Here is a 142512-nt window from a genome sequence, read left to right on the forward strand (position 1 = left end):
GACCAAATTTTTTTTTTTTGTTTTTGGTTTTTTTTAAATATTTATTTATTTGTTTATTATGTATACAGTATTCTGTCTGCAGGCCAGAAGAGGACACCAGGCTTCATTACAGACGGTTGTGAGCCACCATGTGGTTGCTGGGAATTGAACTCAGGACCTTTGGAAGAGCAGGCAGTGCTCTTAACCTCTGAGCTATCTCTCCAGCCCCCAAGATACCAAATCTTTGGTAGACACCAGGGGTCTCCTGAGCCTCTCAAACCTGGTGCTGGCTATGAGATACGTGATGATTGATCTGGGCTGTCAACTTGACAACATTTGAAAGTAACGAAAACCCATGCGGCTGGGCACACCTGGGAGAGGCTTTTCTTGGTTGGCTGTTTGAAGTGGGAAGAGCAGCTGAAGTCGGGATCTTTGGAGGTCAGAAGACCCCCACGTTAAGTTTGGGCCACACCTTCTGCTGGCAGCCCATGCAAAGACGCGGAAGAAGGAAGTTCGTGCTTTCTGCCTGCTTGCCCCACTCTCGCGGGCAAGCTTGTCTATCCCAAGCCACATGCCAATGTGCACTGAAAACTGGCAGCTCTCTAGGACCTCCTTGGGACTCCAGGGATATCCAGTCTTGTGGACAGAGAAACTACTGGATCCTTGGCCTTTCCAGCAGGAGACATGTGTTGTTGGATGACAGGAAGCACAGCCTGTAAGCCACTCTAAGAAATCACACACACACACACACACACACACGATCTGTTCTGTTGCTTAGAGAACCCTAATACAGGAAATGTGTGTGTGTGCGCATGCTCACACACACACACTCCAAAACAAAACCCAGGGCATGGGCTGTCAGGGAGCAGTGGCAAATTCTGCATGGGGGGATGGGTGGGTCGGACTCTAAAACCTGCCCCGATGCTGTCACTGCTGCTATAAAAACATGGGAGTAACCCGACCAGCTGCCTCACATGAAACAAAAGACAGTTTCATAGCCTGGCTGAATTTTCTCAAGAGAGTCATCCTGCTGAGGGTCACTGGATATAGTCTGGATTTCTTCAGCTGGGCTACAGCCTCTCCTGGCTTCTCCTCCGCCGTGTTATTAATCTCTAGGCACAAGCCAGGGAGACTTTTTATTGCTTAACCATTTCATTTTCCCCAAAGTTTCCAGAGTCACCCTCAGATCCCTTAACCAAGTCAGCATGGACGTGAGATTGCCAGACACACCCGTGAGTCTGAAAGTCCATGGGTCACCTGGGAGAACATGTCCTCCCGTGCCTCCATTTCTACTCATACAACAAATAAATCTGAACAGTCCCCAGTAGGAGAAACCGCTGATGGAGCCAAGCGTAGGTGCTCTTCAGGTTAACCAATGTCGCCACCTAGAGGCACTCAAAAGATCTTCATGCAGCGGGAGGCAGGCTCCTTTCTAATTCTTGCCGCGTCAACCAACACTTTTCTGTTTTTGAGACGGCCTCAATATACACCCCAGGTGGCATGAAACATGCTATGTAGCCCTGGCTGGTCTAGAACTTGCCACCGTCCATGTGTTATGTTTACAGGCATGTCATGAAGCTCTACAAAGACATTTTCTTGCTCTTGAAGTTCAGAACTCTTCTTATATACGGCATGGCCTTGGTGGCACCTTTGACTCAAGGAGATGCCTCTCCAGAGCCAGCTGGCAATGACGCCCCAAACGAACGCAGCTGCTTCCTATCAGCCCTGATGCCCCCTTCGCTACATCCACTCATTAACACCGGATCATAAAAATAAACCTTTAATCACTTTGCAGTTGGCACAGATGGTATAATTCAAGCTCACATTCGTGTTTAAGACTCTGAAATACCACACTAGCTTTGATTGAAACAGAACAAGAACCGTAATGGTTTAAATTTATGAAATTACATTCAGCAGCAGGTTCTGAAGTTACTGGGTAACTAAATGAAGGGCAAGGGCTGGAGTAAACAAGAGAACATCCATCAGGAACTAAACAGCCCCTACCAAAGCTCTTCTGTGGTCACTGGAGAATTGTGCTTCCAAGTTTGTTCTGTTATTTGTCTGTTTGTTTGTTTTGGATAGGGTCTCATTTGGCCTTTGCCTAGCATCTGTTCTTTCTGCCTGTACCTCCGAAACGCCAAGTCATAGGCAGGCGCCACCATGCCCAGCTGCTTCCAGGTCTGTGATGATTTTGTTACATTACGAACAATCAAGAGCTGCAAAACTCTGGCTTATAAATAAAGTGTGTGTGTTGGGGTGCGATCAGTACACCTGGGAAATAAGTCCCCAGAGAAAAGAAGGTGAGTCAGGCCTTTGAAACCATGTGCTGAAACTGATCATGATCGAGAAGAAACCCTCACTTTCCATCACTATAACACTGTAGTCCCCAAGGACCAAGCTCCAAGTCTCATCTTCTCAGCAGGATGTCAGAAATGCCCGATTGCTCTTTACCCTGGAATTTCAGGTCAGTGCCACCGAGGAGCTGTGGCTAGAGGCATCACTGGCCAGGGCAGCAAAAGTCATCCCGTTCCAGAGGAGCGAGTGAGTGTTCAGTGGGGACTTGTCAGAACAACTGTAGGGCACTCTATCAGGGTGGAAGGGCAAATGGGAACCCCCTCATCTTCTCGATTATAGACACCAGTAACCCAGAAGCTCTCCAGGAAAGGCATTCATAGAGGCTGGGGTGCTCCTGGTAGTGTCTGGTTCCTGGCTACTGACTTGGTGTCAATTCTAAAGTCTTGGAACTCCTCAAATTCAAGCCTAAGCCACTGCTTGAATCGAGCCTCCTACAGCGAGGTGAACCACGGGTGGTTTCCATCAACGCAGCTGATCCTCAGCATTCTATCCGGGCCACAGGAGAGTGTGACTGGGAACATGCGGACACCAGACGGAAAACCCAGGCTGGTGCATAGTCTTTCAGCTGTCCTGGCCCCTGATCCTGTGTCACCGACACTCAGGCCTTCAGGTCTGTTGTAGTCTTGTCTTGGGTGGGTTTCTTGGAGTAATCCCGCTCGCCAAAAATGGTGCTTCCTACCCGGACGTTTGTGGATCCCACTTCAATCTGTGGGCGAGAAGAGGGCGCAGAGGAGAGATTCAAAGGCTAAATGTAGCCTGTGCAGAGGCTGCGTAAGGAATGACCAAGCTGAAGATGGCTAGGCGCTCTGGAGTCCCCGGAGCAGGGCCACCGCTCAGGCAGGGGTCGAGAGAAAGGAAGCTTGCACAGTGGCTGGGCAGTTTATCATGTGGGGACAAAGAAAGGCAGAGACTGGGGTGTGGGACAGCGGCACAGCAAGAGCTGCCCTGCACCCCGCGACCGAGGGGCCATGGTTGGCCAAACGGAAAGAACAAGTAGTTACCTAAGTAAAGTTTAGAATTTTACACTGTTGTAATGTATATGATACTCCCCAAATGCAATTTTGTACTTGGATTTTTTAAAAAAACTTTGCATTTATTTATTTGTTTGTTGTTTGTTTATTTTTAAGACAAGGTCTCAGTATGTAGCCTTGGCTTGCATGGGACTTATGGAGAACCAGACTGGTTTGAAACTCAACAGCAGCCTGGTTGACTCTGTCTTCCGAGTGCTGGGACTACAGGCGTGTGCACGGTCCCTAGTTACTACTCACCACCCTAGGAACTCAGGCGAGTGAGCTGCTAGCACGGCACTTGCCTTGGCTTATATAGGAAATGCCTTTGAAAATCAGTTCTCCCTTTCTTCTTTGGTGCTGGGAGAGCAAACCCGCAGTGTAACACATTCAGTAAAGCCTGAACCACACCTCAACTTTTTCCCAGATTACATGTAGTGGAGTTTTAAGCATTTGGGTGTAGTTTTCATAAATGTTAAAAAGGTTGAATCACTGTGTCTAGGACGAGGCATTTAAAACCTATGGCAGGACCTACCCTGCCCCTTTCGGCCGCCTGGCAAGGACACTTACAGCATGCTGGAAGTCCCCGGACATGCCCATGCTCAGCTCCACCTGCTCCACAGGAATGCTCAGTTTTTCACACAGCTCCTGCCGCAGGCGCAGTAACACCTGACCGAAACATAAGGGTTACCATTTTATTCTGGTTGTTTCCTGGGATGTCAAAAGATGCCCAAGCTTTCCGGGTATGGTGCTGCTCAACTATAATCCTTGGGAGCAGGCAGGAGAAGCCTGAGTTCAAGGCCAGCCTGGGCTATGCAGGGTGGTGAACTTGTCTCCAAACAAAGCAAGCAAAGCAAAACAAACAAAACAGAAGAAAAGCAAAACCCATCAAAATGGAAACAAAAGGAAAGTTACCAAACCAAAATTTTTCTTTTTTTTTCTTTTCTTTTCCTTCCTTCCTTTTTTTTTTTTTTTTTCTTTTTCCCTACAAGGTTTCTCTGTAGCTTTGAGGCCTGTCCTGGAACTCACTCTGTAGACCAGGCTGGCCTCGAACTCATGGGAGATCCTCCTGCCTCTGCCTCCCAAGTGCTGGGACTGAAGGTGTGCGCCACTACCACCCAGCTTCAAACCATTTCTGATGATTCTATCCTTCACGATTTTGAGGTGGGTAATAATTATCAGAAGTTGCTATAAGTGCTTTAGTCATGTTTCCTACTTTCAAGAAAATCACCAGGGCCAGGGTGAGTGTGGCTCAGGGGTTGAATGCATGTTCACAGCATGTTCCAGACCCCAGGTTCCACTTCAAGCAGTGGGGACAAAAACTAGCAACACCCAAAAGTGAAATAAAACAAACCCAACAACAATAAAAATGCAAACTGCCAGTTACTAGAGAGGAAGGAAAAGCTTAATCCAAAAACTGCCTTAACAAAGTTAAAACTGATTTAAGGAAGGTCTCTGTGTGTCTGGGGGCCTGGTCTTCCTTTTTCTTCGGGGGAGGGGGAGTTCAGAAGAGGCTGGAATAGTGCACCTGACAGGCTGTGTTCTGAGAGGTCCCTGAAGTACCACACTGCGGAATAATCCTGTGCACTGTAAAAATGTGTTGTTCTTATGGCTAATAAAAAGGTGATTGGCTGGCAGTCAGGCAGGAAGTATAGGCGGGACAACCAAACTGAGAATGATGGGAAGAAGGGTGGGGTCCCAGGAGTTGTGAGCAGAAACGGAAACAAGATGGGCATGCTGTACTGAGAAAAGGGACCAAACCACATGGCAAAGCTTAAGAAATATGGTTAATTTAAATGTAATAGTTAGCTAGTAACAAGCCTGAGTATTGGCTGATCACTTAAAATTAATCTTAAGTCTCCATGTCAGTTATTTGGGAACTGGCAGTCCGCCTACACCACACAGCCAGCCCTGTAAGCTGGTGTAATGCCACTGCATCCCACCAGGGCTGCGATCAAGCACAGGCGCTGCACGTGTTGGGTACACCCAACCAGTGGGCTACATCCTGACCCCAGTACCTGGAAGTCTGGGTTTGGTCCTTGACTGAGATCATGTCCAAAGCTTCCTATGGTCATGAGCCCCACGAACTCCAGGCTGGGACAACTGGTCTTTATGTGTTCCACCGTGGCTATGGTCTCTGAAGGCGGAAGGCCATGTTTACCTTCACAGAAAGAAACAGAGGATGGGTATACCAATATGTCTTAAGCAGGCAGAAGAAGTCTATGCTTTTATCCCTTCCGTACACAGAGGTGGCTTGGATGGAAACCTGATGGAGTAACCAAGCCTACAGAGGGACTGGGTAGGTGCAGTTCTTCACACCTGCCTCTCTCCACTCGGGTCTACGTTTGGATCAGATTCTTTTTACTCCACTGCAGGATTCTACTTTTTTTTAAAAAATATTTATTTATTTATTATGTATACAATATTCTGTCTATGTGTCTGCCTGCAGGCCAGAAGAGGGCATCAGATCTCATTTCAGATGTGAGCCACTATGTGGTTGCTGGGAATTGAACTCAGGACCTTTGGAAGAGCAGGCAATGCTCTTAACCGCTGAGCCATCTCTCTAGCCCATGGATTCTACTTTTTTTTCACTGCCAGAGACTGAACCCATGGCTCTGTATTCACAGGCTCTACGCACTAAGCCGTACTCCACAGGGTTCTTACTGAGAATGGCTAGGGAAATGGAAACAGAAAAGGAAAAGAACGCTGTGGTTTGAACGAGAATGTCCCCTATAGACGCATGTGTTTGAGTGCTTCGTTCCCAGTGGTTGGCACTGTTTAGCCAGGTCTAGGAGATGTGGCCCAGCTGGACAGATGTCATGGGTGCCAGATGGGGGAGTTTCAAAGCCAGGTGTCACTCCTCTGCCTCTCCTCCATGTCTGTGGCTTCAGATGTGAGCCCTCAGCTTCTGTTCCAGTTTCCATGCTCCCCAGCCATGGAACTTATCCCCCTGGAAGCGTAAACCAAAGAAACCCCTCCTCTGTAAGTTGCCTTGGTCATGGTGTTTTATCACAGAAATAGAAACATAAGTCTTGCAACATTAGGGAGAGTCACATTGACAATGTCCTAGAAGAATCTCAGAACTTTTTTTCTAATCCTGGCATCTGTATGGTTTCACCAATTTATTAATAGTAATGCAAAAAAAATTATATACACGTGATAAATTCGGGGCTGTGTATTTGCAAAGCTTAGCTTACTAGTTGAGAACGGCTGGGGGAGCTGCAGCAGATAATTATGTTATGTAGTCTAATAACTATTAATATTGCTTTGCCTTTGCCCCCGTTTATTAAATGGAATTGTCAGGAATTTTCACTATGATTTAATTAGGACAAATCACAGCTAATTGTCAAGAAATGTAATAAAGACACTCTGGAGTCAGTTTTGTATCTACTTATATGCCACGTAGCCAGTCAGAGAGCATATATATATATATATATATATATATATATATATATATATTAACCATTAAAGTCTACTGAACACTGCCAGCCCTAAGACTTTACATTTTATATGGTCACTGCAAGCATTCTTACTTGTATCAGCTTCCAGAAGAAACTGAGGCAGGGAGGCTAAGTCCCTTTTAAGGTCAGAAGACTAGAATTGTGAACCTGAGATTTGAGCCCAGGCAGCCTGACTCTAGAGCACACCTGGAAATCTCCATGCCAAAGTCTGCTACACATGAGCGCTTAGAAGATGGCTAATGCCTTGCATTCACTCCTAGCAAAGAGCAAGCAAGAGAGACGTCCAGGGTTCTGCATCACGGCACTGAACCCTCACTATACTCCTGACAGGGGGCTCCCCCCATGCCACTGCCACACAAAGGAGTTCAGGTACGGAGAGATGAGGTAACTGACAGAAAGCTCTAAAGACGGAAAGCGGTGGAGCGCGAGCACTCATCTGTCTGATGTCCAAGCCCACGCTCCTCTGTGACTCACGGCTGCAGCACAGGTGTGCCGGGCCCCGCGAGGCAGCCCCTCACTGGGGTTCAGCAGGTTCTCTTCTAGTCTGGCCTGATGGAACACTGTGTGACTGTCCCGAGACCCAAGGAGTACTATGTATGCAGCTCTCAATCCCTTTCAGGAGGGAACCGATGAAGATCTCTGACGGTTGCTAGGACATCAGAGTTATCATTGCTCAAAATCAGCACCTACCAGGGTCAACACACTGCTGAGTCGTGACAAAGCAGCTAACTGAGAGGCTGGGGTGTCTCCCCACAATGTCTACATCCATCAGATGCTTACCCCCTACCCCACCTCAGCTCCAGCCACCTAAGGCACCCAATATTTACAGTCAGGGCTGGTCACTTACTCTCCTCTCCACTGGTGTTAATCTGGACCATCACCTTTAGTCGTTCAGGAGAGCCTTTCTTCTGCCAGGAACTGTTCACCTTGTCTGCCAGCTTCACAGAGTCCACGGTTTCCAGCATGAACAGGTTGGGGACAGCTGCAACGAGAAAGGGAGAAGGGAGCAGGCTTCATTTTCCTGTTGCCGGAGGAAGCATGCAACAGACTTTGATCTGACAGAGGGAGATACTGTGGGCAAAGACAGGACAGTTTAATGTTATGATTGGCTAAGAAGACGAACAAGAGAGTTTACTAGACGTCAAGTTCAATGGCAGACATGCCCCATCTCAGCAGCAATGATGGATAAGGGAAACACTAACCCGCCACAATCAGGCTGCATCTGTGTGGAGAGCACTTCCAGAGGCTGCTAACCGAGATCCTGAATAGCAGGTCTGATCTAACTATGTCTCAGTTCAAACTGAGTGAAACGGGCCAAATGACAGAGAACAGAGGCCATCCAAAGGCTGACATGCTAGCCGGGAAGGAGATCATGGTCCTAAACTTCCTGGGATGGGTCTTCTACTTGACAAGGACATGAGAATAGCGCTTACTGGATGCTCGGGCAGACAGTGAGGTTATCAAAGCCACCTGCTATGAAGATGAACTATGACTCTTGCCACAAAGGACCGTGATGTGATCCCAGCAGCTTACTGCACTGAGCACAGAAATCTTCCAGGTGCTGGCTAACTACTTTCCCCGCCCTCCATCCTTTTCTTCCTTTTTCCCTCTTCCAAGGTGAAGACTGAACCCTGAGCCTTGTGCATGAGAGACAGGTGCTCTGCCACTGACCCGCAAGTCCCCAGCCTTCACTATTTGTGTTTTTTTGTTTGTTTGTTTATTTATTTTTTGTGAGATAGGGCTTGTGGTGAATGGAAGATGTTCCCCCATGGCTCATGTGTTTGAACACTTGGTCACCAGTTGGTGGCGCTGTTTGCGACTATTATAGAATTTTTAGGAGGGAGAGACTTGAGAGAGGAAGTATATCATGGAGGGGGGCTTTTAGAGTCTCCTCACACTTCCTGTTCTTGCTCCCTCTGCTTCCTTTGTGTGGAAGAAAGGGTGATCAGCCAGCATCCTTCTCCTGCTACCACGCCTTCCCCACCATGATGGATTCTAGCCTCTAGAACTACATCACTACTGCTGCCACGCCTGCCTTCCCCACCGCGATGGATTCTAGCCTCTAGAACTACAGGCCAATACAAACATTTTCCTTAAGTTGATTTTGTTCACTGCATTTTATCACAGAAACAGAAGAGTAACTAAATCAGAGCCTCACTAGGTTGTTCTCTCTCTCTCTCTCTCCTTCTTGCATGTTAGTAATCCCAGCATCTACGAAGCAGGGGCAGGAGAAAAGAGACTTCATGTCATCTTCAGTTATACAATGAGACTGAGGCCAAACAGGGCTAAATGAAACTTTCTACCAAAAAACACGGTTAGATTTCTTAGACTAGGGTGAGCTGCATAGGCTTGTAAAATCCCAGTTCCTTGGGAGGATGAGACAAAATAATCACACGTTATTAAAGCCTACCCGGGCTACAAAATGAGTTCAACTCTAGCCTAAGTAACTTGGCCTAACTCGAACTTTGAAAAAGGGACAGGGAAATAGTTTAGTGGTGGAAAATTTGACTAGCATGTGAGGGTCCCGGTCCTGGGAGGAAAAAAAAGCACAGGAACCGGATTCTATTATAATTTTTGTATTATCATATGCGTATGATGTATGTGTGGCATAGTTCATGTGTGGAGGTCAGGGGACAACTTATGGGAGCTGGCTCTTTCTTTCCACTGTGGAACTGGAAGTTCAAACTCATGAATGTCGGGCTTGTTCAAAAGTGCTCCCACTCACTGAGCCATCTGGTCAACCTTCCTCTTGTCTTGTAAACTAGTCCAAGGGGTGGGGGTGGGGAGCTGGAGAGATGGCTCAGCGGTTAAGAGCACTGGCTGCTTTTCCAGAGGTCCTGAGTTCAACTCCCAGCAACTACATGGTAGCTCACAACCACCTGTAATGAGATCTGGTGCCCTTTTCTGGCCTGCACATGCCAACAGAACATTGTATGCATGATAAATAAGGGCCAGGGCTCTCTGCAGACTGTGAGTGAGGACAGAATTGCGCTCAATGAACCGCTGATCTGAATGGGCTGTTCAGGGGAGTACTGACACGTGCATGCATACGAGGAAGTTACAGGTTAGGAGAAACGGCCTGGGCTTCACAAAGGACGTGGAGTACGGGTCAGGGTGTAAAAGACGGCTAAGTCTTGGCAGTGTAATAATTAATCCTAAACTCAGCTCTGGCCTGGTTATACAATAACCGATATCAAGAACAAGACCTAAAGCTGGGTATTGGTGGCATAAAACTTTAATCCCAGTGCTAGGAGGCAGAGAAAGATCTTTCTGTTTGAGGCTAGCCTGGTCTACAGAGAGAGTTTCAGGACAGCCAGGGATACCTGGAGAAACCCTATCACGAAAATCCAATCAACCAAATTTTCAAAAATCTCAAACCTGAAAAGGGATCAAATTGTTCTGATAAAATGTAAACTATGCTCCAGAACAAAACAAAAGAATATTTATAGGACAATAAAAATAGCCAGAACTGAGCATGATAAAATTCATGTCTGAAATCCAAATAAACTGTCAGGCATCTTGCAGGGTGTGTTGGTGGTTCATGCCTGCAGTCCCAGCATTCAGGATGAGGCAGGAGGAACACCACAAGTCCTAGGCCGGTTATAGAGTAAGTTCCAGGCCAACCTGGGTTAGAGTCAGACTCTGTCTAAACAAAACAAAAGCAAAAATAAACCAACAGACAAAAGAAGAATTATTCACAGGATGGTGTACGATGAGAAGCTACATTAGCTGAAACTGCTCCAAAGCAGAGGAAAGAACTTGTAGGTAAGGACAGGAAGTTATTTCTTCCTTGGAATCTAAAGACTCCAACTTCTAGCAAAAACAAAGACCTTCCTCCAAACTGGCATGTGTCAGATGTCAAACTCTGATAGTTGACAAACTAGGCATTAGGCACAGCCAATGACATCACTCAGAATGGCAAAACTGGTTGCTGTAGTTCATGTCAACTTGACACAAGCCAGGGTCACCTGGGACGAGAGCCTCAACTGAGAGAACGCCTCCCTAAGACTGGCCTGTAGGCAAAAGTCCGTGGGCATTTCTTGGTTAATGATGGATGTGGTGTGGGAGGGCACAGCTCACTGATTTGCGCCATCCCTGGGCAGGTAGTCCTGGGTTGTCTAAGACAGTAGGCAGAGTGAGCCCATGGGGAGCAAGCCAGTAGGCAATATTCCTCCGTGGTATCTGCTTCAGTTCCTGCCTTGGCTTCCCTCAGCGATGGAAAGTGATGTGGAAGTGTAAGCCAAAAACCCCCTTTCTTCCCAAGTTCATTACAGCAACAAAAGCAAACAGGGACCCCAGTCCAAACACGCAGCGATCTGGAGCCCTGGGGGTGGTGGTGGTGGTGGTGATATTCTGGCTGCCAGGTATAGCCTTGCCACCCTTTAGTGCTTAATCTTGGGCAAGTTTTTAAATTTCCCTAGACTGACTTTTTTTATTGTTTCTCTGACTTTGGGACAAATTCTATAATGGTTATCTCATTTTATGCTTTTATTAGCTATAATTCCTTGTTGCATAGTTTTTATGGTGGCCTCAGAATTTATAGTATAAAAATTGAAGATCCAAAATCTGAAACTACTTGGGCACCAGGGTCAACATGTATATTACATGCTCAAACCTCACACTACATGGCTGTCAAATTTAAACCACTAAAGATTGTGGTGGCACATATTCATAATCCCAGCATTTGGGTGACAGGGCAGGGGGAAGGTGAGTTCAAGCTCATTCTATCCTACACAGCCAGGTCTTGTCTCAACAAAATAAAACAATTCAAAATGATATACAGGAGGAATTTTTATTTACTTATTTTTTTAAGTTTTATTTTTAATTTTTTTTATTTTAGGCATACGGATGGTTTGCCTGCAGTAAGATCTGTATACGTTTGTGCCCAGTGCCTGAGGAGGCCAGAAGAGGGTGTTGGAGCCCCTGATGAGAGACAGTTGTGAGCTGCCATATGGGTGCTGGGTTATCAAGCCCAGGACCTCTAGAAGTGCTCTTCACCTCTGAGCCATCTCTCCATCCCCTCTATTTTATCTTATTGAGGCAGGCTAGTCTGAAACTCTCTGTGTAGACCAGCGGCCTCTACCACAGAGCTCTGCCTGCCTCTGCAGAAGAAGCGAAAACAAATAATGAACTCTGAAATAGTATAATAAGTAATTGGGGAGGAAAAATAAAGTGTGATGAAATAACAGTTCAAAATTTTCTTTTATTTTTTATTACATTTGTTTATGAATCCTGAGTGCTGGGAATTCTGGCTTGGGCCACCACATCCGGTATAGGAGCTTCTTTGTAATGCTGCAAAACTACAAGTAACTAAATATTCATCAATGTGAATGAAGAACTGTGATATGTTTATGCAGTGGTATACTATTGTAATATGCAATTGTAATAACACTTTTATGCAGTGGAATACTATTGAATAAGATGAAGGAAGCACACAAACATGACAAAGATCAAATGCCTGATGATGAGGACTGACAGAGATCAGACACTTTTTTTTTCTTTTTTAAGTAATTCTATTTATACAAAATTCTAAAACATAGAATTTGCAGCAGCGAAACAGGTAAGGAGCACCTGGACAAGACGATAGGAAGGAGCCTCTGGGGCGATGGGTGCCCACTGTTTTAATTCTTGTAATGGTTTCAAGGTTGTAATTTTATGCCAAAACTTATCAAATCAGACGCTTTCAATGTGTGCAATTTATTGTAGCTGGATATGGTTTTATCAATTGCACTCTGATAACGCTGACACCAGGGGAGACAATACGGTTTAGTGTAAAGGTGCCTGCCGCCAAGCCTGTCAACCTAAATTCAATCCCTGGGATCCACATAATGGAAAGAGAGAAGCAACTCCTCTGTGTTGTCCTTGGATCTCTATACACACAATCAGCCTCACCCTAACTCCCTCAAAAAAGGGGGAAAAATACAGGTTTCCTGAATTTTGATATCTGAGAGAAGTTATTTGAAATCCTCACGTGACACGGTGAAATAGTTCTGTAGTTAGTAATTACTGTTTATAGTGCTGTGGATTGACTTAGGGCCTTATAAGTGCTAGGAACACTCTATTGCTTAGCCACACCCCCTCCCAGTCCTTATGCTTCATTCTTATTTTTATTTTACTATGTTTTATTCGAAATGGTGAGCTAGGAGGGTTCTCAGAGCTGTTTCCTCAGAAGGTGGTAGAAGCTACACAGTCACAGAGAAGGCCTGTCTTCATATTGATAGACTTTGTCTTACCCATCAATTTGTTGACATTCTGCTTCTGTAAATGGCCAATGAAATGCCACTTGATCTCAGGACAGGAAGATAGAATCTGAAGAGAAAAAGGGAATCATTTGATATGGACTCCACAAAGGCCCTGTCAGCTCAGCCCCTTCACGCCTGTCCCGTCCCTCGGCTGATGAACCACCATTGCCCTCTTTAGCCAGTCTCCCACTGAGACACAAGGAAGCCCAGAGAGTCATCGAAGCCTAATGCTGTTTCCCTTCCTTGTTCCCATCAACTCCCTGTATTTATCAGGTATTCATTAGAGACAAAAGTGATTTGTTTTCAAGGCAAGTACTCTGCCACTGGGCTGCATCCTATAGCCTCTGGTTTATGCTTTCAAATCTCTCGAGACTCAGCAAGCTCCTAAATCTTTATCCACAAACAGACACAAAGAGAATATTAAAGTCTGAAGAAAGACAGAAAGGCTAGCTATGAATTATTTGGGGCTCGAGGGAAGCGTGGACAATTTCTGTCCCTAGCCCAGCTTTCTGCTCTAAAACTCCACCACCAACATGGGTTGAACCTTCAGCTAAGAGCTAAGACTTCTATACGAAACCAACACTTCCCGTGTCTACGCACCGTTGGGTTGGATGCTTTTTCTAGTAGTTCCTGAACCTAAGGAGCAAGAACAAAACGAGTCAGAAGCCTGGTAGTCACAACTCCTCCAAGGGCTCTTTATAAGAGGTGTCTTACATAGTTCTCTCCAAAAGTGCGCTGGCCATGACCATAGGCCTCAATCACCATGTCTGCCGGTTTAGTTTTGCTGACCGCTACTAGCCGGGGTTGGATGGCTGGGAGATCCTGCCAAGACAGAAAGAGCCACGTGAGCGCAAGCGTGCAAATATTGCTTCAATAAGATACACCTTGTAGTGCCGGGCGGTGGTGGCGCACGTCTTTAATCCCAGCACTGAGGAAGCAGAGGAAGGCGGATCTCTGTGAGTTCGAGGCCATGCTGGTCTACAAGAGAGCGTTTCAGGATAGCCAGGACTATACAGAGAAACCCTGTCTCAAAACACAAACAAACAACCCCCCCCCCCGCAAAAAGATAGATACACCTTGTAAAATAGATTGGCACAGATCTCAGCTTGGCACTGAGGCAGAAAAGATAGCCCAGTGGGTAAAATGCTAGGCATACAAAGACAAGTGCCTAAGTTTCGACCCCAACCTCCATATAAAAGATAGGGGCAGAGCCACCTGTCTGTAACCCCACTGGAGGGGGTTCGAGACAGGTGGATCCTTGGGCTAGCCAGCGCCAGGTTCAAGGACTCAAAATGTAAAATGGAGAGTGATAGAGAAAGATGACATTGACCTCTGGCTTCCACGCATGCATGGGCATGTGCACTTGCACCTCCCAGAATACATCACTCATCCACCCGTGTGCATGCACATGCAAGGCAGGCACTTGTACATAAACCCACATGTCGGTGAATCACTTTATAGAGTGGAGGATACAGTTACAGTTACAGTAGCAATGGCAGAGTGTCTGCTTAGCATTGTTAAACTCTGAGTTGCATCTCCAGCCCCCAAAACATACAAACAATAGCAAAAAAAAAAAAAAATACAACAGAATCAGTTCATTAAGGGACGACGGCATCCTATTAAGCAGGGAGGTTACTCCAGGCTTCCCGCACCACAAAGTCAACAGTTTAGAAACTCATTTCTAATTTATTAAAACGTAATTACAAAAAAAAAAAAACCAAAAAAACTTGCTTTCATTCCGACAGGGGCTCGATTGGGGTAAAGGCATACAACGTACTGGTCAACCTATGATTCAACCAACCAATAGCAGAGCTGACAACAGGACACCAACAATTCTGTATTCAGGATTAGATTCATCCACACTCTTCCCACATCTGTTACATAAAATGCAGGGTTTCCCTGCTTTCAGCCGCAGGGATCCTCACACAGCTATCTTCACGTACCCCACCATTTCTGAGACTTTCACTGAACCGCGGTATTCTCAAGGACTCAGAGAAGTCACATTAATTATCACACAGTCTTTTGTTGCTTCCTTCTGAGGGACTGGGTCACCTGGCTCTCATGGACTGTGTCTAGTTCCTGGCATCACATTGATGAACTGAAGGCTTCCAGAGACAAAAGCTTCCTGATTCAAGAAGGCCTAATTTCCTAAGAACCTCCCAGTGAGGTGCATCAAGGAACTCCTAAGACTTTTTCTTTTTTCCTTCTATTTTTCCTTCCGAGACAGGGTTTCTCTGAGTATCTTTGGCTGTCCTGGAACTCACTTTTTTTTAGACAAGGCTGGTCTCAAACTCAGAGATTCACCTGCTTCTGCCCTCTGAGGGCAGGATTAAAGGCGTGTGCCACCACGCCCAGCTAGATTTATCTTTGGGGAAACAGAACACTGTTGCCACGAAAGAGGTAAGAGCTCCAAGGGTCGTCTTATTTCCTTCAGCAATATGGAAACCGAGGGCAAGAGAAGTTAACAGGACTTGTTTAACGTCTAGACATCAGTTAAGAAAAGACGGGGTCTTCAGGCATCATTTTGAAGTCTGAGACCATAAATACTAGACAGGAGAGGGCTTTTATTTTCTTTTCTGTCTCACCACACAATGTAGCTTAGTTTGCACGGAGAAAGGCAGATAACTGACTCTGGTCTAATAGGAAGTCCAACAGGGGACAAAACAACCAAAACGAAAATTAAAAGCGCTTGTGACTGGGCTCCTGACAGCTCCCCGCTACTCTGTGGCGGCAACGCTTTTCCATGTCTCGCACCTTGACCACGGGTCTCCGCCGCAAAAGCACGTGATCGCGGGTGGATGTGACCCTCTGAGGGCTCTAGTACCGTGGCGACAGGAACGGCAAACGACGAGTCACTTTCCCTAAGTGAGCACCCTCTCTCCAGCCAAGCCAACCTCCAGGAAGCCCCAGCCTTGAGGCCAGAGCGCTGAAGAAACCTCGCGAGCCCCCGCCCCTTCGGGACCCCCTTCTGTGTCACCGTGACACCCGGCCCCACGCAGGCGTCCCCCTCAGCCCGTCCTCACCCGCGGCCGTCGTGCCACGCTCTGCTGGACTCGCTCGTTCACCGCCCGCAGCGCTAACCCGACTCCCAGCTCCGCCGACATGCTGCCAGCTCTCCACATTCCCGGGAGGATGCCCAGCGGAGGACCTGCGACCCGCGGAGAACAACTTCCGGTCCCGCCCCCTCCCCGTGAGGCCCAATCGCCGTTCACCACCTAGCCACCGCCCCCAATGGAGGCTGACTGCAGAGGCTGGCACCATCTTGGGGAAGTCGGAGGCTACCCTGGCTGAGAGTGCCGAACACCTGCCAAAGCCAGTGCTCGGTTGCCTAACTAGATGATGACATCCTGTTGCTGAAGACATCATACTCTTTGGTTACAAAATATAGAGAAACCAGACCAGAAATGAGCTGTAAGCTTCCTCCTTGCTGGTTAACTTTGATAATGCCAGAGGGTGCTGTGCAGGCTACTGGGGGAGAAAAGTCATCCGTGGTACTCAGCATTGAAGCTCACGAGCTACAATATCAACCTGCTTGGCAAGATACTTGCATAGCAGTAGTGCTGTGACTGTTATGGGGGCAGCCAACTGCTTTTTGACAGTATCTGAGGCCCACTTCGGAGGAGGAATTCACGCCTACTGTAAACCTGGTCAAAAGTCCATGGATGGAGAGATCGTTGGACCTAGTGGATAACCTACTACTGCTGTTTTGCTAAAAGGACATCAATCTGCCTTCTAAGTATAGCTATAGATTAGTGCTGACTTCAGCCTTAGTTTTTCTTATGAGTAATGATTAATACAATCACCACTGGTCAAAGTGTTCAAAATAAGTGACTGTTAAACCCTACAGAGCATCTGTATCACAGCTGCCAATGCTCAAACATCTTGGAAGAGAGGGGTGGGAAAAGATGTGAGAGCTAGAGACCAGGGAGGAGCGCTGTGAAGTCATGTGATCTTCTGGGTACGGCATGGCTCTTGGACAGTGGTCACCTGTACAAGACTGGGTCCATCAACATTCCACTGTGAACAAGGACGGAGCATGTGAGGCCCCGCCAGTCTCTGGGGAGCTTGCGGTAGTTGTGGCAGTGGCATTGCCCTCGCCCCAGGAACTCCCCACTGGGGCTCATGAGCAAGCCAGAGGAGGAAGGGAAGAGTTGGGAAGAGGTTTGGTCGGCAGGGAAGAGACTAAGAGGATATGTGTGTGTGTATGTATATGGGGGGGTTATGATCAAAGTACAATGTGGAAGAATCATTTTCTTTCTTTTGGAGAGAGTAATTTTTGTTTTGTCAAGGCCAGATTTCTCTGTGTAGTAGTCCTGGCTGTCCTGGAACTCGCAGAGGGGGTTGACCTTGTTCCTGCCTCCTGAATGCTGGGATTGAAGGTGTGTGCCACCACTGTCCGCTGAATCATTTTCAAAAAGAAATAAAGCACAGTTTGATATAAGAAGACAATAATGAAAAAATACAACCAGAGGGCTGGAGAAATGGCTCAGAGGGTAAGAGTACTGGCTGCTCTTCAGGAGGCCCCTGTTTGACTCTCAGCACCCACATGGCAGCTCACAGCTGCTTGTAACTCCAGTCCAGGGGCTCCACACCCTCTTCTGGACTTCCTAAGTACCAAGTATGCATATACACAGGCAAACATGCAGGCAAAACACCCTGTCCTACACACACATTTAAAAAAAAAATGGAACTTGTTTTTTTTTTTTTTTTTTTTGAGACAGAATTTCTCTGCTAACAGTCCTAGCTATCCTGGAACTAGCCCTTGTAGACCAGGCTGGCCTCGAGCTCACAGAGATCCTCCTGCCTCTGCCTCCCAAGTGCTGGGATTAAAGGCATGCGCTACCACTGCCTGGCTGAAACTTGTTATTTAAAATACCCAGTTAAATGTGAATTTCAGATAAAGAGCAGATACTTGTATTTAAGTTTTGTGCAGTATTTGGGATGGGATAGAGTTGTAAAATCAACTGACATTTACATTTATCTGCTGACACTAGGCAATTTGCCAGTGCCCAGTTTGGGAGTCACCCACTTAAACTGCTGTCACATAAGTTTTGGGTCAACTGGGAATGCATTTATCTTTTGATGAAATGCAGCAATGTATTGTTTGTTTTTGACAGGGTCTCACTATGCAGATCAAGATGGTCTCAAGCAGGTCCTCCTGTTTCGGCTTGAGTGCTGGGATAAAGCAGCACCAGGCTGGGAAGAACATCCCCTGGGTTCATTTTTCAGGAAAGCCTAACAGGAAAGTTTTATTTCTATCACCTATCCTAGTATTAGCTATTGGCAAGTTTTATTTGAATAAAAACCATAAAGACAAAGACATTTTATTTAGCAAGACAGAAATTAAATCCAAAATGTTAAGTATATTCACATGAGACTTTTTGCGATGTCTAACAATTCCTGGAGCTAGTAACCCAAGGTAATTAATCTAGTAGTATCATTTGTGGAATGATTAACAGAATAAGAATCATTTTTCAGTTATAAAGACTCACTAATGACCTCGGGGCACACTGGAAAAATTGCTTTGACTATGCAATCACCAGTTTACACAGAATTAGGGACAAAAAGGAATGGAAGTACAAACACACGATTGCCCATTACAGATTTTATAGGGAAACAAGCAAAGTCGGTGAAGTTTACAGGCAGAGCAGCTATTTGTCAAGGTATAGTTTACCAAACTCCACCCTGTGGTAGTTCAGGTCAGCACAAGACACACACATACCCACACATCATGTATGAAACAGCTCCCTTTTTAGATAACTGTATTATAGTCTCATTCAGTGGTGCCCTCAACTCAGTAACCATACTGATTCCTCTACATCTATTTTTAGCTATAAAAAATTATTAAGCTTAGGCTTTCTTACAAACATTCTGACCATATATTGAAAAATGATTAAAAACTCTCCCAAGTATGAATAGCTTCTGCAAAGTTAAGTGAGAAACATTCTACCAAGGTGGCTGTGCCTTGGGAAAATCCTACAAAAACTGAATTTTACAAACAGTAACTTATTTTGATAGAAGTTCTCTATATAAATAGCAGCCATGACTTTACTGCCTACAAAACTGTAGGCTTATCACATTTTACATGTTTAGAATTTAAATGCTTTACAATCACTTTTTTTCTAGTATTACAAAAAACAAAGTCACACAGACAGATGGGTTAGGTATCCCATGCTAAAAAAGAGAGCTGAATTCCATGATTTTACTGCTGGGACAGATACTGACAACTACTGAATTTATGTTAATGACATGGGAACATTCATATGCTTTGTTTAAAGAAGTGACATTCAAGGGGCAGGGAAGCAGCACTTGCAGCAGGACTTTCTTGAGGCTCTTTGTGAGCAAGGGTAGAGCTATCTGAATGGTAGTAGCAGACACTTTCAGACTAAGAGGGTGCTGTTTGGGACATACCCTTACTCCTGCACTGACTCCAAGGAAATAGTGTTTTTCTGAGGCTCAGGAGGAAGAGGGGACGCTGGGTACAGCATGCTGCTCTCAACAAGTGGTTAGCAGCAGAAAGTGGGAGTTGATCTTGGTGAGAAAAAAAAAACCCGAAAGAGTTTGCAAGAACTTTTGAGCATGTTAAAATCTATGCCTTCCAGAAACATTTTGTAGTCTGTACAAACTGTGACCTGGACCAGTGGCTTGAGAAGTCTCAGTATGAGGAGTTTGAACAGACAAGGGCAACATCCAAAGTAGGCGGAATTAACACGTTGCTTCTTTTTAGGCAGGCTAAATGCTACCCAAACACTTGACAAGCCTATTTACTGCCAGTCACTTAGAAGCGAACTGGCCTGCCGTATAGAACCAAGAATGAGAAATGCCAGAAAATATCATTTCTAGTATTCACTTAAAAGATGACAGTAAGTGCTTTGTGTGTGGGAAGGGTGTGGGGACAGCTAATAAGGCCATGTCCTAAGCTGAAGCTAGGCATGGGCACACAGGGTACCGCATGGCGGTAAATGAACTCTGCATAAAAGGCCCTCCACAAAGGCCTTCTGTGCAGCACTCACAGGCATACAAGTTGCAGCCCTGCCCCCACCTAGGCCAATTTCAGGATCTAAGAAATACCTTTCTATTTGTTCTTCCCATTGTATTTGTTATACTTGGGTGACTCATTGTTTTCCTCACTAGCAATGAAAAACACAACATGGGGACTCAATGCAGCCCCAGGGGCATGGGCATCAACTCTGACTTGCATCTGTGCAGCTGCTCTGGCGTTCACTCCCAAGCAGCGCCTGCTGTCTGGACTTACGAGATCCCTTTCTCAGTGTGTCACATAACTCCCAGCACAGGCATAGGCACTACTACTTGGATGTTTACTGGCTGGCCCTTTCTCTCCACAGTGTCAAGAGCTCTTCAAGGAAGAATCTCCACAATGATAAAGACATTTTGCTCTTAAAAGTATACACATAAATGCCAAACAGCAGTACAGTGGCTGACAGGTACAAGGAGCCTGCTTCATCAGCTAGTACAACACTTGTCTGCTCCCATCTTGATGCAGAGTGGAACTAATGGATAGATGATTCAAGAAGAAATCAAATCACAGATCAGGTGAACATTCTGAAAAAGGAGTGTGTGGAGTGACTGAGCCCTGCTGCGGTGAGATGCAGTCAGAAAACACTAGGGCAAAAGTACAGTGTATACAAAATCTTGCAAAAACCTAGCACCAGGTTCTTCCTAAGGAGGGCTCAACCCAGCTTAGCTCTAAAATAACCCATCCCGCTGTAAAAATAAAGTGGCAGAACACTTCTCTCTGCAGCTGACGCTCCACAGCAGAGGCCTGGTCGGCGGGGGTCCCACATGCAGACACTGCCTACGTTAGAGGCAAGGAGAGCACCGTGGAGCACGTTTTCAAACCACGAGGAAGCAGCAGCCACACATCTCCCGCTTCTTATTAATAGTTTCCCCAGTTAAGCCAGCTTCAAAGGGACAAGGTTGGTGCCTGCAGAACAGAGGTCGAATCCATGGTGTACACACCTTACCAGAAGTCATACAACCTACTTACCTGAATCAGAAATAAAACTAAAAAACAATTCTCCATCTGCTTGCCCTTCCCAGAAGGGGTAGATTTATGTCCACATCTTCCTTTTTACCACAGTAACTTGAAGAGTCAAAGAAGGTAGTGCGGGAAGGAGGAACATTCGGTTTCATCTTAAAAAATAAAGCTCTCTCTAAGCGTCACAATCAGAGGATGTATACATTTTTTTTTTCAATTATCCTTTGTGGTTTCCTCTAGGGGCTCATCTTCTAAGCTGAAACCCAGCTTGTCAGTCAGCCCCTCAAATTGCTTGCCCAGACCACCTGCGGAATCCATAAACATGTTGGGGATGTCTTTGCCAAAGTAAATCTTGCTGTTGGACGCAATGGCCTTGTACTTCATCAGCTGCAGATATTCCGGAGTCAGCTTGAGCTGGACCATACAAGTAAGAAAGCAGAGGAGAGAGAAGATCAGAGAAAAATTTGGTGGTGCCCTTTTAACTTTCATCAGAGAGGGTCTCTGTCAAGCAGACATGCTCCTTCTACTTTCCAAGGTCTTCCTGTTACCCAGAAACCACTTTTCTAAGAGAAAGTGAACTAAGGTCTTATGACAGAGTAGCAACAGCTTCCATGTCTAACACAAGAATGAAACTTCTCCTACTGCTTCCTGCTAAGAGAAGTGCCTATCTCTAACAGCATGGGGCTTCTCAGGACTGTTGTGAGGACGGCGCAGGGAGCAGTGAGCCCAATCACTTCCTCTGTGTGTGTGTGTGTGTGTGTGTGTGGTCAGGCCTTTACCTTATTTGCTTCTGCTATTTTCAGAGCAGTATAACACTCAGCGTCAGCCTTCGCCTTCTCCCGGGCCAGAAATGCAGCATCTAAGGGATGAAGGGTACAAAGGGTAAAACAAAACAAAACAGGAAGGTGCAGAAGCCTGTGCTCTGGGGGCTGGCAATTACAGCTAAGTGGGCTAGCACTTGCCCAGCATACACAAAGCCCCAGTTTCCATTCCTGGCACTGCAGAAAACAAAAACCAACAAAGACACTTCCTGGTCTCTATGACCTTGGAGAGACCACTTTTTGTGTGTTTTGTTTTTGAAATGGCCACACTTTATAGCTAAGGCTAGTGCTGGACTATCTAGCTTTCCTGTTAGCACAGGAAAAGCATTTCTCTAAAATAAAGTAACTCAAGAGCTTTACAGTGTGGCAGAGTTTCAGTTTAATGCAAAAAGGAAAATCCCAACAATGGTATCCTCCTGCCTAAACCTCTTCAGTGCTGGGATTACAGACATGCACTGCCACGCCTCTCATGGGTCCACCCTAAGACTGAATACCACAAATGAAAAATAGCTCGGTTCCCTTTCCAACTTCATTTCCCCAAAGGATCTACCAGTGATTAAGCGGGCTAACTCTAGGATTACGTAGGATGGTCCAGAGGAACACTGTTTGGATTCAGACCTGTTCCATCTCACTGTGCAGTGCACCTCACTACTCAACACTGTGCCCCTGCCTTGGAAACTTGCCAGTCTCATTCCAGTCACATTTGTAACAAAACACTCAGGGCCAAAGGTTACTCTTTGGGGATGCTGTTTTGTGGTTTATGCTGTTTCCTTTCACCCTTATAACAAATTAAAACCCTTTTATTATTACATTTATTATTTATTTATTGGGAGCGGGGGTGGGGCATGTACACATGGCACAAGTGTGGCGATCAGAGGACAGCTTGGGGAAATCAGTTCTCTCCTTCAGCCACTCCGACTCAGGCCGTCAGGCTTGGCAGCGAGTGCTTTCATGGGCTGAGCCATCTCACTGGCCTGTTTATGTCTTGGAGACAGTTTTTCTATGTGACCCCTGGATGGCTTGGAATGTTAACTCCTCCTGTTCCACCTCCGAAGTCAGAGGATTACAGGTGTCACCATACCAGGCAACTCTAAGTCGTTACTTTTTTCAGTGCTGTCTACTGAACCCAGAGCCTTGAGCGTACCAGGCAAATATGTTAGAGTCTGAGCTACACTTTGGGGTATCTTACTGCACCCCAGCATGACATGTTTTACTAAAGATTCATTTATTTTTTAATAATATGTATCTGTATATGATTATGTGCATATAAGTGCAGAAGCCTGCAGATCCCAGAGATGTCGGACACTTCCCAGAGTGGAATTTATAGGTGGTTGTGACCTGCACAATGTGGGCATTAGCAACCGAACTCGGCTCCTCTGCAAGAGCAGTGAACTCTTGTAGCTGCTGTGCCTCTCCCAGCCCCATGACGAGTATTTCCAGGAAAGTGGAAGCAGAGCTTTACTAAGAGCCCCTGGTGAGAGAGCAGCTCTCCAGCAGTTCCTGCAAAGTTACACGGAACCCTGTGGCTTTTGTCCTGGAAATCCCGACAGAAGCACTCCGTGAAGAAAGTGAGGGTAGTGGGGTAGCGAGGGCTCCGGAGGGGACTGAAGGTGAGCAGCGGTTGGAAAACCAGTGAGTGACACTTCTCGTCAGCTCCAGGGCTGCTGGTGCTGAAGAGCATCTTCATCAAGGCTAATGCAGTACCTGCATGGACCCGGAGGACAGACTCCGAGATGAAAATAATGCAACCAACCGACTCCCTCCCCTAGGAGGATCTTGCTGTGGGAAGACAAGAGGAGTGCATCATCAAGCACTTTAGGAGGCAGGAAAGGCAGAGGAGAGCTGCTATTTGAGTCCAGTGTCAGGGTTAATGCCCAATTCTCAGAGATGTCTGCTAGACTGAGCTTCTAAGGTCGGCAGGGACCGTTAGGTTGCTTTCTTCATTTTCTCTTCTTTCTTTCTTTCTTTCTTTCTTTCTTTCTTTCTTTCTTTCTTTCTCTCTCTCTCTCTCTCTCTCTCTCTCTCTCTCTCTCTCTCTCTCTCTCTCTCCTTCCCTCCCTCCCTCCCTCCCTCCCTCCTTCCCTCCCTCCCTTCCTTCCTTCCTTTCGAGATAGTCTTACTCTGCAGCCCAGGATATCCTGACTCACGACTCCATTCTGCTTTTACCCCAGAAGCTGAGACTATAGGAACATGTTAGAATATCTGGACTGGTACCCTTGCTCTTAGTCCTATTTGATGACTTACTTATAAACATGTTATTTATTTGTGTGTGTGCAAGCACGGCACAGTGCGTGTACAGAGGTCAGATGATAACTTTCAGGAGTTGGTTCTGTCCACCATGAGGGTTCTTGGTATGGAACTCAGGTCCTCAGGTGTGCAACAAACACTAATACACAGCCAACTCTCCTAACAAAATGCCCAGCGCATGACTGACATGACTAACACTCGCTGAGTAAATGTTCTGTGAAAATCTGCTTACTGTGCTGGGTCAGTTCCAAGTTCTAAACCCAGGTCTACGCAGAGGAGAGCTAGTATTTCAGAGACATTACAACACCCAGAACATAGATCTAAGAGAACAGGAAGTGACTCAGTCACCGTGCTCCATCAGGTATGACATCATGTCTACCCCGTGCTCTGTCAGGCATGACATCATGTCTACCCTGTGCTCCGTCAGGCATGACATCATGTCTACCCCGTGCTCCGTCAGGCATGACATCATGTCTACCCCATGCTCCGTCAGGCATGACATCATGTCTACCCCGTGCTCCGTCAGGCATGGCATCATGTCTACCCCGTGCTCCGTCAGGCATGACATCATGTCTACCCCGTGCTCCGTCAGGCATGGCATCATGTCTACCCCGTGCTCCATCAGGCATGGCATCATGTCTACCCCATGCTCTGTCAGGCATGACATCATGTCTACCCTGTGCTCCGTCAGGCATGGTATCATACCACTCACCTTCAATTTCTGAAATCTTCTTCTCTGTCTCCTTTTCCATCACTTTCTGCCCATAGGTGATTTCTGCAACCTGAGCCACTTTCTCTGCCTCTGAGTAAATGAAGTTGAGAAACGATTTAGCGGTGACATGTCAAAAGTTGGCTAGGGTGGTGAGATGGCACAGTGGGTAAGTGTGCCTGCTGCCAAGCCTGATGATGCAAGTTCAACCCCAGGAGCCACGTGGTGGAAGGAAAGAGCTGATTCCCACAGGTTGTCTGCATGTGCCCATACACTCAAACACAGAGAGTAAATGTAAAAACAGAAAACCTTGATTGACTGAGGGCCTTAATACCTGAATGGGTATGCTCACAAAGCCAAGTCCACAGAGGGCAGCTGCAATAGGCACACCTGAGAGATGAATGGCCCAGTGAGCACAGGAGAGCAACATCAGCATCAAATACTAACGGGAGATGTTGACCCAGGAGAAGAGCATGCTTCTGGGAAAACCTAACTTCTCTCCCCAGCCAACTCTTTACATGGGCTTCATCTGACTCTCACTTTAGGAAACAGCTCAGTTGACTGCTATGACCAGAGATCTGGAGCAGAGAGCTCCAGTGCGCCCTCTAACTTGTCACATGACCTTGTACATGGTTACAAATCTGAGTTTAGTAAAACAGAGCAAGCACCTCCAGGTGGCCAAGTGGGTAAAGTGCTTGCCAGGCAAGCCTGGCAACCTAAGTACACAGTGGAAGGAGTGACTCATTCCCCAAAGTTGTTCTCTGACCTCCACACCTGTGCCATGGCATACGAGCTCCTAGCTATAGGCGCGCGCGCGCACACACACACACACACACACACACACACACACCCTGTGCCAAGGCATAGGAGCTCCTACTTACAGGCATGTATCACCTCTCTCTCTTTCTCTCTCTCTCTCTCTTTCACACACACACACACACACACACACACACACACACACACACACCACACAAAATAAAAGTTAAGAAACCAACCAAACAGAAAAGTCCAAGCAAATGACAGCACTTTTCTCTGGTGGTGATATGGCGACTGCATTACTCCCCACATGAAAATCTCAGACTCACGACCTACATCCACGGCCCGACCATTTCCACTGGGCTCCTGGGGATATGAACGCCACCCCAGCATACTGGAAGCACTCGGGAGGGCCTAAGTGTGCCCTGGCCTTCCTTACACATCCCATCATCCCCAGCCCTTCTTCCCTGAAGGATTAGAGAACCATGTGCAGACCAATGAGGGCCTTCTTCCTCTCTGTTTCTGCCTCCTTTTCCACCACCTTCTGTTTCTGGGCAGCAATGAGAAGCTTCGTCTTCTCGCTTTCCCTGGAAGGAAGACGCACACAGCTGTGAGGCTGTCCTAGGTAGCTTCTGGAGACCTTCAGTACTCCACGGAGAAACCCAATTCTGGCTGAGGTGCAGCGCACTAGGGTGTCTTTGTTCTCCTGCCCAAGGCTACTCAGTGACTCAGCCTTTACTGATCTATTCTAAGGCTTTCTTTTGTGAGAAATAAAACACAATGCCTAGGTGTATGCTTGTAGTCCCAGCTACTTGGGAAGCTAAGGCAGAGGGACAGCTTAGGCATAGAAGCTTGAGGTTAGCCTGGATACTCAAGGCCCTGTCTCAGAGTAAAATAAAAGAGAAACACATTCCACTTTAAGGAAATAGACCTGCCAGCAAACTTATCATCTGTCCCTGTTATCTCCACTTCTGCTATGACTCTCTCACATTTTAAAAGCATTGCTTCTCTCCAGGGCTCCGCTGTGGCCAAGTGCTGACATGCCTGCCCAACCTTATAGTACAACAGACTAACAAATGCTCAAGGAAGGGAAAGCTCAGAGCTTGCTGCTTGGGGATGCGTTAGGAAGAGTTCGTGGTGGACAGCTTAGGCACAGGGCATACTCACATCAATTCATAGTTCCTGCGGATTGCCTCAGGAATATTGGGCTTTGTCACTCGTACAGCCTGGAGAAGGACACAAGTAACAACTGAAGGGAGAATGAAAATGGCCAGGGATGTAAGAGCCATCTGGCTCTTGGTGTCCCTGCGCTAAAAGGGTATCCCTTAGGAGAGAACATGCACGGTAAAATACAAGCACTCCCCACTGAGGCAATGCTTACCTGGATAACAAGACCTGGGGCCATGGAAGTCAAGTCCTGTTGCAAAGCTAACTTGAGGTTTTCATCAATTTGATCTGGAATCAAGAAAGACACAAAGGGAGCTGTTTACTGTCTAGGTAAGAGAAGAATGTGGGGAAAGCACAAGCAAAAGCAATGGCCCACTGACTCGCCTTTCCAAACACTGTACCTAACACACCGGAACCCAGGTGAGACCCTGGAGCGGTTCTCCGTGAAGGGAGAGCTAAGCAGAACTTCTCACTTTGGCTTCAAAATAAAGCCCCTTCATTGTTTAAAACACTAGTCAGAACTTCCAGGGTGCCTGAGCTTAAGAAACAAAAACAATTCTGAAACGTTCCTTGAGCAGACTTTCCCAACTGGCATCAAGAGAAGGCAGGCCCATGGCTCCTTGGAGGAGGATAAAATGGCTATGTCAGGTTTTCAGAAAAGGAGCAACCTGGGCATGGAAGCACATGCCTGTCACCATCACTGGGAAACTGCAGGAGGACCATAGGGCTGCCCTGGGCTACACTATGACGCCTCATCACCAAAAGGTGGTTGCTAAATCTAGTAATTTTATTAGTTAAAAAACAAAACAAAAACACTTGCTACAGTATTAAAGATATTATCACATCCAGAATTAATTTTGGAGGTATGAGAGCAGGGCTCATGTGCATAACTCCAGCATTAGAGAGGCTGAGGCAGGAGTGTCATAAATTTGAGACCAGTCTGGGTTACACAGTGAGTTCCGAGCCAGCCTGAGCTACAGCCTAAGACCCCATAGAAAAAACAAACATGGCTTGCTGCTCTTCCAGATGACCCAAGTTCAGTTACCAGTCCCATGTGCCACACGCATGCACCTGTAACTCCAGTTCCGAAGGAGCTGACTTACTCTCTGGCCTCTGCAGACACTTCCCCTCCACCACACATGGCACCCACTCATTTGGTTATGCAAATGACAAAGGAGCTGACTTACTCTCTGGCCTCTGCAGACACTTCCCCTCCACCACACATGGCACCCACTCATTTGGTTATACAAATGCAGGCACGTGCGCATACACACAAGAAGACAAAACAAAAACCCTGGCTTGATGTCCAGGAGAACCTCATATTGCTTTCACTATGAATTCTAAGAACACAAGGAGAAAATAAAATTTCCTGTTCTGAAAATCAGCTCATCCTTGTCTAATGTCTGCTGTCTGTTTATGTGGGTGTGAGCATGTGTTCAAGGAGGTCAGGGGAGCACCATGGAAGTCATCCTCAGGACACTATCATCTTCCTTTGAGACAAGGTCTCTCAGTGGTCTTCAGCTCACTGATTAGGCTCAACTGGCTGGCCAGCGAGGCCCAGGCTTCCTCCTGTCAGTCCTCCGTGTTATTACCTCCACCTGCTCTAGGTTCTGGGGATCAATCTCAGACCCTTACATGTCTGAGGCAAGCACTTTACTGAGCCATCTCCCAGTCCAGCTCATGTCTTTTCATATATTTGCTTTGGTTCTGGTTCCTAGTCTGGAATTCAAATGTGTTGTTTGACAGGCAAGTGTGGGAAAGGCTACCACCGATCCGCTGCATGAACAGCAACACTGGAGCTGCCTCTCTGGCCTCACCGAGATCCTGGAAGAAGAGTCAGCAGAGCCAGGCTAGGATATCAGAGCACAGTCACCACTGTTCTCGTGAGTTGCCTTCTGCATTAGTCAGCTGTGCCCAAGCCACAGCTACCAAGGAACAGTGAATTTCCTTTGGAAGCTAGCTAGTACCCAACATGGGAAGCTTCTGGTTTGGAGTGAAACAGTGGCAGAGCACTCCTGGGCATGCAGGAGGCAGGCCTGAACTCCATCTAGCAACACACACACACACACACACACACACACACACACACACGAGAAAGAGAGAGAAGAAAAGAAACACCTGGTTAATTACTATATTTTGATTCTTATGACACAAACTAGAGACAACTGGGGAACGGGAACCTCAACTGAAGAGCTGTTCCCATCAGACTAACTCATGGGAAGGTTATGTGGTGTTTTCTTCTTCTTCTTCTTTTTTTTTTTAAAGAATTGAAAGTCTGATTTTATTTTATTTTTTAAGATTTTTTTTATGATTTATTTATCTTTATTTTATGTGCATTGGTGTGAAGGTGTCAGATCCTCTGGAACTGGATTTTCAGACAGTTGTGAGCTGCCATGTGGGTGCTGGGAATTGAACCCAGGTCCTCTGGAAGAGCAGTCAGTGCTCTTAACCACTGAGCCATTTCTTCAGCCCCTATGGGGTGTTTTCTTGACCACTCTGCGCCATGCCACTCCTGGGCTGTATAAAAATGCAAGCTGAGTGTAGCACGGAGAGCCAGCCAGTGAGCAGCATTCTTCCGTGACCTCTGCCTCAGTGTCTGCCTCCAGTTCCTGTTCTGACTTCCCTCAGTGATGGATGACCTTGATGTGGAAGTGTGAGCCAAATAAACCCTTTCCTCTGTACAGAAGTAACAGTTTAGTAAGCACTATGTGTATCTGTTTGGACAGCAACAGTTTTTCAAATATGAAACGATATATTTTAATTCCCTTCTGGGGACATTAGAGATCCTTTGTCTTTTGGTGTTTCATATGCCTTGAAAAGGTACAAGTCCTAAAACAATGGCTATAAAATTAATTTCTTTAAATTCTACTGGCGGGACATAAAAAAAAACAGTAAATTTTTCAGTTTTTTTTTGAAAATATAATCAATTGGAAACCAACAAAAGAGTACAAACTTTTAAAGTGAATTTAGGTTCATTATCTACTACAGAAAAATTGAAAGTGATTTGAATGATTTCCTAAATCTCAGAGTAAAAGTGTAAAACAACTAACCATTTGATTATTTTTATTATTATTTTGAGCCAGGGTCTCACTATGTAGCCTTGATTGTCTTGGAGCAATGCAGACTTCTGGAATGAAGCGTGAGCCCACCATTCACACCACACACCCTTGGCGCCTGCACGCCGTGGGAAAGACACTCACGGGAAGCAGGGAGGAGGCCCGGCCGCAGTTGTTGTTAACCAGTAACAGCCCTCTCACTCTCTCGTTCTTGGCCTCAGCATACTTATTTTAAAATGAGTATGTTACGCTACATGGCCTTGTCAGATTCTTCTAGAAATGAGTGCATTCTCATTATAGAACAGTATTCCCGGGACAGTCTGTTCCAGGCCTCTGCTCAGACCAGCCACGACTCCTTCATCACACTCCTACTGCAGTGCTATGTCTGACTACCCCAAGGATCTTCCCTAGTTTCTAACATAATATTTTTTCTTTTGTGGGGTTTATTTATTTAGGAAAAGTTTTACTTTGTAGCCCAAGCTGGCCCTGAACTTGTTTTCCACCTGTCTCAGCCTTCTGAGTGTGAGGATTACAGGTATGGACCACCATGTTTGGCTGTTCTCAGTATTATCTGGAACTCTCTTGGTGTCTGGCTCCTGTGTACTCCCCATTCTGTGGCGTGGTAGCTCAGAAGCAGACAGACAGAGGGTTGCTGAAGGCTGACATGTCTCAGGGAAAGGGTGGAGTTGCCCTGATGACAACCACCCTCTTACCAAACAGCTCAATGTAGACTTCCTGAAGTGTATGCACACTGCAGAACTGGTTGAGCTCATGATGGATCTTGTTGAAGATGAGGGCCTTGTCATAGTCGGCAGTGTAGTTCTTCACTATGTCATACACTGTGAGGAGGGAGAGGGCTCAGTGTAAGAAAGATCCAAGACTGCAAACCTCTCCAGACTCTCTCAGCTTCTTCACTTCTCAATGCTTGTGTGACCCACAGATAGTGTGAGCATGCTGGACAGGCTAGAAGACATACCTGCATTCGGGACCAGGAAGTTCACCACTTCGATTCTGTCAAAGTAGATCATCACACCACCACTATCGGAGGGAGACGTGACAAAGATGTTACCAGAGCTCTGGAATCTGGGGAAATTCCTTAAGGAGATGGCTTAAGACATGTGACCAGAAGAACAGGAGTTCAGTGTTCATGGAAATTGGGGCAGCTCACACCTCTGAGCAGATGTGCGGAGCTTATAACCTCCACAAGGAGACGACAAGCCCTTTGCAGCATCAGGAAGGAAAGGGGTAGCTCCTATCTTCTGAGTCACTGGGACCTTTTGATCAAAGGGACTACATGGAAAAGAATGAAGAGGACTAGCAGGCTTCAGAGTGCACTGGGTGCCCGGAAGTTTGCCTCTCATCCTGGCTTCACCAGCACGCCCACCAGGCACTGCCTTTCCTTCACTATCCTCCACATCTGTCTCTCTGCAGCCGCCTGGCAGTCCTCCCTCTTACTTGCTGGGCTCCTCAGCTTTACTCTTGGTACCTTACCTGGTCCCACATGGTACGTTCTTCACTTCATCTGTTTGGAGAGTGGTCTGGAGACAGAGGAAACATGAAATAATGTGAAACGGGCTGTGACAGAGAGCAACCCACTATTTATTTGGAAGCCTCAAAGTCTTTGTAGTTGACTGCTTGTTTGAACCGAGCTTTCTCCTCGCTAAACATGACCGTCACATCTAATTCCCCTAACAGGCTGAATCTTTGTCCATGTATGTGAAGCACATATGAACAAGCAGAATCATAAAGAAAACGACTGAGTTTGGAGCCTGAAGAATGCATTTTACTAGTGCTGAAGCAGTAGACTCCCTTCTGATTGGTTTCAGAATACAGTACCTGCTAGCTTTACTGTGAGTCTCAGCTAAGAAAAAGTACCCAAAGCACTGTGAGGTCCACACAGCAAGGCAAAGGCAAGACTAACAGGGAAGGTGGGTACACTCTGCTAGGCTAATTATCTTCCGCTCCCTCTCACTCTTTTCTGCCGGGAACTGAGCACACAGCCTGGTGTATCTGGTGTATCTGGCCTCTGTCCCCAGCTCTGTCTCTTTGTGACATCCCCAACCCCTTTCTGGGGTGGCTGAGTTTTCTTTGCTGGAGATACTGCAGAGACACTTAGTTCACCTCAGCCAGGAGGCTGGCCTCAACTAGCCTTACTGCTATTTTACATGGCATTGGCCCTCCCCATACAACTATTGTTCGCATTTTTGAAGTTCAAACAAGTACAAGCAAAATTCCATCTTTTATTTCAATCTGTCATGGTAACCTGTGATTTAATAAATAAACACAAATACTTGACTTTTCTTCTAAATATTTATAACAAATTCTTCTTTAGTCCCACTTCGAAAGTGAGGAAATAATTTCCACTTGGGGTTGATAGGCTAAGGCAAGGCAGTGGCTCCATTCAGCTATTTTAATCATCAAGTAATATTTTAAGAGCCCCCTGCCTGGCATGTAAGCCTCTGAAAAGGCATTTTATTCCTCTAACAGCTAAATGATTTCAAACAGTGTATTAGGTAACAACCCGAACCTGTAGAGAGCCAAGCACCCCGTGACACAAGCGCATGTACCTGCACAGACTTATAGGATGTGATGAATGGGAGCATGAGATGGAAACCCGGGCCACTGGTGGAGGTCAGCAGGGCACCACCTCTGTAGAGGAGGGAGAGAGGGAGGTTCAATATCCCAGGATCCCTTCAGTCAGTGATTCTCAACCTGTGGGCCATCACTCCTTTGGGGGGTATGCTGAACAACCATTTCACAGGGGTTACCTAAGATCTTCAGAAACCACAGATATTTACATTACAATTCATAATGGTAGTAAAATTACAGTTATGAAGTAGCAATTAAATAATTTTATGGTTGGGGTTCACACAACATGAGGAACTGTATTAAGAGTCACAGCATTAGGAAGGTTGAGAACCACTGCCTTAGATCAACACTGAAGGGCTAATCATCTCTCTGCTCCTATAAAAACACACTGTAAAGTGACACATGCCGATGACAATGTCCACCCCTCTCCCTTTCTTCCTTCTGTCTCGGTTTGAACATTCTAGGGAGCCTGATGGGAAAACAAAACCCATTATACTTTTCCACCTGAGAAGTAATGATGGAGAGGAAGCAAAACAAAGACAGCAGAATTCTTGGCTACACACAGGATGAGAGGTGAGTCCATCACAGCTGCCGAGCCTGTGGCAGTCACCAGCATGTGAGACCCAGGAATACAGTTATCAACCAGCAGCATTACTGGTGGGAGGCCAGCGACACAGGCAATTAAAATAATATTTTTTTTTGGCAGTGCTAGGGTTGAATCCAGGGTATCACACATTCTAGTAAAGTACTATATTATCATGAGTTACACCCTGCTCCTTAAACATACTTTAATATAAAGTAACGAACCCCATGATAGAGGAGCCAAGTAAGATTTAAAGAGCAGAGCAAGGGAGAGGATCTTAACCAAAATTTTAGTCCAGCGTAGAGCAAGAGGGTAATTCATTTGCCCTTCCTGCCCATGTTCCAGAAGCATCTGAGGACTCACATATGATCTGATTTTGAGACAGATGGTGCTACATAGCCCTGATTTGTGCAGTGCTTGCTATGAGGCCCAGGATGGCTTAAAACTCATAGTACTCTTCTTGCCTCAGCCCTCACCCAAGAGGTGGAATTACAGATGTTGAGCCATCATACTTCGTTTAATGGCATTTTTAAAGTCATTTCAATATACATTAAATATATAATATATCTTTTGACATATATTTCTAATCAAGTTGTATATGAATGACAAAATTAAAAGCTTTGGGGAACATGAAAGCAGATGGCAGATATAAATTACTAAACAAGTGGGAACTCAACAAAAGTTTAAACCTTTTTATTATTATTTTTAATTAGGGGCCTTGAGTATGTTAGAAGTGCTTCCAGTGAGCTACAACTCCAATTCAATGAGCATCTTAGAATTTGTATTCCATAAGAAAGCATGACATAAGACCCACACAAAAAAGAAGGCATGTTGACGCACACCTTTAATCCCAGTACTCGGGAAGCAGGGCAGGAGGATCTCTGTGAGTTCAAGTCAACCTGGTCTACACAAAGCCTTTCAGACTAGCCAGAGAGATCTACACAGTGCGACCCTTTCTCAAAAAGGGGGCGGTGTCATAAAAGCTTACAGCAAGGGCTGGGGGTGTAGTTCAGTGGTAGAACAACAGCTCAAGACACTGCTCAGTCCTCAGTACCACAAACCAAACTACTGGTCAAGCAAATTCCCTGTCTAAAACCTAAAACAAAAACCTTGGTCAGAGAAGTCCCTGGAAAGTAAGCAAGTCAAGAGTATTTAAAGAGTCGCTCTCCCAAAGCTTCCCTGATTGGTGGCAATCAGCCTGCAGAGCCTTTACACTTCCTTGAAATGTCACTTTAAAACAGTCTTTCAAGCCAGGCCCCGTAGCGCATGCCCCTAATCCCAGCACTCGGGTGGCAGAGGCAGGTGGATCTCTGAATTCGAGGCCAGCCTGCTCTACAGACTGAGTTCTAGGACAGCCAGGGCTACAAAACTAAACAACAACACAAAAAACAGTCTCTCTTGAGTGACACTTTTCAAACTGTCATCAGGAACTGGGACTGTCAGCTTTTGGAGAGGTAGCCTGGTGTGTGGAGACAAGATTCTTCAAGCAATGCAAGAGACAACAGTGTCCCAGAGATGACCTTGAAAGACTAGTGATTCCTTCAGATCTCTGCCTTTAATCCTATAAATACACGTATCAGCATCACATTCTAAAGACAATTTTAAATTTAAATAAATACACACACACACACACCCTTACCCATGGCCACCGACTTGGAAACTGCACCTGAAGAGGGTTCCCTATTTAACAACATATACAGATGTTAGCAGGATCTGCTAGCCGGTGACAGGAAAGTAGCCACCCGTCTCTGCTTTACCTGTAATACACTCCAATATGTCCCTCTTCTATCTTGTGCACAGCTGAGAAGAGCGATGCGCAGAAGAAACTGCAAGCCACAGCCACAACAGCTCCCAACTGAGCCATCAGTGAACCGGAATCCTGGAGATGAGACAAGGGACAATGTGTGGCCTGACATGCAGGAGAAGAGGCTGCGCCACTGAGAGAGGCTCATGGAAAGTGATGCGCAGGTGGCCTGTTGTAGAACCAACACAGCGCCGGCCGGACCACCAGCTCATTTCAGCCTTGTTCTCGGTCAACATCCCATCCCTTAATTGTGGAAGTATAATGCCCTCTGCAGCGAAGAGGCACTAGGTCCAGATACTGCCCCACCTAAGGAAGATAGATCCGGTGCCAATCGGGTAGGGCTCAAAACACAGGCCTTCTATTCACTGCTCATTAACGTGTTGTCGCGGGAGCCACTTATAAGTGAGGGAAGAGAGGCAGCTGCAGAGGGTTGGCTTAAATTACAGAGGATGTCAAATGACAGGCAGCTGTGGCTATGTGTTTCTGGTCAGCGCCTCCTACTTCTAATTGCCTGCCATTTCGAAGGAAACCATCAGTCATTTCCCTTGGGACTCTGGGGAGAGAGGCAGCAGGCAGTTGAGCTCCGAGGTAGGAGTCTCTCTGGCCTGTCATTCACCTTCCCAGTTATTCCTCTGGACCGAAACAGGACGGATCTCTTAACAAAACTCTCGCGTAACCTTTGCCCCCAAGTCCCGTGGGGACAGGAAACTGGGAGTGCCTCAGGCTGGGATACTCTGGACTCCTGGAGGGTTCCCAAACATCCAGGTACCGAGATGCGACGGAGCGTCTGGAAAAACTATGGTGACGGACCGGCACACGGGCCCAGGGCGCGGATGCCAACTCTCAGGTCTAACTTATTTTTACCGTGGCGGCCTCCAGCTACCGAGCAGCAGGAGCGTCCTCTCTGCAAACGCCCTCACCACCACCCCGCCCCACCTCGCGCCCTTTGCCCGCCCTCCGCCGCGAGACAGGCGCGTCCGAGAGTTTCCGCTCCGACTCGCGTAAGGACCCGTGGGAAGGAGACTGGACACACGGGGGTTCTCTCGGCTCCTGGGTGGGCGGACCGAGGGCGAGCCGCAGCGGGAGCCAGAGCTCCGGAGCCGCGCCAGGGTCAGCTCCATTCCCCGAGCCGCAGCGAGGCCCAACGTGCACTGAGGGGCGGGGGCTGCGTACCAGGCTGTCCCTCCAGGCGCTCCGTACACGTCTGAACCCCCCGTGCAACCGCAGAAACCGCCACACCCCTCAGCACTCTACTTCCTTCCGGGCCCGGCGCATAGATTACGTCATCAAGCCGCGCAAACCCCTGCCCCTACCCCCGGGCTCGTCCGCCCCGCCCCGCCCCCGGGAGGCGAGCGCAGTGGTCGGAGGTGCCGCCAGGAGGCGCCCGCGAGCCGACCCGGCGGCTGCTGGCGAACCTGGGATTGCGGGTTTGAGGATGCCCGCTGTGCAGGTACCCAGCGCTGGGAGAATGGCTTCCCGACACCACGACTCTGGTGTCACCTTCCGAGGTTCTGACTTTCGAGATGCTTAGGGATTCTCCTTAGGTTCAGGCCGAATTGGATTTGTTTTCTTTTCTTTTCTTTTTTTTTCCTTTTTCCAGAGCAGGTACCAGCGCGACGGAGCGGTCTCGTCCCCTGCTTGCTGCTTTTCTGCTGCACCAGTCAGCCGAATGAAAAAATGAAAAAAACTTTCAGACGTGCAGATTATGACGTCGCTAGTCACCAGTCCTACTCTGAGCTGCTCTTTATACTTTGCTGAGAGCTTTGTTTAGCCTTGAGGTCCCCACAGCAACATGAGGTAATTAACAAGGAATTATTGCTCCGATTTTAATGAACGAAATCTGAACTCTGTGAGGGTCAAGGCCAGCCACAGTCATTGAAAGCTTCCTTTGCATTTCCTTAGTAGTTGGGGACTCCCTGCCTTGGTTAACACCTGCCACGGTGAGTGAGCTTGTGTCTGCCAGACCCACCCAGGGACACAGTGGACCAGGAAGAGAATCAAGACTTCATGCCTCCTAGTCTAAGGCCTCCACCTGTCATCACCCCAAAGCACCGTGGTATTGGGACATTCATATCCAGCCCTTTCTCCTATCTTGTTCTGGGGGTGGAACCAAGGACTTTGTAGCCCCACTCTGTCCCCAAGCTCCGTCCTTAGCGGGGAATTTCTGAACCAGCCACTGAAGTCGTTTTGTTTGAAGACCAGGAACTGCCCACTTTAATACTAGCTTTTTGTAAACGAAACAACTTTTCTATACAGTAGATGGCCCCTTGTCAATGTTAGAAGATTTTAGGGCTCAAGAAAGGAAAGTTCCTCTCCCAAAGTCAAGTTCTGGGAAGTCGGATGTTTGGAGACAGCAGAAGAAAAACAACCCCAACCCCAGCTACCCAGTGGCTGCAAAAGCAGACAACAGACCCCGTAGTTTCAAAAGCAGCTTGTCTGAGGGAACCCACTAACTCCCCATTCTGTCCATTGAGTCCTGCTCCCTCTGCCACTCTTAGCTACGAGCCCTAGCTTGAAGCGTGTGATCTGCAGTCTCCTGAACTCTGGTCTCTGAGTGACTGTATCCTGTGTCCTGATCAAGGTGTGGTCACAGCCTAAGAAGGCACCTCTGTGTCAAAAAAAAAAAAAAGCTGTTTGAGGTCTTATCTCAAGTTTCTTTCTCTACAGGTGCTGCTCCACCCTTAGGACTCACTAAGGCTAAACAGCAGGTCCCTAACTGGAGACTTCACCCATCTGGCGCCATAGCAGCCTTACTGAGACATGAATGAAGCCGTGACAGGGTGGGGGTTAGCTTGAAGTCGTGTCGTCAGAATTGGAAAGCTTTCTTGTTCTTAGCCTCTGAGAAGACCTCGAGTCCCCGAAGCCCACCTATGCTATTTCTAGAGCTGCACCCAGCATCGGTCTTAGCACACATGTGGGTAAGGATCCGTTTGTTCACAGAGGCATCCTGGGAATTTGACTCTGCTTGAGGACTCTCTCATTCTTCTCTTGGAAAACTCTTGGGAATTTCATTCCAACAAAACTGTTCCCGGAGTCCGTTCCAGACCAGGAAACTGCCCTTGGCCTGTTTTTTAGACCAGCAAACACAGGCAATAGTCCCTCTGTTCCCAAAGACAGTCCTTTGGCTTGCTTTAAAATTTTTTTCAAACAATTGGGCCTCAAATTAGATGTAGATCTGGGCCCTAATATCCCCTTGACAACCAAAACTGCTGGCCTGAATTTGTCAGGTTCCAATCAACCATCTTGCAGGACCTCAACAAAAATGGGCGCAGTAAAATGGCAAATAGAGGGGGCTCAAACTCAGGCTGCCAGGCTTGCGCAGTAAGCCTGCCACCCCCTCCTACCTCCTGAGTCAACCCACGCTTCTTAAGTAAAGATCTCTGAGGAGGATTTTATGCGAGCCGTGTCTTATAGAAGGAAGAATTTGCCAGATGATTAAATAGCTCACTTGGGGAAAAGATACTCTGCTGACAATGGAACATTTGTGATTGAATGGCATCTGGAGAGGAGGCAGAGGGAATATGGAAGGGTATTCTAACAGAAAGAGGTTCCGCAGCACTAACCTTTGAGTACAGCCTTGATTCAGGAAGTCCCTGGACCGTCCTCTCAAATTACCCGCTTCCCCAATAAGATGTGATTTCTGAAGAAAGACTTAAAACATCAGATAGGAGGGATGAAGCGGTGGCTCAGCAGTTAGGGGTACTAGGGGATCTTAGGAGGACCCTGGTTTGATTCCCTGCCCCAACAGGGCAGCTCACTGAGGTCTCTAATTCTGGTTTTAGGAACCTTATGCCCTCTTCTGGTCACGACAAGCACTGCACAAACATGGTGCGCGGACTAGATTTGCTTTGCGCTCTAGGTCTTTCCATAGGCTGGCCAGCTCCTCCTTTTACTGCTCTCCTTCCTGCTGCCTGTCCATCTACAAATGCTGCACTTTCCAGGCTTCTGCTTCAGTCATTTTCTTTGGGAACTTCTGCTGCTCCTTGGCTCTCTTCTCAGTGGACAGCTGAAAAGAACCTGGTCAGCAATTGATTGTTTCCTCCCTCTTCCTAGGGAGCAAAGGGCTCCTGGGAGACCGTGGTTAGTGACAGGCCTCGAAGCAAGCCGCTGCTTTCTGCTGTTTTGGTTCTCCCACTAACCAGTGTGTCACCATTTTCTCTGATAAGCATGCTGTTGTTCGGTGGGAAAGCTGTTTAAGTTGCACACAGTGAAGACAGAGGTACCTTTTTTATGGGGCACTCACAACATCTCCCAAGAGCTTAGTAGGGAAATGTAGGCAGAGTTTTCCTGTCCTGCAGCCGCTCTCAAATAAACACATTGAGGCTTGTATTAATTATAAATGCTCAGCCAATAGTTCAGACTTATTACTAACTAGCTCTTACATTTTAAGTTAACCCCCATCCCTTATTTATGCTCTGCCGTGTAGTGGTGCCTTTAATAACATGGCATGTTCATCTACTCTCTCTGCTCTGGATGGCAACTCTAGTCTCTGCCCCTCTTCCTCCCAGCATTCTCCTAGTCTAGCTCTCCTGCCTAGCTTTATTCTGTTCAGCCATTGGCCAGCCAGCTTCTTTATTAGACCAATCATAGTGACATATGTTCACACAGTGTAAAGGGATATTCCACAACAGAGCAAGTTCTGGAATGAAATTCAAAGTGTTCATCCCCCGATTTCTTCCTTGACTCTCATTCCTCCATTCATTTATCAGTTTCCAAATCAAAACCAACAGCCTGACAAGGTAGTTTCTTGGGCAAGAAAGGCTCAGCTTTAAGAATTCTGGGATCGAGTCCTGGTACTTTGAACTTGTATTATTGCAGTTCCTCTGTCTCTCCTTCTTTGCTGTAATTTTGCCCGTCACAGGCCTCGCTTGGCTTGCAGTACGAGAGTCTGGGGATCTCACTCCTAAAACAGTCACTTATTCCTCTGTTGTCTGCACTGATTTCTGTAGCGCGAATTCTAATTCTAATTCTAACAATAAAAACCTGGAGTCAGATGTTAGGGGGTGAAAGCTGAAAGATCAGAGAAGCAGAGAAGCCAGTCACTAGAGTTCCTATCTCTACAAAATCTCGGATGGATAAAGGGGTGAGCTCCTGTCTCCTCCCACCTTATATTCCTCTCTCCACCCAGCCATATCACTTCCTGTATCAAACCTCCCAAATACTGGAATCAAAGACACGAGATCCCAAGTGGTGGAATTAAAGGTGCCACCACTGCCTGACCTCTATGGTTAGCTAGTGGCTAGCTCCACCCTCGATCTTCAGACAAGCTTTCTTTGTTAGAGCATAAACAAAATATCACCACAGATTTCACCAAATTTCCATCTGTGAATGATGAGAAAGATACTGAAATTACAGACTTGTGGTTAAGCCAAGGACACATGCACTGTGCCTGGCATACCGCCTGCCAGGCAACAGGTCTTAAAAAACACTTAGCAAGAATTGGAGAAGAGAATGAAAATGCATCAGGGGGTAGTGGAGGTGTGGGGAAAGATGGATAGTTCAAGAAGCTTTCTCTAGAAGGCGTAGGCAACCTGTGAAGAAATCAATGAGCCACACCACCAAGGCAGTTGCCTTTCTATCCCATATGGAGGAATGACTCGAACCATATCCTAAGAAACAAGGGTGGGGACAGTATAAGGAAGCAAACTTCATATCTGAACTGTGAAAGCATCCCCTATCTCCTGAACAACTAAGGAATGTACTAGAATCAAACCTTTCAACCTGCCCAAAGGAAGGGAAAGAAGATGTGATGAAGGAGTTTCTACATGCATGCCCCTTGTACAGCAGGTCCAAGCTGTCCACAAAGGCATCTGAGGGGTAAGAAGAAAATGACCAAGATCTCTATCAGACCCAAGACCTAAGATTCATTTGGACAGCTCCATGTGGAGGAAAAAGAATGGATGCTTTGGATCCATCTAGTTGTCCCTGGACTCAAGACTAAGGATCCTGTCCAATATAAACGACTGGGTTCAGTTTTATTAAACAATGTCTTTTTGACTTAGATGATGTCAATAAGTTGTCATGTGCTGTAAAAAGCTGACTCTGCAGATGGGTTCTGATCTACCACCCACTTCAGACAAAATATGTCTGCCTCAAAGTTTTCTTGAAGACAAAGTTATTTTTTATATTTCCTTATATAATTTATATCCAACTTTCTCTTATCAAGAAGATGCTATATATTATCTTTTTTGTTTAACAACTGACATCTACATATCTTCAACTGTGCCTGCCTTAAATAATTTGTTATATATTTGGATTTGTTTTATATTGTAAGCAGAGACTGATTTTTCTTTTTCCAGCTGCCCAGAGTCAAATAACCACATAGAAACTATTTTAACTACAACACTGTTTGACCAATAACTTAGGTATATTCCTAGCTAGCTCTTAAACCTTAAAATAACTCATTTTTATCAATTTGTGTATCACCATGAGGCTGTGGCCTACTGGTAAGGTTCTGGCATCTTTCTCCTTTAGCAATTACATGATGTCTCTTTGACTCTGCCTTTTTTCTTCCTGCCTTCATTTTAGTTTTCCTGACAGCTCTATTCTGCCCTGGCATAGGCCAAAGCAGCTTTTTTTATTAACCAATGGTAATAAAGCATATTCATAGCATTCAGAGGGGAATCCCACATCAATATATTATTAATCCTCCATAGAAGAAAGAAATGAACAAGGCTATTCCAGCCAATTGTATACAATTAGGGTCGAAAGGTTTGGGGAAAACTAACACATACACACGCGCGCGCGCACACACACACGACTTAAAAGGGGCTTCCATTTATGCAGGTAAGAAAAAACTTGGGAAAAAAAGCAAAGAAGAGGTAATGTCCTCAATGACTTCTAATGAGGATTAAAAAACATGAACAACATGGCTTTCATCTAAGGCTATAATTACAGGTCAGCATTAAAGATCTTTAGCTCTGAGGATTTTTCCCCTGCGAGTTCTTGTTTACAAAGATTGTTCCCTCATCCCAAACCATTGATATGTATAAAGCTCTTGTTAAGATGTAAACTCATTTACTCAGGATTTGTGAGGCCAAACAAAACCATAAAAGTTTAAAACCAAGTGACAAAAAGTTCAAGGAAGTTCCCCAAGGTTTACAGAGGATGTCTTGAGACGAGTTTGTTAATTCTTAAGGTGATAGTACTCTGCCCATGTTGACAGAAACTGACTATAAAAAATGTATATCTGATCACTTATGTCTGTGTTGATGTTATAAGAAGGTTGCTTGTTTGTTTCCAGTTTCCCAGACTCCCAAAGTAACTACTCAGAAACTGTATTACTTAAATCACTGCTTGACCCATTAGTTCTAGCTTTTTATTGGCTAGCTCTGACATCTTAATTTAACCCATTTCCATTAATCTGTGTATCACCACGAGGGTGTAGCTTACAGGATAAAGTTTCAGCGTCTGTCTCCGGTGGGGCTACATGGCTTCTCCCCACTCTGCCACCTTCTTCCTCTGAGCATTCAGTTTAGTTTTCTCCGCTCACCTCTGTTCTGCCCTTCTCCGCTATAGGTTCAAAGCACTTTCTTTATTTATTAATGAAAATCACAGCATTCAGAGGGGAATCCCACATCACCTCCCCTTTTCTGTTTAAATAAAAAAGGTTTCAACTTTAACATAGTAAAATTCCATATAAAAAAACAGGTATCAAGCAAGAATGACAGTTACAATATTTATATCTACTTTATCTTTAATCATAATTAAGGAAAACTATAGCTATAAATTTCTTCAACTCCATCAAAGACTCCAGAAGGATATAATATTACCTAAGTAAACAGGCTCAAAGCACTTTCTTTATTAATGGTAATCACAGCATATAGAGGGCAATCCCACATCAATTAAGCTTTAACCCCTTAGGGAAACCGAGTCACAACAATAGTTCTGGTCATGATTAACTGTACACATTTTTATTCTTTTTTAAAAATATTTTTATTTTATGTGTATTGGTATTTTGTCAGTGTGAATGTCTGTGTTCGATATACAGGCAGTGGCCACGGAGGCCAGAAGAGGAAGTTGAATCCTTTGGAGCTGTGAGTCTCTGTGTAGGTGCTGGAAATTGAACCTGGGTCTTTGAAGTGCAGCTGGTGCTTTTAACTGCTGAGCACCACCCCAGTTTTTATCCTTATGGAAACCATCTTGACTGTTCTTTCCTTTGATTATATTCTTTATGATAAAAATGAGCTTGCTTAAACTGGGCAGTTGTGGTGCACGCCTTTAATCCCAGCCCTTGAGAGCCAGAGGCAGGAGGATCTCTGGCTCTGAGGCCAGCCTGGTCTAAAGAGCAAGTTCCAGGACAGCCAGGGCTATGCAGAGAAATCCTGTCTCAAAAAAGCAAACAGAAAAAAAATGAGCTTGCTTGGTATAAATATAATATCAAATGTTGACATTTAAAAAATCTTACTGACTACTCTCCCGGAGGTCCTGGGTTCAATTCTAAGAAATCACATGGTGACTCATAACCATCTATAATGAGATATGATGCCCTTTTCTGGTGTGCAACCAAAATGTAGGCAGAACATGGTATGCACAATAAATAAATTAAAAAAAAATCTTTAGATATGAAGTTCCCAGTTTCTCTATGGGTTGAATATATGCTTTAAAGTTTATTTTATTTTAATTCTAATTCAAAGAATGTTTCTTCTTTTCTTTTTGGGACAGGATTTTTCTGTGTGTCTTGGAACTTGCTTTGTAGAACAGCTTGACATCAAACTCAACAGAGATCCACCTGCCTCTGCCTCCCGAGTGCTGAGATCAAAGGCGTGGGCCACCACACCAGGCAATAATGCTATTTCTTAAGGTTCAAAAGTTTTAAGAAATGAATCACCTTAATTGATAAAGCACCAATCTTATGGGAGTTTAAATAAGACAATCGAATAAGACCTGTTAGATTTACCGCATATACTCCAAGAGGGATTGGTTGATAAATATGCACGGCAGGACATCCCCAGGCTAAGTAGTACCCTTTCCCTTGAATGTTACACAGATCCCTGAGAGTTAAGTTGCATGCTGACCTCAAAGCAGGAAAAAAGATGCATGGGGAAATAAGACTTGCCAGTCTGTTGCTCCTGTTCCCAGTTGTGCAGGCTGGACCAGTGAAACCTCCTCCTTCTCTACAGGGAAGATGAATTGCTCCTTGTGTCTCACATGACAGGGGGATGGATTCTCTTGCCCAGCAGCGGAGGGTCTTGGAGTCTGTACCCACATTCTAAACAACTCCAGCAATGGAGAGGCAAATAACAATTACTCTGCACTCAGTGTCTCCCGAACTGATGTACAATGACACCATCAACAGAGGAACCTAAGCTTACTGACTGGCATGGAGCCTGTGTGCTCATTCAGTTGGCCATGCCTTTATCCTGGTCTTCACGTTTCTTCCTCTTGGCAAGGCTAATCTCAGGGTGAAGAGGTCAATGCCAGATTCTTGGAGGAATCCCCAGGGGAGTTCTAAATAACTAGAATGCTCTACCAAAGGGCTAGTTCAGCCTGGCAGGCTGAACCGTGGATCCTCATCCAAACACTAAGTTACAGTGTTGTCTGGTGGATCCACCCGACCTGGGTAAAGAAGACAGCTGCCTGAGGCAGAAGGGATGTGGACGGGCAAGCTTCACCAGCCCTTCTGAGTCACCTTCCAGGGAGTTCAAAAGGGACATTTGGAGATGGGAATAGTGTTCCCTTCTTCCCTTTGGGTTCATGTTACTGTTGACTGCAGTGCTTCCCTTAGGGCTAGACTCCACAGCTCCCTAGGATTAGAGCCTGGTCACAAAAATGAAGCTGGCCCCTTGAATGTCCTGGAATTTTCTCTGTAGACCAGGCTAGCCTTAAACTAAGAGAGTCTCCTGCCTCTGCCTCCTGAGTGCTGAGATTAAAGGTGTGCATCGCCTGGCTATTTGCCTTTGTTTGTTTGTTTACTAGTTTATGTCTGTTATATACAGCCTAACATTGTAGATCAGTGGTTCTCAACCCGAGTAATGCTGTGACCCTTTAATACAGTTTCTCATGCTGTGGTGACCCTTGACCATAAAATCAGTTTTGTTGCTACTTCGTAACGACAATTTTGCTCCTGTTATAAATTGTAGTGTAAACATCTGATATGCAGGATATCTGATATGTGACCATTGTGAAAAGGGTCATTCGACTTCTCCCACCCCCAAGGAATTATGACGCACAGGTTGAGAACCACGGTTGTGGATGGGGCTATTCCTCCATCATTCCAGGTTTCTTTGGGCCCTTATATGGTTAACTCAGTTGTCAAATGAACTGCTTTGAGGGCTGGACCTCGATACTGCAGTCCACAGAGGGATTTACACTCTCCTGTGGGAAGAATGCTGCTTTTACATCAGCAAACCAAACCTTGTTAGGGATGGGGGCCTAAAGGCTCAGGGACCAGGCACTAAAATCCAACTGTGAGTCTTTTCTTCTGGTTGGACGCCTGGGTCCTCCCATCCTGGCTCCTCCTGGTACTCCCCCACTTCCTCTCTACCCTCTTCATGCTCACATTTTTGCCTGTCTTTTAAGCCTTTCACAGAAGCTTCTCTTGGATCACCTCACTGCAACTGCTTGGTCTGTCCCACAAGACAAAATCAAGGCAATATTTCTTTTAGACTCACTCTGAATTCCGTGGCCCTAGAATCACTGCCTGCCCCTCTCCCACCAGTAGGAAGTAGTAAGACAGAAAAATGACACCTCCATCATTCATATAGAAAAGGATCAGAATAAGGGGGGTGAAATAAAGGGTCCCCACCCCCACACCATGCCAAAGCCAAGGCCCTGAAACCTAGCTCAGAGTTCCAGCAAGCCAGATGTTTGGGGACAGCAGAAGAAAAGCAGCTGCCCCCTAACCCAGACACTTGGTGTTTTCAAAGGAAGACTACAGATCCTTTAGTTTCAAAAACAGCTTGTCTAAGGGAACCAGCTAACTCCCCATTCTGTCCCTAATGAACGTTCAGTTCCTTCTCCCCTAAGCTACAAACCCCCCAGCTCGAAGCCTGTAAAATCTACAGTCTCCTGAACTCTGGTCACTGAGTGACTGGGTCCTGTGGCCTGTCCAGGGGTGTGGTAAGAACTTGAGAAGTTACCTCTCTGGTGTTAAATAAAGCCTGCTTCCTCTGTTTAAGATTGTTTGAATTCTCATTTTTTGTTTCTCCTCACCAATTTAATTCTTACATATTCTTATAGAAAGTGTAGATTTTCCAGACCTGACTTTGGAATTGGCCAGTTTCTTTTCCCTGGTTGATTCTATCAGGAAGTTATATCTTCCTCACATACTAGGCATGCTTAATGTTTTGTAGCTGAGCGAGTTCGTCATGATGGCACACACCTGGACGCCCAGTATTTGGTACGGTGAGGCAGGAGGATTGCGAGTATGAGCAAACCTGGGCTACCTAGGGGATCTTAATATTAAAAATACAGCTGCGTGAATACATGTGGAAAATGAAAACATTGAGACTTATCAACCTAATGAACAGGCCCGGTCTACAGCATAAAATGTTAATTGTGATTTAGAATTTCCTTATTAGGCCCTAGGATGAACTGTGAGTAGGTTCAGTGGTCCCTCTAAAGGTGGGGGTGGGTGCAAGAGATAATTGAGCAGTTCCAAAAGGCACTTTCTTTTTAAAAACATATTTTTCTTTTATTCTTCGTTCATATATTATATTCCTACTGCAGTTTCCCCTCCTTCTACTCTTCCTATTCCTTCCCCCAACTTCCCCTCTTCCCCAGACCCACTCTTCCTCTGTTTCCCTTCAAAAGAAAAAAAAAAAAGAGCAGGCCTCCTAGGGATATTAACCAAATATGGCATAGCAAGTTACAATAAGACTGGGCACAAACCCTCATATCCATGCTGGATGAAACAACCCAGTAGGAGGGAAAGAGTCCAAAGAGTAGGCAAAAAAGTCATAGAGGCACTCTGTCACTTCAGCTGTTAGGAGTCCCACAAAAGCACCCAGCTACACAACCTTAATGTTTATTCAGAGGACCTGGCTCAAATGCTTGGCCTATAGGGAGTGGCACTACTAGGAAGTATGTCACTATGGGGATGGGCTTTGAGGTCTCATGCTTAGCCATGCCCAGTGTGGGGCACAGTTCACACCCTGTTGCCCATTGATCAAGATGTAGAATTCTCAGCTGCCTTTCCAGCACTATGTCTGCCCGCACACTGCCAGGCTTCCCTCTGTGATGACAATGGACTGACCATCTGAAACTGTAAGTGAGCCCCAATAATGTTTTCTTTAGAAGACTGGCTGTGGTCATGGTGTCTCCTCACAGCAATGGAAACCCTAATTAAGATAGTCTGTGATTAGCAGAAAAGTCGTCCCCACCCCTTTAAAAGACTCAGTATCCAAGTTACCAAGCAGGTAAGCTTGAGAATTTCTTCAACAAAGCATTTAGAATGCAGTCTCTTTAGGCTTATAGCACAGAATAGTAGTCAAGCTCGGGTACCCAGCAGCTTTAACATCTGGCTTTAAATCACAGCAGCCATCTTTTATTAGCATTGGCAACCTTGGGAAAATAGCTTACTCTATCTTTGTAAAATGGAGGTACTAACAGCACAGGCCTTCTAATATCACTGTGAGGATCAAGGAAAAACATAACATGTGGCACTTTTGAGAAGTATTCATAAAGTACTGACTTTAAGTGGCAGATTTTCTATAAACATGTTCTTCCATGTTTATAGGTGCAGATTGTTTATGTGACAGAAAATGCGAGCGGAATAAGCTTAAAGTGTTGTGGTATTGAATAATAATCAAAAAAAGTCTCTGGGCCTGGAGAGATGGCTCGGCATGTAAAGGTGCTCGCTGCCAAGCCTGCCTACCTGAGTTCAATTCCCCGAAACACACACCCACACACACCCACACACACACACCCATGGATAAAGGAGAGAACTGACCCCTGCAAGGTGTCCTCTTGCTTCCATGTGTGTGCTGTGACATATCATGCGTGCTCAAACACACAGCAGTTAAATTAATGCAAGAACATTTTAAAAAATAACATGTTTTATCAGAAAAAGGGATAAGGATTGTGGCGTTTATACTATAATAAGTATTTACCAAACAGATTTCAGGAAGCATTTTTGAGTATTGTCTCTCTATAAGGCCTGAAGATTTAATCTTTCTCATTTAGGTTTGTCCTAAAACCCCATGGTAGAGGGAGAGAGCTTGGAGAAGTTGAGGGCCTGGCTGAGATCACAGTCCTAGCCAGGGTTCCTATTGCAGTGATGAAGCACCATGACCAAAGCAACTTGAAGAAGAAACTTCCATAGCATGTTCATCACGGAAGGAGGTCAGGACAAGAATTCAAACAGAGAAGGAACCTGGATGCAGGAGCTGATGCAGAGGCCATGGAGGAGTGCTGCTTCCTGGATTGCTCCTAATGGCTTGCTCAGCCTGCTTTCTTTTCTTTTCTTTTTCCTTTTTGAGACAGGGTTTCTCTGTAGTTTTGGGGTCTGTCCTGGAACTTGTTCTGTAGACCAGGCTGACCTCAAATTCACAAAGATTTGCCTGCCTCTGCTTCCTGAGTGCTGGAATTAAAGGCATATACCTTCTTCTTCTTCTTCTTCTTCTTCTTCTTCTTCTTCTTCTTCTTCTTCTTCTTCTTCTTCTTCTTCTTCTTCTTCTTCTTCTTCTTCTTCTTCTTCTTCTCCTCCTCCTCCTTCTCCTTCTCCTCCTCCTCCCCCTCCTCCTCCTCCCTTCCTTCCTTCCTTCCTTTCCTCCTCCTTCTCCTTCTCCTCCTCCTCCTCCTCCTTCTCCTCCTCTTCCTCCTCCTTCTTCTTTCACTTCATCTTCTTCCTCTTCTTCTCCTCCTTCTTCTTCTTTTGAGACAGGGTTTCTCTGTGTAACCACTCTGGCTGTCCTGGAACTCAGTTTACTTTCCTATAGAGCCCAGACCCACCAGTCAAGCAGTGGCACCATGCATAATGGGCTGGGATTTCCCCCAACAATCACTAATTAAGAAAACACCCTGCAGGCTTGCCTACAGCCCAGTCTTAGGGAGGCATTTTCTTAATCGAGTTTCTCTCCTCTCAGATGACTTGAGCTTATGTGGAGTCGACATAAAACTATCCAGTATAATCCCAAAGCTTGTGAATTGAAGTAACAGAATTCAGATGGTCCCTGGTTTATTTTAATTTTATTTAAAAAAATGTTGTTGTTGTTATGTGTGTGTGTATGTGCATACATGCATCTTGCTAAATGTGTGTAGGTCAGAGGTCAGCTTTGTGGCGTCACTGCTCTCCTTCCACTTTCACATGGGTTCTCAGGATTGAACTCAGGTCACCAGGGCTTGCACAGCAAGTGCCTTTACCCATGGAGCCATCTCACCAGCCCTCTATTGTTATTATTATTATTATTATTATCATCATCATCATCATCTTATAGTAAATGTTGTGGAAAATGTTTCATCTTAAAACATCCACATACATATATACACAGACTCCAGCACAGAACACCTGTTACTTCACACGGAGCCTTTCAGGAACATAGATGGTGACCAGATGCTTCAAATTTCTAAGCTGAACCTCGCCAGCACCGTGTTATCAAGCCCGTGAATGGGTTCCATGCCATTGTTCATTTTGCAGTTGTAGATTGCAGTAGCATGCTAGTCCTTCACCCTGTAGCAAAATACCCGAGATTGTTAACCTTGTGGCTTTGGGACGGCTGTAGCCCTGTAGAGCCTGGGGGAAGTGAGGTGGAGGAGGCCTGAAGGTACTGGTCTCTCTCTTTCAAGGGCGTGTCTCCAGTAACCTAACTTCCTTGAACTAGGCCTCACCTACTGAAGCTTCCACCACTTCCTGGTAATACCACAGGTTAGACCAAGCCTTCAACACACCAGTCTTTGGATGACACTCAAGATCCAAACAGTATCAAATAGGATGAGAACATAATATTGTTCCCAGAAATCACCCGTCTCCCCATCTCTGGGGTGCTGCCTGGCTGGCCCACCAGTAATAGTGAGTGTGCCCTCCTAAGAGAGCCAACCTCTTTCCCAACTAGAGCTCACTTTAAAAAGTGTGACCAGCCAAACACCAAGGGCCCACGACCCTCACAGTCTTTACTTTGGTTCTTACATCATAGAAGTGGAAGTCGCTAGAAACCAGTTTTTTCTGATTTAGGTGTTTCTTTTTGTCGACTCTAAAAGAGAGAGTAGAAGTCACTTTTCAGAATGTTTGGTACCCAATCAAGATTTGGGTGACTATTGTTGAAAATCTAGATGCTTGGGGATGGGTGTTAGCATGTTTAGTGAGCAGGAGACCCTGGGCTCCCTCCCAGCCCTGCGAAATGCTGTTCTTAGTTATTATTGTTATTGTTAATCATTATTATTGGTAATAATAATAATAATAATAATAATAATAATAATAATTGGTTTTTCGAGACAGGGTTTCTCTGTGCAGCCCTGTCTGTACTGGAATTTGCTCTGTAGACCAGGCTGGCCTTGAACTCACAGAGATCTGCTTGCTTCTGCTTCTGCCTCTGCCTTCTGCTTGCTGGGATTAAAGGCATGTACCATCACCACCCAGCATGACTGTATATTTTTACACTTAAATATGTAATAATAGGTTTTTCACAGAAAAAACTTAAAATCTTTTATCTCATCCTATAGACTTTTTAATGTGATTCCCTCCCTACGTCTCCAGCTTTTTTGATACATTTGTGTGTGTGTGTGTGTGTGTGTGTGTGTGTGTATGTGTTGCTACACCAACTCTTATTTGTCTTTCAAGGCTCATCCTAACATTTCTCTGTGCCCGAAGCATCTTAGACATACTTCAGGGTCTTGAACAGAATCACTCGATTCTAAATCCAATACTTTCTCCGGTACACTTGTAACTTGGAAGCATGTCACGGTATCAGGAAAGAAATCTGGTTTAATTCATTGAAACAAGCACGAGCTATAAGCCACAATTTGACTGTGACGCTAGACTGAACCTTGGGACTGCTGATGGCCTGTTGTGTCCTATACGGCTTGCTTGGATAAGTTAAAGCCAGATGTTACTAGCCACGCACTCCCACCAACGACCAGCAAGTTATCACACATTCTAATGGCTCAGGTGAATCCAGACTGCTTTTGTGTGATTTGGGTGCCAAACCGATGCTGCAAACTTTAGTTTCACTAAAGTAATGAAAAAAAATCAAAAACAGCCATTGGTATAGCGGATTTGATCATGATTAGAACCGGAGAAGAGAAGCAAACAATTCCCTGATGCCTGGAAATCCCCTGTTCTCCATGAAAATCTCTGAGCACAACATGGGTACCACACCCCTCACAACCTAGTAAAGATCCAATCCTCGAGCTCAGAGAAAGGATGCTTTGACAATCTGAGCTCCCCTCCATCCATTGACCGGTGAGTTCAATTTCCAGCTCACTCCGGAATGGTCTGGCTATTGTGGGTGTTATTGTGTAGGAAAATAGCTGGTTTTTCCTACAACGTTGAAAGCTCACTGGGAGCAAAGAACCCCTGATGCCTCTCGCAAGGCTTTGACTCTTCCGTAGCCTCCCAAGTTTATGTGTCTAGAGGTGGGGGTCTTTGAAAGGCGAATGGCTTGTGTAGGCTCGGATCTAATCAGTGACTCAGCTCACTGACAGGGTCATAGAAGAATGGGGTTGTGAGGAGGGGCTTGGCACTCGCTGCTTCCTGACCCTCAAGATGAGCTGAGCAGCTTTGTTCCACTGTGTGCTTGTTCCCTGCCGCGATAATCCATGGAACCAGTGACTGTGGACAGAAACCTCTGAGACCATGAGTCCAAATGAATTTTTTCCTCCTCATAGGTTGGTCATCTCAGGCATTTTTGTCACATCAGCAGAAAACTTGCTGTGATGCTATGACAGAGTTTCGTGGTCTCCGCATCGCTGTCGTTGTAGGCTGGGTAACTCTTCCCCGCCTTTCCCTGCCTCCTGGCGAGTACAGAGTAGGGAACTCTCCTCTGTGGTGTAAGATGACGAGGGACCGCTCTGGTGTCTATCCCTAGGGGCCAGCAGCAGTCCGCCTCACCCGGTTCTGCCAACAAATATGTCTCAGGTGTGCCAAAGGTTCATCTCCACCCCTCTGTATTGTCACCAAAGTGTCCTAGCTGAGAAGCATCACTGTGAGGTTTTAAAAGTGAGGCAATAAGCTGGGTGGTGGTGACGCACACCTTTAATCCCAGCACTCGGGAGGCAGAGGCAGGCGGATCTCCATGAGTTCGAGGCCAGCCTGGTCTACAAGAGCGAGTTCCAGGTCAGCCAGGACTACACAGAGTAGTGTAGGCATTAAGAACAAGAAGGGAGGCCTGCCGTCTTCCCAAGTCTGCTACACTGCACTGATGTGGCTTTGCACAGGCCATGCTACAAGAGTTGAGGGTGGCTGAGATGTGGGCCTGGGTTCATGGCAGAAACGCATTAGCTTTCCGTCACTGTGATAAAAACGCCTGGATAAAGAACTCCAAAAAGTGAAGGTTTATTTTGGTTTATGGCATCAGAGGTTTCAGACCGTGATTGCTGGGCTGTGCCATTTTTGGTTTGGTAGGTACCATATGTCACGGCAGGGATGTGTGGTGGGAAGAGATCAGTGTGCCTCATGCTGGCTAAGATGGAGCCAGAGAGGAGAGCGGAGAGCAAGGAACCAGGGTTCAATCAACCCAACAACTCCTCAAAGAACACTTCTTCTCCAGCGACCTATCTTCCACGAGGCCCAGCGTCCTAAGGGTGCCCTCATACCCTATAGCAGCACAAGCCCTTAGGGGGCATAGTGAAGCTCCAAACCCACAGAACCCATGAGAAGTTCCAGAGGAAGATGGCTGATGGGGAGTTCTAGGTTCCTCTAGAACTCAGGAGAACAGAACCCACTGTCTAGGTCAGTAGTTTTCAATTTATGAGTCGAGACCCACTTTGGCAAACCTCTATCTCCAAAAATATTTACATTACAGTTCATAACAGTAGCAAAATCGCAGTTACGGAGTAGCAACAAAACAAATGTTATGGTTGAGGGTCACCACAACATGAGGAACTGCACTAAAGGGTCACAGCATTAAGAAGGTTGGGAATCACTGGTTGGTGGTTGGTGATAGGTGAGATGGAACATTGGTGTGTTGTAAGAAATACAGATGTCAGTCCATCCTACTGAACCGAATTCCAAAGAGGCGAATCACTTGCTCCTTGGGAAGATCACACTTGGGGAGAGGTGGAGCTGTAAATCCTGGGAGGGAAGACTTTAATGCACTTGGAAATCAGGCCTGAAATACCCATAATGTTTGTCAGTCCAGATTTCGGTGTCCTTAAGTAAGTGTACAGGGCGTGGGGAATGAAATATGGCAGGTATTTGATTTAAAAAGCCTGCACAGATTTAATGTCCTGATAAAATGTATTAAATCTTTTAAGGTTTTAATGAATCTAGTATGTGTTTCATAAATCAAGATCTCTGCTAAGCCGTCTCCTGGTTTAATAAGAGCAAACTAGGAAATTGCTCTAAGCAGAAGCAAAATGCATTTATATCACACTGAAAAGTAATAGATTTTTAAGCTGAGGGGGTCTTTCTGGGCCTTTTAAGCTGTTTGCTTATTACATTGCTCCAACTCCTCCAAATATTAAACCACAGGCAAGCATGTGCTTAACCGTATCAAGATGTGGACTAGTACAAAGGTAAATCTTCTTTGTAAGAGGAAAGAAAGCGAAACCAGTGTTTCCTTCACGTCTTAGCCCTCAGACGAGGACCATCCTGATTTCTGAACTTAAACTTGGCTTTGTGGATCTCCCTTAAGGTGAGGGTTAAAATAGCGTTTTCCCCCTTCTGTTCTTGGGGTGGCACTCAAGTACTTGTTCATGCTACTATGCCAGTGCCCTACTTAGGAGCTGAAGCAGGCACCCTGCTTTGGAAATCTTTCTTGATGATTTTAAGCTTTCTCTACTCGGATTGCTCTGACACCCTCACCCCCTAAACACATTTCAGACTCACACAGTGAGTATGTAAAATCGGTCTTGAGATTTACAGCTGACCAGAGTGGTTGCCAAGGGTGATGGACCCAGATGCAGCTGTCCAGCGCAAGCCTTCACACAATCATTCGCCTCGCTCTGCCGCCTAGGCTGTGTGTGAGGTTTGTCCCTACTCCTCTTCCTCCTTCCGGTTCTACTGCTCAAGCTCCAGGGTGGCTATGGAGAGACCTTGGGGACCTAGGTGTCACAGATGAGTATCTCCAGCAAGGCAAGCCAGCACCCCACTCCCCAGCTTCCTTTGTAGGTGGGTGAGGTTCGGGGTGAGATGGTGGTTGGAGAGTTGGGGGAGGTGGCGGTGGAGGAATGAAGGGGGGTAGGGCTTGAACATTCCAGCGCACAAAAGCTGGCAAGGCTCGTGAGCTCTGCAGGGGAGGGTGCAGGCTCCATAAAGCTCAGTGTGGAGAAGCCTGTCCAACCTCATTAGCTGTCACGGGCAACAATACTGATCTGGCAATAAAGGCGATTCCAAACCTGTTGGTCATTAATCACCCGCCTGACAGTTGCGAATGGAAGTGGAAAAACTTCACCCCCTCTCCCGTACCCTCCCCCCCTCCTGTGGCCCACTGGAGTTTAGAGTTTCCTCTGGGTAGATGTGTGGTTCCCTGCTCCGCCCTGGTCTCTTCTCCCATGGCGGCTTTTCCAGGGCCCTTTGCAGTGTAGAGAGGCCACAGGACGGCAGAGCCTGGAAGCCCAGCAGTGCTTCTGCGCACAAGGATCAGAGGGGAATGAGAAAGTTGGAAGGGGCCTAGCCTCCAGAGCCTACCTTGTGCCCTTGGCAGCCATGAGATCTGGAGGCTTGTCATCAGTTTTCTAGGCCACCTTTCCATACCCCCCGGGTCTCCGCCACCGAATGCCAGCATCCTTTCTTTTATGTTCTTTCTTGGCCCCTACCCTCCACTCCCAAATAAGCAGAATCTGTTCTCAGGGAAACTTCATCACCATCTTTTCCCCTGCATCTTTTCCATTCCCAGAGGCCCTTGTTCTTCCCAGGTTCATTCCTAGTAGGGGCATATGGTGAGAAGAGGTGTCTGGTTTGAGAGAGGGAAAGTGTGTGTGTGTGTGTGTGTGTGTGTGTGTGTGTGTAGTGACAGAGGTGTGGGGGAGCCCCTGAAGTCAACTCACACGGAGAGCGGCCTGGCTACATGCTCGGTCCCTCTGGCTTATATGCGCAGAGAAAGGGCCCAGAGGAAGAAAGCGGAGTGCAGAGAATCCTCCCACGGGTCATCTAGGGGACAGCCTGGTTCTTAAGGTCACATGGCAGGTGCTCCAGAGCCCTTTACCAAGTTGCCACTTGGAAGGAGGACATTGGACTTCTGCTCTGTCTCACAGCAGGTAGAGGGACACGGGGTGTGAGGGTTAGCCAAGACGTTCTGAGACAGTGGCCTCAGAGTGCTGCTATGCTCGGGCATTGGAGACCAAGCGGATTGCTAGTGCCAAGGAGGGAGGAATTGCGACATAGTTTCCAGCGGCTGGAAATAGCCGTTTACTTCCCCACACCTTCCTGTGGCCTGGGGTTTCCTAGGGACCAGGGGCCTTGGCTGCCTTAGTTGGTGCTGTCTGCTCTGTCTGTGAACTGACTTCTCACTACTCCTCAGAGCAGTAGGAAGAGGATGGCAGCTTCTGGTCGCAGTTGGTTCGTAGAGCTTCCTCTGAGGAGAATAAAATGGAGAGGACTGTGAGGCGGACCATAGTACTTCAGCCCATTTCCCAATTTCTTGCACTTCCTTATTTCTCTTGCCCCTTATGTTTTCTCTAATCCTATGCTTATGGGGTTTTTTTTTTGGGAGTGGGTGGGTGTGGGGGGGTTCAAGACAAGATTTCTCTGTAGCTTTGGAGCCTTCCAGCCTGTAGACCAGCTCGGTCTTGAACTTACGATTAAAGGTGTGTGCCACCACTGCCGGGCCCTATGGTTCTTCTTTTTTTTTATTTTTTAATTTTTTGGTTTTTTTGAGACAGGGTTTCTTTGTGTAACAAGCCTAGCTGTCCTGGAACTAACTCTTGTAGACCAGACTCACAGAGATCCACCCACCTCTGCCCCCGAGTACTGGGATTAAAGGCGCACACCACCACCACCTGGCTCTATGGTTCTTCTTAACCCCAGCTACACATCACAGTCACTTTGAAAATATACTGTTGCCTGGGTCTTATTTCCATGCACTGATATATGCATGTATGCACACAACATACATACATACTTTAATTCTCTCTCTGTCTCTTACCTTCCTTGCTTTCTCTCTGTCCTAGGGAACCACCTCACCTGAAATATCTCCTCTTTTCTTTACCCGGTAACTCATTAATAGCTTGTTTGCATTTACATAAGAAAAGAGACAAAAAGCATGGTTCTTCGCTGGGTAAATAATTCACATATACACCTTAGAGAGATCTCTTCTATTATTTTATTTTAAATAATGTATATGTACGTGGGTCTGTGTGTGGGATTGCGTACATGAAGATCAATGGCTGCAGAGCCCCGAGGTGTCAAATCCTTTTGGAGTAAGAGTTACAGGCAGTAGTGAGTCACCTCGTGTACATACTGGGATTAGAACTCAGGTCCTCTGAAAGAGTGATATGTGCTCTTAATTTCTGAGACATCTCCACAGCTCCCATATATATACATATACTCTTTTTTCCATGTGTTTTTACTTTAAGGCTTGGTTTGAAATGGTGCTGCAGAGCCAAGAGGGGAAAGAAGCAGAGAGCAAACCTGGAATGTTGCGTGGAGGAAGAGGGTTGGGACTGAGCGTTGGTTGGTGGCAAGGGTTGGGGAAGGGGGCAACAAGAGTCAAGGGTGCCACAGCCCAGGGAACAGCAATGGCAAGGCAGCAGGGACTGGGATGTTTGGGTGTGCGCTGGGGACAGGAGATAGCATGAAGGATGGGGTAGAGGATACCTTAAGTCCTTTCTCCTCCTTCTTCCTGAACCTGTTCCTCCTAGGAGCCCACAGCAGCACTGTGAGTCTCCCTTGCCAAGTGCTGTCCAGGAGCTCCTTCAGGGCTTGAAACTAATGGGTGGCTCTAGGTCTCTTAATCAGCTGTGTTACACAATTCAATACAATGCAAATCAATCTGATTTCACCTAACCCAGTCCAATTTGGCATATATTTATTAAGTGCCCATTATGTACCCATTCTATGCCTTTGTAAGTCTACTAAATAGATAAAGATATTGGCTCTTCTGATCATAGATTCTTTTCTTTTACAATTCTTCTCTCATATATTACATTCCAACTGCGGTTTCCCCTCTCTCTCCTCCCCTGAGTCCTTATCCCTCATCTTCCTCTCTCCCCAGATCCACATCCCTCTGTCTCCCCTCAGAAAACAGCAAGCCTCCCAGGGACATCAACCAAACACAGAATAGTACGCTACAACAAGACTAGTTACATACCATCGCATCAAGGCTGGGAGGCAAAGTAGGAGGAAAAGGGCCCTTTAAGTAGGCAGAATGTAACATGATGGGCCGGCTTGTTGGGGTTTCCGTCCCGCCCGGTACCCCAACAGCCGGCAAATCCCAAAGAGAAATTACACACAGGACTCCATAAGGTTATAAACTGATTGGCTCATTAGGTCAGGCTTCTTGTTAACTCTTATAACTTATATTAACCCATTATTCTCATCTATGTTAGCCATAATGGCTCCGTACCTTTCTCAGCTGGGCATGTTACATGCTACCTCTTCAGTGGTCTGTGCAGGAGTGGCTGAGGAACCTCTCTGCTTCCCAGAATTCTCCTGTTCTCTTTGCATCACTTCTACTTCCTGTCTGGTTTTCCCACCTATACTGCCTGCCTGGCCAATCAGCATTTTATTAAAATACATGATTGACAGAATACAGACAATTCTCCCACACCATTTCCCTCTTTTTTTTTTTAAACAAAAGAATACCCATAGTTCATTTGTTGGGAATGTGGGCGTAGTATTTCAGGCTACTTCCTGCTGGTTGGGGGCGCTGATAATCTTATGGGGACCTAAAGAAAATTTAGAGTTATAATCAAGTCCTGACTGGAGTATCCTGTGAGTCTTGATCATCTCAGGCAGTAGTCTTGAATCTGTTCTGGATGTAAAACTCAGACATGTGGGCCATCTATTCCTGTCGGAGATTTTTCAGGTGGCCTCCCTTGGTCAAAGGTGATTTTTCTTAACTCTGAATAAATCCAAAGCCTCTCGTTTTCTGTGGAAACAAAAGCAAAATCTCTTCTCCAAAGTAACATACCTTTTGACTTCAATTTTGAAGCCAAGGTATTTTCAAAATGCCTATCTTGGGTTAGTTCAGCATCATTTATAAACAAAAGTCTTTTAGCAGCTGTTGCTCCTTCCTCAGCATTCAAACAATTCAAAGAGAGAATAATAGCATACAGTATTAAGATTCTCTGTTTATTTTCCATCTTTATGCAGCTTTATTTCAACCTCTATTTCTTTTATTTTTACTTTTAACATTTGGCTTTTTGAGACGGGTTCTCTGTATATATCTTTGTCTTGGAATAACTCTGCAGACCAGGCTGTCCTTGAACTCACAGAAATCTGCTTGTCTCTACCTCCCCAGTGCTGGGATTAAAGGCATGTGCTACCACACCTTGAACTCTCAGAGATCTGTCTCTGCCTCCCTGGCATTGGGATTAAAGGCGTGTACTACCACACCTTGAGGTCACAGAGGTCAATCTGCCTCTACCCCTTGAAGTAACAGAGGTCAATATGCCTCTGCCTCCCAGGCATTGGGATTAAAGGTGTGTACCACCACACCCTATTTCTCCCTTTTTTTTCTTTTTTATTTTTAATGACTTTAACCTTTAGCCTCCATATATTTTTAACACACTGTAAACTCTTTAGAGGTTTTCTTTATCTTTGAACCTCTCTTTACTGTATCTCTCTCTCTTTTTTGACTACAAGAGCCTTTAATTTACTAAGCAATATGGAGAGCCATGGCTTTGACAGTTAGATCCAGCTCATTTTTTAACTTTTCAGCCTCATGGCTGAGATATCAGCCAGAGCTGTGTTCACTGCCACAACTCTATGGCGTTTCAAGGTCCTTGTTAGCAAGCAAGCTGCAGCATTCTGCTCACAGACCACACTCAGTCGGACTGCCTGCCTGAAAGAGTCAGAGTTTACCCTGGCAGGACGGCCCAGAAAGACGGCACTTCAAAACAGCGCAGCTTTTTTCCTGCTACGGCTGAAAACCGAAAAGCATGCATTCAACCCTTCATCAACACCGTTTAAGTGCTTCACAGCAGGACCTCCCAAAAGAGCTGCAAGGTTTTGCAGCTAAAGCTGAGTCAGGAAGCCTCTCCTAGACGAGAGCATTTGCTTGCCTCTAGCAAGCAGAGCAGACCCGAGAAATTGCTGCCACCAAGAAACCATGCATAATGCTGTTATTTTGTTCTAGAATTACTTCCCAAGTTGTCTCAGGCTTTATGTGGATACAGTTGTCCACACGTTGGCGCCATTTGTAACATGATGGGCCGGCTTGTTGGGGTTTCCGTCCCGCCCGGTACCCCAACAGCCGGCAAATCCCAAAGAGAAATTACACACAGGACTCCATAAGGTTATAAACTGATTGGCTCATTAGGTCAGGCTTCTTGTTAACTCTTATAACTTATATTAACCCATTATTCTCATCTATGTTAGCCATAATGGCTCCGTACCTTTCTCAGCTGGGCATGTTACATGCTACCTCTTCAGTGGTCTGTGCAGGAGTGGCTGAGGAACCTCTCTGCTTCCCAGAATTCTCCTGTTCTCTTTGCATCACTTCTACTTCCTGTCTGGTTTTCCCACCTATACTGCCTGCCTGGCCAATCAGCGTTTTATTAAAATACATGATTGACAGAATACAGACAATTCTCCCACACCAGCAGAAGAGTCAGTGACCATCCTCACTCCCTCTGTAAGGCATCCTAGAAGAACACCAGCTACTCAGTCAGAGGTCCTGAGTCAGACCCCTACAGGCTCTCTGATCTCTTAAGACCCCACCGAGTCCCACTCAATTGATTCTGTGAACCAAGTTCTCTTGGTGTCCCTGACCCCTCTGGTTCATCCTGTCCTTCCTCCCCCTCCTCAGCAGGACACCCCAAGCTGAGCATAGATTCTTATGGGGAGACATGGACAACAGTAACATGGTGGCTAATATAGAGACAGATTATATAGTATAATGTGAGCTTGTCGGTGAGGGCGCGCATGTGTGGCTGCATAGTCACTAAAGGCATGAAGTAGAAGCAGCCATTCCTCAAGGTAGTAAATAGGAGGTCAGCCTAGGCCTCCCTAAGAAGGAAGACTTGAAGGAAATAAAGAAGTCGTCTAGTGGATACTATAAGAGGAGTGAAGAGAAGTGAAGGCCCCAGGTCTGAGCATGCCTAGCATGGTTGAGAAATAGCATGGTAGTGTAAACGGAGACTGCTCATTCATTTCCTGGCCACTCATACCCAATAATCACATGGAAACTATATTAATTACAACACGGTTTGGCCTATTAGCTCAGGCTTCTTATTAACTAACTCTTACAACTTAAGTTAACCCATTTCTATTAATTTGCGTTTCACCATGAGACTGTGAACATGTAGTTCACACCTATAACCTTAATACTGAGAAGGCTGAGGCAGAAGCATACCCAAGAGTCCTAGGCCAGCCTGCGCTACACAGTGAGCTCTAGGCAAGTATGAACCACAAAGTAAAACCACACTTTGAAGTAAAAAAGAATATGAGTGCTCCAAAAGTCAGATTTCATTGAGATGCCTAAGTTCTGCATATTTGCGGAGAAGAAGAAGAAGAAGAAGAAGAAGAAGAAGAAGAAGAAGAAGAAGAAGAAGAAGACGAGGAGGAGGAGGAGGAGGAGGAGGAAGAGGGGGAAGGGGAAGGGGAAGAAGAAGGAGGAGGAGAAGGAAGAGGGGAAAGGGGAAGAAGAAGAAGAAGAAGAGGATGAGGAGGAGGAGGAGGAGGAGGAGGGCTGGGTGCAACAACTTAGTGGTAGAACACTTGTCTAGCATGCATGAGTCTGCATGCATGATACCATGAGACTGTGGCTTACTGGAAAGTTTCTGGCTGATGTCCTTCTCCTTCAGCAGCTACATGGTGTCTCTCTGACTCCACCTGCTCTCTCTCTCTACATCTCTTCCATCCTGGCTACATTTTGCACTGCTATAGGCCAATGCAGTTTCTTTATTAACCAGTGGTAATAAAACATATTCACAGCATACAGAGGGGAATCCCACATCAGCAAGGAGACCATGTGGCTAGCAGTGAAGCCAATGAAGGAGACCATGGTGAGAGAAATTAGAGATGGGACAGGGCGTTAGAACATAAATGGCCTCAGAAGCCACCTTGATCTTTATTATGAGGTTTCTAACCACTGAGTAGCGTGATCTAACTTGTGGCATTCAAGGATCTCTTTGGCTGTTAAATTAAGAATAGATGAATGGGAGTTTGGAGGAATAGAATAAGACCAAGACAGGCTGATTGTGTGTGTGTGTGTGTGTGTGTGTGTGTGTGTGTATGTTTGTACATGCATGCATATTCATGCTAGGGACTGTTGTCAGGAACTCATGCATGCTAGACAAGTGTTCTACCACTAAGCTGTTGCACCCAGCCCTCCTCCTCCTCCTCCTCCTCCTCTTCTTCTTCTTCTTCCCCTTCCCCCTCTTCCTTCTCCTCCTCCTTCTTCTTCCCCTTCCCCCTCCTCCTCCTCCTCCTCCTCTTCTTCTTCTTCTTCTTCTTCTTCTTCTTCTTCTTCTTCTTCTTCTTCTTCTTCTTCTTCTTCTTCTTCTTCGCAAATATGCAGAACTTAGGCATCTCAATGAAATCTGACTTTTGGAGCACTCATATTCTTTTTTACTTCAAAGTGTGGTTTTACTTTGTGGTTCATACTTGCCTAGAGCTCACTGTGTAGCGCAGGCTGGCCTAGGACTCTTGGGTATGCTTCTGCCTCAGCCTTCTCAGTATTAAGGTTACAGGTGTGAACTACATGTTCACCAGGGCTCGAGTGTAAGATAAATTTGTGTGTGTGTGTGTACATCTCTGTGAGTGTATCTGCATCATATATATTCAGGTACTCAGTGGAACTCAGAAGAGGGTGTTGGGTCCTCTGGACCTGGAGTTGCAAACTGATGTGAGATGCTTGACAGGGTGCTCTTAACCACTGAGCCATCTCTCTGGTTCTTCATTTAGATTTTGGGCTTGACCAGGAAAATCTCAACATTCAGGGTTAGTTTCAACCGTTATTTCCCTTTGCTATAGTTTGGACTTGACATGCTCCCTAAAAGCCCATGTCTTGAGGGCTGCTTGGTTTCCAGCCTGTGAGGGTACTAGGAGGTGGTTGAGGCATTACAAGGTGGGACCTAGTAGCAAGGCGTGCCCTTTGAGGGGATAACGAGAAACTAACCCCTTTCTCTCTGCATCACAGCTGCCATGGAGTAACCAGGCTGCCTCTGTCATGCATTCCTGCCACTATATACTACGCGCTACAGGCCCAAGTCAAAGGGCCAAGTGATCATGGACTAGAGTCTCACCGCAGGCCCAAGCAACAGGGCCAAGTGACCGTGGATTAGAGCCTCTGAAGCTAGGAGTCAAATCTTTCTTCTTCATAAGCTTATTTATCTCAGGCACGTTATCACAATGGTTGAAAACTGATGAACCCCCTGCCTTCATCAGTACGTAAAGACGTGTCAACGTCCTGTACAGAAGGTCACAAGCTTTTCAAGATGGACGTGAGCAAGGCAGCACAGTGCAATAGGCATGCATCCTTCAAAGTGGCCATCTGGAATGGGCAGTGCTTGTTTTGCTGAGTCCTGCTGTGCACATCTGTAATGGCAGCACTTGGGAGGTGGAAGTAGGAGGATCGAGAGTTCAAGGCCAGCCTCAGCTTTATAGTGTATTGGAGGCCAGGCTGGGCTTCAGAGTGAGACTTTGTCTCAAACAATCATGTGACATTTATCACTTCTGCGTTTCCCTTACTGCTGAGCTGGGGCTTGGCAGAGAACACACTCAATAAGAACCTGGGGAGCAGAATTAAACTGTGGGCATGTTAGTGTGGTGTTCATTTGCAAGGCCGTATTAGAAATTCCATTTGGACGTCTAAATAAAGCTTTAAAATTGCTTTGTGTGCCAAAATATTTTAATATCTTTTATTTATTATTTTGCAATCTCATACATGTACAAAATGTATTTTGATCATATTCACTCCCCCCAACTCTTCCCTCCCAATGCCCCTTCAGGAACTTCCCAAGACACCCCTGACCCAATTTCAAGAGCTCTCCCTTTCCTTCCGTGACTCTCCTGAGTCTGTGTGCAGGAATGTAGACTGAGCTTGCTGGCTAGACCCTTGTGCAGTAAACTATGGGGCAATTCCTGAGAGCATCGGCCATGTTGTGTCTAGAAGACAGCATTTTACATTCTCCTATGATGTCCCCTGAGCTTTTGGGGGATTGATATAGATGTCCCCTTAGAATGGAGCACTCAACGGTCACTTAGTCTCAGCACCTTTGGAAAGACACTCTCTCTGGCCAAGGGTGAGAGAGTATCTGCAATGTATGGGTTTGAAAGATAGTTGATGTATGTCTCTCTTGGGGTTCTCCTTGTGACCCACAGAATCAGCTGACCTGAGCTACTGGGAGCCCACTGACTCTGAACTGACAGCAGGGGAACCTGCATAGGACCAAACTAGACCCTCTGAATGTGGGGGACAGTTGTGAGACTGGGGCAGTCCCTGTGGCCACTGGCAGTGGGACCAGGTTTTATCCCTAGTGCTTAAACTGGCTTTTTGGAACCTATTCTCTTCAGAGGGATACCTTGCTCAGCCTGGATATAGTGGGGAGGGCCATGGTCCTGCCTCAAAGTGATGTGCCAGACCTTGTTGACTCCCCATGGGGAGCGTCATCCTTTCTCAGGAGTGGATGAGGGGTAGGAAGGGGAGAAGGTGGGCGGAGTGGAAAGAGAGGAGGGAGTGGAAACTGGAATTGGTATATAAAATGAGTAAAGATTGTTTAAAAAAACAAAGAAGAATAATTAAAGTTTTTTAGTTTATCTCTAGTGTGTGTGTGTGTGTGTGTGTGTGTGTTGTGTAGGCCAGAGGACAACTTTGTGAAGTTGGTTCTCCCCTTCCACCTTTCTAAGTGGGAACCAAACTTAGCTTGCTAGTTTATGGCAGGCAAACACCTTTAGCGACCGAGCCATCACACAGCCCTTTTAAAAGACAGGACCTCACTAGGCATTCCTGCTGGTTTTGAAATTGTATTTCTCCAGCACCAGTCCCAAGTACTGTGATTGCCTGTGTGCACACACACCAGCTTGGCTCAACTCTAGCTAATGTTGAGGGCTAAACTAATTTTGTCTTCTTCCAGAGAAGTGAAATGCACACACACACACACACACATACACACATGCACACACGCACACACGAGGGTGGTTTTACTTTCTGACGGCTTTCCTGCTAAGCCTCTCACAACTCTATTTAAGTGAATACCCGGCCGCTGCTAGCACACAGTGGCTTCTGTGGGTGTCGGTCATTGGAAGGACATAAAGAAATGGATGCTTCCATCATGGCTCTCATGTCACCTCCCATCTGGTGAGGAACATAGGGCCCTGAAAACAACAGCACACTTCCAGGCCACTTCACTGGCCGGGACTCCAGTGAGCGCGAGTGTCTCCATAGGTCCAGGTGCTAAGAGTCCTTAAAGATGCTTTAGGAGGGGCTGGAGAGATGATTCAGCAGTTAGGAACACCCAGAGGACTAGGTTTCAATTCCCAGCACCCACATAGTGGCTCGCAACTGTTCTAAACTCCAGTCCGAGGGGATCCAATAGACACACATGTAAGCAAAATACCAATCCCCATTAAATGAAAATAGATCATTAAAAAAAAATATATGTTTTAGTGAGTTTTAACATCTCTCATTTTCGTAGTTCTCAAAATTATTCTCTAATAAAATCAGTGTCTGAAAAGGATATGGAAAATCAACCGTCTCATGCCATGTCTTATTCTACATATCAGTACAAGTGACTTTGGTTTAGCTGTGACTCAAATGCCCGAAGAAAACAGCCTAAGAGAAGAGGCTTATTCCGGCTAAGGATTTGGCAAGGAAAGCATCGCAGCAGGAGTGTGTGGCCAGACTGTTCACATAATTGCTGACCAGGAAACAGAGACTGGCCAGAGCTAGGGCCCTGGGTTGTATCTTTCAGAAGCCTACTCCTGGGGATCTCCTAGAGGTCACTTCCTAACGGGGCAGTCAGCCTCCCCAAATCCTGCCATAGGACTGTGACTGTGAGTCTGTTGGGGGACATTTCTATCAAATCACAACATTCTCCAAGGAGGAAGATGGAGGCCAGTAATGGGGCATGATCACTTGGAACACAGAACTAGAACCCGGGACTCTGGGTGGCAGAAGTCATAGGAACATTAGCTATTACAGGGAGAGAAGCTGGTGCCCAGTAGGTAGAGGCCCTAACTGTGTGTGTGTGTACTGGTTTCTGAGAGGAGAGGCTGAGGTGGGAAGGCATGGCAGTCTGAACTCCAGCAGGGGCACCCCTAGGCAAGTCACAGTTGGAAAATACTGTTAATTCTTGTTTTCTGAGGCACACAGCCCTCCCACAGTTGGAGGGTTTGGATCAGGGCAATCAAGGGAGGCTAGGAATGCCTGATGGGTTGAACTTTAGCTGGCAGCAATTATACCAGGCCTCAGTAATGAGCTGAATTCCTCAGTGTGGGGTCCTTAGGTTCCAACCATTGGACTTGAACAAAGACCAGAGCTGGGACACCCACAGGAGAACGTCGCCTGCCCCTGCCCCTGACCTGAGCCCTTCAGTGTACAGGGTAACCATGCCTTGCAAAGTTTCTCAGTGTATTCTCATTGTAGCCAGAGGACCAGGACTAAGTTTTCTCTCCTCCTCTCTAACGCTTTCTCTCACCAGCCCTCCCTTCCACTCACTTCCATTCTTAAATCCCCTTCCCTCCCCTCCCCTCCCCTCCCCTCCCCTCCCCTCCCCTCCCCTCCCCTCCCCTCCCCTTCCCTTCCCTTCCCTCCCTTTTCCACGTAGCTCAGGCTACCCTTGAACTGAAATTCCTCTTGCCTCAGTTCCTCAAGGCTGGGATTACTGGCAAGCATCACCACATCTGGTCCACAGAGGATTTTTTCTTTTTCTTTTTTTAAATGTAGAACAACAGTGGGTTCCTCTCATGTTCTCGGACCAGGCTTGCTGTTCCATGCAGTGTCTTGGCCAGTGCGCCCGAGGACATCTCTCATCTACAATGTGTATACACAGTTACTTCTGGGCTCAAGTGAAATCACAGCTGCAGAATTGTGAGTCTAGAGTAGAGTCCTAGAGTCTGCATTACGGTAGGCTGCCAGGCCATGGGGATGTGGCAAGTCTTCTACAATTGGGGGTACAGGCCTTGAAGGTAGTTAGTGGGAGTTAATTCATAGGAATTAATGTTCCCCAAGTCATCCCCTGGAAGATGGCCCTCTCAATGCTTTCCCGGTGAAAGGAACCTTTCGGATCCCTTTACACACACTCTGGGTTTCTGGATGTTTTTTCCAGCCCCTGTAGGTTGGCCTCTATGAACACCTTTGTGGCATTTACCGTTTTTTTTTCCCCTCAGCATCCATTGTCTAGATTGTTCTACACGTCCATTTGTTCTTCTCCCCGCCCCACCCCGCCCAGCTAGATGGCTAGTTCCTTGCGTGCCACTAGCTTCCTTCTGTCCTTGTAAGACTCTGGAGGGAGAGCCAGTACTCTATAGCCCTTGGTTCCCAGAATTGATCTGCTCTTTGGAGCCAACATCTTCTCTTCTAAGTCCCGTGTTACTTTGCTCAGTTGGCCCAAAGAATCTATGCCAGGCCTGTCTCTCAGCCCCTATTGCCTGGGATGTTGTTTCTAGAACAATAAGATGGATTCAGCCCATCTCCCAAGAGAGTCCTGAGTTCCGGAATGGAGGTGACATAGTTTTCTTTTGGCAAAGGAGAAACCGCCCAGTGAGGCAGGCCAAGGCACCATTGATCTGAGTCCAGTGAAAAGTGGCTTCTCAGGAGCCCCGGAGCCTGGTCCACTTCTGGGCAACTTCTTTCAATTTCCTTTCATGTGTTTTAACTTCACAAATGTGCCAGCTTCCAGCTGCCTCTCAGAGACAGTGTCAGGGAGAGTGGTGTGGTAGGGAGGGGCCACAGTAGGGCATTGATATTGTTGGATGGGCAGGATTCATCCTATTGGGGTCAGAGGTTCTAATGTATAGGTAGGCAGAGTCAACACAAGCCCTTACAGTGATAACCCAGCCCTGCACATTAAAGTAGAGAAACACACTGCCCACAAGAAGGCAAACTCACACTAGGACATCTTGCTCCCCCCATGCACATACCTCTCTCTCTCTCTCTCTCTCTCTCTCTCTCTCTCTCTCTCTCTCTCACACACACACACACACACACACACACACACACACAAACATGCATGCACACGCGCACGCACACACATACACAGTTAACCAATTAAGTCCATCGAGCACTATTTGCAGATGATGGTGTGGAATTGTGCTGGAGTCGTGTCCGGCCTCATTAAACGTCAGGCTTAACAATACGGCACTTGGCAATCACGGCTGCTCCGTGGCTGTTAGTCATTAATCACCATCTGACAGACCTGAATTGGAAACGAGGAGCTGCTCACATGTGCTCTGTGTACCTCCTTCCTGTCTTGGTAATCAGCTTCAGAGAAGTTTTTTTTTTCTTCCAACTCCCCGAATGTGAGGGCCTCTGGTCTGACAAGAGCCAGAGGGTCACTAGGCTTGTCCCGTTCCCCCGACCCCTACCACCGGGAAAGAAGCTGAGGTCCTAGGGGGAAGAGCATACATAAGAGGTGAGGTGAGCGTATTGTTGTATTGTTTTTGGTCTACTCTTTCCCTTGTAGGTGTGGTATATATATATATATATATATATATATATATATATATATATATATATATATATATAATCTATCTATCTATCTATCTATATATCTTTGTTTTTCTATTCTGGCCTCATGGGCAGGAAAATTATTACTTTTTCCCTGAAGAGATCTTGAGAACAGGAGGGAGCTTGGTTGGTGCATCTTTCCCAAGTTGCAGGCATAGACCTGGTTTGCTGGCAGATGCGCGCCGCTCATTCCAAGCATTGCTTCTAGTGGGTTAGACTGCATTGCAATGTGCCTTCCAGGTCTCACTGCAGAATTCAAAGGGCCCAGACTAGTTTTTCTTTAGAGTCCTATTTTTAGCACACTTTCACTGTCTCGTTCATTCTCTTGTAGTTTTTTAAAGAAAACATTTCATAGTCAAGAAATATCTATGGGCCCTTGAGATGGCTCAGGGCTTAAAAGGAGCTTGCCACCAGGCTTGATGACCTGAGCTCAATTCCCTGTACTGACTCACGTAGTGAAAGGAGAGAATCGACTCCCACAAACCATCCTCTGATGTTTTCATGTGCACTGTGCCTTGTACGTGCACACACACACACATACCCACACTCCCACACATATAAACACACAATAAATAATTTTTAAAAAATCTAAAAAGTGATGTGGGATGCCCCTCTGTATGCTGTGAATATGTTTTATTACAGTTGATTAATAAAGAAACTGCTTTGGCCTATGGCAGGGCAGAATATAGCTAGGTAGAAAATCCAGGTAGAGATACAGAAGAAGAAGGGCAGGGTCAAGAGAGATGCCAGCCGCCGCCAGAGAAGCAAGTTGTGAGGTAATGAGTCATGAGCCTCGTGGTAAAATGTAAACTAGTAGAAATGAATTAATTTAAGTTGTAAGAACTAGTTAATAATAAGCCTGAGCTAACAGGCCAAAGAGTTTGTAGTTAATATTAATCCTCAGAGTGGTTATTCAGGAACTGGTGGGCGGGAGAGAAACATCAAGTTCCAAAAAAGTAGATATCTGTCCTCCACTCCCAGGAACTGCTTTTCTTGGGAACGTGTTTGTGGCCTGGCACAGGCTCACCTTTTAATGATCTCACCTTTGCTTTCAGACCCTGATTCTGGTTACCTGAGGTGGGATTTTTATCCTGTTAGCGGGCACGAATGTGTAAAAGGAAGTTTCTGTCCTGTAAGCTGCTCCCGAGTAAACACGCAGAGGCTTAATATTAATTATAAATGCTCAGCCAATAGCTCAGGCTTGTACTAGCTAACTCATACATTTAAGTTAACCCATTTTTTCCCCTATGCTTTGCCACATGGCTTGATACTTCTTCTCAGTACGACATACCCATCTTGCTTCTCTCTGTGTCTCTCTAGCAACTCCTCTGACTCTGCCCATTGTCTTCCCAGTGTCCTTAGTCTGGTTCTCCCACCCAACTTTATCCTGTCCAGCTATTGGCCAGTCAGCTTCTTTATCAAGCCAATCACAGCAACATATATTCACACAGTGTCAAGGAGTATCCCACACAGGTGCACTAGCAGGACTGTCTCCCCCCCCTTCCATGCTTATTGGAATATTTCTACCTATTTGTTTATTTTTCAGAGACCAAGTCTCACTACATAACCCAGGTGGGCACTGAACTTCCTATGAATCCCAGGATGCCCAAAGGCTCTGGTCATCCTTCCTGAGGGCTGGGATTACAGATGTGTACCGTCCTGTCTGGCAACTATGGTGCTTCCTTACGACTTAATTCTTTCTCTAAGCAACAACTTGGAGGGAACATTTTGCCATTTTTGCACGTTGGTAGAGGAAGGGGGTCTTTGCTGTCCTGTTTAACTTGTCTCCCCTGCACACTTCCAAAGCGTATCGCTGAAGCCTGGCCTGGGCACGGGAGATTGAGTAGAGAGAGGAATCCTGGGGTAACCAATTCCTGGTAGCACCCATGCATGCTTTCTCTCCTCTTTCAATGTTCCACCTGCGCTCTCTCCTTTGCCTTTCCTCCCAGGGGCTCCTCCCCTGTCCACCTGATGACTTCAGTTCAGAGACACAGATGAATGTTTACCTGTAACACGAGGGGGCCGGCTTGTTGGGGTATCTGTCCTGCCCAGTACCCCACAACCGGCAAATCCCAAAGAGAAATCACACACAGGACTCCATAAGGTTATAAACTGATTGGCCCATTAGGTCAGGCTACTTATTAGCTCTTATAACTTATGTTACCCCATTATCCTTATCTACATTAGCCACATGGGCTCAGTACCTTTCTCAGTGTGACAGCTTACATGTTGCCTCTTCGGTGGTCTGCGCAGGAGTGGCAGAGGAACCTCCCTGCTTCCCAGAATTCTCCTGTTCTCATTGTATCACCTCTACTTCCTGTCTGGTTTTCCCACCTATACTGCCTGCCTGGCCAATCTTCATGTCCCCTCTGCCCAGGACAGTGCCCAGCACCTGGTAGGCAACCAATACGTGCTTGCTGTGTCCCCTTAGTTGAAGTCACTGCAGGGGTAAATGGTGTGGGAGAATTTTATTAAAATATGATTGACAGAATACAGACAGAGGGGACATGAAGGTGTAAAGAATAACCTTCTTTTCTTTCAGGAGTTTCTGGTACGTTGCATGAAGATGCAAGGGACATACGTGAGGGTTGCAGAGGAGATAAATAGGAGGTAAGAATGTTTCCAGTGAAGACAAAACTGTCGTAAGAGCTCAGAGGCAAACTGACAGCGTCAAGGGCTGTGGGCGTCTCTGGAAGAAGGTGTAAGTCTTCAAGAGCTTGCTGTATAGCAGCAAACTGTCCCGTTTGCTCCTGTGAGGATGCTGGTAGACAATGTAGGCATGCTGGAGACACGAGGACTTAACAGTAGTAAAGGTCTAGCGTTCTTAGACAATGGGGCCCAGTGCCGTCCTGCTCAATAGTTTGGTTGTGGAACTTCCCTCAAAGACCCATGTGTTAAAGGTTTGGTCCCCTTATTGGAAGCTGGTGTAACCTTTAGGGGTCGGCCCAGTGGAGGGTTTAGGGTTTAGGGAAGATTGTGGGAGTCTACTTTGTTCCTCTTTCTCCCCCTTAATCCCTTCTTCATTTCCTCCCCTACTCTCCTTACTTCTCTCCCCCATCACCTCCTCCTTCTGTCTCCTGATCGTTAATAGAACCCTACTTCATCTTCCTGTTTAAATGCTTTTTTAAATTTTTACTTATTTTTATTTTGTGTGTATGAGTCTTTTGCCTACATGTATGTATGTTAGCCATGTATGTACCTGGTATGTGTGGAGGTCAGAAGAGGGTGTTGGATCCCCCGGGACTGGAGTTATGGACAGTTGTGAGTCATCATGTGGGTGCTGGGAACCAAGCCTGGGTCCTGTGCAAGAACTTCAAATTCCCTTAACTACAAAGCCAGCTTTTCAGCCCCCCAAACTTTATATTTTTTTTTAAAAAAAGGTTGATTATCTCAAGTATTTGTTGTAAGTAAAACCAAAAAAAAAAACCAAAAAAAAAATTAAACAACTAAAGATAGATCTTAGGAGTTTTCCAGAAGTAGGAAACATACTCTTCAATAATTACTTTAAATATTATCTTCTGGGCCAGGCGGTGGTGGCACACACTTTTAATCCCAGCACTCGGGAGGCAGAGGCAGGCAGATCTCTGTGAGTTCGAGGCCAGTCTACAGAGCTACTTCCAGGACAGGTTCCAAACCCACAGAGAAACCCTGTCTCGGAAAAACAACAACAACAACAAAATTATCTTCTGGAAGGAGAGACAATGTTTTCTTCAAGTTATATACTTTCAGCCAGGGGCTTGTAATTGTTCTGTATTGCTGTGCAGGATAACCTGTTGGTTTTGTCTCCCTCAGTGGCTGATTGTAGAGTTAGTTCCAGGAGCTAGAAGACTGCCTAGGGCCTCCCATTGGGCCCTGTTTCACGCTGAGAGACACCCCTTCTGCATACCCTTGCTGCCAGCCTTGAGGGCAGAGGTCCTGCCTTGCCCAGGTTGTTGTGGTCGGTGGCCTCCTTCGGCATTTCCAGACTTTTCCTCTCTTCCCAGGTCATTGCTTGCATGGTTCTGCCAAGGTATAGTTGGTTTCTGAGTTTCTGTCCTTCCATGAAGTCTCAGCTCAAGGTCACAGTCACCAAAGGAGGTTGGTTGACAGTCACTCGCGACTTTTCCAGCCTGACACATTTTTCGCCTGGCCAACCTCATTTAGCCACTGGGTCTTGGTGTGAGAGTCGCGCTCCAGTCAGGCCTTCCGGGGAACTTCGTGCTAGGTTTGGATTCCTCATCACACCTCCTGCAGGACTTACACAGCTCTCGGCCTTGCTCTCACCGTTATCCGACCATTCCCAATTATACATTGATTGGCGTGGGCTTCCTCTCCTTAACCCGTCAGCTGCACGAAGGCGGAAGCTGCAAGTTTTGACTGACTGTTGTCTGCCCAGAGCCAGTTCAGTGCCAAGTCATGCGTGAATGGTGCTGACAGAAAGTGTGGATGGTCTCAGGTTCAAGTGTGGGTTGAGGGGGAATGTCAAAGTTGGTTAGGCATTGACCCGGTAGCCTGGGTATATTCTGAAGTTTCTTTCTCTCTTCTCAGAGAAAAGAGCTAAAAGGGGGACCCTCTGGTTATAGGGACTTGGTTTCTTCCTCAGACCCAGTTTGAGAAAGAAATCTATGAGTGAAAAAAAAAAAGACAGAATAAATTCCCTAGTTGGTGATAGTGGTGTGTGCCTGTAAACACGGTTACTCGCGAGGCGGATTCCTGAACAACATAGCGACAGTCTGTCTCAGAGGGGGAAAAAAGCCACGTGTGCATGGTGGTGAAGACCTGTAATCTTAGTACTAGGGAAACAAGAGACTTGCAAGTTTGAGGCCAGCCTGGCCTAAATAGGGAGATCCTGTCAAAATGATAGAAAGAGAATAAAAGAAAAAAGCAGGAAGCAAGCAAGGAAGGGCAAGTCAAATTCCTAATCCCAACTACCTCTAGCCTGCTTGTTCCTGAAGGGTTCTGAGTTAGAAAGTCTGCTGCTAGTCAACAGGACGGGGGAGGGAGGAAGAGAGAGACTGGGGACGGATGAGGGAGGGTAGGAGGAAGAGAGAGACTGGGGAGGGATGAGGGAGAGTAGGAGGGGAGAGAAGACCCCTGTAGTTTACAGTAGAGTGGGCTGGGGAGGGTGGGGCTTAAAGGATATAGGAGTTCACGGAAACTTCCTGGCTATTTAGGTACCTAGGCCAGAAGGGCTTTCTGCAGTAAGGTGGTTGTTGCTTTAGCTGGTAGTGCCTCAGGGGCATTTGGAGCTGTGGGAAGCACTTCTAATTATCTCCATGGTGACGGCTAGAGCTGTGTCTTCAGTCCAAGGGCCTTCTGCCCTCCACAGGTGCCTTCCTGACTTGAGTGGCTGTAAGTTGTCCCGTTTGAGAAACTCCTAAAGATAAGAAAAACAAATCAGGAATGTGATGTTTTATCTTTTGGGGCCTTTCTCCCCTGAGATCCCTTGAAGGGAAAGCCCACCCTGCCCATGTGGGGCACGGCATACACACAAGGGGCCCATGGGTTACAGTCCTCCACAGTCCCTGCCCAGCTGTCCCTCACAACCCCCACTGCTCAAAAGATGTCCAGGGCGCCCTACTGCCTCAAGCTGGCCCCTCAGCTGTGAGGCTAACTTTTTCCATGTGTGGGGAGGCCCCCATTAGAAGGGGGTGTTGGGGGGACTGGCAGCGATGGTGGTGGTGGAAGAAGTGGGAGTGGAGGGGGCAGTCTGAAGGCTGATGGGAAGGGACTTTTAGGGTGATGCCTGAGAGGAAGCACTGGGGGAGTCAGAGGCAACACGTTCTGGCCTCTTGGGAGGACGGCTGTTGGCACCAGGAGAAATCCATCCAGGGGAGCCAACACTCATTAATCATCTGGGCGGCCGAACTGCCAGCTCCTTTCAAGACCTTTCAAGAAGGGTTTTCACCCAAAATAGAGTTGAAAATGTGCTGGGCCCTACTCAGAATCTCATCAGTCTGGGCATTATGGGAAGTGTCAGGCGGGCTGTGACAGACAAGGCGCACTCTGTTCAAGGGGTCCTGACTCCCACAGCCTGTCATATCAAGCGCCTGATCAAATTTGACAGCTTCATTTGTACCTACAGAATAGATAAAAGGGTCTGTTCATTGAAACAAATGGAGGGGAAGTGGGGGAGGTGAGGGTGAGAGGGAGCATGCATGTGAGTGTGTCTTGGGGGAGGAATGGCCCCCGGGGGGAGGGGCACAAGGGGGAGAGTTCTAGTGAGGTACAAGGGTGCAAGGAAATGTGCAAACAGTTCCCCAACAGTCCGGAGGGGAGGGAGGGAGGAGCTGAGTCCGGGGAGACAGGTGACTGAATATTCGATGTGGGTGAAGGTCCCATTTCGCAGGTGTGACCATGGAAAAGTTCCTGAGAGCTCACTGCGCTCTGGACCCCGATGCTCTAACAGAGCCAGGGAGGTGGTGCCTGTGAGGATGAGAGTCTAGGGTGGGCAGCTGGGACTTGGAAAGTTGGCTGAGTGAGCAGGCGCTCATTTCAAATCGAAATCCCCAAGTGAAGCGCTGCCCCTTTCTCCTGCTGACACCCCTTGGTTATACTACTTCCCTGCACTGAGCCTCTGATCCTCTCCTGTCTGCCGGCTGGGTGGCTGCATCCTGCAGGTGACCCAGAAGTAAAATGAACTGCAGGCTTTAGGCGTCTTTCTGTTCTGCGTACAAGCTGACCAATAGAAGTATTGGGGGCATCCCAGCACCCCTGCATAGTCCTGCTTTGGGTATTGCTCAGGCTCTTCTCTCAGCAAACCCTCGTCTTTCTCTTCTTCTGGGGGGGGGGGCTCTAAGGGTACTCTGAAGCCCTTGCACTTTTGGGGATCCCCTTTGTTTGCCATTATCGCGTTTGCATTATTAGCGTGAGTTTGTGTTTGTTTTTTCATACTGGGTCATAGGCAATCTGATGCAGAGGTTGTGTCCAATAGCATTGAAGACACATTGTGAATTTTCCAGGAAAAAACAAACAAACAAAAACCAGAAAACTTTGTGAGATAGCCTTTTACAGGCTTTGAACTTGGCCTTAAACAGGTCTCATCCCTCAGCTTCCTGAAGACTGGGATTTAGGGTGTCCGACACTGGACTCCAGAAGTCTTTTGTAGCTGGTGATTAGCCCGACACAATTCTATCTTTAGTGTCAGACTCTAGGAGGGGAACCTGTGACCACGGCCTGAAGGCTCCTTTTTGACCTTTGTCTTTGGCGTGTAGGGTCAGAGGTGAGTAAGGCTCTCTTTGCTGCTTCGCCTTTGTGGGTGCAGCCCAGGCTGGGTCTCACAGGGGCTCTTGAGCCCTGCATGCTGCTTTGGCTGATGTGGGCTCCACCTTGGCAATAGTGTGGTAGCCCTGGAGGTGGGAACACAGGCATTGTGATCAGATGATCTTGTTCCTGTCTCTTCATGTGACTTTGCATCAAGATTTATGGAAGGGGATTGTTGATGGAAGCGTGTGTGCAGGAATGCCAGCTCAGAGCCTGATGCACAGTAAGCGTTCAGTTGATGCTAGAGGACAAAGGGCTCGCTCAGGTCCGGCCCCTGTGGCCCAGGCTTTTCCGTTTGAACTTGGAGCACATTCTATTGACAGCACCTGTTGGTGACCATTGATGCCCGTGGCCATTGATCGTTATCACTTTGAGTCAACCTTCAGCTGTAGACCATGAGGCCGTGGTTATCATCAAACACATCAAAACTCCCTGGGCTTTTTGCTAGAGAGGCTTGCTTCTAGGCCACCTCAAGGGCTCAGACCTGTGGTTCTTTGCAAGGAGGAAGCCTCAGCTCTACGGAGGGTGCAGGTCTTGATCTCTGAGTAGCTCTGACTCTTCAACTTTGCCCTTAGTGATGCCAGATTTGGCTGCTGGACCATTACATCCCTGGGGGTGTGAGTGTGTATGTGTTTCTTATAGTTTCTCCCCCCTCCCCCATTTCCTTCCCCTTCCCTTCTGTTTTTGAGACAGGATCTCACTCTGGGATGGCTTAGAACTTCTCATATAGACCAGGCTAGTCTCAAACTTGTGACCTTCTGCTTTTACTCTCTTGGTGCTGGTATTCCAGACCCATACTATCAAAGTCTCACTCTCCCTGTGACTTCAACATCAGCTTTGCCCAGGGAAGCAAGACTTGGTAGGGTTTAGGGAGCCTCTTGTGTGGTGAGATCTGAGGAAGCAGAAGGAAGTGAGCCGAGCTGAACTCCAGCGGCTGCAGGATACCCGCATTTCTTCACTGACCTGGTGTGCCCTAGGAACAATGAGCCAGAAGATGGCAGGGAGGACGGTGCCCGTTCAGCGGCTGACTGGGCTCACCCGCTCCGCTCACTGGGACTATCTGCATATCAGTCTTGCAGTTAGCGGCACAAGAGACACCCAGGGCTATTTTTGGCTTGAAGCATGCAACAATTCATTCGAGATCCTCTGCTGTTGTCCCTGTTAGTCAGGGGGTCCAGTTGATTAGTTAGCAGAGAGTGATGCTTTCTGGCACGTTGGCTTGATGAGATTGAGCCATAGTCCCATGAGTCAATCAAATGCCAACCTAAGCGCCTCTGTGAAACAGTTTTGCAGATTATAGTCGGAGTTCCTAAAATGTGAACTTTATGTTGATCAGAAGGGAGATGGTCTGGGATGTGCCAAGCCTAGTCAGGTGAGCCCTTTGAGAGAGGTTTTAAGCCTCCCTGAATTCATGGCTCCCACCAGCATGTTTGTGATCCTCCCTTCCTGTCTGCTACCCCTACAGACTTCTGATTTGCATAGCTAGCCAATAACTTGGAAGAAGTGTCTGACCACTGCTTTCTAGTTGAAGTGTGGTTGATGGGATGCCTGTCGGTCCATATTGGACACGGAGTGTGAGTGAAGAAGAAAGATCTTCATTGTGTTAAGGCCCTGGGATTTCGGCGTTAATATTCTGCCACCACAGAATCTAGCTATCGAAACAGCATTGATGGGTCCCTTAGTATATCATATGTTAGCTAGAATGTGTCTCTACGCCACATTCAACAATAAGTTCCTTGAAATAAGACTGGTTCCACATCTGTTGAGCCCTAGGTCAGATTATAGTACCAGTACCCTTGATGTCAAGTTAGATTGGCTCCAGGGCCCAAATCCACGGATGCTTGTCTCTTATAGAAGATGGCATAGGATTCTCATATTATCTAGGTACACTTACCCTTTAAACCACCTGTAGGTTACTCATGACACTCGACAGAATGGAACACTGTGTAAATAGTTGTAACACTGTATTGTTTAAGGAATGATGACAAGATTCAGTCCTTGTCATTTTCTATGTCCACGCAGCTCTTAAAAAAATATTTTTGAAGAGGAGCTCACCCCAGAGGTAGAGCGAGCGCTCGCTTTACATTGCTTCTCCTGTACGGCACCCTGAGTCCCAGCCCAGCTGGTTCTACTTGGCATGGGGTAGTCACTTTGTTTACTCATTGATTCGAACCTACCCTCCTGCCCAGCATTGTGGTCCGAGGCAGTTTTGAAGGATGAGTAGCCTCCAGATCAGCCAATTTGGAGATCTCCAAGATATAAGTGTGAAGTGTTTTAAAGTCGGGAAAACCGTGAGATCGTGAGTACAGCCTTTGTGTTTGTTTCTACTGGAGACGGGATCTCATTCCGCCGCCTACGCCGCCTACGCCGCTTACGCTGGAAGTGCATTGCTGGATCTGACAGCATCATCTTCCCGCTTCAGCATCCTATGTACTTGGTGCCACAGCTGGGAGCTCCTACACCCAGTTTTGCACAGTCCTTTAACTATGAAATCTTGGGAAATTAACTTTAAATCTCAGCCTGTCATCAAAGGAAAATGACGGTTTGTCATAAAAATTAAGTAGCAGGGACTGTGGATATAGCTGGGGGGGGGGGAGAGCACTAGCTTAGTGTGTGCCAGGCCCTGGGTTCTAGCCCCCAGCACACACACACACACACAAGGAGGAACCAAGTACTCAGCATATCTTATTATATTAAATGTATATATGATTCAATATATATGTTATGACGAACACAGAGCCATGTTTCCTGATTTCCCCAGACACGCCTGACTTAGAGTTCCACATGTGTGAAGTCGTTGGAAAAGCAGAACCATGCCATTTCCTGTAAGGACCGAGCACAGTCTTGCATATAGCACACGCGCACACACATATGCTCACAAATCCACACCCCCAGGAGAGCAAACAGGATGTGGAGGGACGTGCAAGCACACTTTCTAACTACTCTTTTTAGTCTCAAATCTGGCTCTGATTTAAGCCCCAAGACTACTTCACGTTATGTTCTGAACCGTGCAGAGATGCCCACGGCCCACGCAGAGCAAAGGCTGCCAGTGTGGTTTGATGTTTATCCGCTTCTCCTTTTTCTCTCTAGCTAGTCCCTCTCTCCAAAAGCCATTGGCTGTAGGCTATGAACAACTGAATTCTGTTTGAAGACCTCAGTTTAACCTCAGGATTCTCAAAATTATTTTAAATAATAAATAATTTCTACCCCACCTGAACCATCCCTGAAGTTTTGGAAATGCTCACATCAGCCTATACTGAGCATTTGATTTTAAAAAGATAAGTTAGTAGCAATTCACCTTGGAGGCATCAGATTTGGGGGTGAAGAATTCTATACTGCACGAACTTTTCACTGGCACCCTTTCCCTCCACCTGCTGGAGACGCGAGGCCGTGGAGACTCTTACTGGACTATCCACGTTGTCTTCTCTGACAGGGAACCTTTTCTGATGGAGCCCAGGACTTCATGCACGCTAGGCACTTTCTACCACTGGGCTGTGTCTCCAGGTCGGAGAGGGACTTTAGAGTTACCCTTGGTGGGAGCCAGTGGCAGCATCCTAGGCAGTGACACCATCAGGGTACTTTATTGTTTAAATGGTTCATAAATCGGTAGGAGCTGTGTATAGTGGTATATGTCTGTTGTTTCAGCTGGTGTAGGGGCTGAGGCAGGAGGATGTCAAGAGCCTACCTTTAAGAATACAGAATAGTCCGGCCAGGAAGAGATAAGTATACAGCCTAAGAATCTGATTTCAGAAGTTAAAAATAGATTCAGCAGAGGCCAGCAGCAGTTGGGTTTTATCGAATGTAATTAATTAATGATTTTGAAGTAGGCCACCCTGGAACTTGTTCTGTACTTCAGGGTGCCCTTACACCCAAGATCCTCCTGCCTCTGTCTTCAGAGTGCTGGGATTACTCCTGGCCTGAAGTTACAATTTTTTAAAACTAAAACCATCATTTATTTATTTTGTGTGCATGGGTGTCTTTCCTATGTGCATTCTTGCGCACTATGTGTGTGCCTGGTGTCCATGAAGGTCAGAAGAGTGTGGCAGACCCTCTGCTGCTGGAGCTAACGGATGACTGTGCACCATATGGGTGCTGGGAATCAAACCTCAGTTCCCTGGAGGAACAGTCGGTGCTCTTAACTGAGACATCTCTCCAGCTCTCCCCTCCCCTTCTAATTTTCTTTTTAACTTAGAGTACAAAGAGATGGATTTTGTTATCCAGTTGGGTTTTAGAAGCGGAACAATAGCTAAGTCTCCTGTCTCATAGCTCAGTGTTCTTCCTGCTAGCTGCATAATGACAGGGCAGGCCGGGCTTGCCATATAGTCTCCAAGTTCACCAAAGCATGCTGATCCCGTGGCTCTCCATTCTGAAGTTTATAGAGTGCAGTCACTCTCTTGTCTCCGACGCGGTAGGTTCAATTTGTTTTGTCTTGAGAAATAAAAATACTTCTGGTTCCTCTGCGACTCAGAATCCAGGAGCAGCTATTCCTGCTGCAGGAAATGTTGTTGATGGTGCTGGTGATGTGCCAATGCCCTAGGAATGCTGGGAAGGGCCTTCATTCAGGAAGAAGTAGAAACCCTTTCCACCTGAGGACTGGTGTGCAGAAGGTGCATGCTGACCAGGAAAGAGCGGACGGGTGGTGATTCAGATGTATTTCTGTTTTCTTGAGATAGGGCTGTCTTAGGGTTTCTATTGTTGTGAAGAGACACCATGACCATGGCCTCTCTTATAAAGGAAAACATTTAACTGGGGCTAGCTTACAGCTCAGAGGTTTAGTCCATTATCATCACGGTGGAACATGGTGGCACACAGGGAGACATGGTGCTGGAGAGAGGTAGCTGAGAGTTCTACATCCTGCAGGCAGCAGGAGGAGACTGACATTGGGCCTGGCTTGATGTTCTGAGACTTCAGAGCCCACCCGTGACACATTTCCTCCAATAAGGCCTCACCTCCTATTAGTGACACTTCCTATGGGCCTCTGGGGGCCATTTTTACTCAAACCATCACAAGGGTCGGATGGCCTCACACTTGGTATCTTTCTGCCTTAGCCTCCCAGGTGCTGGACTTACCACTATATTACATCAGCCCTATAGTTTACATCATAGATAAAAATCTGTTTCTTTAAAAAAATTGTTTTTATTTTTATTTAAGTCTATGTGTCCAAGTGAGTAAATACCATAAGCGTGCAAGTGCTGGTGGAGGCCAGAAGAGGGAGTCAGATCCCTTGGAAGTGGAGTAACAGGTGGTTGCCAACCATACTTCAGTCTTCTGGAAGAGCCGCAAGTGTTCTTAACTGAACTGTCTCCCTGGTCCTAAACCCTGTCTCTTGATTCGCCCTGACAGTGGAAATTATCGATCTAGGGACTCACGTCCCTCCTTGTCCCCACTACAGAATGCCTCAACTAACCCACAGCCTTCAGGACAACTGCGGACCCCGGGTCCCACCACTGTTCCTCCAATGGCCCTGTCTTCTGCAGTGTGACAGTCGCATCAGCATCGTGGTACCTTCCTGAGCCGCTCCATGGTCTTCTGGCTGCACGGCAGAATGTGGTGGCGGGTCAGCCGTGCAGAGCTACAGTTAAGTACCATCCTATAGTGTTCCCTGCCTCGTGGGCGGGAGGTTTTCCGAGTTACCTCTGGTACTGCATGGGATCCTGCATTGTGCCGGCACAGACCGACTGTAAACTTTCTGGGACCATTAACCACCACCTGCAAGTACAGTGCCCCAACTGTGAGACTTTCAAAGCTGCCACTCTGGTTTCTGGTCATTACTTACCATATTTATCAAAAGATGGAGGCTTTGGTGGTCCCCTCATCTCTCTTAAAAGTTGAACCCAATTGTTAGTGTCTAGCAGTATACTGCATACCCACCCCTTGATGGACTATTACAGGCATTTGGTGACTTCTTTTTTCTTTCTTTCTTTTCTTTCTTTCTCTTCTTCTTCTTCTTCTTCTTCTTCTTCTTCTTCTTCTTCTTCTTCTTCTTCTTCTTCTTCTTCTTCTTCTTCTTCTTCTTCTTCTTCTTCTTCTCATCAGGTCCCTCTCTTGGCTCTTTCTCTGCTGAGGCCCTTTCCTGTCCTTTGACCCAGTAACTGACAGCTGGATGCTGGCCACGGGAGGAGAAATGTGGCCAGGCTGAGGGTTACAATAGAGCAGGCTTTGTCCAGGGGCCTGCTATGTCTCCACTGACCTTGGAGCAAAATGACTGGGAAGGACCAAGGGGAGCCCGCTTCCTTCCCTCTTTGCTTGCAGGTTTTAATGTTCTCTTTGTTGGTCTGCGCCCCTGGAGGCTGCACAGAAGAGAGAGACTTCAGGCTGTCTCCTCCCTCCTGGACAAAATGGTGCATGCTTTTCCTGTTTAAACAGGGCGCAGTTGTGAAGTGCCCTGACTTTGCACACACCAAGGCCCGGCAACGGCTGCAATAAATCAATGGGAAAATAGAAGCTGCCAGTTAGACTAAACAAGTACGTTTGCAAAGACGGCTAGCTCTCATTAATCACCCTGACAGTCCTAAAAACACATTTCCCCTTTAATGACTGTATTTGGATAATCAGTGCTTTTTCCTCCTCACTCAGAGTTTGAGTAACAGACAGCTGGTGTTATTACAGCCATCGGGGAGAGGCAATGCTGGGATTAGGGTCGACGGAGAGCCATCCACTGGAGGTCTAGGCGAAAAACGCAAGCTGGTTGGCTACAAAACCGTTGTTAGGCAATAATGAGGGGGCGCTTTGTACTGCCCTGGACAGCTTGGGCAGCCATGTGCACGTTGACCCCCCCCCCCGCCCCAAACCTCCACACCCACCTGCGTTATGTGAATGAAAACCCTCATGTTGGTTTTATGAGCTCTGGCCATGTGACCCTGTGGAGGAGGCAGGAGGTATTCTGGGAGGGAGGAGGAGACTTGTAGAAGCCATTTGAGCTTTGTTTCCTTCAGGTGACTTTGGCTTTGAGGAAAAAGTTTGAAACCTAGCACATTCCTCTTTATAAATGATGTAACACATTAAGGCCCAGCGCATTATGAAAATGGTAATTCAAACCCATAGTGCTCCAAATTAAACCATACATTATCGGATGCGCTCAACCATCTATTTTGCAAAAAGACAGGATGAATGAAATCGAATCAAACAGAAAACCGGAGTGCAGCTTCCCCTACAGAATGATTAATGAAGTGCAGACCTCAGGATACGGCAAGACGGATTCTACCCAACCCTGACATGCATGAGAAGGGAGTTAGTGGGTCTACAAATACCGTGCAGTAGGATAGATAGGCTGAGCTAGGCGGCTGGAGCTGTCTACAAGTGGGGAATGGCAGATTTCGCAAGTGACACTGGATGGTTGGGAAGGTTAAAAGCACAACCAACTCAGAGAGAAGACTGTGTCTGAGGGCAAGCCCTTTCCCCCTTCTCTTCCTCTTGTCTCCACTGCCCACAGGGCCACAAAAATAACCTAGCAAGAGGTGTGAAAGTGGGAGCTGGAGCCAGGAACATCCAGTGTCTCAGGTTCAGCTTTATGGCTTCCACCGAGGTGCCCTGGAAAGACAGGTCCCATTTCTGGAGTCGGGAGAGATTAGGGGAAAGAGGAGGAGGAGGAGGAAGAGGAGGAGGAGGAGGAAGAGGAGGAGGAGGAGGAGGAAGGGAAGAAGGAGGAATCTGGAGAAAAGGAGGCAGAGAAATGCCAGGCGGGAGTTGCCAGATGTATTAAGTATTGCAAATTGGCAGCTGTAGGGGGAAGAGTTCTTCTCTATTAAAATGGCAATTAATGAGACTTAAGCTATCAAAAGTAACAAACTCCTCACCAGTTAATTAAAGTAGGCAATTTCTTAAGAATCTTTCCAGCTTATGAATGGAGGGAGGTGTTTAAAGGTAAGAACGTTACTTCCGGCTTTTGGTTTTCATGGTAGTTTGGGGCAAGTTAGTTCAACCAGGCTCAGTGTGCGTCCTTCCCAGTCCCAGGTGCAACAGTTTTTCAATGTTTTTTTTTCCACACCAGAGGCATAAGCCAGGCAGCTATTAGCAAAGTTTTCTTTTTGTCTAGAGAGCAGTTATTAGCTGTGTGAGATAAAGAATCTTTTTCCGTCTCCCATCCTAACCAGAGAAGCTCCTGCGCCCAGGAAGAAGGGCAGAAAGGAAAAGTTTAGGGGCCCTCATCATTACTTTTAACAGGCTTTGGAGAAGAAACATAAAGGCATCTGTTGAAAAGGGGGGAGGAATTGTGTGCAAAGGAAGCTGGGAAAGAAACAATAGCATAGCAAACAGTACAATGGGGTAGGGTGTGGGCAGGAGTCTGCATTTCAGGTGTGTAGGAGAGCGCACTGCTAAGCAATGCTGGGTCCCCAGGTCCCACCCTGGGCTGGTCTCAGGGCGATGCTTACTCCTGCAGCTTGTTGCAGTTTGCTCTGGACCCCAGTCTCCTTTCCCCGGAACATGTAGTCATTGAGTGGCCAGCATTAATATTGGGTTAAAGGAAGGAGGAGGAGAAGGAGGAAGTTAGGAGGAGGGAGAGGAGGAAGAGGAGGAAGAGGAGGAAGAGGAGGAGGAGGAGGAGGAGGAGGAGGAGGAGGAGGAGGAGGAGGAGGAGGAGGAGGAGAACAACAACGCAACCCCGATGTTCTCTTAACTGACAGAAGTTTGGTCTGGTGCAAAGATCCGGGGACACAAATGTGTGGGCCTTGTGCAGAAGAGGCCAGAGTTGTGCTGAGGCCTTCCACGGAGTCTCAACCCAGAGAGAGGTTGTTTGTGAACTCTTGATACTTCTAGATGGAGAACACACCCCGCCGCCCCCCTCCCGCAGTTGACGCCTGCCTACCAAGTTTCAGAAGCCGGAAGTCGTGTACAAACTACCTGCTAAATAATCACTCTCAATAGCAGGCAAAGCGCAGCGTCACCAACATATCCAAAAGCCCGGTGACACCTACGCAGGGCGCCCAGGGATGAGCAGTGAGGAGGGGCTGGTGGCCCAGAGTCTGCAGCACCACTGTGGCTGCTCCCAGTGGAGAAGAGCCAGTTCGCACTGGCACTAGGCAGTTGGTGACTCAGACACCTGGGCTCAGGGCATCCTGGACACTCACTGCGGGAACGCCATTCCGCGAAGTAGGCAAGTACTGGGCCAGCATCCCACTAAACAACACCTGCTCTCCACTGCGAGAGGATGAAGGCGAGTCGAGAGAAATATGGAAAGAAGAGCCAGGTCTCAGCGTCTGGCTTCCCGCATATAAGAACAGGTTCACATTCCTGTATCATCGCTAAGAATTCTCAGCAAAACCCAAACCTGGTTCCGAGTTTTCAGAGTAGCAGAGTTGACTTAGGAGCCCCCAAGCCTCACGAAACATTCCTTGAAGCAAGTGCTGATTGTGTAAAGAGTCACCCCTACCATGACCACCAAGTACAAATCCTCAGTCTTGGGGACCTTGAAAGGTGTCTGTCGGACTAGAATTGGTTGAGGCCTCTCAGCCTGTAGCTCTCCTTTTGGCCACGAGATGGCGCCAGAGGCACGTCTCTGCTAGCCCTCCCGCCGGGCTTGGGATAAGGTTGCTGGGCAGCCAGCTTCAACCCTCCTTCCTGGTTCCCTTTCTCAGCCTGTAGCCCTTGAATTCCCGCCCAGAGGAAGATCCACTTTCACACACGCCCTTGCTCCACTTTGCCCCCAGGAAATGCCAAGGCCTTTGAAGTAATGCCGGGAGCCAAACAACCAAAAGGGGGGGTGGGGAGCAAAAGTGCTTTTATGTAATTTGTAATACATCGGTGCAAGTTCCCTCAGAGAGGAAAGGCGGTAAACTTGTCTTTGAACCGCAGTCTCAGAAGGAAATCCTAAATCCTTTAAAGAAAAAAACCAAAACAAAACAAGGGCATTTGCTTAGGTGTCTGGAAGTGGGACTATGTTGAGGCAAGAGAGAAACACACCACGGTGTGAATATAGCCAAGTATTCCATTTATTAACAAAATAGTCTTAGCAAGGGAGAGCTCTGTTCACCCCACGAGAGGCCCCGCAGCCCCGGCGCTGCTGCGTAAGACCGGGAGGGAGGGAAGGTGTGGGGGACAAGACTCGGGTGGGTCGAGTCTTTAATCCACTGCAGGAACCCATGGAAACCCACCGCCAGCTTTGGAGATTGCTGACTCAGGTCTGGGACAGGGCGAAGGGAGGTGCTGTGATCCTAGGGCTCCCTGAGTCCCCAGCCTGCCCCCAACAGAGCTACTAATGTCGTCTGGTCTGGTGACTTTGGGACTAGTCTGCTTTGGAGGAGGGATCCAGCAAGGATCCCTGGCCCTGCTCCTATCACGAGAGGAGGGCGGGGGGTCACAGTCCCAACTAGGGAGAGAGAGAAAAAAAGATGATGATAAAGTACTTCACAAAATATAAAGGGCAATTTCGTGCCAGCGGGGGCCTTCTAAGATGCTCCTAAGACTGAACTTGCCAGGTCCCCAACTGCCGACAATGTGGCTGAAGGGCAAGTTTGGGTCCCTGAAGGGCCAGGAAGGTGGATTGGACAGCACTCTGTTGGAGGCCATTGGGACCATTGCAGGGGAAGCCTGCTGGTGGCCCCTGGACTCTTCCAGCTGAGCATCCTGGAGGAACAAGGCTGTGATTTGATTTGAGGGGCCAGGGCCTAAAACCAAGTGCTCACGTGGGAGAAAGGAGGGTTCTTGGAGAGGGCCACACAGCAGCGATCCGATTCAATAAAGCTCGGGACCTCCAGTCACCACGGTGGTTCCCCTCGACCCCCCCCAAAAAAAAATCGTTACAATTTTTTTTTGTACAAAGGAGAAAAATTAAAACGTCACATGGAAAGAAACAAGAGGGGACCGAAGGAAAAGGGAAGAGATGCAGTTTTAACAGTTAAGACTCATGCAAGAGACTGCCCAAGATGAGAAAAATATAGAACCCAACTCTCCCTTCATTCCTTAAAACCAAACCAGTCAAAAAAGCAAAAAAAAAAAAAAAAAAAAAACCCTTAAAACATGTAATACCTAAGAAAAAGAAAACAAAAAAAGAACGGGAGAGGGAAGGGGTTCGTGTAGTTCTCTGGGTGGTTAATATTATTATTTGAGGAGACAGACTTTTTGCATACCATTGACTCATGTGGGCCGTTAATGCACTTATATTCCCAGCTTGTAAGCTAACATTATAGTAAATAAATACACAGTCCGGTGGGGAGGGGCTGGGCTGGATCCTGGTAGGGGTAAGCAGTAGTGGAGGTTGCAGCGTCCAGGGCAGTGGGACGAGAGAGGAAAGGGTGGGTGGGGAAGGGCTGGGAGGGGCCAGAGCTGTAGTTACTGATATCCGAGCGCCGAGGCGGAGGCTAGTCTCTGTCCATACAGCGCATATGGCGAGTAGTAGGGTCCGGCTGTGGGGAGGGATGGCACTGCCAGCCCCCCAGCTGTAGATAAGTGGCTCTTGCCATAGGGGTGGTATCGGCTTAGCCCCAAAGTGTGTGGACTCCGCAATGACAGCGATCCGGGGCTGCCTGGGGCGGCGGGCGGGGGGAGATGCAGATGGCAAGAAGCTGCTGCAGCGGCCGCTGCTGCGGCGCTGCCCAAGCTCGAGGCCCCGGGGTAGGCGGCCAGAAGTTTCTCTGCGCCGGGCAGGGCTGTGTGAGTCCGTAGATGGCTGAGCAGCTCCTCGGAAGTGGCAAAGCGCTTGTCGCAGGGCCCGCTGGCCGCCACCCAGTTGCAGCTGTGTGGCAGCGGTTCGTTCTGCAGCATGAAGCCATAGGTATAGAGAGGGTGGCCCGGGAGCGCGGCCTGGGCGGCGCTGGAGGACAGAGCCGCGGGTTGCAAGGGGTGTCCGGGGTACACCAGTGGGTAGCCACCGGCCTTAAGGCTGGGCCCGGCCGGATCATGCGCGCTGCAAGTGGAGCAGCTGGAGCCGCCGAGGTGCGAGGCGTTGTGGTAGCCTCCCAGGCAGTAGGGGTCACGGCATAATCCCTGCAGGAAGGAGGGCGGGGAGGCCCCGGTGAGCGGGCTGGAGCTGGGGGGCTTGCCGGGTGGCAGGCCCAGGCCCCCGGACAGCTGGCCTCCCACTAAGCCAGACTTGCTGGGATCCAGGCCAGGCACGAACTGGGACGGGTAGCCGGCATAGGCACCCACGATGGAGCCGTGGTAACCGATGCTGGAGGGCGGTAGCGGGAACACCGAGTGGCCTGGTTTGTAGGGTGACACTGGTGCCACGTGGCCGGCCCCCACCAGAGCGGAGGGCGGCTCCGACTTGCGCCCTGATGCCGAGGCCTCCGGACCACCGTGAGCCGAGTCCCCGCCGCTACCTCGGCTCCCAGCGGCTGGCTCCGGACTGGGTTTGGCTTCCTGGTCTTTCTTGTCCAAGTCCCCTCCGCCGGTCCCGCCACCGTTCTTGCAGTCTGAGTGGTGCGGGGAGCCTCCGCGGGAGCCTCCCGGTGAAGACGAGTTTGACGAGGTGGAGACCGGCGCTCCATGCGGGGGAAAGGGAGGACAGGCGGCGCTGGGGACCCTGAAGCCCGCCTTGTCTCCGGGGGACGAGGAGGACGAAGAGGAGGTGGAGGACACCGACGAGGAGCCGCTGTCTTTGCGGGAGTCGCCGCCGCTGGAGCCCTTGGAGTAGGGCTTGAAGCTGGACTTGTCCTCCGCGGGGGAGTCCCCCAGCTGCTTGAGCGCGGTGGCCGCGGAGGCAGTGCCAGGGGCGGAGCGGCCGGGGTCTTTCTCGGATCCCAGCCCGTTGGCCGCTGCGGCTACCGAGTTGAGCTTGGACGAGGGCGGCGGGTCGGGTTTGCCGATCTGCGAGCAGGTCTGGGCTAGCAGTGCCAACGGACTCTTCTTGGCGTCCAGCTGCGGGAGATAGTGGCAAAGGGGAGGAAGAAGGGGGTGAGATTAGGAGACCCACTAAGCGCGCAGGCATGCAAGGCAGGGCACGGGGGCCTAGCGAAGAGGGTCACCGAGAAGAAGGCCTGGCTCTGGCGGAGCAGCCGGGCAGAATGGCACTTGCGTTATGGGTTAGTCCCTGAGTGTGTCATGGGCGCTGGCGTGCAGGAGAAACGGTTCAACACCCGCCCTCCTGGTTAAAGGTGACTTCTCTGGAGTCGGGGTGGTGATTCGCCTCCTTTCCATCTAATCTCCCCCTCTTCTTGGCCCGGGGAAAAACTTAAGCCTTTAGTTTGGGAGAACTTCGTTTGGGACGGGTTTCTGGTGATGGCGCTCGGGGTAGAAGCGCGGAGAGGCGCCTTCTAAAGGCAGAGCTGCAGTTGGCCCTGTGAGTAGCCCCTCCCTCTCTCCTTCCCTCCCTCCTTGTCTCTCTCCCTCCCGGGGAGGACACCCAGAGAAGTGGGATGAAGAAAGACCCGGGATCGCGAGTGTCTGGGTTTTTTGCAGTGTGCCCCAATAGGCCCGGGAAGATGCGGGGAAACCCGGGCGGCTTCCAAGAGAACAGGTCGGGGTGGAGGCAAGGGAGGTCCTGGAGCCGTCTTTGGACAGGACACTGGGGGCCGGAGGAAAAGTAAAGGAGTCTGGGCGCGACAAGAGCAAATCCAGTTCGACAGAAAACACGCAGCTCCGAAGGGCGAGTGGGCAAAAACCTTCCACCCGGCAGTCTAGGGATAACCTGGAAGGTCTGATCCCTGTCTTTCGTCCCTCCTCGTGAGGTCCGCTAGCGTGGCCAGCCTCGGGAGTCACCTCGCACTGAGCTACGGGTGGTGGTGGTGGGGGGTGCGCAGGGAGCAGGGCCACGGGCCCAGCATGGGTGGCGGAATGGGTTCAGCTCTAGGTGGGCAGCGCCCGGAGACTGACCTCAATGGGGCTGACGGGAGTGGAGGACAGCGGCTGCAGGTACTCCGGGTGCAGGAGGTGACCGGTGTGAGCGCTCAGCATCTTCAGGACCCTGATAGGAAGCCGGTTCGCCTGGCGCAGGGGGTCCGCCGGGGGCAGGAGGGACACCACCGCCGGCACCGCCGGCCTCTTCCCGCCGCCGCCGCTGCTGCCGCCGCTGCCGCTGCTTTCGGGTGTCCTTGGGTTAGATCCAGCGGGCGAATCGCTCATTTGGAGGAGGCAGCGCCACTGGGGGGGCGGGGAGGGAGGGGAAGCTCCGGGAGGCGAGCTCCCGGGGCGGGTGGGCTCGCTCCGCTGCGTCGAACGCCGTGCAGCAGTCGCTGCGCCTCGGTGCCGCCTCCCCTCCTCCACCGCCGCCGCCGCCGCCGCCGCCGCAACCGCTAGCCCAGGCAAGCAACACAAAAACCTTCGTCTTCCGCGAGCTGCACGTCAAATAGCCGCGATCCGCAGCCACACTTCAAAGGGATCGCCGCGCCCGCCCAATCGCAGCTCTCTCCCGGACCCCGGGGCGGGGAGAGCGGCGGGCGGAGGCGGGCGCCGCCGGTGGGCGGGGAGAGTCTTAAAGGGCCCTCGCCCCCTGCAGTCTCCCAGCAGCCGCCGCCGCCGCCGCCGCCGCCGCCGCCGCGCGTTGGTTCTGCTCCCCTTTCCGGACCGGGCAGCCCTCGCCACCGGGTCATACAAGGGATGGGACTGCTGGACGCAGGCTCTGCGACCTCCCTTGCGCTGGCTCTCCTGTTGCCGGCTGCTCCCCACCAGCCCCAGCGTGCGCGCTCGTGTGTGTGTGTGTGTGTGTGTGTGTGTGTGTGTGTGTGTGTGCTGGCGGGGGCTGTCGCCAGTGTCTATGGTGGGGACGGGGATGGGAGCGCGCTGCTCTGGTCCTAGGATCCAAGCCTCTCCCCAAGTCCGCCTGGGGGCGGGCCATGCCTCGGGAGCCAGGCCCCTTCCCAAGCTGCTTCGGCCAGTTCTCTTTCCCCTAATTGGCCTCTCCCGGATGTGTTCACTTGGAAGCGGCGGAGCCTCGGGGGCATCCACTATTCCCAGGGCGCCGCGTGAGCCGTTCCAGTGAGTTGACTGGACTACTTTGAGCTTGTCCAGTCAGCCTGCAATTTTTGAAGGACTCCCTTCCGGGTGAGATGATCTAGGTGAAACGCCGTACCCGGGCTAAGGCGCGGCGCCTCGGAGCGCCTGGAACGTCCCAGGGGCGCACTGAATTATAGATCGTGTTTAGGTGTGTTTCAGGGTTCTCGTCCTGTGTAAAGCACAGTAAAGCTTCCTCACTGTGCTGTGCTAGCTGCTATTTGGCGACGGGGTGAGGGGTAGCATCATCACAGGAGAAGCCTGTGTGTCCTAGCGGCTCAGGGCTCCAGAGATTGCCCCACCGGTTTTCCCCCAGGGAAATTTCGAAATAAAACCTTTTTATTAATAATAACAGTACCTTCTCGGATTCCCCCAAGCCTTCCGGAAAAAGTTATGTATTCCCACTGGGCAGAGATTTTACATAGTCATGGACCTGACCTTAAAGTTCTCGACCCTTGGCCTCAATCAGGTGACACTGGTCCTTTGTGTCCCCGCTCTGGAGTGACCACTTCTGTTTGCCCTCGGCGGCCAGTGGAGGCGCGCTGGTGTCACCATTCCTTCTGAGTACCACTTTCCTAGTGATTTGTCACTCACTCTGATCATCAAGGACTGTCGTTGTGGGTGTAGTGCCCCAGGGCTATCTGGTTCTGACTGCCTGGTGCTGACCCACCCTCGTCTTTTCTCTGACTTCGGTACCAATGACTCAAGACAACGTGAGAACCCAAGACTGGGGCAGGAGATTTCAAAGGGATCTTCAAAGTGAGAGAACCGGTCATGACCTTTGTGGTGCTCTGGAGAGAATACGAGTAGGCAGCTTCCAAGGCCACAGCAGTCACACACTAAACTCAAGCACTCCCTGGATCCACACTATCTGGTGAATAGAGTGTATGAATTTTTTAGAAATTACCCAACTGTCCCCTCCCTCATCTTTAATTCTGACAAAATTAGTTGTAAGCCAACGGCTACCGATGCTCTGACTCTAATGATATCTTGCATTATTGTAGCAAGATGGGATGGAGGACAGGAGGGTGATCTCATTTATTTTATGGTGTCAAGTTTTGCTTCTCACCCCCATTAGCTCCGCTCATTCCAGTCTTTGCATTCTGCCCTCGTGGTCACGGCCAATACTTATCTTTAAGATTCTATTGCGGGCTGGGTATGGTGGCTCATACTTTTCCACCCAGCATTCAGGCTGGCAGGAGGCTCACATCATGCGTTTGAGGCCACCCTGGTCCTACCTAGTGAATTCCACACTGGCTGGTGCTACAAAGTGAGACCCCGTCTCAAAATAAAGTCCACTGCAGGGACTTTGAAGTATCAGTCTGCACACTCTTTGGCCTTTAGGAGAAAGGAGCTGAAGAAGGGTAGTCTGTAGAAAGGGCAGTCTTTGTGGATACCTTGGAGGAAGAACTAGGAAGAAGAAAGAAATTAGCAGGCAGATGAAATCTTCTTGATTATTGTAAACAGTCCAACTGCAGGAGTGAGCCAAGAAATCCTTCTAGGACCTGAGCAGATGTGTGTTAGAAATGATTAATGGGACATAAGTTGGAGGGAAAGAGAGGAGACACTTAGGAATGTGGGTGGAAAAGAGGGACCAGGAGGCAGAAGAAAGACAATGGAGTGTTCACCCTTTACTTGGAGAGTCGAAAGATGTCAAATGAACAGTGGAAGAGAGGAAGGATACAGACAGGATGTAAGGACCCGGGAAGGGGGCAAAGCAATTTCCCTATGATATAAAACGTTGTCCTTTTAAGAAACTTGGTTCCCTAAGCTCAACACAGTCAGCATGCGCAGTGAGAGCGATGCCAGACAGAATGCTGTCTGGGCCAGACCTACTTCCGGCTTCCGGTCAGTGAGTAGGACATTCGCCACAGCCTTCACAGAGGGTAGGGACACCTTTGGGCTGCTGGAGAGGGCAGCAGGGTTTCTTTGATTAGATCTATCCAGTTTCCATCCGAGAGGAAAATGAAAAAGGAAAAAAAAACACATACTGAGCTAGGCCAAAGGCCTAATTAAAACACTTGCGGATTATTAAAAATCACTGTTTGACATTTGCTTAGCAAAATTGTTACCCCATACAGAGCACTACACTGGGCCCCAGTCGACTGAAAGGAAGTTCAGTTTTCAAAGGAATGGCTTTGCCACCTGGGTGAGAATATGACTCATTAATCAACTGGACTGTGTTTACTGAGGGCCAGCTGTGGGCAAAGCATTGTTTTAGGAGCATGGTTAAAAAGTCCCTGCAAAATGTTGCCGTGCAGGGCCGATGGCATAAGTCTTCCCCTTGCAAATGTGTGGCAGATGGACGGGACCTTGTTTGCCAGGCTTTCACCGGTTGCCCTGGGGATGGGGAGCCGTGGTTAAACAGGACAGGGTTAAGGCTATTTAAGGCTGTTTCTATGACACTGTAAAGAATGAGCCGGATGCTAGGCATTTCTTTTTCCTTCTGACACACAGGCCCTCATGATGTAGCTTGACTTGGTCTAGAACCCATGATGTCCCCAACAGGGATTACAAGTGCGCTTGATTTTATGCTATGTTTTCCCTAGTCTTTGGATGCTGTAGGCGGCCCAGCTAGGTCTGAGAGTGAGGAATGGAATTGAAGATCCTGGATAGCGAGAGGCAGGGCGCTTATATGAGGTTAGGTCCCTGGGAGCCAGGCCTTTAAAGCATGCTGCTATGGTGACCCTGGCCGCATCACCGCCTCCCCCACCTCCCAGTGCTTCGGTTTACCCATGCATAAAATCTAAGAGTGGCCATCCCAGACTCAGGAGGTCCCATGTGGAGTGTTGTGGCAAAGAGACTCCCAGGTAAATGACGCCTGTGGTACAGTGTATTGTTAGCATCTGAGCCTGGACTGGGTATTCTGTGGCAGCTGACCCTCCCCCAGGCTCCAGTCCGATGTATCCTTTTATTTATTTATTTTTTTAATGTCCCTCAAAAGCTATTGGGGAAAAAAAACCTTTAGAAAATTGTGAATATTTATAGATTTTTTTCACAACTTCCATTTACATAAAATTTGCCACCCAGGAAAAAAATGCCTGAGTCAGGTGGAGAGGGAGAGGTGGCGGATTTGTTGTGAGGGGTTAATGGGTAGTTTTCACTCCTTGCTGGGGCGGAATTGCTTGAATGATCACCTCTCTGCCTAACACTCAAACCCTAATGGCAACAACATGAAATAATATCTCACTGGGTAACTATTTACATTTTTTTTTTTTTACAAGCTGTAAGAACTCTACAAAGTCTGTCTTGTAGAGGACTTGGTTTTCCTTCCCTGCGTTTAATATCTTTCAACAGCTGGCAATTACTGCCTTGGCCAGAAGCCCTGATTTAGCACAGCGCACCCAGGGTTCTGAAGGCGGTTTTTCTCAGCTGCCCCACCCCAGGCTTCAGACACCGCCTGAGGCATGACAGGGTCACTAAGGACTGGTGGCAGCAAACTGGCAAGAGCCAGGCCAGCCAGCCGCACAGGAAGACTACTCCGGTGACCTCAACGGTCTGTCATTACAGGAGTCCCAGGCATCTGCCTTTATCCTCTTTTTCTTTTTCTTTTCTTTTTTTTTTTTTTTGCTTACCTCCCACAGGACTGTGGTTGCATTTCTTTTCCTTACCCTCTGTGTACTTACTGGCTAGCAGTGTTTGACCACCAAGGCAGGACTGAGGCTGTTCTAAGCACTTGCATGCACTCTCTCCCCTCACCCCTGCAGAACCCCTGGGAGTAGGTTAGCACTAATCACAGAGGAAGGTGTGGGAGCCTAGGAAGGTTAAGCAGTTGGCCAAGATCCAGTGCGGTTTGTGTCTGGGGATTTGCCTCCTCTCTACTTCCCCTTCCTTTCTGTCTGGCCCACCTCCTCTTTCTTCTCTTTTACCTCCACTCGTCCCCTCCCCTCCTCTCCTCTCTCACTCTTTCCCTTGTAAGACTGAAACCTAGGGCGTTACTCATGCTAATTCAACACTCAGCGGTAATGCCAGCCCTAAATGCGTATTTGAGTTTTATATGTACAGGGCTACTTAATTATATCTCATCTCACCGTATTCATGAAAATTTTCAGGTAGAGAACTGCAGTTTACAAAATGTTGACTAAGCCGGGTGGTGGTGGCGCAGGCCTTTAATCCCAGCACTCGGGAGGCAGAGGCAGATGGATCTCTGTGAGTTCGAGACCAGCCTGGTCTACAAAAAAGCTACAGAGAAACCCTGTCTCGAAAAACCAAAAACAACAACAACAACAAAAACCCAAAATGTTGACTATATGACCATGTGAAAGGAATCCCCCGTACCCCCCACCCCTCCACCCATGCAATTTTTGGAGACAGGATCTTGCTATATAATCCAGACTGGCCTTGAACTCACAATCTCCTATTTTAGCCCCACAAGTCCATTGTGTGTGTGTGTGTGTGTGTGCGCGCGTGCGTGCACACACACGCGCGCGTGTGTGTGTTTGAGGATTGTGTGGGTGGAGGTCCTAGGACACCTTAAAGAGTTAGCTTTCTCCGCCTACCATGTCAGCCCAGAATATGGTTAGGCATAGCTGCAAGCGCCTTTGCCCACAGAGTCCTATCTCTGGCCCCCCAGGGAGTTCTTATGTGCCTCTGCTTCTGACAGATTTCAGAGTTGTTTTGGGCAGGCTTCATTATCCTTGTGACAGGTGAAGGCATAGGTTCTAAGAGCCAACTGGAGAGTTGGAAAGTCACACAGCAGACAGGGATGGGAGTAAATCCTTCCAGTTAGTCCTATCAGCTTCCACCACCTCCATTCCTCTGTGGATGGGGGTGGGGGTGGGGGCAGGGGGAGTGGCAACTCCTGATAAAAGGAGGGGGAATTAACTCCTTTACCTCCCCCAGGAATTTCCTTTAGAGATGAGGCAGGAAGAGGGACTTGTAGACCACAGTTTATCTTCAAGCCTGTTCTTTTGATTCAGGCCTTTGAGCAGGGCTCTTTGAAGAAGTGTTTTCCCTTATCTCCCATCAGCCCCAGGGAGCCACAGGGGCTGGGTCAGGGGGAGGCAGTATGGTAGGTGTGCTTTTGAAGTCTGCCTTCCTTGCTTGTTCTGTCCTCATACATCAGCCTGGGCATTCATCCTTGATTACTTTCATCCATTTAGGTCTATATGTTTCTTAGAAACTCACCGATGGGTGTTGGAGATCAGATTTAGGGTCTTGCGCACGCTAGATAATTGCTCAAATCCTCAGGCCCGAAACTTCCCTCTTAAGCCGGGCGGTATCTCACCCTTGTTAACAGCCTGCTCCAGCTGAGATAGCAGACTGTTAGGGTTGCACACAGGGCAACGTTTAGTGAGCACTTGCTGGATGCCAGAGGCTGCTCTGAGCACCTTGCAGGTACTAATTTGTTTATTTTTCGCAGCAAATCAATCAGGGGGTACTACTGTTTTGCCCTTCTTATTGTCTTCTATGTGAGGCCCTCACACCTGGAGAGGAAAGCCGTTTGCCAGGTTACACAGCCAGGATGGGGTAGAGCTGATATTTTAGTGCAGGTAGGGGGCTCCTAGGCTGCTTGTAAAGGCAGACCTGAAAGGGGAGGGATTTACTCAAGATGGGAAATGGACAAACAAAAAGACCCCAGCAGGACACACGGCAGACAAATTCTTTCATAATTTTCTAGAGGGCGGCTCACCCCCGCTGGGATTCCCCTTCATCGTGAGACATGAGAAATATGGTAGAGAGGGAACTGAGGCTGAGAAAGGGGTGAAGGAAGCAGCCATGCATCTGTTTAACTGGATTGGATTGATTAATTCAATGGAGCATCCTCTCAGTGGCTCCTTTTGAACCCCTTGGTTGGTGTGGGCCTGAGGTGATCCCCAGAGGGTAAGACCGACAGCTGTGTGGGAGCCCAGGCCTCCTGAGGTCTCAGGAAAGAGAGCAAGGGCAGACCTTACCTTTGTGTCTCACGGGCTCTTAGAGATTAAACAACAACGGGAAACTGAGGAGGCCCAATCTTAGCTCCTGCTTAATGTCTGTTGTAGTTTGAATATGACAAGTTCCTAAAGACTCCTGTGCTGAAGGTTTGGTCCCATGGTGATGTTCACAGGAGAGCCTTTTGGGGAGACTAGATCATAAGGACCATGACTTCTCAAAGCCTTGTGTGTGTGTGTGTGTGTGTGTGTGTGTGTGTGTGTGTGTGTGTGTATGTGTTAGGGTGCCCACAGAGGCCAGAAGACGATGTCAGATCCCCTGAAACCGGGGTTACAGGTGGTTGAGAGTCACCCAATGTGGGGGCTGCTGGGAACTGAACTGGGGTCCTCTGCAAGGGTAGCAAGTGCTCCTAACGGCTCCTAAGCCGTTTCTCCAGCCCTAGTCAATAGTTTTATTAGTTGATGAATTCATAATTCCATGGCTATTTTTAGACGGTCGAGAAGACCGGGAGGTGGAGCTTAGTTGGAGAAAGCAGGTTTCTGGAGACCCACCCTAAAGAGGATATCCTGTCCCTAGTCCTGGTTCGCTCCACTTTCTGGTCACATGTTTTCTGTCATGATGTTTGGTCTTTACTCAAACCCAGAGGGAAGGGGACCAAGCCACCCTGCACTGAACCCTTTGAAACCATAAAGCTTCAAAATAATTTTTCAAAATAAATCTTTCACTGTTTTTTTTTTGGGGGGGTGCACAATGGTAGAATACTACCACTATCTCTTAAATATGACACATTTCCTCTCCTCTTTGGGGACAGCATCTTGCTAAATAGTCCGGGCCTGCCTGAAATTTTCTTACGTAGTCCAGGTTAGCCCTGCAACTCATGATCCTCCTCCCTTAGCCTTTTCAGTACTGGGTCTATAGGTATGTGTTTGATAACTCAAAGATACATTCGGATTTTCACTAACATTTACTAAACACCATCTGTGGGTACAGGTATCATTCTAGGGTTGATTGCAAAACTCTCCCTCAAGTATAAGGGGATTCAATCTAACAAGAGTGAAAAGACCCTGAAATGGTAAGCGGGGACCATGCCTACCCCTGTGTATCTGTCTCTTCTCCTTTTGCTTCCATGTGCTGAGTCATCAACACCTGGACCCAACGGGACCTGACGCCCCAGAGAGGATCCGGGTGGGTGGCATTTCGTGCACATCCTCGTTGTGTAGAGCAGATATCATGTGCTTTTGACCTTTATCATGAGATTCGGTCATGAAAGTCATGATATTTGTATGATCTTTCCTCCAAGTTTGTTCAGCGTGCCCCTTGTTAAGCCGTCAAAGACACATAGTCCCAAACACAATCATGCAAACATATCAGAAAAGGAATGTGAGGTCCGTGGGTGTACACCTGAAATCCTGGCATTCAGGAGACTGGGGCTGGAGGGTCCTGAGTTTGAGGACCTGGCCTATGGAACAAGATCATGACTTAAAAAAAAAAAAAGTAAAACAAATAAATAAATAAATAAATAAATAAAACATTAGCAAAAAATAGAGCTTCTCAGATGAGGTCTTGATTATTGCAACGAGTATCTGATAAAACATGAATTGCAATATGTCGGAAAAATTCAAGGAGTATTTATTTTGTTGCCCCCTCCTCCAGCTTCTATCTGGAGAAGGACCTAAGGGGGCAAGGTCTCAGTGAAACCTATGTTAAAGTAGAGAGGCCATTCAGAGTAATGTATGCGTGTATGCATGCATGTGCTTTGAAAGTGGCTTAAACTTGCTTTTTTTGTTGTTGAAAAAATGGTCTGATTTATTCACGATGAAGTGCACTCCCATGACACCACATCCTGGAATTTAAGGTGGAGGGTGAAAACACTTTTTCTAGCCATCTGACCTCTTCCCAGTGCTCCAGAGCTGGGAGTTTGCTGTGTTCCTTTGGGAGGCTGCTCATATATTAGCAAATATGTATCTACTCGCCACTCCCCCTTTATACACAAGTGGAACAGAGTACACTAAATATCCCGAACTTTAAAAAGAATAATGCATTTTAGAGTTCCTACAATGAGTGTTTGTGTCTTATCAATTTCTCTAATCTCTTTCACAGCATTGCTATGTGATGGGCCTGAGTCTATTTAGCTAGTCTCTATGGATGGATATTTAAATTTATTATTTACATTCTGTGTGTGTTTGTGTGTGCGTGAATGGATTTGTGGGCAACTGAAGCAGGAAGATCGCTTGAGCTCAACCTTGGCTCTTTACCTTCAGTCCTGGGTCTGGGGTCTCCCTGAGCCATTGGGCCAAATGGCTCAAGGTGGGAAGAAGGGTCAGGGATGGTCCGAGCCTCTGGAGGAATTTAACCCCAGGGTGTCTAAAGGAAAGTCTCAACGAGAACCCCAAATCCTACCGAGTGCGCGTCTTTTGTCTGTCTGCCTTATATGCTAAAGAGCTTTCTTTAGGTATCTTCAGGTGCCTGTCGAGATCTGATATTGATAGTTAACACAAGTGCTTTGGGTTGAACTGTCTGCTTTTCTCATCAGTTTCCTTAAATAAACCAACATACAAATGATTGAAAATTAAACGAATCTCCAAACAGCTGTTTGTCCATGTTCTGTTACTAAAATGAAATATCTGAGGTTAGGTAACATGTACTGAAAAGAGGTACATTTAAGTCCAGCGTATAGAGGCCAAAAGACTAAGTGACATGTCTCTGGTACTTCTCCTTACCTGCTTGCCTGAGGAGAGAGCACATGGTTTTACTGGAAGCCGAGAAACACTGGAAAGCCATGAAAGCTACATTAATCCCTTCTAATCATACAGTTCCAACGATCTCTTAGATCCCGCCTCTTAAAGGTTCCATCTCTTCTTAACATTATCACACCAAGGACCCACTTCCCAGCAATAAACAATAAACCATATCTAAAGGCAATAAACCATATCTAAACCACCCCAACAGCCAGACAAGAAAAGCCACAGTAGTTCAAAGCTGAGCCGAATGGGACCCTGTCTTCTCTCACAGCACCAGAGTCGAACAGGCTCCCCCAGGTCTGTCCTCTATCTATGTTGTGAATTTTTTTTCACCACTGCACTCAAAATGCATAATGATGATTTTATTTGTGACAGGAGACATGTTTTAAAACAGTTGTTTTAAAACAACTGACAGAGAGGCAAGATGGGAAACGACAAGAAAGTGAGATCTTTTTGTGGGGGGGAGGGGGGAGGAGGGTGGGATGCTGGCAGAGAAGAGCAGGGTTTTCCTTACTGAAGTTGGAATTCATCCTTTACTCCTTGGGCAGATAAAGAACATCATCCAGGAAGGAAGCAGGGGTGCAGGCATTGCGTAATGACTGCTCTCAGAGACTCGTGGGCAATTAGCTGCTGGTTTGCTTCAACTGCCTCTTGTTGGGACCTTTCAAAGGAGAGACTACAGCGTGAGAGCGTGGGGCAGCGTGGGGGTTTTGCGTGTGCGTGTGTGTGTGCGTGTGCGTGTGCGTGTGTGTGTGTGAAGCCCAGCCTCATATCTCCATGTGAATGCAGGCGTCAGCTCTGCAGAATGCTGGAAACTTTAGGGCTCTGTCTTCCCGCATGATGCTTCCCAGACTAGGCCAAGAACGCAAGACAGACACCCTCAGGATGGCAAGGGAACAGTAAACAGATGGCTCATTGAGGACCCTGTGTACTAGGGAGAAGAAATACAGCCTTTTCAGACTGCGGGGAGGGAAAAATAGCTTCCCTATGGCCAACCAATGGGAGTTGTTTTCTCCCTATAGCCTGAAAGTCTGGGGGGGGGGGGCAATTACAGAGGAGCCCTTACTGACTTAGCATTGTTTACCTCTGCAAGAATGAGGAAGAGCAAATATCAGGAATGCCCAAAGAAGTTAGTTAGAAGAAAGAACTCAGGTTTAAAAAAAAAAAAAAGCGAATGTCTCATTATGATGATTAAATAAATAAATAAATAAATTTTAAAAAACCCTAGAGTGGGTGCAAGGACCCAGGGCTTGGGGAGGAATTTGAGCGAGCACTCCTGGACTTCTATCAGAACTCTGTTTCTTGTGGGTTGGGATAAACCGGAAGCTGCTGCTGTCCAGAAAAAGACCTGGGCTGTTTCTCTCGTGGTTTGTGGCGTGATCATGTTGACCCGGGACACGCTCGACTCGTTTGTCTCATCCCACGATGCCACGATGCAGTCTTGGGTGGCGAAGGCAGCAATTGTGACACAGTGTGCTTGGGAACGGTGCTCGGCGACCTCGGCTCAGACTGGGGCAGCATGGGTAATTCAAGCGGTCGGCCAGCTTCTTCCTTGCCAACACAGACTCAGACCTTAGTGTACCCTCCTCCATTTCTCTCTGCAAGCAAAGCAGGAGATTCATGTCTTATACCCCGGCACTTTGTGCCAAGTAGAAGCACGGTAATAGTCCCCTCCCACTCCCTTGTGAATTGGATTACTTAACACATCTTTTTGGGGATGTCAGCAGTTTAATAGAGGTAATAAGTCAGGGCTGCCCTTGTGTTTTATTTTTCTGCCAGTATTTAGTTAATTAAAGAATGCAAATTAAAACACCTTAATTTATATAATATCAATATCAGCGCCTTAAAACATTTGGCATAACCATGCTGGCACGTCCCTTACATAAACTCTTCAGAGCGGTACTAATAAAAATGAAGAGGGCTGTAAATCAAGTTTAATTTATTCATTTTTGTTTGGTATGAAAGCATATGCCAGAATCAGGTTATTTATGAATGTGTAATAACAATGGCTTATTTATTTATTTATTTTTTTAACCCCATTACAAATGACGAAAAAGGTTTTCAGAGGGATATGGGTTTTAATTTTGAATTATCTCAAAGTACATCTCAGCTCTGATCTCTAAAATTTAAATTTCTGCTTTCCCATAGACAGTCAAACATAGGTATGGGTATTGAAAGACTCACCAACGTAAAACATCGCCCCAGCCGCTCAGAAAATCACCTGCAACCAATTGTGGAGCTAGAAGCAGGCACAATGCGCCTTGCGGCATGTAAAGTGCAGGGGAGATAAAAAGGTTGCTGGTGTCTATCTGACTTCTCAAATATTCCATTAAGAGATTACCTCACGGAGGGCTCCGGTTTAAACAGCATCAGAGGGGATTTGGTGTGCGGTTGCTTTCCTGGGAGCCGTAGAGATGAACTACGGAGACATGAATGAAGTGCCAAACATTCGTTTCATCTTCGTCTTCCTCTCTTCCACTGATATTGCTTGCTCTGCGTGGTGGATCTGAGCCTGGGGCTTTTTGTTCCGCCCCAGAAGAGCTGTAGGCTCTGTTCTTGGGTACCGAGTGGCAGCATGCTCTCCCTCTTCCCTCTGACAAAGCTCCCTCATAAAGCTGTCTCTAACGTTTCACACCCAGCCTTCAGTTCTACCGTTTCTCACAGACCTGCCTTAGCACATGTGAGACAGTGACCAAGGTGCCGCCATCTTGCTCTCATCCCATTGCTTTAGTCTTAGGCACTACCAGCAAGCTCCTAGTCCCAGAGCGGCCGTGCCCATCCGCCTTGGCAACACGTCCAGAACTTCCCCTGACTCTGACCGTCGCCCAGACGTATAACCCAAACACTTGATGTGTTCTACCAGAACAGGTGTTGATTAGATTTCTGGGGCCTACACCTGCTAATGATGCCACGGTGAGCTTTGCCTTTGAGTTTTGGCGTCAGGAATTCTTTGGGGGCAAACCCCCTCTCTATCCAGGCTAACAAAGGCCTCTAATTGGGCCACACATGCAAGGTGGTCTGTAAAATTATCACCTGGACTATAGCGATGGGTGGGAGAAACTTTAGGAAGACGCTTTGTCCAGCCTGAAGTGACCCCACGGGATCCTGAGAGATCCCCACACATTCACGATGGCCCTCCAGCGCCCACACGGATAAGCCTGAGGAACAAATGGACTTTCTGCGTTTCACCATGACTCTTAATGCCCAGGACTCTCGGTGGTCAGAGGAGGGAGCCCAAGAGTGTGCTGTGGCCATGGAGACTTGCTAGGCTATCTCTCAGGAGTGCACACATGTGTGCTCCACATTCCCCTGGGACACGGTGGGCCTCACTCCATTTCTTCCCGCCATGCGGGCCCCCTTTAAAAGCCGATCTTAATCTTCATATTTATTTATATCCCTCCCACTTCCATAAAAGATTTGAGGTTACTTACAATTCAAAACGCAGATACTGTAAAATCTGAAGCCATTAACAGAAAAGTAAAAAGATCAGAGCCAAGTACAAAGGAGGAGGGGTGGGTGGGGGAGAAGGAGAGTAATTATTCCGGGGGGGGGGGAAACTTAGATTAAAGAAAGCTAATGCAATTGAGAACAAAACGCAGCTCTGAACTCCCTGGTAGCTTGGTAGCTTGGTGGGTGGCTGCCAGCTCCTAAAATAACTATAGATTATTACACCTCAAAGGCAGGTTTAAATGCCTACTGAGGACTCACCCGCTACAGGAGCTTGGCCCAATCACTTCATCCCTCCCGGTTTCTGTTTCCTCATCGGTAAAGCGAGGATTCTCCTACTCACCACAGCACGCAGTGAGCCCAAGAGCAGCACCCCCCCCCCCCCCCCCCCCGCCCAGCACACATGGTGTGTCTGCTCTGGTTTCGAATATTTCACTCAGCCATCGTCAATCCATTCTGAGGCGCCTATTTCAAGTTCTAGCTTTTCTGACGCTGATGTAATGGAAGCATAGCGTCGCAGATTACTTGACAGCATTTTTCTTTCTTATTGGACCTAAAATAACAGTGCATTGTGGGATAGATGGGATACGTTATTAGTGTACTCAAGCCTTACGGGCAGCAGGTGCCGGTCTTGTCCCGTTTGAGAGGTGAGAAGAACGAGGCCTGGCAAATACAAATGGCTTCTCTAAGGACCGTAGCTGGCAAGCAGTGGAGCTATTTGACCCCACAGCTACACTTAACTGCTGTTCAATCAATGATTTCAGCAGCAAACACTGCCACCAAACTTTCTCCGTTGGGACGCAGAGGGATGTAGTGGAAAGGTAGGTGCTTACCCCGAGGGGCAGGCTTTTCCGTGAGAGGACCAGCACGGGAACGTGTCATCCTCTCAGGGTGACGAGTGTATCCGTGTGAATGCACTCACGTCATGGGGCAGAGAAGGGAAAGATGATTCATTCCTCCCAGCTTTCGCCCGAGAGCTTAGCCCTGGGTAGGAAATGCCCTTCCAGGGGGTCAGAGAGGGGTACGTGATTGCCTGACTCTGTATCTTGTCTTCAGCTTTGGGTTTCAGATGAACAACCCTAGCAGACACTGAACACAGCCCAGGTCATCTGCCCCTGGTCATTTATCAGACAGATGGCAGAGCAAGGTAGGTACTCTCAGGCAAGGTTGGTAAGTTAGTTTTAAGGCAGAGACAAAGTTAAGAGGCATGGCCTCCTAAGGTCTCTTGCACACAAGCTGGAAGGACAGGTGGAAGGGACCTGGACAGACCACCATTTGAAGTAAGAAAATGCAGCTTCAAAAAGAACGAGATGGGTTAGGATGTAGCTCAGCGGCAGAGCGCTTGTAAAGCACACACGTGATCCTGAGTTTGATCTGAAGAACCCCCGAGAGAATGAGAAACTAGTCTTCCCATGACAGTAGAGTGGGAGGCGGCAGGGCCACCTGGAGGAGGATTCCTGAGTTTGAGACCCAGTTGAGCAGCTTAGGAGCAAATTATCCAGGAGTCTCGGTTTCCTCATTTTGTTAATGGGCATCACAACATCCCAGTGAGTTACCTCATTGCGGTTGTTAAAAGGTCAATTAAGATAACAGATATGAAAGTGCTTTCCGAGTGAAGTAAGGCTGTGTAAATGTGAGCTGTTATCATTGTCTTTCTTTCTAGGCAAGTACCTGCTTTGTGAGCCTGGACAAGTTCCTACAAGGGAACAGAGAAGATCACTGGTTACGGGACTTGCCCAGCTATGGGGCAGCCCCTGGAGGAATTTAACTTAGAACTCAGCCCCCCTCTGGCTGGTATCTCACTTGTCCCTGGCTGACCTGGTGTAAAGGTTTGGGGTTGCCCCAGGAGGCCCCTCTTCTCGGGTTCTCAGATTCTGCCCTGCAGTGGGGTCTACCAGCTGACTGGGGAGAAGAGCCACTGACTCTGCCTTCTCTGGCAATAAGGCAAGTCCAGCAGCCAACAAATCAGGACTTCATAAACATTGTCAAAACCCAATCATTCCAAGGCAAGCGCGGCATCTTCCTGATAGATTAGCTCCAAAATGTTAAGCTGAGTAAAGTCTGCGCCATCTGAATGATCTAGATGAACAGGGACAGTAAATCCACAAGCCTGAGTTCAACACCCCCAGTGGATGCCCGCGACTTCAGATACTACGCGGATGTATCTGTGTTAGGGTTTAATATAAACTACAGCACATAAGGGATGAACAACCACGAATAATAAAACAGAACTTCAGTAAAATATTGTAACAAACGTTATTTCAAACTAACAAATTGCTTATTTCTAGAATTATCCATTCCATGTTTTTAGACAGAGGTTTGCCACAGGTAAGCAAGCGATGCAGGGCAGGACTGGCTGCCTACAGGGAGAAGGGGTTCTCCGTGGATGACTGGTCTTGGCATTTAAGACCCTCTGGTCTGAAGGGCCTAGCAGACTGTGGCCTGGGAACTGAAAAACGCATGTTCAAGAGGAAGGCACTGGTGTTAACAGGGACACTAGAAGTGGGCCCCACCTTTTCTGGCCTTCCCTCTGAAGGAGAAGGAAGGAGGAAGTGGGAGGAGAAGGAGGAGGGGAAGGAGGAGGGGATGGAAGGGGCCTGGGAAACATAAAGAAAAAAAGAAGTGCTTAATAAGACAGAGGAAGTAGGGGAAGGAGGAGAAAGCAGTGGAACACAGCCTGCCTTGGCAACCAGGGAGAACAAAGTAGCCATTTGCACACTGAGGGTGCCCCGGGAGGGACCTTTCCCTAGATGAACACATCACCCACTCCTCTATGTCGCTAGCCTTTCTGGAAGATGCGGGGCCTTCCGAGCAGGGCCTGCCTTCTCTGGCAGCAGACAAAAGGCCATTTCTGAGTTACACAGAAAATGTGTTACTTTGCCAGAGGGTCGGGTAAGGGCTGCCCGGGCCATTCCTGGCCCAACATAGCGCTGGCGGAGGGGGCCTGTCAGTCACTAGGAGCCAGGCGTGAAAGGGGCCCCTTGTCAACTTCCCCTGCCTTTGAAGTGACTGGGATGGAGGTGCTCAATTAAAAGCCCATCAGTCTGTAAGTAAATCAACGCCTATCAGGCTTGTCACATCAAACAAACGATTATTACCCCAGCCCGCCCACCCCATTAATCTGGCTGTTCCCTCTTGACGGCTCAGGGTCAGGGCGGTGTAAATCCTGTACTGGATTCCAGCCACCTGGATCGGGATGAAAGCGTTGGTACTCTCAGGCATTTCCCAGGGCCCCTGGAGGGAGGGCAGGGGAGGCTCAAGGGGTGCTGAGTCTCCAAAAGACGCGGTTATGGGAGGAGACACAAGACAACCGGGAGACAGAGAGGGAGAGATGAAAGAGGGTTCCTCTAAGGGATCCCAGAGCGCGAATGTTGAGACACTCTTCCACGCTTCCAGAAGGCAAGGTGTTCCGGATGACATTCCTGGACCTTAGGTTCTGAGTCCAGAGTCAGAGAGTAGATTCAAGATCAAGGTGCTTTTCTTCACTTCCCCTCTGGGTTTCTTGGTGAAGGGAAAGAAAGATGGTGGAACGGATACAGGAAAGAGGCGAGGATGCCGCTGTTTCGATCCCTTGTGTCAGGCATCATAACTGGCATGGGCAGGACCCAAGCTTGGTATGAACAGGACACATTAGACCAGAGGTTCTCAACCTTCCTAATGCTGCATCCCTTCAATACAGTTCCTCACGCGGTGGTGACCCTCAACCATAACATTCATCGATTCTTCATAGCTATAATTTTGCTACTGTTATGAATCCTAATATAAATATCTGACATGTGACCCATGTGAAAAGGTCCAAAGGGGTCAAGACCCACAGGTTGAGAACTACTGCATTAGGCACTAGTCACAAGTTCAGACAGTCTGCCCAAGTCCCTGAGTGACACATTGTTCTGGTGAAGCTCTCTGAGGTTCTGTGTGCCGGTTTGTGGTTTCTTTCGGCACCTGGGACCAAGGTCTTGGCTATCCCCGCCGCGGACTAAAGAAAATGTGGGTAAGGAGAAAGGGACACATGCAGTTTGAAAGAGGGTCGAACCGTGAAGGAGGGTCGAGCTGTGAGGGAGGCACTCCACCATGTTGCCTGCAAAGACAAGGCAGATTGACATGGTAAAGGAAGCTCCTGGTTCCTTTCCAAAAGGTTGCCTCAGAGATGCCCCCACTGACTTGTGATAGTCCCCATTTAAAAATGGTGGTCGCTTGCTTATCCACTTCTAGAAGAGTAACTCCTTAAAGAAAGTGAGGCTAGAACTGAGGCAGAGGGCCCAGGAGGGGAAGGTTTTTGGCTCACTTGACGGCAGATTGTATTCAATTCTGACTGCGTAAAGTGTGGAAATGCTTGAAGTAACTGGAAACATTTTTGTTTCGATCTCTCTCTGAGGTGGTTTAGAATTGCTCATGGTGAATCCTGCAGATAGGCTGTGTCAGTCAGCTTGTTGCTGCTGTGACAAAATAGCCCGGGCAAACAATGATTTATTTGGTTTATAGTTTCAGAGGTTTCTGCTTATAGTCACTTGGCCCTATTGTTCAGGGCGTTTGTGACAAAGCAAATTGTGAGCCATGGTGGCTGTGAAGCAAATAAACAGAGGGAAGGGACCAGGCTTACTACACCCTTCAAGAGCATGCCCTCAGTGATGCAGTTTCCCTCTATCGGGCCCCATCTCCTAAAGATTCTGCCACCTCCAAAGAGTGCCATGGGCTGGTGGCCAACCCTTTGTCCATGGGCCTTTGTGAGGGATTTAAAATTCAAGTCACAACACAGACCACCGCCCCAACTGCGTGTGTGGGCTTTCTCTCAGATCCTCTAAGGAGCCAGTTGCCTGTCATGCCAATGTGAACTAATTTGTCCTGTCATCAATACCCAGCAGTGCCCAGTGCCTTTGTTATCTACATTGATAGACATGTTGAAGCATTTCCCAGAGGTGAGGAGGGATCACATGTAAATGCAGCATGACTCTGTGCGTTGTTCACTAAGCATTGACCACACTTTACCTCTGTAAGAATTTTATATTTAGTGGACTCATTGAACCTGCAGGCCCCTTCCTTCCTTCCTTCCTTCCTTCCTTCCTTCCTTCCTTCCTTCCTTCCTTCCTTCCTTCCTTCCTTCTTTCCTTACTCCCTCCCTCCCTCCCTCCCTTCCTTCTTTCTTTCTTGTTTTTTGTTTTTTGTTTTTATTTGTTTTTCGAGACGGGGTTTCTCTGTAGCTTTGGAGCCTGTCCTGGAACTAGCTCTTGTAGACCAGGCTGGCCTCGAACTCACAGAGTTGCAGGCCCCTTTCTAAATCTTTGGAATAAAGCAGCAAGTATGTTGCATGGGAGTCTTTGCAAAGAACCTGCGTGTCTGACCCTTCTTTATCACGCGCGCACTCATTTAGGCAGATAGTTGCAGAACATCTCTGCGTCTAAGTCGTTTGTGCAAGGAGTCAAAGAAGAATTGGAAAGGCGTGTGTCCTCCTGGGAAGCAAGCCACTGCTGTGGAACATTTAACTACGGAAAGGTGTGCTGCATTTGTTTATGTTGCAGAATATTGCTTTCACTGTGTAAAAGGGTGTTGCCTTTGTTTACACTGCAATGGTTTAATTATGTAAAGATGAGCTGCTGTCTCACCTTGCCTGCCTAAGGCACCTTATTGGTCTAATAAAAAGCTTATTATTATATTAATAAGACTTGTAGCTAGGCAGTGAAGGGATAGGAGGGGCCAGCAGGCAGAGAGAATAAATAGAAGAAGAGAGAAGAATGTGAAGGATGAGAGAGAAAGAGAGAGAGACAGAGAGAGAGACCTGAGGTCAGTCAGCCAGGTAGCTGCCAGTCACAAGAAGCAGGAAAGTAGGCAATACAGGATGAAAGCAAGGTAAGAGCTCCTCCCCCAAGCAAAAACGTAGACGAAGAGAAACAGGTTAATTTAGGTTATAAGAGCTAGTGCAACAAGCCTAAGATGAGGCCAAGCATTCATAACTAGTATTAGGTCTCTGTGTCTTTATTTGGGGGACTGGTTGATGGCCCGAAAGAAATTCTCGTACACATCACAGCTAATGATATCTAACTTGAAGCATTGAGCTAGACACCGTATGCTGGGAAGGATGAGACAGAGAGTTCAGAGAGAAGATAATTTATTCAGGTTCTTCTTGGTGAAGGTCTAGAATTAAGCACAGTATTTGCCGTTGGATCATGTCAGGTTTTTAATATGCTCTATAATACAGTACCGTGTGGGCTTAATGCCTGTTGTTACTGGCTGTAATGACAATATAATTCACTGCCATTGTAATCACAGCCACATCACACAATCCCCTTCTCTATCAAGCAGGTGTATTTAACACCAGGAACTCTATCCCAGGTCTCCCCAGAGGTCCTGAGAACTCACAGATGCGGGAGTTGTGTTTCTTACACAGATGCGGGAGGTAGATGGGGTAGAGGCTCTGAACCCGGGCTGCATTTCAAAAGCAAGCTTCAAAAGCTGCTTCTATCGCTAGCCTGCTGTGAGGCCATGGGCAAATCACTTGAACTCCCTGTGTGTGTTTCCCCATCTGTTAAATTGGGGTGATAACAGCCCTGGCCTCATAGGGTTATATGACAATTAAATGCGTGTAAATCATTCACAACTACAGATAGCGTGTACTCAACAATGCCTGTGTTAGGATTACTGCTGAACCGGTCTCTTGAAGAGGAAATGCTAGAAAGGCACAGACAAGGAGCATCAGTCAATCATTTACGTTCATTTTATTTTAAAATTCTTTCCTTATCTTTATGTGTATAGTCGTGTTGCCTGAATGTATGTCTGTGTATCAAGTGTGTGGAGGCCAGCAGAGGGCATCGGATATTCTGGAACTGGAGTTACAGGTGATCATGAGCTCCCGTGGGGGAGCTGAGAATAAAACCCAGATCCTCGGGGAGAGCAGTCAGCACTGTCAATCTCTGAGCCAGCTCTCCAGCCCCTAATTTTGATTTTAAGTCTCTCAGCATTTGTAAACATTTAAAAGTTCTTTTTTTCTACTAAAATTATGTGTTTATTAATATTTAATGTAATGTTAAAAGGTCTATGTACTGTCCACGTGAGTTTAAAACTCTGTGTGTGTGGTTCCGGTCTTTCTTCCAGAAATAGCCATTATCTTGTATTTGTACTTTTTCTTTTTAAATTTGCTTTTGCTTCTTAGGAAAACTTAAAAATTTAAGCATACCATACATGATAACACGCGGAAATCTTAAGTGTACAGGTTGCTTAATTTTAATACATTGTACAATTTTGGGAACACACCTGGATGAGACACAATATCATGTATACTCCATAAGCCTTCCCCTTCCCCAACTTCCTCATGTTCTTAAGATGATTCTGATCTGGCTTATGTCACCATAAATTAGTTTAGGGATTATATCAGTTTTAACTATTAAGTATGTACTCTTGTTTTTTTGTGGGGGCAGGATATTACGAATCTCAGGTGGGTCTTCAAATTGCCCTGTAGTTAAGGATGACCTTGAACTTCTGAGTCGTCTGCCTTCACCTCCCAAGCACCAGGCTAACAGGCAGGTACCGCAACAGCTTGTAGGTGTTGCTGGTGGGCAAACCCAGGGCTTCTTGAGTTATTGGCAAGTACTCTCACAACTGAACCACACTGCTAGCCCTGTCCACCACAGTCCACATTCTGTTTGCAAGGTCCTCTGTGTTGTTATACACAGCTCTAACCCATTCTTTTTCATGGTAGGGTAGGTATTCGATTGTGTGAATGACTCTCATGGCATAAATTTATTCTGCTGTTGGTGAACCCTTGCACTGTGTCCCTTTTCTGACTGTTATCAGTAAAACTTCTGTGGGCTTCCTTGCCTACATCCGTTGGTACATACATGTATTTTGTTCTTCCTTTTCTCTCTGTTTAGAAACAAGGTCTTGCTGTGTATCCCCAGCTGGGCTCCAAGTATTACATTTCCTCAATGGCCTTGCAAGTAACCACAGTTGCTGCAAGTTAATCCACACAACAGCCACGTCTTGCATGGAAGTCAGCCTTTCACAGCCTTCTTCCACATCCACGGGCTCTTATGTTTTTTTTTCCCTACTCCCTCTTCTGTAACGTTCCCTGAGCTTTGGGTGGTAGAAGGCTGATATATCCACGACCCATCACAAGCACTCAGAGTGATTTAAACTGAGCACTTTGACCAGTCATGTGTCTCGTTGTTAACTACTGTCCATCACAAAAAGAAACGTCCCTGAGCCAAGTTGAGAGCAGTGCAAATCGGTGTTTATACTTATGGCTATGTAGTATAGATTGATCTTAACACATACTTGTTGAAAGTAAAGTTTAGTCAAAATTTTTGTGGTCGTTTTTGGTAGGTGTAGTGGGCTATATATTTCTTACATGTTTTAATAATTTTTTGTTAGTATGATGTGAGCGTATATGTGTAAGTTTGCATGTGTGCGCCCAGGAGTCCATTCTCACCTTCCACCTTATTTGAGAAGTTTTCTCATGGTGCTCACCACTGCATAAGCTGGGCTTCTGTTGCTTCTCCCGTCTCTGTCTCCCATATCCTGGTAGGAACATGCTGGGATCACAAACAGATATTTTTTATTTCTATTTATTTATTTTTATTTTTCTCTGCTCCCTTCCCTTCCTCTCCTCTCCCCTTCTACCCATTCCCATGGTCCCCATGCTCCCAATTTACTCAGGAGATCTTCCCTTTTTCTACTTCCCATGTAGATTAGATCCATGTATGTCTCTCTTAGGGTCCTCTTTATTGTCTAGGTTCTCTAGGATTGTGAATTGTAGGCTGTTTTTTTTCTTTATGTCTAAAAGTCACTTATGAGTGAGTACATATGATATCTGTCTTTCTGGGTCTGCGTTACCTCACTCAATATATTTTCTAGATCCATCCATTTGTCTGTAAATCTCAAAATGTCATTATTTTTTTCTGCTGTGTAGTACTCCATTGTGTAAATGTACCATATTTTCCTTGAACTCTCAACAGAGGAATCTAAAATTCATTTAAGGAAATGCTCAACATTCTTAGTCATCAGAGAAATGTAAATCAAAACAACTCTGAAATTCCATCTTATACCTGTAAGAATGGCCAAGATCAAAAACACTGATGACAACTTATGCTGGTGAGGTTGTGGGGAAAAGGAAACACTCCTGCATTGCTGGTGGGAATACAAACTGGTACAGCCTCTTTGGATATCAGTATGATGATTTCTCAAAAAATTAGGAAACAACCTTCTCTCAAGACCCAGTAATATCACTTTTGGGTATATATTCAAAGGATGCTCAACCGTGCCTCATGGACATGTGCTCAACTATGTTCATAGCAGCTTTGTTTGTCATAGCCAGAACCTGGAAACAACCTAAATGCTCCTTGACTGATAAATGGATAAAGAAAATGTGGTACATTTACACAATGGAGTACTACACAACAGAAAAAAAACAACCACAAACAGATTTTATGTGGGTTCTGGGGATTGGAACTTAGGTTGTCAGGTTTGTGTGTGAAGCGCTTTACCTACGGGGCCATCACCCCAGCCCCATGACTTTTGTTAGGCTATATTAATTATATATAATCACAGGTTTCATTATAACGCATGTGCGCATGCATGTGTGTGTGTGTGTGTGTGCGTGCGTGCGTGCGTGCGTGTGTGTGTGTGTGTATGATCCTATCCCATTCATCCTCATTACCTTTTGTACCTGCTTCCTACTCTCATTCCCATTCTCCTACTCCTCCCAACTTGTCCCCTTTGTATTTTCATGTCTGTATTGTCTTGGGAATCTCAGGGATCTTTTCAACCAATAACCAATAGGTAAGTATCCACCTCTGACATGAGTGTTTTACTTAATAGTGTAAGGCTTCTGGGAACAGCTTTAATTCACCCACACTGGCTTCCTTCATTCAAATTCTTTTTTAAATTAAAAGTTATTTACTACTGTTGTGTGTGTGTGTGTTTGTGTGTGTGTGTGTGTGTGCGCGCGCGCGTATGTGTGTGCATGCTAAAGCACACATGTGGAGGTCAGAGAACAACCTTAAGGAGTCACTTCTTTCCTTCCACTCTTACATAGACCTCAGGGCTAGACCTGCGCTCGCCCGGTTAGCACAGCAAAGACCTTTATTCACTGTGTCATCTCGCTTCCCTTTGTCCTGGTCCACTGCTCAGTCACTGTGAAGAGACACTGCTGGTGCGGGAGAATTATCTGTATTCTGCCAATCATGTATTTTAATAAAACGCTGATTGGCCAGGCAGGAAGTATAGGCGGGTCAACCAGACAGGAAGTAGAGACGGAGCAATGAGACTAGGATAAGGCTAGGGAGGAGAAAGCTCCCTCAGACACTCCTGCTCAGACCACCGAAGAGGCAGCATGTAACTTGCCCAGCTGAGAAAGGTACGGAGCCATGTGGCTAACGTAGATAAGGATAATGGGGTAACATAAGTTATAAGAACTAATAAGTAGCCTGACCTAATGAGCCAATCAGTTTATAATCTTATGGAGTCCTGTGTGTGATTTTTTCCTTGGGAATTGCCGGTTGTGGGGTGCCGGGCGGAACAGAAACCCCAGCAAGCCGGCCCCCTAATGTTACACACTGTGACCCCAGCAACTCTTACAAGAGAAAGCTTTGAAGTAGGGGCTCAGTTACAGTTTCCAGGGTTTAGTCCATTGTCATCATGGCAGGGAGCATGGAGACCCACACGGTGCTGGTGCAGCAGCTGACCTGCAGGCCAAGAGAGAGACCCCAAAGCCTACCCCTAAGTGACACACTTCCTCCAATGAGGCCACACCTCCTAATCTTTTTCAAATAGTGTTATTCCACGGTGACTAAACATTGAAATATATATGAGCCTCTGGGGACCATTCATATTCAAACCATCACATAACCAAATAGTTTTTAACCCCAAATTTTATTTTATTTTTTGGTTTTTTAAATTCAGAGTCTCTCTATGTATCCCTGGCTATCCTAGAACTTGCTATGTAGACCAAACTGGTCTCAAACACACAGGGATCTACCTGTCACTGCCTCTTAAGTGCTGGAATTACAGACGTGAACCACCATGCCTGGCTCAAATTTTATTTTTTTAATTAACTAATTAATTAACAATTGGTTACCAAGTATCAGGTTTTCTTATGGATTTTTCTTTGAATTTATTTCATGATTGTATACACATGTATGTGGGCATGCCTGTATCATGGCACATACGTGGAAGTCAGAGGACAACTTTCTAGAGATCCCCCCCTTTATTTTTATTTACCATGCAGGCTCTTTGGGACTGAACCCAAGTCGTTAGACTTGTCAGCAAGCAGCTTTACCCACTGAGCAATCTGCCAGCCACCTTTTCACAGTCCTCGTTTCGGTGGGGCCTCCTCCCTCCTCCTGCCTCCTACCTGTTTACATTCTCAGTTCCCAGCCTTCCACTTTCATATCATTGGGTGTTTTGTTTGTTTGTTTGTTTGTTTTTATCGCCCCCAAATACCCTTAAGGCCCTCTTTTCCACTCTAATCGGCCACTTTCTAGTTTCCTGACCTCTGACCTCTACATGCACTGACTCCCATATAAATGCACACATACAAGAATTGTAAGCCAAGATTGGTGTATAAGGGAGAATATGTGGTGTTTCTCGCTGAGTGTGGGTGACCTCACTGAATACAAAATTTTTCAATTCTACTGATTTTTCTTGAAAATCTTATTTTTTTCTTTATGACTGAGTAAAATTTACAGAATGTCTTTGAGATACAGTTTTCATTGTCAGTTCTGAGTTTGGGGGAGTGTAGCTCACTTATGGTGCATTTGCCCAGAATGCACAAGACCCTAGGTCTGATATCCTAGAACTACAAAATAAAACTTAAATTTTTTTTGTGTGTGTGTGCATGCACACACGTGTACATGTAAACCACGCTGCCTGGTTTACACAGTGCTGGGAATTGCCCTTGAGACCCTGGGCATGCTAAGCAAGCATTCTACCAAGTGAGATACCCCTACTCTCACATTGAATTACTTCAATTCTTTAAATTTTACTTAACTATGTTAAAAAAAATCTCCAGATGTTCTTATGTGTTATTCTCTCTTAGTTCTGTTGGTTTCTGCTTTATGTATTTTGAGACTATGTTATTAGGTCTATACAGATTTAGAATTGCTCTATTCTTCTGTTGAGGTGCCCACCGAGGGACTCGCCTGTGCTGGTTTACCCTGTCTGATACATACCTAGTGCCACCAGCTTTCTTCTGGCTGGGGATTGCTTGCTGTATCTTGCACATCCTTTTAGCTCCAACCTTTTTCCAGTTATCTGTTTGTATATAACAAATCACCCCAACAAGCATTTTGTTATACTTACAGGTTTTATGGCACAGTAAATTGGACGCAACATAATAGTGGCCTCTTATTGTTGCTTTATGTCATCTGAAACTTTGGTTGGAAAGACTTGGGTGATTTGGAGCTAGAATACTGTCTGGAGACTTCTTTATTCATGTCTGACACCTGGAGTTGGATAACATGATGTGGGGCCCAGCTATTGTATTGACTGGAATGCCTACATATGGCCTCTCCATATGGTTTCAGCTTCCTTATAACATGACAGTCTTGGTAGTCAGGTCTCTTAAACAGTGGCCCAGACTGCTAAGAGTGATGCTTCATGGCACAATGTGTGCACTGTATTATGATAATGCATGTTTATAATCTTGCCTCCAAAGCCAGTGTTGTTTTCGTCATTCTTTGTGGGTTGAAGGAACCACAAACAGGCCCAGACTGGTGCAGACAGGTGGACCCGACTCTTACTGAGAGATGTGCTACAGGGTCGTGGCTGTGTGTATAAACCGCTCCATGGCTCTCCTCATGCTTAAGGTGTTGCTTGGAAACACCCAATAGTTAGATTTTTATAATTTTTATCTAGCTTTACAATTTATTTTAAAAACTGAATTGCATTTTAATTAGTTAGTAAATTAAGTGTGTGTGTATGTGGGGTGTGTGTGTGTGTGTGTGTATGTGTGTAGGTGAATATATGCAATGTTGTGTGGACAACTTCTGTGAGTCAATTAACATTTTCCCCACCATGTGGATCCTGGGGATTGAAGTTAGGTCATCAGTCTTGGTGGCAAGAACTTTTACCCACTGACCCTTTTCACTGGCTCAGTCTTTGTTTTTTAACTGAAATCTTTGATCCATTTATATGTAGAGTAAGCATGGAGATTATAATTTAAATCTATCATCCTATACTTTTTACTTATTCCAAGTGACTTTTGTTAATTTTGCTCTCATTTCCTTCTTTGGAACTATTATGCAAATTGCTCCCTTTCCCTAATCTAGTTGATTTTTTTTTTGGTACATTTTTTAATTATTCTCTATGATTGTTCTGAAATCGCTGAGTCATCAGTGTACAGAGACTGGACTCATCTGTATTGTTTTAGTGTATGTGTTGCTGAAGTGAGCACAATAATCATGCAAGAGATTCCTATGTTTGCTGCTACTTCACTATAAACTACCTTACATGTACTTACACCACATCCTGAACAATTCAAGAACCCGACATCATGTACCCTCCACTTACCTGACCCTGATTTTTTATGCTATTTTAAGCATAGATTTCATTCTGTGTATTTTGATTTTCATAAGGCACTATATTTTATGCACTAAATACCAATTTAAATTTGCCCACAAATTTTACCTTCTGGCATTGCTTAGTCCTTTATTCATTTCTGTGTTTTCATTTGGGATCTTCTAACCTCCCCCCCCCCCGCCATGCTCCTGGCATTTTTTTTTTATGTGTCTATGTTAAATTCTGTTTTCATTCCCTGGAAATGTCTTTGCCATGCCTTCCATGTTGAGGGATATGAGCATAGAATTGTAAGTTTTATTTTTTAGATTATTTTAGTGATTCTCTAAGTCTCCTGGTCCCACTTTTTTTCTCTTCTATTTATTTTCAGTTTTAATTACTCCTCTTTTGAGACAGTTTGCTTCCTCCTTCATCTGCCTTTAGGACTTTCCTCTTCGTTTTTCATTTTTAGTAGATTTTCCTACAATGTATACTGCTGTAGTAATTTTATACTTTTCTTCTATGGGCTTATAAGTTTTTAAAAAATTATGTAGCATTATTTTATTCTGCCTTTCATCATTTTTGGAAGATTCCTAGCTAGAATTTCTTAAAAATTCTCTCTCCTCCATCTGAGAACCAGGCACAAATATGTTCGATGATTTTACCATGTATCTTCTATGCTTGAAAAAAATCTTTCCTTGTTTAAAAAAAAACCTGAATGCCTAATTTACTTTGAATTACGCTATTCTGTTTTTAATCTCAGTAAATATGCTAGGATCTCCATCTCACATTTTTTAAATCAGACTACAGTTCTGTTGTAAAACTATACCTCCTTTATTTTCTTAAACACACCGACGCTAGTTTAAAGTCTGTTGGATAATTTCAATAATGTCTTTGCTGTTTTTTTCTTATCTGCTCCCCCACCCCCGCTCTGATTTTAGTCATTCGATCATACTTATTAGCACGTCTGGTAAATTTCAGTTGAACTCATTAACTGTGTACAAAAAGCTGTGGTCTGGATGATGTATCTTTGTTTCCTCCCAAGTATTAAAGGCTGGGTTTTCCATAGGGGTAAAGGGTTTGCTTAGGCTACTTGAGGCCCTGGGTTCACTCCCTAACCCTGTAAAGGACAAAACAAAAGATTATTTAATTTTCTTATGTTCGGGAGTAGGAATGGTCAACTCATCCCTATGCTGCCAAGGGTGACTAGGAGCCTTGATAGGGTGATACGTATTCCCTTATTCCTCCTCTCGGAAATCCCAGGGATAGTTCTCCTTAATCTAGGATGTAACTCATTTCCAGACAAGCAAATTTTCTGGGATCTCAACTCAAATTCTGAAGTTCTGTTAGATCATGTCCCCTCTGATGGCCTTGAACTTTAACCTCTGACTTCCTAGTTTTGCCTTTATTTCACTTTATGCCACATCAGGCCCTGACAAGGGACTCAGAAGAGAGGCCAGAGACAAAAGCATGGTTTACCTCAAATTCCTTCCCTGTGTGCTCTTGGTCCCATCAGTTTCTCCAAAGTTTGTTGCTTGCAGATGTTTATATGCTGTTGTCCTGGACATTTAATTTAACCATTATAATTATCAGTGAAGGATGTATCTTTGTGATTTGTGAAGGATTTGTCTAACATCCTTCAATTAAATAAAAGTTTTTTGTTAGCTGGGTGGTGGTGGCACACGCCTTTAATCCCAGAACTCAGGAGGCAGAGGCAGGTGGATCTTTGAGTTCAAGGCAAGCCTGGTCTACAGAGTGAGTTGTAGGACAGCCAGAGCTCTCAAAAGAATATATATATATATATATATATATATATATATATATATATATATATATTCATATATATATTTACTACCTGAATGTATTTTTATATAAGCACTTTTCTTGCTTTGAGACTTAAAAAACTATATCACCTTGCTGTACTAGTTTTGCATGTCTGGAGAATAACTTACCAAATTTAGAGGCCTAAGACAACAAATAGTTATCGCACAACATTTTGTGGATCACAAGTCTGGAATTAGCTCAGTGATACAGTTCTGGCTTAGGATCTCTCATGAAGCCAAGCTATCAGGAGGTCATCTGAAGGCTGAAGTAGAGGCTTTCCCTCTGGGCTCTCACATGTGTCTGGAAAGTTCTCCCTGGGTACTGGCAGGAAGGGTAAGCTCTTCCCTGTGTGAGTCTCTCCCAAAGTTACTCTGAGAAGTCATCTACCACCTTTTACTATGGCTTGTCATAGAGAAGCAAGTCATTGACTGTTGCACTCCAAGTTAGGAAGAAGGATGGGGTGTTGAAGAATTTGTGTGTGTATATTTACTAGAACAATCACCTATAGTAGGTGGATTTCTTTTTTCACTGACCGCTGTGTTTTTAAGCTTCACTGGTGTTGTTACAAGTAGCTGTGCTTCATGTATTTTTTGTTTGTTTGTTTTTACTACTTTTGTATTATACACAGTGAATGGACTAAAACTGCATTTCTTTCATTGTCTTGATGATGATCGTGTGGTTTGTTAGAATCTTTTTCTTTTTGAGGCAAGATCCTGATATATGATAGCACAGGCTGGCCTTAAACTTACTATCTGGTTCTAGTTCTCTAAGGCTGTGGCTGTAGACATAAACCACTACACTTGGCCCAAGAAACATTTTAAAAAGCCATTCATATTAAGTTTCTTTAAGAAAATACAGTGTATTTGACCATATTCACTCCCCAACCCTACTCTTAGTTCCTCTGAGAGGCATCCCATCTCCTTGCTCCCCCAACATCATGTCTTCTTTATATTTTTAAATGTAATAATCCACTGACTCCAGTTTGTGCTTTCCATATAATTCTGGGTGTGGGTTCATCTACTGGAGTGTGGGTGATTTACTAAAGTGTCATATCCTTTTTTATTCTTTTATTATTTTTTTCTTGAAAATTTTCATATAATGCATTTTGATTACGTTTTTGTATCCCCCCTCAGCTCCCCCAGATTCCCCAACTCCCTACCCACTCAGCTTTATGCCCTTTTTGCTCTTTCAACGAACAACAAACAAAGAAGAGACAAAACCAAAAACCAAGAATGTGACCCCTTATAAAACCACAAAACAAAAATCAAAGTAAACAAGAAAAAAAAAACCACTAAGACCCCCCCTCCAAAAAAAAAGCCAAAATAAAGCAAAATGAGATGAAAAGTCCACAAAATTTCCATTGAATTCATTTTGTGTTGGCTAACTATCCTTGGGCCTGAGGCCGGCCCTGGAATATGTTCGATCCACCCAGTGACACTCCACTGTAGGAAACCTGGGCTTACCCTTTGTCTCAGGTTTTCTATTGCTGCTGCGAAACACCATGGCCAAAAAGCAAGTTGGGGGAGGAAAGGGTTTATTTGTCTTACATTTCCAGGTCATAGTCCATCACTGGAGGAAGTCAGAATAGGAATTCAAGTGGGGTTTGAACCTTGAGGCAGGAGCTGATGCAGAGACCATGGAGGAGAGCTGCTTACTGGTTTGCTTCCCCTGACTTGCTCACCCACCATGGGCTGGGCCTTCCCCTGCTGATCACTAGTTGAGAAAATGCCCTACACCTGGAACTCATGGAGGCATTTCCTCAACTGAGGCTCCTTTCTCTCTGACGACTCTAGCTTGTGTCAAGTGGACACAGAAAACCAGCCAATACACCGTTGCCAGTAGGTACCAGTTGCAGGTAGCTTCCTGGTTAGGAGTGAGAGCCAGCGTTCCCCCTCTCACTTCTAGCACTCAGCCTGGCTCGAACCTGTGCCGGTCTTGTCAGGGCCGACAGTCTCTGTGAGCACATATGCTCCTCAATCCTGTTGTGTCCTTAGAATCGTCCATCACTTCTGGCTCTTACATCCTTTCTGCCTCCTTTCCCACATGGATCCTTGAACTTTGAGGGGCGATGACTTAAACATCCCAGTTAGGACTGAGTGCTCCAAACTCTCCCACTTTCTGCACTGTTCTGGGTCTCTGTGTGGATTCCCATCTACTGAAAGAAGAAGCTAAGAAGCAGCTTCTCTGATGTGGGCCGAGTGAGGCACTGGTGCACGGGTACAGCAGTATGTCATCAGGAATCAGTTTACTACGATGGTCCTTTTGCAGAATAATATCATCAGTTTCTCCCCTTAGGCCCATGACCCATCTAGTCTCAGGTTCTTGGCTGCTTAAGCAGTGTCTGGGATGGGTTTCATCTCAGACCAGAAAGTGGTTGGTTTCTCTCAAAACATTTATGCTGCTATTGTAAAAGCATATCTTATATACAGTGGATTTTTGTGTATGCATAATATATATATATATATTTTAAACAGGGTCTCTGTACATAGTCCTGACTGTCCTGGAACTCACTACGTATAACAGGCTGGCCTCAAACTCACGAAGACCCATCTGCCTTTGCCTCCCAATTCTGGGATTAAAGGCATGCACATCTATACCTGGTTCCATTTGGTTTTTCAAATGACCTTTAACATTAGCTGTCCCTCTTTGTATTCCTTCTTTTACCTTTCTCTCCATCCCCCACCCTACATAATCCTCACATTCTAGTTTTCCTTTAGCGCTCCATAGCACTGTATTCTATTTCCCCTTTCTTGGGAGATCCTTTCCTTCCTCTGGTCCATTACTAGGTACCTAACCTCTGTAGTTACTCATTTTATAGGCACATTTCAAACTTAAAATATAACAATCACATATATGAGAAAACATGGAATATTTGTTTTTTTGTGTCTGAGTTACCTTATTCAGAATGATTTCTTATAACTACATTCATTTACCTACAGATTTCATAATTTATTTTTAGACAACTAAATAGTATTATATAAATGTACCTTATTTTCATTATTCATTCACTTGTTGATGGGCATCTAGACGGTTTCCAATATCTGAATGTTATGAGTAGAACAGAAACTAACATGGTTGAGTAAGTGTCTCTCTAGTAGGATATAGTTCTTTGGATATATGCCCAAGAGTGGTACAGCTGGATCTTGAGATCTCTTTCCAGCTTCCTGAGGAGCCACCACACTGATTTCCATTGACTTTCCAGTGACTGTACAAGTTTGCACTCCCACCAGGAATGGGCAAGTGTTTCCCTTACTTCACATCATCGTCATCATGAGCTGTCATTTGTTTTATTGACCTTGGCCATTCTGACTGGTGTAGGATGAAATTCCAAAGTAGTTTTATTTGCGTTTCCCTGATGGCTAAGGATGTTGAACATTTCTTAAAGTGCTTCTCAACCATTTGTGTTTTATTTTTTGAGGATTCCTTTTTTAGTTATGTATCCTATTTTCAAATGGGCTATCCATTTTTTGATGTTCAATTTTTTTAGTTCTTAATGTATTCTAGACACTAACACTCTGTCAGATAAATAATTGGTAAAGATCTTTCCCCATTCTATAGGCTGCCCCTTTGCCTGAATGATGGTGTCCTTGGCCTTGCAGAAGCTGTTCATGGGTGATTGATTAATTGCGGGGCTTAGTGCCTGTGCTATCAATGTCTTGTCCAGAAAGTCTTTTCTTGTACCAATCTGTTCCCCATGTTCTCTTCTATAAGAGTCTGAGTATCATATTTCATGTTGAGGTCCTTGATCCATTTGGAGCTGAGTTTTGTGCAGGGTGATACAGATGGATCTCTTCATCCCTCTACATGCAGCCATACAGCTTGACGAGTGCTAATTGTTGAAGATGCTGTCTTTTCTCCAGTGTGTGCTTTTGAACAGTTATATCCTTAAAGAAAATGGGGTTTTCTTCCTCTAGTTGAGGTCTGCATCTCCTGGATGAAGTCCACTTGATCACGATTGATGATCTTTTTGTCATAAACTTGAATTTAGTTTGTGAGTGTTTTATTGAGATTTTTGCATCTATGTTCATCAGGGATATTGTCTTTAAGTCTCTCTCTCTCTCTCTCTCTCTCTCTCTCTCTCTCGGTTTGGTCTTTGGCTTTGATATTAGGTTAATACTGGTTTCAAAAAAAGAATTTCGAAGAATGCTTTTCTTTTGTATTTTATATGTAATACTTTGAAGAATATTGCTAATTCTTCTCTGATGGTTTTGATGGTCTGATGGAGTTTGGTACTGAGTCTGTCTAGCCCTGGGCTTGTCCTTCCTTCCTTTCTTCCTTCCTTCCTTCCTTCCTTCCTTCCTTCCTTCTTTCCTTCTTTCCCTCCCTCCACCCTCCCTCCCTCTTTCCCTCCCTTTCTTCCTTCCATTCTTTTAATTTCTTCCATAATTCCCTTCTTTCTTCCTACCTTTCCTTCCTACCTTTTATTCTTTCCTTTAGTTCCTTCCTTTTATTCCTTCTTCCTTTCATTTCTAAGTTAGGAGATTTTTGTTTACTGTTTCTGTCATTGCTTGATATGATTATATTTAAATGATTAATTCATCTTGATTCAGCTCTTGTAGGTCATATACACCCAGAAATAAATCCATTTCTTTTAGATTTTTTTTAGTTTGGTGCGATATAGATTTTTAAAGCATGTCCTTATGATTCTCTGAAGTTCCCAAGTATCTGTTGTAAGGTCTTCTTTTTAATCTCTACATGGTTAATTTTGTTCCATTCGCTGTCTTTTGATTAATTTGGCTAAAGGTTTGCCAGTCTCATTAATGTTTTCAAAGAACCCACTCTTCATTTCATTCTTTCCATTGCATTATTTTTTCCATTTCTAGTTCGTTATTTTCAGTCTAGGTTTTGATGAACCTTTCCTGTTCACCGTTTTTTGGTGTTGTTTGTTCTTGTTTTCTAAAGCCTTCAGCTGCACCATTAAGTTATTAATTTGAGATCTCTCGAAGTTTTTGCTGTGGGGAGACGGAAAGATTTCTCAGTGGTTAAGAGTGTGGCTATTCCTCTAGAGGTTCTGGGTTTGATTCAAAGGACACATTGTGATTCACAGCTGTCTGCAATTCCGTTTTTTTTTTTTTTTTTTGGATTCCACACCCTCTTCTGGCCTCCATGGTACCAGGCATGCTTGTAGGTCTCATACGTATAAATGAATAAAAACACTCATATATATAGATTAAAATTAAACAATTAAAACAGACCTTTTTTTTTGATGTAGGCATTTGGTGCTGTAGTCTTCCCTCTAGACTGTCTTCGCTGTGCCCATGGGTCCCTTGTGTTCCCATTTTCGCTCTAGGAAATTTTAAATTCCTTCTTGAGTTTTTTTTCCCCGGGACCCAATGATCATTCAGTACTGCGTTGTTTAGTTTTCACGAGTTTGTGTATGTCTGTAGTTTCTATTGCTGTTGATACCCAGTTTTATTTCTTTGTAGTCAGATCGGATGCAGGATATTAATTACAATTTTCCGTATTTGTTGAGATTTGTTTTGTGGTCTAATATATGGTTGACTTTGGAAAAAATTTCTGGGCCGATGAAAGAAGGTCATGTTCTTTAGTGTTTGGATGGAATATTCTGTAGATATCTGTTAGTTTTACTTGCTTCATGATTTTTTTTTAAACCTCAAACGTTTCTTGTTTAGTTTTGCCCAGATGATCTTTCTATTGGTGGGAGTTAGGCATTGAAGTTATCCACTATCACTGTGTGGAGGTTCATTTGAAGTTTCGGTGGGATAATGCTTCTTTTATGAAACTGGGTGCATCTGTGTTTGGTGAGTATGTCTTTCTTGGTGGAGTGTCCAGTGACCCTCTTTATCTCTTCTGAGCAGCTTTGATTTAAGTGTATTGTATCAGATACTATAATAGTTATTCCTGATTGGTTTTTTGTTCCTTTTTTTTGGAATTTTCTTTTCTATCCTTTGACCCTGAGGTGGTCTCTGTCTTTGTTAATGAAGCTTGTGCGTTGAAGTCAGCAAAAAGGTGGAATTAGTCTTCGAACCCAACCTGCTAGTGTATGTCTCTTTATTAGGGAATTGAGATCATGAACGAGAAGAGCGGATGTTGAGTAATGTGTATTGATTCATGTCTTTTTGTGTTTTTGTGGCATTTGCTGAGACATTTTTTTATCGACTGTTCTGGAATTGTTATTTTTTGCCCTGTGACCTCTTGAGTACACCAAAGTTCCTTCTGGTGTCTTCTGTAGAAATGGCTTAGTGGTGATAATGATAATTTTTAAAAATATTCAATGTTTTGGTCATGGGAAGTTTTATTTATCGTCCAGTTTTAGTGGATAGTTTTGCTGGATATAATATTCTAGGTCAGCAGTTGTTGTCTTTTGGAACTTGAAATACATCTCTCTAGGCCCTTGAGGCTTTAAAAGTTTCTTTTGACTATAGTTAGGTGTTATTATGATGGTCCTGCCTTTATAATGCTTGATGTTTCTTTCTTATGACTTTAAATACCCTTTTATTCCATGTTTTTAATATTTTAACTATACTATGTTGTGAGAGTTTGTTTTCTGTTGGAGTTTGCAGGCATCTGGTACCTGGACAGGCATTTCTTTCTTTAAGCTTAAGAAATTTTCGTCTATGAATTTGTTGAAAATGTCCTCAATGCTTTCATGATGGTGTTTGTTCTCCTTCTATGCCCATAATCAAAAGCTTATGTCTTTTCATGGAGTCCCAGTGCTGTTCATGGTGTCCCATTTTCTGTTCATACTTCTTCTACAATTGTCTTTACTGAGTGATCCAATTCTTCTGCCTTGTCTTCCACCCCCAATTCTGTTTTCCCACACAATCCATCCTATTGGAGAGGCTTTCCAATGAAATTTTTATTGGTACTAAGTTTTTTGTTTCCAACATCATCTCAGTTTGAGTTTTCTTCAGCAATTCTGTCACTATTTTCATTTCTTGAATTGACTACATTTTATTCATCTGTTTTGTTTTCATGGAATATATTCATGCATTATTTGAGTTATTTGAACATGCTTATAATAATTCTTTTGAATTTTTTTTTGGCCTTCGAAGTCATTTCATGATGTGGGTGCCATTATTAGAGGGTTACCAGTGATCTGTGGAACAGGCATATTGTCTGAGTGTTTCCGTGGTTTCTGTGCTGGGCCTTCTGTATCTGTAGCTAGTTTATCGGTTGATTGTTCTTTCTTTCTTTTGTGTGTTTTGTTTTAAATTCTAGACACCTTTGTTTTTCCTTCAGAGCTGGGGTTTGCAGTGTTAGGCGGAGGACTAAGTCCTAGTAGGACTGCTTTATACTTTCTTCTTTGGGACTCTTATTTAGGGCCAGAGGCTCTATTTCTGGATTTTCTTTGAGGGTCAGATAATGACCTATGTTAGCCAGGACTTCCTCCCTTTCTCTTGTGCTTTCTCTGTGAGTTGGAGGAGCTGTCCATGGGACTCTGGCCCTACCTAGACTCAGATTGCATCCTCACCTTGGTTTCTCAATTACCACTGCAACTACTGGGAGATGTGGCACTCTCAGACACTGTGGGCCTAGCCAGACATTGAATCCCAAGTTAAATCAGGATTTGAACACCTGTATCTGGGTCTACAGCTTCCTTTGATACTGCAAAACACCAATAGACCTTACCTCAGTTTAGGGCTGGTCTGGCCTCTTCATCTGCAATTGTTGGAGCTGCTGAGAAATGGTTTCAAATAACAAATTCTGTGGTTATAAAACTGGTGCAATGTTCTTAGACACGCTTGCAATGGACCATTTCAGTGGCATAAGTAAACACAGTGTTCCCTTATTCTGTATACCTTAAAGAAACCCAAGAGGATATCAATGCTTCATTTGTCATCGCTTTGGCCACATGAGTGAGTAGCTGACCTCACACTGGGTACCCAAAAGCTGAGAGCCAAACAGGCTCCCTGATTCCCTATGGAGTGAATTGGAGGCAACATGATGAGAGAGGATACGCGTATTCTTTCCCCAGAATCCATGAATGAGATTGGAATGAAAGCACAAGAAGTCAGAGCTGGTGTGTGCTTTCTTTACAACCTCACAGGAAACAATTCCAGCTCCCAAATCCAAGTTCATCATCAGCCACTGGCTGCTTTGCTGGAGGCTGTGCCTTTGCAGTGGAAACTGTGAGGAGCAGTGAACACAAAAGTCCTTTCAGGTGGATCTGGGCTTGAATCTTGACCTTGGCACAGTAGATTTTTACAGTGATCTTGGGGGAGGTTCCTTCATTTTCCCAGCTGCAAGAGGGTCACGTTAGTACCTTCTGTACTAGGTGTCCTTTATCAGGCCACATTAGAGACCACAGGACAAGTGCATCACACCCTCAGTCTGTATCCTTATCAATACTGTGTGGGAGAGTTTTGGATACAAGGATGGCTCTGGGTATCTCAAGAGGTCCCGAATCTTTGCTATTTTGCTGTTCGCTGTGGCCAGCTTGTGTCCCTGTGCAAATTATTAAGGGGTTGACATTTTCCTAGACCCAGTACAGTAGAGGGTTTTCCTCAAACAGTGAAAGGAAATCGTAATTTGTAGATGGAGACTGCTCATTCATTTTCCGGCCGCCCAGATCTGAATAATCACACAGAAACTATATTAATTACAATACTGTTTTGGCCAATAGTTTAGGCATAATTCTAGTTAGCTCTTATATCTTAAACTAAGCCATTTCTATTAATCTATGTTTTGCTATGAGGCTGTGGCCTACCAATAAGGTTCTGGCTGGCGTCTGGCATCTTTCTCCTTTGGCAGCTACGTGGCACAGCATCTCCTCAACTCTACCTACTTTCTATCTCTATTTGGATTTTCTGCCTGGCTTTACTCTACTAAGCCATTGGATGAAACAACTGCTTTAATAACCAATGGCAATAAAACATATTTATAGCATACAGAGGGGACTCACACGTCAGTAATTCTAGTTAGGAGTAGGATGGTTGGATAGGAGCATGGTTTACCATAAGACAGCATGAATGAACTCATGCTTCATACAGGAGGAATTCTTTAGCTGTTTGCACCAGGGAAACCCAGACCACAGCAGGAGATTTTTCTCTCTTCAGAAGAAGATATTTCAGCTGGGAGAGTATCTGCCTTGCAAGAATGAGGACCTGATTTTGTTTTCTAGAACCCACATGAGAAAAGATGGGGATGTAGGCACCCCCATCCTGCATTATACGTATAATCCCAGCACATGGGTCTGGAAACAGGCAGAACCCTGCAGATCGGCCAGCTGACTTTAAGGAGGTGAGTTCCAGGCCAGCGAAAGCCCGGACTCAGAATAGCAGGTGGAAGGCACCTTAGAAGTAAAACCCAAGATTGTCCTCCGGCTTCCACAAGTATGTACACACATATGTATATGGACCTGCACACACATGCACACACTCGCGCACGCACGCACACATGCGTGCGCGCGCACACACATACACACACACACATATTTTCTTCAGTGCCGTGGAACTGAAAGTTGTCAATTAATTCTGCTGGCTTACCAATGCAGTCACAGATGATGTACACATAGACTGAGGGAGTCTGTTTGGCTCCAAGGGGCCAGGTAGTGATTCACCATTAACTGGCTTTTTTTTTCTAGTTCAAGAGAGAGGTCCATAGTGCATGGGCACTATGATCTGTCTGTATTTTACAAGGTTCCTGGGCAAATGTTAATGAATTAATGTTAAACAGTTACATCTTACATGTGCAGGCCCATGTTAGGTTCTGTGAGGTATATAAAATGTCATGTGTATGAAGATATATGTATGTATGGACACACACACACACACACACACACACACACACACACACCTCCAAGGAGCATTGACTTTAGCCAGTTCCTGTATACAAGCTTATATATATGTGAAAGAAACTATAAAACAGGCCATAAGGTCATTAAAGATGCACCAGTTAAATTTTATGGGCTCTCAGAAGACAGGAGAAATTACCCATGGGGAGAGTGTGAAGCTGCTGGGCTGGCCTTGGAGCCTCTGTCCTCAGCTTTATCCCTTCCATTCCTCACAGTGCTGACATACAAAGGCAGGGATGACGTGATTCTAAATACCCGAAACAGCCATTTCAGCACATACGGCATCTTTCAGACCTTGCAATGATTTCCTATTGCCGATTGCAGTGATTTCAAAGTCCATTCAGAGTGTGACACTCTCTCTACCACCATTCAGAGGATTTCTTCTCTTTTCTTTGGAGCAGGGGTGGAGTGGGAGCGCCAGTGTTCGGAATCTTGACTTCCTCACATTCTGTGGTTTGGGCGCTAAGAGCATTTTCCTGTGGGGATGCCCGATATGCAAACATTTTCTTGTTTATGTTTGGGCGGCAGAGGCCTGTCTATGAGTGTGATCCTCGCTTGCCTCTGTCTGGGGCCTCTGGATTTCTGTAATGAGAGGCATCTGGAATTAGGGTTTGCAGTGTGAGAGATCAAGGCCTTCCCATAGGGCCTTTGTTCTCATTTCCATTTGCTGATATCCGGACTTGACCAGTTTCAGGTTTGTGTAGGGGGCTTAGTTTGCTGACAAGGCTGTAGGGATCATAACTTTGACTTAATATTAAGCCCTGACCTGCCCTGGCCCACTGATACAGCTTCAATTTTATTGATGTCCAGGAGTCTATATGGAGTTGCTTCTTTAAATCTATATGTCTACTTGTAACTTGGCCCGAGTGTCTTCTATAATAGGGGTTATGGTATCCAGCTGCCTATTGGACACCTTCATTATGGACATCCTGGTTTTAACTCGGCCAAAGCAAGATTACTGATATATGCTAAACACACCCGAGGACTCATAGACATACTAACATTTACAGTGTCTGTTATATGCTAATCAGTTTAATGGCTTTTAGTTCATTTTGGCATAATTTACACGTATATTACTATGATAGCTGCCTAGCACAGCATGTATGGATATATAGAGAGCACATGACTGCCTTGGTTAGCTCAGACACGCTTTGCTTTAGGTAGTTAAGGTTTAAAAGAGGCTCAATACATAAGGAAAGTCCCTTGCTTTATAATTGTGGCATTTTGAATAAGAATGGCCCCATAAACTCATAGATGAATGCTTAGGGAATGGTACTATTTGAAAGGATTAGGAGGTGTGGCCTTGTTGGAGTAGGTGTGACCTTGTTGGAGAAAGTGTGTCACTGGGAGTGGGGTTTGAGGTTTCAAAAGCCCGAGCCAGTCCCAGACACTCTCTTTTCCTGCTGCCTGTGGCTCCAGATGTGGAACAATTAAGCCGCTTCTCTGGCACCATGTCTGCCTACATGATGTCATGCTTCCTGTCATGATAATAATGAACTGAACCTACTGAACTGTAAGTCAGCCCCAATTAAATGCTTTCTTTTATGAGAGTTGTCATGGCCATGGTGTTTTTTCACAGCAGTATAGCACTGGCTAAGATAATTACTCTAGCTCCCTGTTCCTTCTGGGTAGGTGCTGATTCAGCTTGGCTACTATCCAAGAGCAATTTCTACCTCTTCCCATGCCGTCTGGAGTCTCAAAGAGCATGGGTCACCAACTATTTGCATGAAGATGATCCTGGGTCCTTGTGAACAGGACTGTTTCTTAGACTCTCCCAAACCAGACATTCTGGGGAGAGGGCCCAGAATTATACCCTTTTAAGCAAGTTTCTCAGATTCTTCCTAAGTGCCCTGTGGTTTGCGGATCACTGCCCAAATCCCCTTTCTCCTTTGGTGTTTTATCTAAAACATTCATGGGAGAGGCACTCTAGAGATCCCAGAGGAGTGGGAGCTGACTGCACTCGCCAGTCTCCTGTCCTATAACAAACACCTGAGAGAATCGTTTATAGAGAGACAAGGTTTATTTTGGCTCCTGGTTTTGGAGCTCCAGTCCGTGACGGATTGATGCCACTGCTTTGCGGCTATGGTGAGGGAATACATCACCGCTGAAGTGCTGGGTAGGATGAACTTCTTATAGAATAGCCACGGAACAGCAGAAGAAAGGGTTGGGGTTCCACAATTCCCTCTGACGGCATATCCCCAGGGAGCAAAAGACCTCCTACTATGTCTTAAAGTGTCCTCTCCCTCTCAGTGGGATCATCTGGGGACCAAGCCTTTACCACACGAGCCTTTGGGGAATCCTGTCCAAGCCACAGCACTGACTCCCAGCTACTCCTTACTACACTGAAGCTGTTATGGGAGTCCCAGGACATTGTGTGGCCATGTTCAGTGCTACACACATCTTTCTGAATGGTATGATTGATCCCCACTTACCCTTTCCAAAACTGCAACCACAACCCAAAATAGTTTCCATCAGAGAAGACCTTATTCAAGATAATGATTTCCCCAGTGATTTTTATCTTGTTGATTGAGGCATAAAATTCAGTACAGGTTGGTGAATTTTACACATCCTTTTTGGTTGACCAATGTCCAAGTTTGCCTGGGACCTGAAGGACGCAAGAATTTCAGTGCCCAAATCAGGCTCTGGGAACACTAGGATGAGATCGTTACCTAAGCGAGAGAATGTGCTTTATAAATCGGCCTATGAGCTAAAATTAAATGTATCAGCAAATATTAGATTTAAAGTATACGTGGGCTGTAAAACAAGGGAAAGCAGCTTAGAACAAAAGGCAGTTTAGCATTAGTCAGAAGTGTGGCAAAGCGTCCCCCAGTTCATGGTGAAGCCTGGAAGTTATTCTCACCCTCGAAAGACGGTTATGGCATTGGCCGTGTTGTGTGGGCAGCTACTCTTGCCAAATTACATGTGCTTGACAACAGTGGTTGGAACACATTTGGGGTAAGGGATGTTATTTCAGGTCCTGAGAGTGGGATGCTTTTTTTTTTTTTTTTAAAAAAAAAGATTTGTTTGTTTGTATTCTTTATCCGCAAACATTCCCTGAACAAAATGCTGGGTTCACTGTGGCATTTCCATCCTGCGTACCATGTTCTTTTTGTGTACGTCCCTTCTGTGCTGTCTCTTCTCCCATCCTCCACTGGTGTGCGTCCTCTTCCCAAACAGTTTTCTCTCTACTGTCTTCCGGAAGACAAGCCATGCGGTATTTGTCTTTCTGCATCTGGCTGATTTCACTCCTCATGATGTTCTCTCGTTCCCTCCATTTCCCCGCAAATGACTTAATTTAGCTTTTTCTTCATGACTGAGTAAAACTCTGCTGTGCATTTTTTTTGCTTATTTCACAAATTTTTAATTTTTATTTTTTGGGAGTTCATGCAGGGCACTCCACATTTTCCTTATGTATTAAGTTAATGAGCATCGAGGACGATTCTGTAGCTTGGAAGCTGTGATTATTGCTGCAATAAACATGGACGTGCAGGTACCTCTGTGGCGTCTTGACTTAGGTTCCTTTAACTATATTCCCAGGAGTGGTTTAACTGGCTCATATGGTAGGGATGCTGGCCAATCTTTGACATCAACCTCATACACCTGGAAAGTGGGAACCTCAGTTGAAGAATTACCTTAACCAGACTGTGGGTACATCTGTGGGCAGTTTTCTTGATTACTGATTTGATACAGTTGTGGAGACAAGATGTGAACCTTTGGGGGCAGAACAATAACCCCATGGGGACCCAACATGCAGTCTGCAGAGGTGTCTCAGACACCTGCAGGCAGCCAGTTGTGTGAGCAATATTGGGAAGGACAGTGACACCTCCCACATACAAGCGACACGTGACATCACACAGTATCTTACCTCTCTTACCTGGTTCATTTTACTCAACACAATATCTTCCAGTTACACCCACTTTGTGGCAAATGATATGATTAATTTTTTTGATGAGGGAATAACAGTCCACAAAATAAAGATGTTTCTTAACGGCTTACCTGTCCATACTCACCTCTGTTGATGCCATAGCCTGGCTCTTCTGAACGGCAGAGTGGGAACATTTTTCTAGCTACGTCTTGGCTCTACCCCGCCTCTTCTGGCTGGGTAGATATTTAATGCCGTCGCAACGACCGTTATCTTGGATGACAAAGTGGAAGGCTCACATTCGGGCTGTCAGAAACCCGGGTTCCTTTTGATGTTTATAGTGGACATGTCACTCTGCAAAGGTGTTTAGGTTAGTTCTCCAACCCCTGCCGTCTGGGTTACGTGGTTGCATCTGCAGCGCCGTCAGCCAGGAACCTGGGTTTCCGACACTGTGGAGTGTGCGGCTCAGTTGCTCTGGATTGTTTATATCTGAATTCTTGTGAGAAAGAAATAAGTGATGATGTTGAAGTCCCCGTTGCTGTGACTTTTGTTATTGCAACTGAGTGCTTTTCTGAAGTCGGGCTGCAGAGCCCTGCTGCTGTGTAACTGCCCTCTTCAGGTACTGAGATGTGAACAGGTCATCCGGTCTCACTTTTTAGGAGACTGAGTGTGGAGGCTTTTTTTAATGACAGTGGAGACAGGTTGTGTTTGATCTTGACTCTGCCCAGCCCCTGACAAGGCTCCTCCATGCGACAGGAAGTATCTGTAAATGGGCAGGGCCAGAGGGGTTAGTGTTGCTAGGCTACATCTTCTATAAGACTCTAATGGGAAACCTTGACCTCATCGTCAACCAAGTTCACCTGTCAATCAACATAGTCCTAGTCAGATCTGAATCACCTTCTTCTGATGGGTGTGGGACAAGGGAGGAAAACAAGCACCCCCTTGCCACTTGCAGGAACCTGCTCATGTTCTGGGAGCGAAACTGTCCTTTATCGTCTACTGGTGTACGTTTGAGTTGTTTCTTTATGTTTACATTTATTTTGTATTATATGTGTGCCTGCATGCCTGTGTGTGGGTTTGCGCATGTAAGTGAGGGTCATCAGTGGAAGCCATGGAGCTGAAGTTATGGGTGACTGTGAGCTGGGTGCTGGACTGCACTCTGGTCCTCTGGAGGAACAGCACCCACTTGAAGCCATTGTCATCTCTCCAGTGCCTCTGCTGAAGAGACTTCCTTTCCAGTTTTCCAGGACTGTGATGGCGCAGTCCGACTTGGGAAGTTTTGTGTCTGCACATGCACAGTGGAGAACAATGGATAGTTTGTGAAATGGAGAGAGAGAGAGAGAGAGAGAGAGAGTGCATGCACACGTGGATGCATGCACACACCAGTGGAGACAACAGGTGAGCGGTGGAATGGAACGTGGTGGCCCAAACCTGCCATTTACTGGGTGTCTGTTCTCTTTGTGACCAGTGCTTAATTGATGATAGCACCCAATTCTTACAACAACCCTGAGAAATGGGAATGTGTTCTGGAATAGTTGCTTTTCTTGCCTCTGAGAGAAAATACTTGAGAGAAGCAATGTAAGGGAGGGAGGACAATTAGGATTTATAGTTTTGAGATGGGGAAGGCAAGTCACTCTATCCAATCCACTGGCCTAGGAGCTTGCAAGAGCATATACTGGAAGTGGAGTCTAACTATAGCCCTCAAAGACCTGCGGGACTGTGTCAGCCAGCCAGACTGTGGTCTTCAAAGGTTCCGCACTTTCCCAAAACAGCACAGCAGTTGGCGACCAAGGGTTCAAACGCACATGGAGCTGACAGTCTGTGAGCAGCCCTTACAGAGCAGTCGAACCTCAGCGAGCCTTTTCCACACAAGATAACTGCGTCCTTTGTTTTGTCTGCCAGAGATAATGGGAAAGTGACAATTCTGTAAATATTTAGCTAATCTGATAGGAACTGGCCACTCAGGAAATGCGAGCAAAAGGATGGTCTTTGGGGACTGGTAGAGTTGAAGTTTCCCATCCAGAGCAGACACTGGCTTCTGCTGTCCCAGGCTTTGACCCTTCACACACTGAGCGAGGATGGGCAGCACCACTGCTGTGCCGCACTGGAGAGGAACCAGATTCCCAATCAAGGAACCTTGTGAAAGCTGTTGGAGTCTTTTTAGTTGACTTCCTTGTTTTCTAAGGGGTTTTGAGATTAGCAGGCTAAGCCATCCTGCTTATCCTCCTTCATTTCTTCCTTCTTCTTTTCCTTTCTATCTCCCTCCTCCTCGCTTCCCCACTCCCCTCCTCTCTCTCTCCCTCTCTCTCTCTTTCTTTCTTTCTCTCTCTCTTCCTCCCTCCCTCCCTCTCTCTCTCCCTCCCTCCCTCCCTCTCTCTCTCCCTCCCTCCCTCCCTCTCTCCCTCCCTCCCTCCCTCCCTCCCTCCTTCCCTCCCTCCCTCCCTCCTCCCTCCCTCTCTTTTTCTTTCCCTCCCCTTCCCTCTCTCTCTTTCCCTCCGTCCCTCCCTCCATCCCTTCTTTCTTTTTTCTCTTTATTCCTCCCTCTCTTCCTTTCTTCATTGTATAGCCCAGATTAGCCTTAAGCTCACAACCCCCTACTGCCACACACACACATGTACACACACACACACACCTTAGCTTCCCAAGCGCTAGGGTTACAGGTGTGCACCTCTACACCTGGCCTCTAGACTGTTTTTTTATCCTTTAAAAGTCTCGCTTCTGTAAAAGTCCCTTGCATCATGGCCTGGACTTCAGCATTGTTCTCTCCTTCTCCAGATTTTGCCCACTAATTTGTGTGAGGACCAAGCTGTGCGAAACAGGGCTCCTTTTGAGCAGCTCTTAATTCCCAGTTAAAAATTAACAAACATCTGAGGCTGGCAACCAAACGTATTGCCTTCTTATCTTCTCCCCATCATTAAAAATGTGCAGTAGAGTTGCGACGAAACTATAGTTTTGTTTCTCCCCAGGCTCGTTCACAAGTGTAACCACGCGTGTGCTGGAACTGGTGGGAACACACTGCGCACAGTCACGCACACCCGGCCAGCTCCTGTCCTGCACCCGGCTCTCGGTCATGCTTTCCCCTCTTCCCGTAGACCCTGTGTTGGCTGAGGACAATGAGGAGCAGTGTGGCTCCTCTCCCAGGGCTGCCTTCCCCGTGTACTGTGCTGTGCTGTGTTGTGCTGTGATGTCAGGACTGGCTGAGAACTCAGCAGAGGGTGGGCTGTCTCTGTGTACCTCCCGCGGCAGGGGAAATGGAGTCTGGCAGGGCTCTGCAGATTCCGTCACTGTGAGGAGCAGCTCTCAGAACAGCAGGTCTCTGTGCTGGGTGTCCTGTGGACAGTGTTCTTTTACCTTTGCTCTCACCCTTACCCGTCCTTCTTGCTCGTTCTCAAGATGTCAGAACAAGCACTGGGGCAACACAGTGAGAGCTGGAAAGGAGAAGCTGTCAGCTACTTTATAACAACAGCAACTCTACAGTGACACAATTAATATATTATAAAGTCCCCCTGTTTTTTGTTTTGTTTCGAGACAGGGTTTCTCTGTAGCTTTGGAGCCTGTCCTGGAACTAGCTCTTGTAGACCAAGTTGGCCTCGAACTCAAAGAGATCCACCTGCCTCTGCCTCTGGAGTGCTGGGATTAAAGGCATGCGCTACCACCGCCCAGTTTAGTCACCCCCTCCCCGTTTTTAAGAGCACAGTGAATGAGTTTAGCAAGTGTGAAGCTATGTAGCTGTCCTTAGAATCGCTGGGATGACTCCATTCCCCTGAAAGGATCCTGGCACATGTTCAGTCTCAACTCTCACCTCCAACCCCAGCAAACACTAGACTGCTTTCTCTGCACTGATAGGTTCTTTTTAGAAATAGGAAAATACAATGATTGCTCATTTAATCCTAATTTTTATTTAGCATATATATATATGTATATATGTATATATGTCTTCCCATTTATTATGTGTAACAACAGCTTCCTTCTTGCTATGATCAAACAGTATCCACTGGATAAATACATCATACTTTGTTTATCCTTTTGTCAATGGGTATTTACGATACTTCCAGTGTGTAGCCATGGTGAAGAATGCTACTATAAACGTGAGAATGTAATTGAGTCTCTGCCTTTACTCTCTTGGAGTAATATGTAGAACTGGAGTTACGGTCATATGATGACTCTCTTCAGTCTTCTTAGAGAGTTACCTTGCAGCTCTCCACGCCGGCTGCACCATTCCCACCAACAGAGACCAAAGCCATCTTCCTTTTTTTGCTTCCCTCCCTCCTTCCCTTCCTCCCGCGCTCTCTCCCTCCCTCCTTTTCTCCTTCCTTCTTTCCTTCCTTCCTTCTTTCCTTCCTTCCTTCCTTCCTTCCTTCCTTCCTTCCTTCCTTCCTTCCTTCCTTCCTCCCTTCCTTCCCTCCCTGTTCTTCTCTCCCTTCCCTTCTCTCTGATCTTCTCTCTCTCTTCCTTTTACCCCTTTTTATTACAAATAGATTTTTCATATAATATATTCTGACTACGGTTTCCCCTCTCCCAATTCCTCCCCAGCTTTCCATCTACCTAAATCCACATCCTTTCTTTCTCTCTCTCATTAGAATACAAACAGGCATATAAAAATGATAAAATAATAAGATAAAATAAAAAACAAAGAAACCCAGATAGATCAAAACAAACTAACAGAAGAGCGAAAGAAGAAGTACCAGAAACACATACAGATGCAGAGACACACATATTTATACATACAGATATCCCATAAAAACAGAACACCAGAAACTAACATACATGCAAAATACCTGCAAGAAAAAAGAAAATAGCAAAAATAATGCCCAGACAAAAAATTACAAGACACGGAATCTTCAAAAATGTTATGGCATTCATTTTGTGTTGGTCACCAACTGTTGGGTATGGGGTCTGGCCGTAAGAGTGGTTTGTGTACCATGTGAGATTATTGGAGAAAACCATTTTTTCCTTTGTAAGCAGTTATTGATTGGAGATAGCTCCTTGTAACATGAGGGGCCGGCGTGTTGGGGTTTCTGTCCCGCCCAGTACCCCACAGTCGGCAAATCCCAAAGAGAAATCACACACAGGACTCCATAAGATTATAAACTGATTGGCCCATTAGGTCAGGCTTCTTATTAGTCCTTGTAACTTATATTAATCCATTATCATTATCTATGTTAGCCATAATGGCTCAGTACCTTTCTCAGCTGGAGCAGCTTACATCTTGCCTCTTTGGTGGTCTGTGCAGGAGTGGAGAGAGAGCTTCTGCTTCCAGAATACTCCCGGTCTCTTTGTTCCACCCCTACTTCCTGTCTGGTTTTCCCGCCTATACTGCCTGCCTGGCCAATCAGCGTTTTATTAAAACATAATTGACAGAATACAGATAATTCTCCCACATCAGCTCCTGGGTTAGGCATGGGGACCTGTGTCCTGCTCTCCTCTCAGGGTTGGGACCCCATCTTAGACCTGTGCATGCCCTATGAGTGCTGCCACAGTCCCTCTGTAAGAGTGTGTGCGTCTCTTTCTTCTTTTCTCTTTGTCATTTTAGTGGATATGAACTTACGACTCATCATGGTCTTGATTTGTATTTTTAAAAAATTAATCGTAGTGAACATTATTTCATATGCATATGAGCCATTTGAATATGTTCTTTAGAGAAATGTTTAGCCCATTGCCTATTTAAACATGATTTTTTTTTAATGTTTCTGAGTTTGGGGCTCTTACTGGATTCTGAATATCAATCCATTATCAGATAGGCTATTTGCAAGTCCTTGTCTTCCGTGTGCTGTCTTTGCGTTCTGCTAAAGCTTGTAACTTCGATGAGATCGGAATTTTTGTAGTTTTTTCCTTCCTCTGATTTTGGAACCATGTCCAAGAAAACACTTCAAACCCAGTGTTATGAATACCTTCTCCTTTGTATTCTTAGAAAAAACTTGTTTTATCTTTTTGTTTTGTTTTTTAAGTGGGTTTGATGTTGTTTTTATTTTTTTTGTTTTTATTTTGCTGTTAAGTGTATGGATATTTTGCCTGTGTACCATGTACGTGCCTGGTTCCTCTGGAGGCTAGAAGAGGGTGTTGGATCCCATCTATAACTGAAGTTATAGATAGTTCTGAGTGGTGGAAATTGAATCCAGGTCCTCAGAAAAGCAGCCAGTGCTCTTAACTGCTGAGACATCTCTCCACCCCTTTGTTTTTTCTTTTATGGTTAATTGATCTTTGATCCCATTTTGGGATCATTTTTCATTTTGTATAAGATAAGAATCCAGTTTCATCTTCTGCATGTGGATATTCACAGGTTGAAAGGACCGCTGAGTGGTTCTGGCACCCTTGTCAAAATCATTTGAATATATATATATATATATATATATATATATATATATATATATTATATAAAACATGTATATGTGTGTGTGTATATATATATATATATATATGCTCACAGATACACACTAGCACATGCACGCACACATACGAGTGTTTATTTCTCTCTATTTTCTCTCTCCTTATTTCTGGTTATTTTTATTCTGTCAGCACTGCACAATTTTGATTGCCAAAGTTTTGCAATATGCAACAAAACCTGCAAGTGTGAGAGCTCCGATATCCCCCCCCCCCCCAGATTATTCTGGCTGTTTAGAATCTTTTGAGCATCCATGTGGCATTTAGGATGATTTTTTTTCTGTTTCTGAAAAAGATAATATTGACGTTTTGCTAGAGATTACTTGGAGTCTATAGATTGCTTTTTCATAGTATTGATATCTTAAAGATTTTATCTTTTGGCCCATGAACAAAGACTGTGTTTCTATTAGTCTATTCTATCTTTTTATTTCTATTTATCTATTGCCTTTTGTTCTCTTTAATTTTAAAAATCTCTCTCTCTCTCTCTCTCTCTCTCTCTCTCTCTCTCTGTGTGTGTGTGTGTGTATGTAAGGTACATGTGTGGTATGGCATGTGTGTAGCTGGCAGAGAGCCATCTTGGGCATCATTGTTTGAGGCAAGGTCTCTCCTTCACTGCTGTTTATACCAGGCAGGTGGCCGAGGGACTTCTGTCTTCTCTTCCCATCCCGCTGTGTAAGGTCTGGGTTAGGGATGTGTGAACCTATTCTGGCTTTAAGGAAGAGCCGGGGATTCCAACTCAGGTCCGCTGCTTGCCCAGCAATGGCTTTACCCCCTGAGCCATCTTTTCAGTCCATTCTTAATTTCTGTTTCAAAGTGTTCTGATTAGTATAAGAATGCAATATTTTTGTATTAATATGTTTAAGACATTAATTCTTCATCTTTTTTTCGAGACACGGGTTTTTGTAGCTTTGAAGACTGTCCTGGAACTACCTGTGTAGACCAGGCTGACCTCCAACTCAAAGAGATCCACCTGTCTCTGCCTCCCGAGTGCTGGGATTAAAGGTGTGCCCCACCACGGCCTGGCTATTGTCACATTTCTATTCCCACTCCTTTGTATGTACCCACTATGTCCACCTCTCCTCTACCCTGACTTGTGGAAGCTTTAGAGACCGTCTCTTTATGATTTTCTGATATTTCACAGTGGTATCCCCAGACAGAACACTCTTTTTATTCCCTTCACTTAGTTATGTGCACTTGAGTTACTTGTCATCTGATTCTGAGAGGGTTTATTTTTTTTTTATTTTTGAGACAGAGTTTCACTGTGTAGTGATTCTGAGAAATATAATTAAATGTGGTGTGTGTGTGTGTGTGTGTGTGTGTGTGTGTTACTGGGGATTGAACCAAGGGGCTTGTGCGTGCTAGGCAAGTCCTGTATTGCTGAGCTATTTATCTCCCAGACCCAATCTTTCCATCAGTAATTTTCATCTCCCATTTTCTTTCCATTTTTGAAATGAAATTCTGGATGTTGGCCTTTTGGATTTACACCGGATTTTAAATCGTTTCTTCTTTCATCGTATATAGCCACTAACTTCTAACTTATAGGGGGTTTCCTTAACTTTTAATCTTAATCTCCTTGAACAGTACCTAGCTGCCCATTTTAGCTTCTGACAGCGGTTTCCTACTTTTAAGCTGGCATTTTAAGCACCATTTTGTTTCTGCTTCACGGTGAGAAATCATTTTCTCTCTCTCTCTCTCTCTCTGAGAATATGATTGCCCTGTCTGTTTTTCTTCCAAACACTTTTCCTCATGTTTGTTTTTGATTATGTCTTCTGTGAGAAGTATTTCCTCACTGTCTCCCCTGCTTGAGTGGAGGATGTTTGTGTGTGGGCTTCCCCAGGGAGACCAGGTTGCCAGAGGCTGTCTCATTTTGTCTCTCTCCTGCTTGCATGTGGGGGCGACTCTCTGGATGGGGGCGGGGAGTGCTATGTGCTAGGCAGCCTCCAGTTCAGCTTTTGTTGATGTGTGGGAGAGTGCCCCAGATGCTGGCATTCCGGGACCAGATGTCAGGCCGCGCCCCCACCCCAGCACCTGCATTTTGCTATGTTGAGTCAGTGTTCTTCGGAGTCCCCATTTTACTGTCTCACCCCTGAAAGTCTGGAAGTCCCTACCTTGAGTTTAGACTCTTTTTGATTTCTTTTATTTTTAAAAATATTTATTTGTGTGTGTGTGTGTGTGTGTGTGTGTGTGTGTGTGTGTGTGTGTGTGTTTCATCTACAGAGGCCAGGAGCTTTGGATCCCCTGGTGTGGGCGTGATTCAAGTGGCTGGCTGTGTGTCGCTTGATTTGGTTGTTGGGAATCAAACTTTGGTCCTCTGTAAGAGGCCGTAAACACTTTAACTGTAGAGCCATCTCTCTGGCCTCAGCTCTTTTCTTCCCAGAGAAAAGACTTCCGGTTTCCCTGAGTCGTGGGACTAGATGGAGGCGCAGCTGCTTACGCTGGGGAAGCTCCCTGGGAGTCCACGTGGTCAAGCCACAGACTTCCCGTCAGCTTTCTTCGTGCTCGTTCTCCCAGCCATGGGGTTGTTGTTTGGAAGCGTGTATCTATAAAATGTGATGTTGGCATGTGGGCGATCTCAACCTCGCCACCCCCACCCCGACACACGTTTTATTGTTTTGGTTGTGAGTCTAGCCTTAAATGACTGAACAATCTCACCAGTCCCCTTCCCTGCGTACATTTTGATTTAATATCTGATGGCACACATTCGTCCTAATTGTTCTTAGATGTTTTTATATGAACCTAAAGATTATTTTAAAAGAACCTCATATTCAATAAAGAGCAGTATAGATTTATACAGATCTTATAATAAATTAACTGTAGCATGAATAATAAAAACCCAGAGACAGATATTGGGGTTCAAGCTGAAGATCAGAAAAGCAAAACAGCCAAGCCACTAGAGAGTTCTTACCTCTCCCAAGGCCCAAAGGGGCCCAGACAAAGGAGGCGATCGTGCAATGCTCTCCACTGACCTCAGACTCCACACTCCACTGAGTTCCTGTCTCCTTCCGCCTTATATCTCTCCACCCAGCCATATCACTCCTGTCTCCACCTCCCTAGTGCTGGGATTAAAGGTAAAGGTGTGTGAACCCAAGTGCTGGGATCACCTTTGTGTGAACTCTGTTTCTCTTTTGGGCAGGTACAGTCTCCTATAGCCCAAGGTGGCCTTGAACTCACAGAGATTTGCTGCCTACGTCTCCTGAGTCCTGGGATTACAGGTGTGAGCCACCACTCCCTGGTCTGTATGGCTGACTAGTATGGCTCCTTTGTCCTCTGATATTCAGGTAAGCTTTATTTATTAAAACACAAATAATATACCACTATAGTTAATTTAGTTTTTCAAATCACCCTGTTGGGATTTGAAGTGGATTTGTATTCCTTCTGTTATTCCCAGTGCTTGGTCATGGGCCTGGATCATGCTAGGCTTTCAAGAAAAACAAACAAACAAATAATCCTAAAATATGTCACCACAAAATGGAAATAACCCCGGTATCTGGCTTTCTATATCACATGGTCCTGGTTTACTTGTGCTCGGGTCACGTGCAGAACAGAAGGACTTGGCTATTTCAGTCTGGTTTGAAACTCTCCAGTCTTGGCATGGCCGGGACTGTGATCCACCCCGTCTAGCTGTTAGCTAGGACTTTTTAATATCTGAGTTGTAACTGTGAAGCGATTCTTGCCAGCTATGCGCAGTCCAGGCCAAAGGCCATGGCAGTGCAGATGGAAGATGTTAAAGCCACGAAGTCAGAGTGAGTTCCAAAGACTGAGTCCATTCTTTGGACCCAGGTTGCTTCCCTTGTGGGACAGCAGGCCAGGCTCCTAAGAAAGCCTGGTGGACCTGTGTGTGTTGCGGGTAGAGGGATGCTCTCCAGCCTATTTCTGCTTCTTCCACAGGAGGGACCGTGGTTGAAGGGCAGGGGTGGTAAGTGTAACGGGATGCTGCTCTGTCTGCCTGGACTGATCCACATGGAGTTTAAGTTATAAAGTTTATTAGTGTCTCTGATTTAATGTGACACATTTCCAGGGCAAATTACTCTGAGATCATAGTGTTCATAAAATATGACAGAAATCTTTTAAGTGCGAGCATAAGTTCTGAATTAATGTAATAACCCAATCTGGAAAAGGGCTAGTGGCTCCAAGATTATGCACAGGACTCCTCCATCTCCCCTCCATCCGCCCCCATTCCTGGGCCTCTCTTGAAAAGCCCTTCTTCTAGACATCAGAAAGTGGAAAGGTCTCCCATGCTCTTGGGTAGGTAGAATTAACATAGTAAAAATGGTAATCCTACCAAAAGCAATCTACTGATTCAATGCAATGCCCATCAAAATCCCAGCAAAATTCTTCAGGCCTTGAAAGAATGGTATTCAACTTCATATGGAAAAGCAAAAAACCCAGGGTAGCCAAGACAATCCTGTACAATAAAAGAACTTCTGGAGGCATCAAAATCCCTGACTTCAAACTCTACTACAGAGCTACAGTACTGAAAGCAGCCTGGTATTGGCATAAAAACAGACAAGATCAATGGAACTGAATCGAAGACCTGGATATTAATTCATACACCTTCGAACACCTGATTTTTGACAAAGAAGCAAAAAAAAAAATCAAATGGAAAAAAGAAAACATATTTAACAAATGGTGCTGACATAGCTGGATATCACCATGTAGAAGAATAAAAATAGACCCATATCTATCACCGTGCACAAAACTCAAGTTCAAATGGATCAAAGACCTCAACATAAAGCCAGCCACACTGTACCTTATAGGAGACAAAGTGGAAAGTACACTTGAATGCATTGGCACAGGAGACTACTTCCTAAATATAACCAGCAGCACAGACACTAAGAGAAACAATTAATAAATGGGACCTCCTGAAACTGAAAAAGCTTCTGTAAAGCAAAGGACATGGTCAACAAGGCAAAATGACAGCCTACAGAATGGAAAAAAAATCTTTACTAATCCCACATCAGACAGAGGTTTGATTTCCAAACTATACAAAAAACTCAAGAAATTGATCATCAAAAGAACACAGAATCCAATAAAAAATAGAGTACAGAGGAATCTAAAATGGCTGAAAGACATTTAATTCTCAACATCCTTATTCATTAGAGAAATGCAAATAAAAACAACTCTAAGATTCCATCTTACACCTGTAAGAATGGCCAAGATCAAAAACACTGACGACAACTTATGCTGGAGAGGTTGTGGGATAAAGGGAGCACTCCTGCATTGCTGGTGGGAGTACAAGCTGGTACAGTCCCTTTGGATATCAGTGTGGCAATTTTTTTAGAAAACTAGGAAACAACCTTCCTCAAGACCCGATAATACCACTTTTGGGTATATATCCAAAGGATGCTCAATTGTGCCACAAGGACATGTGCTCAACTATGTTCATAGCAGCTTT

At 46.2% G+C, this 142512-nt stretch overlaps 3 protein-coding genes and 3 long non-coding RNA genes across 10 annotated transcripts; 3 read left to right on the top strand and 3 right to left on the bottom strand.

Moving 5' to 3' along the window:
* Positions 1-1743: 1743 nt before the first annotated feature.
* Positions 1744-16224, bottom strand: Plpbp (pyridoxal phosphate binding protein). The gene is made up of 8 exons (XM_048456507.3): positions 16068-16224; positions 13759-13866; positions 13645-13680; positions 13036-13111; positions 7650-7784; positions 5360-5502; positions 3912-4010; positions 1744-3040 (listed from the first exon to the last, which is right to left on the bottom strand). The coding sequence occupies exons 1-8, from the start codon at positions 16164-16166 to the stop codon at positions 2933-2935; spliced, it is 804 nt and encodes a 267-aa protein (XP_048312464.3). The 5' UTR covers positions 16167-16224; the 3' UTR covers positions 1744-2932.
* A 2128-nt stretch (positions 16225-18352) lies between these two features.
* Positions 18353-36047, bottom strand: Erlin2 (ER lipid raft associated 2). 5 transcript variants are annotated; one of them, XM_087901078.1, is made up of 13 exons: positions 35949-36047; positions 34729-34850; positions 32795-32857; positions 32367-32448; positions 31291-31337; positions 30776-30837; positions 30513-30638; positions 26958-27031; positions 26744-26802; positions 26072-26163; positions 24824-24913; positions 21823-21902; positions 18353-21457 (listed from the first exon to the last, which is right to left on the bottom strand). In XM_087901078.1, the coding sequence occupies exons 2-13, from the start codon at positions 34833-34835 to the stop codon at positions 21257-21259; spliced, it is 1083 nt and encodes a 360-aa protein (XP_087757204.1). In that variant the 5' UTR covers positions 34836-34850; positions 35949-36047; the 3' UTR covers positions 18353-21256. The 5 variants fall into 5 exon arrangements, with proteins under 5 accessions (XP_087757204.1, XP_087757206.1, XP_087757205.1 ...); XM_087901080.1 differs by lacking the exon at positions 35949-36047 and adding an exon at positions 35640-35709; XM_087901079.1 differs by lacking the exon at positions 35949-36047 and adding an exon at positions 35545-35685.
* A 17346-nt stretch (positions 36048-53393) lies between these two features.
* On the top strand, positions 53394-62823 carry LOC146890576 (uncharacterized). Its single transcript, XR_014998630.2, has 2 exons — positions 53394-53506; positions 62117-62823. It is a non-coding gene; the product is annotated as an uncharacterized LOC146890576 (long non-coding RNA).
* Positions 62824-67344: 4521 nt separating this feature from the next.
* Positions 67345-72295, top strand: LOC148118355 (uncharacterized). Its single transcript, XR_015736193.1, has 3 exons — positions 67345-67550; positions 70188-70255; positions 71173-72295. It is a non-coding gene; the product is annotated as an uncharacterized LOC148118355 (long non-coding RNA).
* A 12499-nt stretch (positions 72296-84794) lies between these two features.
* Znf703 (zinc finger protein 703) lies at positions 84795-89141 on the bottom strand. Its single transcript, XM_048456501.3, has 2 exons — positions 88637-89141; positions 84795-87682 (listed from the first exon to the last, which is right to left on the bottom strand). Exons 1-2 carry the CDS (start codon positions 88883-88885, stop codon positions 86156-86158), a joined length of 1776 nt encoding a protein of 591 aa, XP_048312458.3. The 5' UTR covers positions 88886-89141; the 3' UTR covers positions 84795-86155.
* A 13645-nt stretch (positions 89142-102786) lies between these two features.
* On the top strand, positions 102787-104070 carry LOC146890575 (uncharacterized). Its single transcript, XR_014998629.1, has 2 exons — positions 102787-102958; positions 103475-104070. It is a non-coding gene; the product is annotated as an uncharacterized LOC146890575 (long non-coding RNA).
* Positions 104071-142512: the final 38442 nt, after the last annotated feature.

The sequence above is a fragment of the Myodes glareolus genome, chromosome 23, assembly GCF_982192425.1.
Source record: "Myodes glareolus chromosome 23, mMyoGla1.1, whole genome shotgun sequence".
Lineage (NCBI taxonomy): Eukaryota > Metazoa > Chordata > Mammalia > Rodentia > Cricetidae > Myodes > Myodes glareolus.

Excerpts from the sequence above, each read along its gene's own strand:
- Plpbp (XM_048456507.3), bottom strand. The coding sequence starts at position 16,166 with ATGTGGAGAGCTGGCAGCATGTCGGCGGAGCTGGGAGTCGGGTTAGCG. Across the intron at positions 13,681-13,758 it reads GCACTTTTGGAGAGAACTAT|GTTCAGGAACTACTAGAAAA; the intron begins GTAAGACACCTC and ends CTTGCTCCTTAG. Across the intron at positions 7,785-13,035 it reads GAATGTCAACAAATTGATGG|CTGTCCCCAACCTGTTCATG; the intron begins GTAAGACAAAGT and ends TTCTCGTTGCAG.
- Erlin2 (XM_087901078.1), bottom strand. The coding sequence starts at position 34,835 with ATGGCTCAGTTGGGAGCTGTTGTGGCTGTGGCTTGCAGTTTCTTCTGC. Across the intron at positions 30,838-31,290 it reads AACGTACCATGTGGGACCAG|TGGTGGTGTGATGATCTACT; the intron begins GTAAGGTACCAA and ends TCCCTCCGATAG. Across the intron at positions 27,032-30,512 it reads AGTCTACATTGAGCTGTTTG|ATCAAATTGATGAAAACCTC; the intron begins GTAAGAGGGTGG and ends TCTTGATTCCAG.
- Znf703 (XM_048456501.3), bottom strand. The coding sequence starts at position 88,885 with ATGAGCGATTCGCCCGCTGGATCTAACCCAAGGACACCCGAAAGCAGC. Across the intron at positions 87,683-88,636 it reads CTCCCGTCAGCCCCATTGAG|CTGGACGCCAAGAAGAGTCC; the intron begins GTCAGTCTCCGG and ends TATCTCCCGCAG.